The following is a 139443-nucleotide window of genomic DNA, read 5'->3' as shown; positions in this document are numbered from 1 at the left end:
TTCTAAAAGAAATTTCGATTTCTCATTATAGGCATTTACATAATCTAGATTAATAAAAATGAAAACGCCTCCAACCATCAACAAACTAGACATTTTTTGAATACAGGTTGAAATCACGCAGAATTTTTAATCCAAGGGGATAGAGGAATGGGGATGATAGATTTTGACGTGCCTCAGCTATAATTGCAAATACACATCTCTACGCTCGTTTATTGTGTGTCAAATTCATTATTACATGGAAGACATGTCCCAAGGACAAGGATATGTGGTCGTTTATTGTGTATTAAAAATTGTTTCTATAAAGTCGTGTCAAGTGATCTAATGTTTTTCCCCCTAAAGCCAAGAATAAATCTATGGTTAACCAATAAGATTGAGCTCATGGAATTGTTGCCAGCTGACAAAAACGAAGCTAATTGAAATAGTTAGTTGCCATACATAAAAGGCTGGCATCTTACACATTTTTTCATCTATGATACCAAAAATATTAATTCAACAACCATCCAACTTGATTTGACAGGCTAATAATAGAGTCCAACACATTTCCATAATTGATTTTTATACCATCTTTGGTTAGGAAAATAACCAAAGTTACCATATTCTACGTACTACCTAACATAAATGGAGAATATCAAGAAACAGAAAAAAAAATGCAATATATAATATTTAATCGAGTTAAAATTTTGCCTTTTTAATTTGTATCAATTCATCATGCTGCAACATGCAGGAAGAAGAATTTATACCTCATTTCGAGAATTCTCATCTCTGAGGAAATCAAATACCCTCTTTGGTGAAACAGGAAGCCAGAAGGAAGTTGCAGCACTTAGCACAATTCCAGGAGGTCTACCAGGATCATCTACACTCTTTCTAGTCATGACCCTTACATCATCAGCCCCAGTTCCAGATAATGTCGTCCATGTGTGAGCAGTAGAGGCACTCACTCCAGCGCAGAAACTTATAGCCATTCGCTCAGCTAGCTTCAGCATACTCTTTCTCCCATCTTGATTTGTTATGACTGAGCAAATATCAAAATAATTTAACATCAGTATAGGAGAATATTAGCAACTAGAATCTAATCTTAATTGCAGTTATACCAAAATATTGTAGTTATAAGAGGACTGTTGCAACGTTATTATTACCCCCAATATCACCGGTGGGAATGTTAGTAGCCATGACACTTGCAAGCCTCTCACACTGTCGATCTAAAGTAGCAACCCAACGTCTTGCTCCGAAAGCATGGCCGGAGCTTACCAGCTGCTTGTACAGATTGTGAACACCTCTATCATCCACTTCTACATGCTCAATCCATGTAACCTACATTGCATAAAGCCATTGATTGAGCAAGAACGATTGTAATGGAAAGTGGCGAAGTTTGGAACAAAACAAATGAGAAAGAACTGCTTTCACTATGATAATTTGAAAATATAGTTGTTTAACCTTTGAGTACCCATTGGGCATTTCTTGAATTATGCATCCGGATGGCCTTCTTCGGCATCTCACTGTTGGACAAGGGCGTAAGTCATCCAATGAAACATCAACCACAGCCCAAGTTCCCTCTGCATGCTGTTTGCAATATCTTACATAATAACTCTCACGAGTGGGAACAAGAGGCGAAGGAACTTGAAATTCAGCTGTCATCTGAGAAATTAAATAACACAGAAAATGTCACAAAAATATAAGAACTACCAACATAGAATAAAGTAGAACTTAAACAATTTATCAAATAAAATATGAAAAATATGGAATTCCACATTACCACTTGGAGGGCTCCATTATAATTCCCCGCTACCCCTGTTGACAGGACATCTAAAGTCGAAGCCTTAGAAACTATTCCCGAAAACACAGTTAACCACTGGTGCTGAATTGTAAAACACAAACCCCAAAAAATTAGTGCTTGCCGGCTTGTCCAATTAATTTCAGGGTATTGAAGATGGTTATTTTTATAAAAGCTTACCACATCCATGAGAATCTCGACAATGCTAATGTGGTTCATGATAACAACAGCAGTTTCTCTTGAAGCTTCGCATTTGAAGCCAGTCGGTTTTGGCCCAATTCCTCTAGGAAAAGTCCTAATGTACTCTTCTTCATTCAGCATTGAGGTTGTGCCATCAAGACTGGTCATCCATAAGGGTTCACAAATCTGAGCCATTCTAACTAGTTCCTCCATAGCTGCAACCGCAAGCTCAATAATCATTGGCTTATCAGCCTCAGAGGGTGCACTGATCGACCTAAGAAGATCCCCAGCGCCATACATATCTCCAGTGCCAGGTTGTGCACCGAAATCAAGTGGTCTAGGAGCCATAGGAGAAGAAAGAAGAGGATAGTTCACCAATGGCTTGCCAACATACTTTGCAGCTATTGCTGATATACGATCAATCTGCATGGGGTTTTAAAAAAAAAATTACTAATAATAGAATCCTTTAGAAAGCTACATAAACTAATAGCAATTAACGTTGTAAAAATACAATTTATACCTCTTCTCTTAGTCGAGCATTTTCAAGCCTGAGATGGTGTTCATCAAAGGACATTTGTCCTATAGCAGTTGGACCTCCACAATTTGGGCAGGAAGCAGTGCTCAGAGCTTCCCTGTACCTCATGTTATCAGCCCTTAGCTTTTCGTTCTCTGTTCGGAGCTGTGTGTTCTCCTGGCGCTCATGCTGGGTCTGTGGAACAAAAGCATTGACGTTTAAATACAAATGAGCTAAGCTAGCGCGGTTGAATATCCATTAGGGAAGACCCAGAGTTTGCAAAGGTCCATTGAGCTCTTTCAGGTCCTTAAATATTGGTAAATTCATGCCAAAAGGCTTATGTTAAGGGCAAATGAAACGTTTGTTGTATACCTTCATTTGGGTACGCTTGTTTTGGAACCAGAATTTCACTTGCAATGGTTCTAACCCTAACTCACGCCCAAGTTCCTTCCTTTGTTTGTCATCTGGATGTGGACACTCTTTGAAAAATCTATTAACAAGGTACAAATTTATCGAAGATTTAAGCTTAAAGACAAAAGGAACAAAAAAAAGGAGTTAAATGTTGAATAAATGCGTTTAATTAAAAGGGTTTTAGCTTACGCCTCCATTTCTTGGATCTGATGCTGGGTATGGCGATGGTAACGCTTCTTTTTGTTGGGACGAGGATCTTGATCATCCCCAGAGGCACCTTCATGGTTTTCGCTACCGGATTTGGTTGTACTGTCGAATTCCTCATCTCTCATTCGAGCAATTTCACTTTCAGAAGTATTTTGAGTCATCTCAAGAGGTTGGAGTTGACCTTCCATCATATTGTTAGGCTGGAACATTATCTACAGATCTTTAAGATTCCGAAGCTTATTGTTTTTCAATCTAACAACAAACAGAATGGAAAATTTTCCCACTCAAAAACAACCCCATAAAAAAACTCATCTTCCTATAAAAAAATACAAAAGAAAATGCTTTCTGGCAAAAAGCAAAGGGGAAAAAAAAAAAAAACCCATTTGATATTTGAGTGTACGGATTTATGATAAGTAGACTAGATTTACATGCGACAAAAGCATGTTATGCCAGTAATTTGACTTCATAGGAAGAAGCAGTGTAGCTAGATTTGTAGGAGTATTTGTTTTTTCTCTGTCTCTACGCAGATGAAAAAAAGGCTTTACGCGTTTCTCAAATATCGAGAAGGATTTTGCTTCGAATAGCAAAATAAGACCCACGCTAACACCAAAATCACTTCAAAAACATATTTTCTTGAGTTCCAAACAGTGGAAAAGGAGAGAAAGATATGTTGGTTAGTTTAGAGTGTAATGGGAAGAAATGGTAATAGGAGAAAAGACCCATTAACCTATTAAGGTAATAGAATGAGAAAAAAGGAAAAAAATCTGAAGATATTAATTCACAAAATGAAAACTGAAAAGAATAAAAAAAATCACCCCCGGAACCCTTAGAAAACACAGATTTAAAACGGCAGAGAGTAGATGAAAGAGAGAAGTGTTAAGTCCTAACCTGACCAAGGGTAAGTCCAGAGGATGTTCCAAAACCACTAGCAGTTCCGTTCCCACTGATCATCGACGGCATGTTTCTTGCCGGAATCATAACTCCGGCTGGCATGTTTCAGAATCCTAAAAGCCCTATATGCAAAGTTTGTTCTTATACAGATAGCTTCTTGGACTTCTTCACGCTACTTAAAGAGTGTGCTTTTGAATCTTTGATATAAGTAGAGACAAAGCTGATTCTGGCTTTTGTTTCGGCAGCTAAAAAAGTTCTGTCTTTCTCCTTCGGTTTATATATAGTATATTTATCCTTGAAGAATATTTGATTCTTACGTGCCAATGAACAAGCGAGAATCTATAAAATAAAAAGGTTGACAAATTTGATACGGTCCTTGACAGATAAAAACCAATATTTATAAATACGTTCCAACGAAGATCACGGAGAATCCAACTATGCCTTCTCTGTCTGTCTAAAAAGCCAAATTCTTCTTCCCTTTCTCTCTTCAGCTTTGCCTGCATCATTTGAGAATAAAAACGTAAGATCCAACAGAAAGAAGAAAAAATGGAAGTTTAGGTTGAAAAGGTTGAGAAAAAGAGAGTGAAATGCTGTACCCAAAACTTTTTGGCAAAAGAAAATTTTGACCCAATAAAGAAGAACCCTAAAAAAGTCCCAGGAAGAAGAGAAGTTTGGGATCTGTTTTCGGCTAAAAGAACTCGTTGCCAGTAAACTGCTAAAGGGTGCTGTGAAAGAGGTAAAGAGGGCGGTTTGGGGTTTGAGCTTTAAACGTATAAGAAGAAGGTTTTGGGGTCAAGCAAGAAAGTTACAGATATAAAGAAGAAGTAGTAGGTGTAGATGTTGGGGTTAAGCAGAAGATGAAGAGGAAGAAGAAGATGGAGAATCAAAGAAGGGGAAAGATAAAGAGAAGAGGAGAGAAAGGGAAGGATAAAGAAGGGAACAGATGGAGAAAATTGTGGCAGCGAAGAGTTATTGCAGAGCGTATTGAGAGGGTGCAATTGCATTTAATGGAGGGGAAGCTGTAAATGCTATTGAGATAGAGAGAGAGAAAGAGAAAGAAAGTGAAGGAAAGAGAATTTGGTCTTTAAAGTTTTAATCTTTTCCTTTTCCCCTTGGCTACAAGAATTTTTTGTACGGTTCAATGCAACGAATTACGACTGTCCAACTTCATAATTTTTTCATTTCCCTTGGCTACATTCAATTTGTTTACTCTCTTCACTTTCTAAATCCTATTACGAATTCACAAAGCAGCTTTAATTTGGCATTTATCTTTTCTTTTATCTTTTCTTACTCTGAAAATGTTCCCCTTAAACCTAAACCTTAATCTTTAATTCAATTTATGTAATCACCGTTAAAAATTAAAAAATATTCAATTTATCTGAAAATCCCCTTAAATTAGAATCTCTTTTTGTTATCCTCTTTCATTAAATAAATTAAAAATCCATGATAATTTCATAACCTTGATCTTCAACCACATTAGTTGATGATTTCATGGCCAGATATATATTCTTCAAAGGAATCAAAACAAGTTGCATGCCATGAAATATCTTAATGATCAAGTTTTAGAAAATATTGCAACTTCATATCCTAATCAATTTAATTTGAAGGTTTTCGTCCCACGTTTTCTTTTGGGATTCCGATTACTTTCATCTTATAGAAATGGCAGAGAGCAAGATTGTCGTTTAAAAATAAAAATCATGTCAATTTTCTGAAATGAAATTAATGTTAAAGAAAAAAATGGGCGGAAAGGATTGCTTTTTTTTTTTTTTTTTTTCTAATCATGCATTCGATTCCATAGCATGTTTTTGAGGAATCAAGACATTAAGTATGCTGAATTATTCTAAACTTCTAATTCGCCAGACAACAAATAATAAAAGTAAATGTATGAATTAAAAGGTTCTGCATGAAAATTTTATTAGTGTTTAAATAACATATCCATAGCAATCCCATAAGGAAAAAGCTATTGAATATCTCAGAAGCTGCATCTGCATCTGCATCAATGGATGTTTATTATATGCAGCAGAATTTTTACGAGAAAAACACTTCTATTTGTTTCCTTTTGACAATTGTTTTAAATAAAAAATTTATGGAAAGAGAAGAAAGTGATGGTGTTTAAATGAAGTTAGACTTTCATATAGTGATAAGAAAAAAAAAACTTAAAAGAAATTGAGAATTGAAAAAAAAAGTTGTAAATATTAAAATTTGAACCTTAAAAACCAGTTGAATGCCACTATTTAAAAATTATTATATGAATTAAATGAATTAAATTTTAAATTTAAAAAATTAATCAACTTATTGCGATACGGAAACAAAAGAGAGTGTAATATTAATAAAGTACTGCATAAAATATAGCCAGCATCTCAAATTTGATGAGGAATTAGCATGCAGGTTCCTTTATTTAATTTGTTGTTTTTTTAATGCAATTATTGAGGATCAGAATCGGATAATCATTTTAAATTTTAAACCCCTTATTAAAAGATAAAATACAAGTAAGGTTTTAAGAAGGTTGTTTTGTTTTATGAATTAAATGAACACTCAAAAAAATCAAATAAAAAAAAAGTTGGATCTAATTTAATATGTTGATTATGATACGAATTTTGGTCTGTCAAGGACATAATAATATCAATGTCAATTAAATCCGACCAGAAGAAAATATGTCAATTGTAGAGAAGGAAACAAAAATGGAGGATAAAGCCATAAATCACAATTGTTCGTGTAATGCATTTATTATATATAACACGGGGCTGTCACGCTGTGGTAATGACAGCCCTATTAAACGACCTCGAATTTGTAGAAAATGATGTGATATAATTTATTCTATGTAATAATAATAATATTCTCAATGACTCTGCCATTGTTGAGGTATAACCAAAGCTTAATTTACATCTATCTTTGTTGAGGAATAATAACATTGAAAAGGTTTGAATATCACATGCACGAGAAAAGAATGAACTTTTGCAATCACTACTTCAATTGAAGCTTTTTTTTTTTTTTTTTTGTCTATTTTGAATATTACATATATAATAGTAAGGAATAACTTTTTCTCTCATTTAATTTTTGTTAAAAACGAGAAAGAAAAGGTGAAAAAGAAACAATTCAATCAAATATCGAAAAAATAATCAAAACCATCAAAAGTGAGTCCAATAGTTGCTCTTCGAAATTAATATTGTAAATCACATTTTTGCAAAATTTTTGTTTCACATACTTGATTTAATTAAAATTTTAACTTGTCAATGGAGCATTAGATGGTATGCATACTGCATATGGGATAAATTTATAGAACTTGTGGATTTGAGAAGGTTTAAGTGAGTTAAGTAGATAAAGATTGATGGATTGAGGTTAAATTAAAAAAAATTTAAAAATTAAATTGTTTTATTTGTCTAAAATAAGTTTTATCATTGACTTCTAACATGAATTGTCAACTAACTTTCATTTATACAATTGGTGTTTCCAAAACAAGCATTTGGTCTTAGAGATATACACAAAAAGTAAGGGAAATATGATGAGAATGGTTGACCAAGAGGATGGAGAAGCAAACGAGGGAAGGAATAAGGTTAGGTGGGTGAGTCGTAGGCCAAAACTTTCCATTTACTAAAAATTCTTGTTGATAATTTATGATGAGAATTTTGGTTAAACACACAAAATAATTTCCTTGGAAATCTATATGATGGGAAGGAAGTTAGGGTTTTGTATGGAAATGAAGTAATTAAGTGCTAGGGGTTTTAGGGTGGTACCACAAATTTGGTAAAATCTTAAAGCTTTTGTAGGTGGGCCCTTTGCAAATCGCAAAAAATTCCACCATTGAGCCCAAGCTAATACAAAAGTCCTCTCTCTTTTTCAATCTCTTTGCATCTTCCCATTAAATGCCACTGAGCCACCACACTGCCTCTCCATGGCCAAAGGCCATTTACTGCTTTCATGCCTCCCTTGCACACCTCTGTTATATTTCACATCTACTACTATTATTTTTTTCTCATTTATAGTTTTTTTTAATTTTTAATTTTATAAATTTGAATAATTTAGTTGGGTATTTTTAAAATGATTAATATTCACATATTCTTTTTGAATTGTCAGAAAATTATGCTTACTTTTTTTTTTAAACACTAACTCTTATTTTTTACATTTTACATTAAATTTTCAATTTAAAATTAATAGTTTATCAATATTATAATTTATTTTAAAAGTAAAAAAAATCAAAAGTTTTTTCACTTGAAAGAATTAGAATGTATGAATATTAATTGTATACGATTTTACGTTTTATTAAAATTTTTATGGTTCTAACGAGTCGATTTGTTCAGCATTTCGTAAAAAATATTAATTAATTTAGTTTTTGCAAAAGTATATTATATATTTTTTGTCTTAAAATATTTGATATATATTGATTTTCACGAAATTTTTTTAAAAAATTTAACTTTAATATATTAAATATTAAAATTTATAAAATTTATAAAATTAAATTTTCATTATTTTTAATATTTAAAAGTAAAAAAATCATAAAATATAATTTTAAAATATAAAAAAAATTTAGATATTAAAAAATAATATATAAATTTAAAACATTTAAAAATAAAAAAAAGGACAAAAAGAATATTACGATCAATTCGAGACAGAGAAAATATAATATCCTAATCATCTAATGGCAAGGCCATGCGCCTTCACTGCGGAGGTCCCGTTTGAAAGGCGCATAATTATATTCAGGTTCTTGGTGCGGATGGCGAGTGGGTAATGTGCGCGCGTGTAATTAATATGGGCCTATCGACTTAAATGCCGGTCGTTAGGGATAAGTGAAACGCTGCGTTGCATTCGTTAAAAAAATGTGAGTGGCCTAAGACACTTATAAAGGCCGGTTAGTTAATATATTATTTATAGTAATATTTTACATTAAATACAATAATTAATTATTAATTTTATGAATTTTAATGTATTGAAAACTATAATTTATATAATATGATAACCTTAAAATATTATTCCATTTATTTCATTTTCTTTGTTTATGTATTTTAAAATTATCTTTTATATTTTTTATTTTTGGATATTAAAAATTGTGAAACATTAATTAAAAAAAATTAAATTTCAATACCAAACATTAAAGTTGAATCCTTTTTTTTTTAATTTAATAAAAGTCAAAGGGGAACAAACAATTCGGGAAAGAAAAATGGAGAGATAGAAAGTAACAACCAAAAGCAAAACCCCAAATAAAAATTACTTCATATGTATTAACTTATATATGGCAATAAATTTGACTAAGGTTATTTCTTTTTCGTTCAATAACGTAAATTTCAAATATTGAAAAGATTATTCAACGACAAAGCTGGAGCCCCGAGCCATTGGTTTGGGGGTGGACCAAAGGTGATGGAGAGTCTGACATATGGTTTTGGTTTGGGACATTCCACGCTAACGCCACTCTCGTCATAAAATGGTTTAAATTAGATTCAATTTGATTTAAAATATTTTTTAGGTAATATATGATGTTAAAAATTTTTTAAGTTTAATTTAAATTTCAATCAAAATTTTTAAATTGATTTGATTTAAATTAAAATTTATTAATTTGATTTGATTTATTAATTTTTAAAATTTATTTTAATAAAAATTTTAATATATTTAAATAGATTTATATACAAAATAATTATTTTATTTTATAAAAATTTAAAAAAAAAATAAAAATTAATAAAAATATATAATTTGATTCAGTTTAAATTTTTTTAATTTTTTACATCTTGATTTAAAATTTGATTTCAACTTAATATATATATTTTTAATATCTAAATTTAATTTAAATAAAATAAAAAAATATTCAAATTAAATTAAATATTATTATTTCAAATCAATTTTTATTTTTTTTCTCATTCCCAACAACCGGGAAAACGAACCTCTGTTATTTATTTATTTTTAGGTTTAAAAATGCAATATGAAAGAGTCAAACTCGTACCATGTGATGGCAGCTCTTCATGCAAGATGGGGCCTCGGTATCCCCTAGGCTTCCCGATGGTACTGATATTGCCACACCAAGTCAAATACATTTGCACCCCTTCCCCCCCCCCCCCCCCCAACCCCCCAAACTATTTCTTAAAAAGGAAAGTACGATTTGATCACATCACAATTCACAACCATTTTGCAATGGTTCTAAGACAAATTAAGCTGTCCAAAGTCCATTTTATGTTCATTTTTTCCTTAATTTTTCAATGACAACTGTATATATTTTATTGTTTAAAGAATATCACATAAGCTTTCCTTTTTAATAAAACATAGATATCAACTCAAATGGTATAATGCTGCATTGGTGATTAAATTTTTGAAATTATGAATTTGAGAGAATTTAAATATATATAATTTTTTAAATTGATTAAATAAATAAAAATTTAAAAAATTAATAGTAAATTAAAAATGTTAAAATTACATATGAACAGTATCTTCAAATCTAGATTATATTGATTAAAACTTGATCAAATTAATCCATTTAATCGGTTTAATTTGATAACATTTTTTTATCTATCCGATATTATGTCATTAAAATTTGGTGTAAAATAAAAAATTTTGGGTTAGCGGTTGAATCAAATTTAGCAGTTAAAATATTTTTTTTATTTTGGATTAAAAAAAAAGAAGATAAACTATATGTAACTTGATATAAAACGACAGCTTATTACTTACAGTTGAAGGGTCCCCCATTGATTCTAACATCATTCTGGTTATATGCATTTTCGAATATAGCTGAAACCCTTTTACTCCCTCTCTCTCATTTTTTTGTCCTTTTTTAGATGTTTTAAAATTATTTTTAAATATATAAAATTCTTGTTTTTTATATTTTAAAATTATTTTTTATGATTTTTTTAACATTAAAAAACATAAAATTTCATTTTTATAAAATATTAAAATAATTTTTTTTTAAATTCTGTAAAAATCAAAGACATTAGAGCAATTTAAGACGGAAGAAATATATAATTATATGCTCCAACCTTAGTATGTACTTGTGCGGGTCTCTAACCTTTGAATTATCTTTCACTTCAATCATAACATATTTGATTATATTACAGCTTTTCAGCTCTTTGCAATAATAATTTGATTTTATTTTTGAAAAATAAAAGTGAGATTTACATATAGAAATGGATTAACCTTTGTTATGTTTCTTAAATTAAAACATAATTAATGGAATTGCTAACTCATCCTTTATCTCTTTCTAAGTTTTTCTTAAACAACAACATTATTGTAGGATATCTGAATACTTGTTTGCAAGAGGATTTGATCAATAATGGCATTGCCAATTCCCAAAGGGGCCTCTAGCTATGGCCACAGACATCGCTTTCCTTAGCTTTAGTGTACGACACCCTTAAACCAGTTGAACAATTAAAGTCTGTGTTCATATTCAATACTTGTCTCACGAAATCGATGGACAGTTTTTGTTTTTTTTTTTTTTGTGTGAAAGTTTTCTTTGACTCGAATCATATTCCAAAGGGTTTTTTATCCCGGATCACCAAATTATTTATTAGCCAAAATTTTCATTAATGTTTGCAAATTATTTAAAGGTTAATTAATTAAATAAATAAAAATTTAATTTTGCAAAATTTTCATTTTTTTGGCCAATTTTCACCACACAATTTCATGATGCGAAAATCTAAACCCCTAGACAAAGATGATCAAAGAACATCAGAGTCGGTGCGGAGAAGATTTGTAGTTTTTCAAAATTGTGGGAGGAGAGAAAGAGAGAAAATATTAAAACCTAGAGGCAGCTTTCAGGGTTTTAAAACTTGCTAGCAACATCAAACTATTTAAAACAGGAATACTACACATTTTCCCATTTATATAAATAATATATATTAATAACTTAAAATTAATTTTAATTAGTATTAATTTTGGGTTAAATTAATTATTGTTTTTGGTTACAAAGTGATAAACAAACTAAATTTATTACTAAAAATCTTTATCATGCAAGTTTCTTGTGATCATAAATTCTTTTTGAATCTTTCATCCATTATTCTGGGAATGACTTTCTGATCCAAAGATCTTTTATTAATTCTTTGTACGCTACCTATGAAGGGAATTTATGACTCTCGTGATACTTGGGCAACCAATCTAGAACAACACCCTCTTTTTTCTTTTTTCATCCTATTTGTTTTAATTAATTTTCCACATTCTTTTTCCTTACCTACTTCCCTAGGAAATTTATTTGTAAGCGAAGCTCGGTCAAGTTGAGCACACCCTCTTTCTTTATCACCAATTACATGAGTCAATTTATTTTCAATTTATCCATAAACATGAATTTAGTTTCAATTAAGGTCCAGATCATGTTATAATCCTTAGAATTTCTCATTTTAACAAGTCAAATGAATGATTGTCATTGTTTACAAAAAATTAAGAGTCAAGTCTATAAAAAAAAGAAGTAGTCAAGTTACCGACTCTAAAAGAAGAATAGTCGATTTATGTATGTTTGACAAAAACATTCTTAAAATTTCCAAGTTTTGATTTATTAGATGTGTTTGACTATGAATTTTGAGACTTATTGAATACTCCCTATTTTCCATAGTAAATGCTCGTTATTTCATGTTAGAATTGTTCAAAACTATAGTATCATTTCATTTTTAAATACATGATATTTCATTTTAATTTCCCTTTTCTTTAATTTTTTGGTATAAAGTTTTTTTTTATTGGCAATAGAAGTCTTAATTTAAACCTCAAAATTACAAAAAATGAATTTTAATATTGAAATCTTAACCTCAAGCACTTAAATTTCTTTTTAACTACTCACAAATTAAATGTGAATATATTAAATTTGAAGAGATAAAAAAAAACAATTTTAATAAAAAGTAGCATTAAAATTGTCGAAAACTTAATTAATAAATGCAACCAAGAAAAGTTTAATTAAACATTTTAATTAAACTAAGCTAATGGTTGAATCTCATTTCCCAAAGAAAATAAAATTTTAAAATTTGGGAGAGTAATTAAAAATGGAAATAGATATTTATAGTAAAAATACCAATTCATTGCAGGAAAAAAAAAAGGTAAAAAAATCATTTATTATTGTGTTTACTCTGCATAGAACAATGTCAATGAACTCTGAACAACTGCTGAGAAAAAAAATAAAAAATGTATTAATAAACAAGTAGGGCCAGTAGGGGCAGCTGGTGTTGGAGCAGCATCGATCACGGCGTGAAGTTGTTGCTGTCATGAAATGTGGATTTAATCAAGTTGGCTCTTCCGACGTCCCAAAGTCCTGATTGAGTTTTGACCCAAAAAAAAAAAAAAAAGAATCCTCAACCTTAACTTCAAAAGCAGATGAAATTATTGGGGGTTGAGGTCAAAATATGAAAACTAGGCCAAACCCAAAATTAAGACGGTTTTTGACTTTAATACGGTGCAAATTTTTCCCAGCACGTCATCAAATTGTTTTGTATCTTTAATGAAAGCATAAGTCAATTGCAGATGCATTAGTGATTCAAAGTGACCAAAAGTTTTCCCCTTTAATTAGCCACCTATAATAATTAACTAGTCAAACCTAATTTATTTCTTTTTGTTTGCTTCTTAAAGTACATTTCTCCCTAACAGCTTGATTCGGATGAGGGAATTATTAAGAAAATGAAATTGAATTCCAATCTTCTTGGACTTTTTAAAACTATTAGTTCTATATATTGGAATTTTTATGGTCTTTGTTTGTTCGTTGTTGTGGTCTAGGCAATGAAGCAAGTCCTATCAACTAATAACTACACCTTATCCCCGTTGAAAAGGTCTCATGATCAAAACTTTTCTTCTTTTTTTTTTTAATTAAATTGTTTAAAAATATGCAATCATGCATAATTTTAAATGCAATTATTTTTAATTATGGAATAACATTTAACAAATTTAAAATTTAAAGTTTAATTTATGTTTTAATTTTTATATTATGATCTCCTTTATAAAAAAAATTTAAATGTGTAATTATTCATTACTTGCATTTTACACAAGCACTGTCCCATAAAAAGAACTATATATATAAAAGAGAGAAAACTTGGGCTGAATGGAAAAAGTCCAAAAAAAGAATATTGGCAACAAGATCCTGACATGAAAAATGCTTGCCACCTTTAGTTTTCTTCTGGATGGGTCAATTGCTGATAACCATCTATTTCATCAAGCAAAGAAGGCAAGAGCGACCAGTTCTCAACAACAAAGGTTAAACGATGAGTGAATTCCAATCGTTAGAAATGTTTACATTTACTACCAATAACAATTTGAGCTTAAATTGTTGACTATTATAAAATCTCAGGCTCAATATATCATCGGCTTAATAAACTTCCATATCTAAATTCGCAACCTTAATATGTTTAAATTCAAGTAATTTGCCAGTGTTTATTGACTTCAACTATTCAAGGCTTGAAGAAAATCAGAAATATTGTTGTTCTTAAGATTTTAGCTCTATATTTAGAAAACAAGACATTGAACACTGAGATTTAGCCTGCTTAATAATTAAATTCCACACAACTTAACAACTGTTGCATAAAAAATGATTAATAATATTTTTTTTTTGTTCTTAGGAGATGATATATATATAAAGATAAACCATACCTAAAAATTAATATTGGAGGAGCAAGTCCCTGAAATCAATAGTATTTCCAAATTAATGCAATTATAAAAATGTAAGAATGTTGTGGAATAATTAATTAATTAATTAAATTCTTGATGGATTGGGGACTTAATAATTGTCAGGTGAACATTGAATCATTAGAGCTTTAATATTTGAAGAGACTTCTTTAAATGAAATTTCTTAGATGGGTGGATGATTAATTACAAAATTTTATTCTGGTTCTTTCAATTTCGTTGATGAGAGGCAGACAAGAGTATTTTTATGTTCAGCAAATAACGATTGAGGTTTTAATGAAGAAAACCATTATTCTTGCATCTTTCTTTCACATTAAATGTTTTAAGTTTATAAAATGGCTTGGCGGTTCTTCTTCTTTAAATATGCATTTTAATGCTTTCTCTGCAAAAGGACAACAAGCTTTTTTCTTTTGTTAATGAAATTGGAAATGAGAACAAATTGAGAATGTAAACTTTCCAAGATTGATGTTGTTTTCTATTTGCCCAAGCGCCAAAGCCAATCCACATTTTCTCTTTTTTTATTTCCTTTTTTTTTTTCTCATGGTATATTTTCTTATTTTAATGTTTGGAATTTTTTCATAAAAAAATGTTAAGCAATTTTCTATATTGGTAAATAACTTTAGGCCTTTTTGGCTTTGTCATTTTGATGATAGAAGCAAATTATCAGCTCTAACATGAACATTTATAAATGTATGCTTCGTACAGCTGAAAAGTGAAAAGCTGGGAAGGAGTGGATGAAAAAAAAAAAGAATTTTAGGTGTGTTTGGTAGGAAAGAAAAAAATAAAAAAAAGGAAATATTATTATTTTCTGCACTTACTAACAAAAACAAAATCATTCCAAATTAAAAAGAAAAAAAAAAAGGAAATGAGATAAATATGAGCATGTATTACATATTTTCTTTCTAATTTTTTTATCTTTCCAACTTTATTGATATTCGGTCTTAGTGAAATGGAAATAAAGCCCAAATCTTCAGCCCAAACAGGTTTATTTTAGTGAATCCAACATCGGCCGACATTACTTGTACCTACCAAAGTTACAGGCCGTAGCATTGAACTGATCATCTTGGGCCCAATTCAGATGTGAAGCTTGGTGGAATAAATTATGTGTGACTGTCCTAATGATGCAGCCCAATATTATGAGGCTATATGTAAATATTTTTCTTTTTAATTTAATTAATTAATTAATTAATTTTAAGTAAATTAAATATTCATAAAAGTTAGAGATGTTAATCTTACTATATCCAACGGAGAATTCGATTTTTTACCATAATATAGATGAGGATGTGTATTATATTGTGGGGATATAAATATGTATGATTTTAAATTTTTATTAGGTATAAAGATAGAGACATGTAATATCGTACCTGCCTCATACCCGTACCCTATATATATTTATATATATTTAGTAAATAAATTTTTTATTGAATAATATAAATTATTATTTTAGATTAATTAGAATTAATATATTTTTATTGACAAATATATATTAATATATTTTATAAAAAATTACCTAAATATATAAGATAAAAATAAAAAAAAGTTAAAAAATTATTTTTTATCTTTTTTAAAAATTAAGAGTATGAGGATTATCCATACCCATCAAATACTGGCAGAGATGAGAATAAATTTAAAATATTCATTGAGTATGAATATAGAGATGGGTAAAATATAAAAATCCAACGATGGGGATAGACAATGCTCTACTCTACATGTATCCTATCCATTAATATCCCTAACGAAAAGCATTAAAGGATCTCTATGTCAATTGTCAATAGCATTGTGATTTATAAACTGTTAGTAAAGTGTTAGATTATGTTTTAGTGACCAAATTTCAATCTAACACCCTTAAGAAGAAAGAACACAAGGTCTTTAAAGCATTTCTTTTTGTTTGAAAATGGAATAGGAGAGAAACAAGACAATATTAAAAGAAAATTGGGTATAAAAAGGAAGTGAAACTGTATTTTTATCATGCATGCTTGACAAAAAGCAAGAACGAAATAATATAATGTTATTTTTGAAAAGATAAGAGAGAATTTACATTTGATTTATTATATAAATGATGAGAATAAAATACATATATTATATAAAAATTAGTTAAGAATTATTATGTTTAAGCATTTGAAAAGTATAAGAAAATTAATTAAAAATTTTCAAATACTTATAAGTATTTTAAATTCTGAAATTTAAAACCAACATTTACAACCTCTTTTTCTTCTTAAATTACGTTTCCTTTAAAAAAAAAAACACTTAATTCACCATAATTAAAGTAGATGATCTATCACATGTCTATTCTAAAGTATACAAATGAAGTTAGCACTTAGTACTGAGTACTGTACTTGCGCTTTGGAGGATAATGCTAAGAGATCATTGGGACCAAAATATTTAATCTTTCAGTTTCATCAATGTTCTTCAATCTTCCTTAAAGAGCTTTTGTCTCCTTCGTCGATACACTGATAAAAAAAAGATCTAAAGATCGAATAAACTGCATTATTAATTTCAACACTTTTTCATGGTGGACGGTGAGTATAATATCCTTTGTTCTTTGAATGCATTGTCCACTGGGTTAAGTAGAAGAACTTGTACTCTTTACGAAGATACTGCAGTTGCATGGACGATTTTCCTGAAAATGTAGTGCTTATTTGGACGGCAATGGCAGAAGTTATTAATTAGATGAATATCAAAACAGGAAAAAGAACAGGTTAAAGATGAGACAGTACTAGAACTTCGAAATTATTTTACAGCTTGAAAGTTTCCAATTAATTAGTCCAAGTAATTACAGCTTAACCGATTAATAATATTTTTATAATTAAAATTATCGAAAATTGAATCTAATTATTAAAATTAAAATTTTAATATTTTATCAATAAACATTATGTGGGTTACTTATCAAGTAATATAGAACAAATTTGGAGATACATGAGCTATTGAGTGGTCATTGATAAAAAGTGCACTCTTTCTATGCTTCCCATTTTTATTGCATCTAAACCAATTATGGGTGATGAAGAAAGGTGTGTTTGTGATGGGGATGACAAAGAAACTTCTGAACTTATGAATGCTTATTGTTTTAATCGGTTTTATTTTTTAACTAATCCAAAAAAAAAAAGGAATAACTCTGCTGGGGCCTCCAATTTGATTAAAACTCTTAGTTATTGGTAACATTATACAAAAAAAATGTTAAATTGTACATTGGAGGTTTTTATATAGTTTAGCGGTAAATTTGACCTTCTATTGTTCTTAATTTTTGTCGAAATTCAAATTGAATCCAGCCAAATAAACTCAATAAAATAACCCTATAAAAAGAAAATAATGAAAAAAAATAAAATTCAATAAATTATTTGTACCAGTAACATTGTGAATATCGTACTTAATTTTTTTATTTGAATTTAAAGGTTTTACAAATTTATTTTATAAAAAATATTTCATAAATATAAATTTAAATCTTTTTTATAATAAATCTTTATAAAATTTAGACATGAGATTGAGATATATCAAACACTTGATAAAATATTACAAATTCAACAATTATATATTCCAATAGCAACAGCAACCTTAGTTGCTTTACCTTGGGAATGACAGACTTCAGTTAGATCAAAGGGAAAAAACCAACGAAAGGGAGAAAATATAAATGATTTATTGTTGTACATCCAAATTGAAGCCTAAAAGGGAAACTCTATTCTCACTACATTTTAGACGATGGAATGATCTATGAAGAGAAGTAAAAAAATATAGATGATATATCTTTACTAAATTTACTTCCAATCGCTGTACTTGCAACTTAAGCAGCTAGGCTCACATGCATCTAGGCTTTTGTAGATTACTTCACCATATTTGCAAAGAAATTGTCTTCTCCGATTTCAATAAATTTTTATAGTATTTTGTCATTTGATTAAAAAAAAGGATGAGCCCTCAATTAATTATAAGCTATAGTTCAATTTTTCTGCTATTATTTATTGTTGGATTGCATTTGCTACAACATATCATTTGCAATTTAAGGCTTGTTGATCTGTTCTTACATATTTATCCTTTAAAACCAGATCAGTTGGAGAAGAGTGAGCTGTTGCTCATAAGCCATAAGTCAATTTTTGTCTATTAACGTCTTAACGATAAGGGATCTTTTCTCCCTCAATACTTCTCAAAATTTTTTGTTAATGGATTTGATCTTTTGGTCAAAATATACAATTAATTGTTAATTGTATAGGTGTTGGTGGAATCCATGATTTTTTCCATTTATTTTAGACGAAGAACTTTGAATGGTTCCACAAAATAAGTTAGAAAAGCTGGCTGCAGGAACATTCTGCACTAATAGAATGACTAGCGGGGATTATGCAGCTTATTATGGGGTAGAGCAAGCTAATAATCTAATGAAATTAAGGGCAGATAAAAGCAAGAAAGGACACCCACTAAACCCAACGTAGGGCTGGCTGGCTTCAAATTTTTTTGATCTTAAAACCCAACTTGAAGTATTATTAGGCCTTATAACCTAACATTGAATTTGTTCATGTTTGATCGGTCTGTTCTTTTTGGATCAATTCAATTGACTTATTAATTGCTATTGGTTGAAAGGTAAGACGTAACAAAGAAAATGGCTGCCATCGTTGAGTTCTAATATGAACCACAAAGGTCAACCCATCTTTATCTTTTTTCTTTTTCAAATTTTCCTTTGCACGTCCTCTCTCTTTTTCTGTTGCAACTGCTGCTTTTAACTTCCTCAACTTCCCTTGGCCCACAAATGGCCACACCAAGATTCTAAATTATGGGTTCCCTTTCCTGTATTATTTTATACTAATAATATTCTTCTTTTGTTATAAATCCCCCATTATTGAGAGCTTCTCGACTTTCCTTTTCTGCCAAGAGAAATCTAGGATCTCTCTTCTTCTCTCAGGTTGATATAACTCTTTTGTTTTTCTTGATGTTAGATTGATGGAGGATTACTCCATCAATTCATCTATACACAAATCTGTTGCTTCCAAAGGAACAGCAAGAACCAAGGACTCAGTACCTGAGGAAAGTGGCTGGACAGCTTACTTTGAAGATTTCTCAAATAATGATCATTCTAGTTTTAGTTGTAGCTCTTCCTTGATCTCAGACGCTGCAACAAACGGGGCTGCGTGGAAAATATCCCACAATAACGATCATGGTTTTGCCTTTTCTTCACCCTGTGCCCCTTCATCAAAACTTCCCAAAAAATTAAGGTTCAAGAAAACAAGAACCAAAGAAATTTGTGAAGATGATTCTTTGGAGGATACTGCTAGTTCTCCAGTCAATAGTCCCAAGGTAAATGATTGAAGAACACACATATTTTTGCATTTCTTTAGCTTTGATCTTTCTTTGCTTCTTCTTCTTCTTCTTAAATTAGTACTTGTTAAAATTCTTTTCATTTTTCATTTTTTAATAGGTTAGTGACTTGAAATCAGATGATATGAATCCCAAAAAGAGAGAAGATCAGGTCCACAGTTCTCTGGTAAACTCAATTATTCTGAGATCATGGTGATAATCAATATATACTTATTTATAAAGAGTAGTAATGAGACTGGTTCTTTTCTTAAAAGGTTGACCTAAAGAGTTAAATTAATATGGCTATACTTGGTGATTTTATATAGGGGAAAGCAACTGCTTCAGAGAATTATTCAGAGATACAGATGGAAGAAGGAAACAAAATGAATTTTGATCATGGGAAGAATGATTGCACAGAGCTAAACAAAAAAGGGCTGTGTTTAGTTCCTTTGTCAATGTTAGTTCACTATCTTGGTTGATACTCAACATTTTATTATTAATCCCTTTCTCTTAATGGAAGAAGGAAACAAAATGAATTTTGATCATGGGAAGAATGATTGCACAGAGCTAAACAAAAAAGGGCTGTGTTTAGTTCCTTTGTCAATGTTAGTTCACTATCTTGGTTGATACTCAACATTTTATTATTAATCTCTTTCTCTTCCCTCTTCTTCCTACCTTTCTCTTATGTCTTCCATGTAGCCATGCCAGCTAGCTGTACTGAATCAAATCATTGTATAAAGAAAATATCTATGTTCATATTTGTTGATTATAGCGTGAGCGGCACCCTATCTTGATTTTCTCTCCATCATCAATAATTCAATATATCATTAAGTCCTTTATTCATATTTGTGTATTATCACATGATAGAAAGTAAGAAAAATTACTTGGTCAAGAATGTGAAACCTCATTTCATTATCAGGTATTGATCCCTTCAATGAATATAGATTATAACAAGTGTGTGAAATCTTCAAAAAAGCAACATATAAAAGAAACAAGTGGAGAAGTTAATTAGATGATCAATGAGAATCTCTTCAATGTGAAGATGCTGTGTCCAACAGCTAGAATCTGGATAGTTTAGAGAGCACGATTGCAGCTTGAACTGAAGTTTGCTGTGATTTGTGATATGAAAGTTTAGTAGCAAGACATTCTATACTCATTTTTGTATTTTCTCCAATATCATGCACAATTTTCCAATAATTGTTGGTAAAAGCAATGTGATAACATATGGTAATATTATTATTTATTTAATTATCAAAGATTGATTTTTTATTATTGAAATTAAAAATTCAATACTATATCAACATATCATGTGACTATTGACATATATTACTAATATTACTATATACAAAGGCGAAAAAGAAAAATTGGAAGCATGGTAAAAGCTTTTGGACTTCAATTTTTCAAAAGCAAAAGGAAAAGACTTTGAAAAAAGAAGCTAATTACATAATCAAGCTAGTGACTTATTACTTGTTTATCACCGCAAAGAGCTGGTGGTTCTGCTTGTGACGCAATTAATAGTTCTTAAGCAATTGATGTGGCATCTACTCATGGTGATGGAGAGGCAAGTCAGTCCAAATTAAACAAAAATTCTGTTTAAAGTTATTGACATCGCATAAATTAAGGACACAAAAATTAAATAAATTTATACTTAGAAGCAAAGAAATAATATTGTAGGGTTATGAAATAGATGTTTAAACTTTTTAATTATGATAGTAAAAAGAAAGAAAGGAAAAAATTGGTTCAATTTTCACATTAATAACTATTACTGCAACAAATTAAAGATAAGAATTTGAATCTTCGGTTAATTAGTTGATTCATGTAATCACAAGTGATATCCAAAAAATATAAAACATAAATTTTAATATTTATAATCATTTCCTTTATCTTCAAGTTACAGCTTTTTTATAAAAATTAAGAAAAGTTACATCTTTTAATCCAAGTAAAGAGTTAAACCGGCTGACCAAAAAAGTAGAATTCTTTGGACACCATGAAAATTGCAAGTAGCTTAGTCTTACAACATATATATGTATTTTTTATTTGACATTGATTCGGTACATTATTCTCGTGAGAATGAAAATCAGAACCCAAAACCTTGCTAGCTAAAGGATGTAAGTTCCTTGTAGTACCCTGAAAGCAAAAAATAGAAAATAAACAGAGACAAAGGTTTAAATATAATTTAATATCCAACCTCTTGCAGGCCATTCATTTAAATTATTCAGAAAGAGCTGCAATGGAAGACCCCTCCATGTGCACAAGCATTAAAGGCAGGTGAAGCACAGAAGAGAAGCCAGAGTTGTTAAAGACATTCAGCTAAACACACCACCATTTATTCCTCAGGTTGACTATTTAATCTTTCACATTCTTCTAGATGGATATTATCTAAAGTCTCCTTTTCTCATAATTCTTATTTTTATTATCATAGAATCAATAAATTATGTAATTCAAAGATGATTATTAAGATGTTCCCATATTCCTGTAGTACAGAAAATTCTTTGAATTTATTTTGTTGCAATTAGTCAGTTTTAACTGCTATTAATTTGTTTTTTTTTTTCCTGTTTATATTCTAAAAAACTTTTGATTTATAGAAATATTGTAAAAATTCCAAAAGCTAGTTAGGTTGTTACACAAAGAAAGACCTATTTTACGTTTAAAGCTTTATTTGTCGGTTTATTGTAAGGCATAATTATGGAGTATGTCAACTTGGATAATACCTTTATAAATCACGTTTGTTTGATTAAAATGAAAAAAAAAAAAAGTAAAAGAAGGGAATCCCACATAAAAATACTGTTCTCTTTCTTGCAGGCTGATGGCTCAACCCTGACAAAGGGTGTCTGATTTTTGAGTTTGAGATACTGAAGTTTAATTACCTTTGGACATTAACTAGTAATTATAATCACATGTTTTCAACTCCTTACAAGGTAGGGAGATAACAGTTAAAATTGGATATTTTGAGATATTTTCTCAAACCAAAGTTTAACCTAATGGTTATTATCATTCAATGGGACTAAAATTCAAAATTCGATTGCCAAACATGTAGAAAAAAAAGTTAGGTTATAAGTTAAATTGATTTTGCTTCCATGAAGTGTAAATACTAAAGAACATGCATGAAGATTCCTGAAGAGAAATTAAGAGACACATCTTTCCTCCAGGTAAATTTTGTTTAATTCAAATGTAGAAAGAATATTCATCATGTAAATATAATGCAAATTAAGCAAAGATTTATAATATTCCAGAAAAAAAAAAGTGAATGAAAGTTTTTGTTTTGAACTTTAAAAAATAAAGATTGAGCTGTAATCTACGGAAACATTAAGGAAATTATGAATTTCTTTTCCGCACATGGCCGACAACTCTATGATTAGATTAATATCTTCATAATATTTAATCTAATAAAAAAGACTTTCAATGAATAATGAAATCAAAGTATCAAATTCAAGTGCAGAAACAGTTTTGATTCTGTGGATGTATATGCCATGCATGAATATATAAGTCTGCATTGTGAATTATATGATAGCTATGGATGATCATCATGATCTTGTTATTCTGTGCCACAATCTGATAAAAATATTGCTGCTAACATCGCTTGGATATTGTTGGATTAATAATACTAGTCAGTGTTCAAACAAAAAGACAATTTCTTATGAACCATTGGCTTTAAATGGATTAGGTCATCAATCAAATTGGTTAACAACCACTAATGATGTGATTTGGATTGTGAAGTGGTAGATCAAAAGTCTAATTCAACACTTTGTCCTAACTTTTAAGTAGTAACGTAGTCCGCAATAAATTAAAAGATCTTTTATGTTATACCGTATTTATAAGAGAAAAAATAAAAAAATATTAATTAAAACAAATTATCTTTTTAAATAGGGAATGAAATTATCTTTTCTATTTAATACACAAATGTATATATATTATAATTTAAATAAAATTGCATATAAAAATAAAAAATAGAATTATAATCACATTATATAAACAAGGGAAGAAAAAAAAAAAAAAAACACATTCGTTCAATCCATGTAAACCGTTTATTCAGTTTCTCCTATCGTTTCTCTCCTCTTTTTTTTTGTTTCTTTTCATTTCACACCAAAAAAATTTGAAGTAAATAATAAATTTCTTCCTTTGTCTCCTCTTCATTTTCTTTCCCTCTCAACAAACATATATAGTACTGTAACGTAGGCCCTTATTATTTCTTGTCTACGAGGATGAAACTATCGTTAACCTATATAATTCAGGATAAATCATTTGATGAAAAACATGTCCACCTATTAGTACTACCGGGTCATTATGATTTATTGCCGTATCGTTATCCTTTATGTGATCACGCCCATTGCAAAAAAGCAGCCTAATCTAAAACTAAACTGTTTGATTAAACAACATATATATAAACTTTGTTTTAATTGTTATTAATTAATTAGCAGGTGTAGTCCTTTTTTTTTGGCACGTAAAAATTTAAATAAGAAGAGATTATTCCATTTCAAGACCTTAAATTTTTACATGTGACCCTTTTTCATACTCAACCCATTAAACAAAATTTGAATGGGATCATGTCAGACTAAAAAAAAAATTAAATTCCTCAAAAATTTTTGGGGAGTATTCATTTGGATTGATCCTATGGCTGTGAGAGACTAGAAAGTAAAGCGAAACCCTCGTTTGAAGAATAATTGTGCAGCAGTGCACCTGCTTTTCAAAACGACATGAGTTACGGAGAGTTGGAATTATTCTGATAGAAGAATATACATCCAATTATTAGTTTTGGCATTCACAATATATATGGCTAAAATAGGGAATGAATGAACAAAGTTGAAGACTTTCTTCATACAAGTTCAAGTACATGGACCAGCTGCCATATGCATTTAAGACTCTGGTTAAATTATTGGATCGATGGGAGGTGTCATCGCCTCTTCAAAGCCAGACGACCTTGGGAAACTACCTGATTGCAAACAAGTTCTTGGAAATTGATTTTTTGATTTTTCATTCATTCCATTATATTACTTAATTATAATGCATAGTTTTAGGCAGAGACGAAGCTAGGAAAATTGAAAATGTAGGGCAAATAATAAATTTTAAAAAGAAGAGGGGTCAAGTATAATATCTAGTGGGATTAATTATAATTCTATAAAAAAAATTAAAATTTTTTTGGAGGACCGTGACTCCTATCTACCCCTTGGTTACGCCCCTAGTTTTAGGATTAATTTCGCCTTAAATTTTAAGCAGAGATTGGAAGTAGTTAACCCCAATCCCTTTCAATCCATTTGAAACGAGGGTCAGGTTAAAGGGTGCCTATATATATGGGCATTGTTCAAAGATAGTTAAAATTCTATTTAATAAATATTTTTACAATTAATATATTATTTTCACTAAATTAAAAAATAATGTGTTAATTACATTATTTCTTTAAAAATCATCTTAGGTAATTTCGAGTCGGCACTAACTAATATTTTCATTGAAACAAATATGAAAGACCAGCTCGAAGCAATTGAAAGCAATTGCAATGGCTGGTCCTTATTTGCTTTCGTGATTGAGAACAAATTTTTCGTAATTGAAATTTTGGTATCTTGTTTCACAATTCAGAAAAAATTCTCCGAAATCCATATTTGTATCTTGTTTGATTAATATTGGGTTAATGGCATAAATGTGGCAAATGTCTTCGGTAAATCTTAAAAAATCCACTCATTTCCTAACTTGATCCAATATGAAACTATATATTGAAGAAGTCAACAATTCACACTCAATATAATTCGACCCTAATGAAATTATAACTCAAACCAATTAAAAAAAAGTCAAATCGAGAATGACTTAACTAGAACCCAATTGACTCGTACAATTACAACTATATTTAAATAACTTTCACTAACAATGTTTTTGATTGTTAGGAGAGTGAGAGAAAGGGAAGAAAATAGTTGAATGAAAGTAACACTAAAGGAGTTTTTTTTTTTTTTTTAAAGGAAAGGCATGTTTTAAAAAAAAAAATTTATATTTGATACATTATCAGTATATAAATTTTATATACTATCAATAAATTAGATGATAACATGTTATTAATGCATAATGACATATCATTAATTAGTAAATTTTTATAAAATTATTAATTTTTATATATTTATTTTAAGAGCTGATATTTAATAATTAATTAGATATTATCATATAATTCATTGATAGTATATAAGATTTATACATTAATAGTATATTAAATATAAACTCTTTGAAAAATATTTTTGGCAATATATAAGTTATTTGTTATGAGGATTGAAATCATTACTCTAATAGTCATCCACCATATATATCAGAAAAAAAAAAAAAAGGAAGCTCATACTGATTTTTTTTGTCTTAATTGAGGAATATTTTTAAAAAAAAAAAAACAGAAGTTAACCATTTTTATGTGCTCTTATTTGAATGATTAGAAATTAGTAGGATTTTTTTTTTCTTTATCCATTAGTTTGTCTCATTTTTGTTCAAAATATTCTTTCCTTCAAATCAATATCTTAATGAAATAAATCCTTGACCTAATAGCTTCTAAAAAACAAAAAATCGAATCAATTATTGCTCATGGGATCGAAAATTAGGGTGCGACTCTCCTCAATTATGTTTCATTACACTTTTTATCAACATTCATTTATAGGTGCATAATTCGCCATTGGAATATCCTATCTATGTGAACTTATAGAATCATTTTTCATGGCATGTGCTTGAAAAAGAATGATTCACAATTTCAGGTAAATATGGAACAATTTGAAGCTCCTTTTCGGCTCAAAAGATTAATTGATTGTCTATTTTATGCTAACGACAATTTACCAAAGTGGAGAAATGACTCCAACAGGCTGGCATTATAACAATGTTCGGATTTAAATGAAGTCTACAATTATTTTGCACCAAAATCGTTGAACAAAAAGGCCACAGTCTAGAAATAGCCACGAAATAAAAGGAAAAAAAAAAGGGAAGAGTTAAGACAACCCTAAAATCTTTGATGACCTCTTTGCGTGATTGCCGGGCTTAGAATGGTCGTGATTGCATTTCTTAAAAAAAATGGCCCACAAAAGAAAAGTAATTGATCAATTGAAGTGATGAGCATGTGCAGCCTGTTTGATCTGCAAAGAAACTTAGTCCATTTCATCATATTTCCATAGTTATTCCTTGACGTTATGCTGTCTTGACTTTCTCTTTAAGTTTCTGAATATCGATCCCGTGAACAAGAAAATAAAATGGGTGACTATTTTTTTTTTTTTTTTGTCTCGTGACTATAATTGGATTTGAAGTGAACAAGCTGCTAATGATTGATCGTTTGATGGGAAAAAAAAATGTTGAATTTAAGAAGTTAAATTAGATTCTCTACTTCAGCATTTGGACTTAAGCTTACTTAAAATGACCGGTAATTCATAGTTGTTTATGACTATTAAACGACATTTTTTCTTTAGGAATGATTGTATAGATAAGTGGTTATTTAAACAGCTCAAATTTCGCTTTTTTTTCACTTACTACTACTTAAATTTTGTCTTAAAGAATATCTAATCCAATGGTTAAATTTAAGATTTTAATTCAAAGACATGGAATTCAAATCTCATCATAATAAGGAGAAATCATATTCATGAAATAATGAAAGATTAGCTCTTAATGAGTTTATTTTTTATATATTGTCAGTGTAATTTTTTAACTTTACAAATGAAATTGAAAAATTGTTACGTTTTATTTTTTTAATTATTTTTTATTTTTTAATATACTCTAATATTATGTTTGGATTGAAGGGAGGGAAAAGAAAGGATAAGAAAATAAAGGAAAATAATGGAAATAGAAAAATCTTTCTTTTATTTGGATAAACTTTTTATTTAAAGGAAATGAAAGAAGTGGAAACTGAATAATCTTTGATTTCTGTTGTAATTCTCATTTTTTTTAATATCCCAATTTAGGAAAAAAAATTAAGGAAAGAAAAGTTAAAAAAATTTTATTTTTATTAAAAGACTATTATATCTATCTTTTTATTAATACTAAAAACTTAGTAAAAAAAACCTAATAACATCACAATCATATTATAATTTTTTCAAAGCCATCTCTTTTTTCAAATAAGTTTTATATGTATCTTCCAATATAAAATTTTTTTATAAATTTTTGGTGACTTGATTTTGATGAATGATTGAATATGAATAGACATATTTTTTTGGATTTATGAGATGTCGAACTAACTTACAATCATCCATCAATACATGTTTGCAAAATATTTTTTTATTTCACTTGATTAAAAACTATTGATATAGCAGCAATTGTGAGGTCAGACAAGATAACAAACATATCATGATCTAAAAATGCTCTAAAATCACAAGCAATGAAAGGTTATAATTGAAAAAAATTATTATAATGAATAATTTTTTTTATTTTTTATTCAAAAAATGATTGTTAGAATTCATTTCCTTTATTTTCCTTTCTTAATTTTGATTATCTAAACAAGGGGCACATATATCATTTTTTTTCCGTTAAAAAACTTTCTTTTCCTTTCATTTTCTTTCATTTTCTTTCCTTTATTAATCTTTATCCAAACATAGTGTAAAAGATATGTCATTTTTTTTTAACTCTATTTATAAAGTCTAAAAACTTCATTGATAGTCTATGAGATAATTATGAGCATTTCTAAGGGGTTGAAATTTTCAGGTTCAAATTTACCTCCCATCCTCATAATCTTCCTCATATCATATATACCACCTTAAATAATTTTAAACATTTTCTACATAATTGTCAATGGGAACAATCTAGGGTAAAATAATTCAACACTATACTTTCTTATAGGCTGCCTAACAGGAAATTATTTTTAACATTAAAGTTAAGAAAAATTAATCCACGAATCTAGTTTCTTTTTGGCTACAAACTTTGTATATGGATGGGTTTTTCTGCTTATTTGCCGCCCAACAACGACCTTTATATTTAAACAAATTAATTAAAGTAGTTGGTTTAAAATAAGAGAGAATAAAATCTTAAAGCCGAATTCCATATCTTGAAAATTTTTTTATACAAAGAGAGTTAGGAATAGTTGAGAGGGAAAGCACAAGGAATCAGAGAAGATATGGACGACTTCAATCATTTAAAAGACTCTTAAAACCATATAATATTTATAAGGCCAAATTCATTATTTTTATGGCCTTTTATCACCTACTAGTCTACTACTTCTATAATGAAGGCAAAATTATCAAAACCTAAAAATATAACCCTTTATAGTAAAGGGGGGAGGATGAGTAAAATAAATTTAGATTTACTTATCTAATTGTTTCAAAAAAAAAAAAAGAGATTAATTTATTTAATTAAATAGATTTTCTTAATTTTGGCATCGCAAAGTTTATAAAATTAATGAAATTAATTTTAAATTAAACAAAAAAAATAAAAATTGAAACTAAAGTATTTATAAATCAAATCGAGTCTAGTTAATATCTTTAAAATTTTGTCCAGGACGAAGCTAGGAGAGAGCAAGCAGGGCCACGGCCTCACAAAAAGATTTAACCTCTCTTATATTATAGTATTTGGATCTATTAAAATATTATTTTGGCCTCATTTTTTCTTTAAAATTACTATTTAACAACCTTTTTACCTAATTCTTATTTTCGCCCTTGACTTTTGCCAAGGTTTGATCTTAAATCCAGTTTTTTAATATTTTGAAACAAATTTTAAAATTAAAATAAAAAATAATTGTTTAATATAGTTTTATATCCAAATATATGTGTGTATGTGATTTATTGGTAAATTAAATTATATTCAAAGTTAATAGTCTAACATAATATAGCTCGTCTTATATCCAAATAGAGTGTGTATATGTGATATATAGTAAATTAACTTCTATTCAAAGTTTAATATCCTAACATAATATAACATGCTTTATTTCCGAAGATAATATATGTATAGGAAACACAAGTTAACCGTTGTTAATTTTTTTAGATAAATCTTAATATGATAATAAAATAATATTACAATGATCATTTAGAAATATAATGAATAATTATATCCAATTTTGCTAATTTAAAAAATTCTCCATACCCATACTTATATATATATATATATATATTATAGATTATAGATACAATACAAATATATATTATAGATTATAGGTATGATCACACTCATATAATCAAAACATCCAATTGAAATTTACAGAAAGAAAAGCAGAATCAAAGCTGGCAATCATATTAAAAAAAAATAGGCAATTACAGCTTGAGTCTACAAGAATATTACATGCATGATGATTAAATAATTGCAACTCAATTAGGCAATTACAGCTTAAGTTTGGTCCTGCATGTCGACTCAAAACTTTGAGATAGGATGAAAATTGAGATGTCACATCTGTTAGGAACCGATGCATGAAACTTCAAAACCTTGAACACCGTCACCTTCCCATGCACCGTAGTATCCATCGTAAAATTGACGGAACCAGCTAAAACATCAGCCAAAAACGTAGTGTTTGTAATCAATCGATCCACCATTATATCAGCGGAGGCGCTGATGTTAACCTTCCCATGTGCCGGAACCAGCGATTGCTCGATTGTAACTTCCGCTACGACATCCCCACGATAGTGTACAAAGGCAGTCGTGTTCTTGAACTTGAAACTGCCGTAGTTACGATTGTTAATGGAGAGGATCAATCCTACCGTGGCGTTTACTGATGTTGCATTGAAGAAGCCTCCTAAACCAAAAGCAATATTTTCCAGGCCTTGAGGGTAAACTGTGATTTCTGGGTGCTTTGGTTTGAAAAGGGTAAAGGCCAAAGTAGTGACAACGATCGCAATAATAACTAGGAAAATTGCTGTCACGCCGCAGCATATTTTGAGACCTCTTCGAGAAATTCTGGGAATGCCCATCTTTTGGTATAAGTATGGATATAATTTCTGGGAAAAAAATTTGGTGCCAAATTGGAAATTAGAATTGATGAAAATATGGTGATAATTCGAATTAGTTTTGGCAAAGTAGAGTATTTAAAATCAACCATATTTTATTGCGGAGGACGAACTGGAAAAAAACAATGTGCTCCATAATGTTGGATCATGAAAGTTGAATGCTAACTATGTAGTTTACTTGCTGTTTATTTGGACTCAAGTAGAAACCCGTTTTGATTGGAGTTCTTTTGTTGGGCCTGGTTTGAATCCTAGTTTGATACGAACTGAAATTCCTGATAGTTTTCTTGACTTTAAATATGGATGAAAGCGGTGGAGAGGTCCAATGTTTGACATCCAATTTGTTTTTAGCAATTGTCTTGTACCATGAAAAAGCCCAAAAGCTATGCTCTTTGTGCAATGATAACTGCTAGATGGGTTTGGCATCCATAACATATATAAAATAAGAACTTAAAGTTCGAGAACCAAAAATGCCTAAAGAATCTCTAGAATCTAGATTGACCATTTACGTTATATTACCCTTTCATATAGCAGCTAGAAAGAAAAAAAAACCCTTGTTATTGTAAATTAAAAAAAGATTTTCAATTTAATCAGATCATGATTTAATTTTAAAATTATAAAAGATAGAATTATAACCGGATGTGACAATAATAAGATTTAAGGGGTGATCCTAAAACGCATATTCTTTTCGCTTTAAAATGTTTGAATTGTATTATTTATACAGAATTTAAAAAATTTTATTTTAATTTATTTAAAATTAAAATTAAAATTTCATAACTTTTAAGATTAAAAAGTAAAAAAATCATAAAAGTAATTTTAAAATATAAAAAGGTAAGAATTTTAGATTTAAAAAAAAAAAGACATAATTTTGAAAAATAAAAAAAAGAAAAAAAATGAGATAGAAAAAGTATTTAAAAGCCGAGAACATAGTTCAAATTTTGCAATCAATAGAAGATAAAGATTTGAAAATTTAGTAAAAATCCGCAAGAGGTGTAAAAGCTTTTTTAAATTTAACAAAAGAGGGTTGGGAGGTTTGGAAAATTTCTCAATAAAAGATTTTTGTTCATTATTTAATTATTTGGTGAAGTTTCTCTAATATTATGATAATGTGGTTTTTAATAGTTGAAGTTTCTTTAATATTTCAATAGTTGAAGTGATTTGCATAATATAAATACGATTATGAACCCAATTAAAATTAATAGACTAAATTAATCCCTGCATAGCAGCAGAATCCTCCAAATGTATGTACTTACCTTTTTTTTTTTCAGTATTTAAGACAATCAAATATAAAATTTTAATACTTTACCAACCAAACACGTCATTTTCTACAGGTAAATACTTGCTTGCTTCATTGATAGGGATGGCAGCGCACCCCTTTTTTTACGGATTTCAATTTGATCAGACCTTTTAAGATCGTTTCTCTTTTTAAATTAATTTTTAGGTTGGGTAATAATAAAAAAAAATAAGATTAAATTTTAGATAAATTTATTTTGATTATATATATAATTATTATTTATTTATTTATCTATTTAAATTTAAAATTAAATATTTATTTAATTTTATATTTATATTTATATTAAAATTAATATTTATATTTATATTTAAAAAATAATATTTTATTAATTTCGAATTTAATGGATTTTATATAAATCATATTAAAATATTAAAAAAATAAAAAAATCATTAAATTAGATTCATTTATTAGAAATATAAAAATCAGGTCAACAAGCAAAAATCTATTTCCCTTAACCCATTGCTATTCTAAATAAGAAATTGATGGGTTCTGCAGTGGTGTGTTTGTTAGCATTTGGCTGTTTCAGTTTAAGCTGCAAATCGATAAAATCTGATGCAGAGTCAGTACTGCGGTCAGAAGAGATTATAAAATGTATTTTGGTAGTAAGAATCAGGGGAGGAAAAGCAGGTCGATCTGTTTTTTATGCTGCAATATTTTTATCACTTTGATTGATTAAATGGTGTCTTATATTGGATGTCTGTTTTCGAATTTGGCGTTTTCATAATTACTGCTCATGATGTTCGTGACCCAAGCTTAATCTTCCTCTACCTAACATTTCATATGGAGGAAAATGTTCCAGTTCATCTATATGCTTGGTCAACAAGCAGGCCCCCCCCTCTAATCCCACCTGGTTTGGCCTCAATTAGGAGGCTTAATTAAAATATTTGCACATTTTGATTAATTTCTTATTCATCATATGATTTGGATTTAATTTTATAAAAAATTCATTAATTATATATATTTTTAAAATATGAGATTGTTAGCTTCTTTAAATGTTACTTTAATTAATATTGTCACTATGTATTAGTTATTTTTTTAGAAATAAATAGAAAAAATATAAAATTGTAACCAAAAAAGAAAATTTTCAAAATTTTAAAAAATTTATTATTTTAAGGGTCTGATTATTTCACTCTTAATATTTTATTAGAACTGCATGTGTTCACAAATTTAAAATTTTTTAAAACTAGATTTTGCTCAAGGTTTTTGCTAATGCATAAAGAAAGACCCATCAAACAAATAGTAATTAGGTACTTAGACGAATCAAGCATTAATTTCACAATGTACTTTATAAACTTTAGCTATATGATAGGTAATAGACGATAAACATTGAAGTGCCAGCAATAAACACCCAAAGATTTTGCCAATCTAAAAAAAAAAAAAAAATCTGTACCAACCAGCGGTTAAGTAATTCAATTCAACTACCTATCAACGTTGGACCTTCAACGCCACCAGTGTCAACTACCATTCTTCTCCCATCCAAAAACCAAGAAACCAAAGATCACTCTCCTTGAGTCCTTTCAAAGGAATCTTTCTTTCTCCTATTAATACTAACATGGACATAGTTTTCTTCAGGCTTATGCGGACTGTCTCTCTCTCTCTCTATATATATATACCTCTAGTCTCAATAAACAAGTAAACTACTTTGTAGTTCTTCTCTTTATTTGTCTCAAATCCTTCATGGCTGACTTGGATCGTTCCTCTGATGATATTTCTGTGGATTCTAGAGGTTACCCATTTATATATTCAACTCCGGCTAAGACTTTGATAACTTTCCTATGATTACTTTTTAGACTTTTTGGAGGCCCTTTTGAATAGATGGTTTATCAAATTTTATGCCTGTTTTATGTCTGGGGTTAATTTTTTTTTTACATAATATACATTTTTGGATGTTTATTGAGTTTTTACTACTTTTCTATGACTTATGGGTAATGAATTAATGGATTTTCCCTGTTTGCTGCAGAGGAATCCAGCCAAGGTTCCAAGCTTGAATTCTCAGAAGATGAGGAAACCCTTATCACTAGAATGTTCAATTTGGTTGGAGAAAGGTGGGCTTACTTAAAATTTTAACAGGATCTGCTCTGTACTTCAATTACTTCTTCTCTTTTGGATTCGTAGCTTTTTGTGCCATATAAATTAAGTTATGTGGGACTGATGAAAAAAGGTTCAAGTTTTTACAGGTGGTCTTTGATAGCAGGGAGAATTCCTGGAAGAACAGCCGAGGAGATTGAGAAGTATTGGACTTCAAGATACTCTACAAGCGAATGAAAATTTGATGGGTGGTTGTTCCATAGTTTGGTTCCTGGTTGGAATTGATCAGTTTTGTTTTGCTTGAGGAACAGAAAATTGCAGTATGTAAATGTAGTTTTCCTTTAGTTTGGCAGTTAAGGAAATGCCTGTGTTTTGTACAATGACTCCTGGTTTCTATGCAATGGTACCGTAATTCGGAGTTCGGATTTTCAATTTTCGGGAAATTTGGTGTGATGATTTTCATGGGATCATTTGAATGTACAACTAAACTATGTAAAAATGAACTTAAAAAGTTAAAACCATGGGCTTGAAAATCCAATGTTTCCAGTCAGAAGCGGTGACCAAGTTACCATGAACCAAAGACAGCTATGTTGAGAAAATTATTTGATTGCTTTGGACATTTTAATTGATCTTTTCTGGACGGTATACATTAATGCAAATGTGGTATAGTCCAAAGTATACCCTTTAACTCGTGTCTTCTTGATTCTATAATGAAAAAATCCAGTTCAATGCTCAAGCTAACAGGGTCTGTTGTAACTCACACATTCCTTAGCTGGTGAAAACACCCAACTCCGATCACTTCAGTAACTGTAAACCATTGCCCATGGGCCTTGGTCCTGACTAGCTTTCCCAAGGAGGAGAGTTCCCTATTATTTAATGAGATAAGCAGCCCAAGTTTTAGAGTTTTTTGGGCTTTGTGCCAACCCTATAATTTTGTTTTCATTTTTATTATTTTTAAATTGACATCTATGCTTTTCCACGGCATATCATCAATAAATCTAAATTTGTTAATGCATCAGTCAGGACAAAATTTATATAAAATTTTATAAGTAAAATTTGTGAAATTTTATATTAAAAATAAATTAATAAAAAATTTAAATTAATAAATTAATAAAATTTAATGTGAATATTAATAATATATTAAAAAATTATTTATAATTTAAATTTTGATCGATACTTATTTAATAATAAAAAATTATATCAATATTTTTATTAAAAATATCTATTTAATAAATATACTCAAATCTTTTAAAATTTTATACATTTAATTTATGTAATAAAATCTTTTAATTTACTCATTTTTAATAAAAAATTTCACGAATTTCTTTTATTCACTATAAGTCTTTTCCGCATTGGCCATCCTTACTAATATTCTTTTACCCTTTTCTCCTTAGATGCCTACCAATCATAGCAATATCTTATAAGCTTTGTAGAACTTGAACTTAAGGGGTGATAGATAGATAGAATTCTAGAGCCGATTCAAAGCCCATAGAATTAGAGATGAATTATTGTGCTAAATACATGCATTTTCTATTAAAAATGTCATCCGAATTCTATTTCTTTTTAGATAAAAAACAAACATCCGCGGAATTAAAAATATTTTTTTATTGGAAAGAGATTGGAAGAGAAAGTTTTGGTTGTTATCTCAAGTTTTATTTGAACTTAATTCTCTTATTAAAGATTTTAAGAACACAATCAGTGAAGTGTATTTAAGAATAAAAGATTCTTTCTTTTTTAACGAAAGCTATTCATAGGTCAAGTTGGTTTTAAATCGAACCTATATATAATATCAACACTTTACATATTTATTTGGGCCTAAATATGATTTTTTAATCTAATTTTTAATTTTTTATTAAGTTTTAAAATAGGGTAGTTTAATATATTTTTTAATGTTTATAATATATAAATATAAAAAATATAAATTATAATACTATCTAATTCGAAACTTGAATTTATATCTAAAATCTAACCCCTTTTTTAAACAAACATAATGTTTTTCTTAAACTCGATTTAAAAACTTAATATTTATATTAAAATTTTTTTAAAATAACCCAACCTTTAGACATGTCTATTTTCAACTAGACTCTTCTCTTGTGGTTGTTGTCATTGTTGATGATATACAGGGGACTGAAATCTCCGAAGTTATGTGAGAAGCATGAAGGTCGTTGCTACTGCTAAACACCTTACCCATCACCCTTATCTCAACCAGCAGCAATTTAGGACCACAGTCAACAGCTAGAGCTGGTTGAGTTTCAACTTCAACTATCCAAAACCCAAAGACCACGTTCTCAATGTCACAAAATCCAAAGTAGAAGGAACTCCTCTTACACAACGTGAAGTATTTGGTTACAACTCAGCTACAGGCCAAAAGAGCCAATATCTCATCTTAATTTCATGCAGAAAAAAAAAATGGTGTAATAAAACAGCACCTCTTTGCTTTTGTTCATGACGTGTTATATCAATCCTTCAACAAATCTTGCACAATTAAAAAGCTCTTTGTCTATATAATAATACGACACTCTTTTTTCTTTTGGGTTCAAAATTCATGCAGGTAGACGTCTATACATAAACAATCAAACATGGAAACGTACGTGCGCTGAGTTTTTCTTTCCTCTAAGGAAAAGAGTCTATGGAATATGACAAACTTTATTCTAACAGCATGTTAGTATAACATTTGAGATTTCTGGAATTCTTTTGTCAATTATAACAGTAAGAATTTTTATTAAATTGATTGATAGTTGGGAATATTTATAGGATTATGTAGTGATGAAATAAATAACCTTTGACAATATATATAAGCATTGCAGCAAATAGTTGAATCGAAAACTTCGAATTTTTCTTTTAAGTTGATTCATTTATTAGATGAGAATATACATAAAGAGAGAAATCATTTAGAGCTTATATCGACATAATTTGCACAGTGATAAAATTTATTTATAAGTGTATAAGATAATTTAAAAAAAAAATCCAATAGGATAAAACTTGGTGACATAACAAATGTAGAAGCTTTAAATTTCTTCAATGAAGTTGTTGAATCTCTGCATCTGTGAATCAGAAACTGGATTTTAATAAGAAAGAGGAAAAATTCAAAAACAAAAAAACTTGTCTGAACAGGAGAATTGCTACCCCTGAAACTGAAAACCATAATCATTATAACCCCAAGCCAAGCGCCTTTTTCTAACGATTCAATTGCTGGCCCAGACAACCATAAAAGAAAGGATGGGCTATCTTCTTGTTACGTGATTGTTTTAGACTCATTTGACTTGGATTTGTTAATCATTTGTAAGTTATGCCTATGGAGTACAAGAATTGGAGTTCTTGCAATTTGCAAATATGAGGCCTGAACTCATTTATGCTTAATTCTTATCTTCGTTCTTCTTCTGCAATTGTCCTTCCACTGCAAAGTACAGCCTTTCACTTTTCAGTTTTCGCAGGTGGTAATAAGAAAAATCGCATATCAACGGACTCCTTAGTCATTTGTCAATTGATTTTAGGTTGTATGCCTTGGTTGTGTCTAATTGGTGATACAACCATACTTCACGGTAATGCATATACTTCCAAAAAAATCTTAACTGATAGAGGAAACTCTGATCCAATGATCAAATTGTGCAATCCAAATGGGTGTGTTCCCTCTTTTTGACTGATGTTAAGTACCATAAAAAAGAAAAGTAAAAAGATGGGAAGTGAAAAACAGGGAAATAAGTAAAAGGAATGGAAACAGAAAACCAGAAATCAATTATATATGAAAAAGAAAAAATAATGACATAACTTGAAATGAAAATAGACAATGGCATTATACTACGTGCCTGTATATGCAGCTTCCATGGGACACTTCTTACTCATTTTCTGAGGATAAATATTAATGAGAGAGCTCCGCGGAGAAATTTGATGGTTTTTGTTTTTTTTCTCTTTATCCTCAAATGCATCAGTTTGTACCATTTTTCTTAGGGGAGGTAATAACTGATCCCTACTTTTGTCTTATAAATTGAAAGACTTGGAGGAGGAGAAGGAGCATTACATGAACTTCTCTTAGTTGTTTTTAGTTTTTACAAAGTTTATTATACAAAAACCAAAGTTCTATCCATGGCTGCATCTTTCTCTGTGCCTTCAATGGTAAGCTTCATTTCCAAGCAGCCTTAGTCTCTTCTTTTCTTCTTCTTCTTCTCTTAACAGGAATGCTAAGCTTAGTATTGCAAAATGAGACTTGTGACATTTTTCTTAAGAGGTTCAGTTTTGGTTTTGCATGATGCCCCTAATTCAACTTTTTAAGGGACGACAGAGCACCTCGTTAAGGTTCAGGGGGTTATACTGTCATTTTTCATACATAAATATTAACCATTTTGAATTACTAAGGTGCCTCTGTCTTATATGGCATATGACAATGCAGTTGTTTGTTCTGATCTTTTCTTTGTTTGGGGGGTGGGAGGTCTATGGTGGCTGGTTCCATTGCTTGATGTGTAAAATCTTGGTTTCAAATGTTTGCGCAACAAATATTTGGTCCATGATTTTAAGAAAAGCAGTATTTTGTTTTGGAAGAAGTTGGTTTTCATTCATTGCTTTTGTGTTTATGCATCTATCTTTATGCTATTGGATTGCGATTTCGAAAACCAACCAACAGGTCTTCAGCTTTCTCCAGAAAGCAAACTAGAAAACCAAGACAAGTTTTTCACTTTTTTACTTTCATTACATCAAGAATGAATTATAAAGTTTGAAGAACCAAGAAACCATTGGAATATAGTTGCAGTGGTTAGGATGATTTGTAGAACCAAGAAGGCATCCAAACAAAAGTGTTTCCTTTTGGTTTTTGCCGAAGGATTCATTTGTTTCTTTCTAACTGTGAAAGGAACCATATTGGACTATCCTTTTTCCCTTTAGTCTCTTTCACTAATCTCTAATTCCTCTTTGTTTTATGTTTTCATGGCATTATTTTTGAGTAAATTACTTCAGATTTTCTTCAGTATAACAAATGCTGTAAACAGATGTAAACAGATGTTTTTGTAGCGGTTAAAGCTCATCCTGCCAAATGCTAATAGGTTGAAGCTTGTACTTATCATTTTAGTAATATCAAGATTTATAATGAGTGAAACTCCTTGGACAGATAATGGAAGAAGAAGGGAGGTTTGAAGCTGAAGTAGCAGAGGTGCAAGCTTGGTGGAACTCAGAGAGGTTCAAGCTAACCCGACGACCCTACTCAGCTAGAGATGTTGTGGCTTTACGAGGCAACCTCAAACAGAGCTATGGCTCAAACGAGATGGCAAAGAAGTTATGGAGAACACTCAAGACACACCAAGCAAATGGCACTGCCTCAAGGACTTTTGGTGCACTTGATCCTGTCCAAGTAACCATGATGGCGAAGCATTTAGACTCCATTTATGTCTCTGGTTGGCAATGCTCCTCTACTCACACCACCACCAACGAGCCAGGTCCAGATCTTGCTGACTATCCTTATGACACCGTCCCAAACAAAGTGGAACACCTTTTCTTTGCACAACAATACCATGACCGAAAACAAAGAGAGGCACGAATGAGCATGAGCCGGGGGGAGAGGGGTCGAACCCCCTATGTTGATTACTTGAAGCCAATCATAGCAGATGGTGATACTGGCTTTGGTGGCACCACAGCAACTGTCAAGCTTTGCAAGCTTTTCGTGGAGCGTGGTGCTGCTGGTGTCCACATTGAGGACCAGTCCTCTGTAACCAAAAAATGTGGTCACATGGCTGGTAAAGTGCTTGTGGCTGTTAGTGAACACATTAACAGGCTTGTTGCTGCAAGGTTGCAGTTCGATGTTATGGGAGTGGAGACAGTGTTGGTGGCCAGGACTGATGCTGTTGCAGCTAATTTGATCCAAACCAATGTCGACACCAGGGATCATCAATTTATTCTTGGTGTGACGAACCCAAATCTTCGGGGAAAAGGTCTGGCCGCTATGTTGGAAGAAGCAATGGCTGCTGGTAAAACCGGCCCTGAACTTCAGGCCATTGAAGACAACTGGCTGGCCATGGCGCAACTTAAGACATTCTCCGAATGTGTTATGGATGCAATTAAGAAGATGAACGTCGGGGAGGATGAGAAGAGAAGGAGAATGAATGAATGGATGAACCATACAAGTTATTACAAGTGCCTTTCAAATGAACAAGCCAGAGAGATTGCTGAGAGATTGGGGCTCAAAAATCTTTTCTGGGACTGGGATTTGCCTAGAACCAGAGAAGGGTTCTATAGGTTTAAGGGGTCTGTAATGGCAGCGGTTGTTCGCGGTTGGGCTTTTGCTCCTCATGCTGACCTTATTTGGATGGAGACTTCGAGCCCAGACATGGTTGAGTGCACCAAGTTCGCCGAAGGGGTGAAATCAAAGCACCCTGAAATCATGTTGGCTTACAATCTCTCACCATCTTTCAATTGGGATGCATCAGGAATGACTGATGAACAGATGCAAGACTTCATCCCAAGAATAGCCAAGCTGGGTTTCTGTTGGCAGTTCATAACACTAGCTGGTTTCCATGCTGATGCACTGGTGACCGATACGTTTGCAAGAGATTTTGCAAGGAGGGGAATGCTAGCATATGTGGAGAAGATTCAGAGGGAAGAGAGGAACAATGGAGTGGACACACTAGCTCACCAAAAATGGTCAGGTGCAAACTTTTATGATAGGTATCTCAAGACAGTCCAGGGAGGCATCTCATCCACTGCTGCTATGGGCAAAGGCAAGTCAAAGAAATTAACCCCATTCTTTTCCTAATGGTTAATTTAGTTGTGGAAAAGAACAAGAGTTTGATGTCTAAAATTTGTGCAGGAGTGACTGAGGAGCAATTCAAGGAAACATGGACAAGGCCAGAAGCCATGGGCATTGGAAATGAAAGCAATCTGCTGGTTGCTAAGGCTAGAATGTAAGACACAGCAACATGAGCTATGGTGAAGGGACAAAGGGTGGCATGTTTGGAGCATTACCCCAATTCTTGTATTTTGGACTTGGGTGGAAATAATAATACTAATAATAAAAAAAAAGTGGTAACAACATCATTGGAGAATAGATCATTCTGGGCAAAATTTTTTTCCGGCCACATTGTGCTTCATTTTAGCGCTCTAATGCTTTTGTTAAAGATGAAACTTGTTTCTGTTATAGTTTTAAAATGGTTATGAGAAAATGCTTTGGCTTTTTTTTTTTTTTTTAATCTCTAAGCTAGATTACTGTTGTTCTGAAGAGTATAGCACTACTCTACTGTCACCAGTGGCCTATTGCCTTTGCAACCATCCCCAACCAAATCAGTAAGTGGTTAGAAAAATTTAAAATCTAGAACAATATTTTTATTGTAAAGAATTGCTTAATTATATATAACAAGAAATTTTGTAGTTAGTAGAGTTTTTAAATTTCATAAATTTAATTAATATGGTGATATATATATATGTACATTAAAACAATAAAAAATTAATTAAAAAAATAAAACATATGTCAGTCTATCAACCTTATTTACAAATTAAAAAATTTCACTAACAATAGATAAAAACTAAACTCTTATAGAAAATATATTTTTTAAAAAATACATCAAAATTCTTATAAAACAAAAAAAAAAAAAAAATCGAACCCAGAAACTTTGGTTGGGTTTTGAACCAAAAAATCTTGAGTTGGGCTGGTTTCAGATCAGACAAGGTCCAGAAACTTTCTGAAAGGCCCAAAACAACGGGTTGGAGACGTTGCCTGGTTTGGATTTTTGGCCTTTTTGAATGAAATATAAAGAGCTGCTTTTCATGTGTGTAGTGTCTGTTGTTTCGAGTAAAGATGAGGAATCAGAAAATTGTGGAATCAAATATCTTCGATATAGAAAGGTTCGTTGTTCTTTTTTTAAAAAATTTTTGTTTTAATTTGGAATAAAATTGAAACTTTTCATCTTCTTAACCTTTACTTTCGTTTAAGTAATAATGACTTCCTCAAGCCCTAATTGCTCATCGGAACCTTAACGATTAATTTTAGTTGCTTCAATTTTTTTTTTTTTTTGGCAATTTCGTATTCTTTTAGAGGATTAATAATATGGACCATTATGTTGGACAATGTAATTAGGATTCACATTATTATCTCTTCTTTAGTAGAAATTTGGGTTTTTTTTTTTTTTTATAAGAAAAAGGGTTACTTTAATTGACAGCATCTCAATCAGTTCTAATTGGTGATTTTATTTTTTTTTTATGGAGATTGTGGCATGATGACACAGATTTTGCAGGGTCGAGTTCGATGCATAGATATTTGGTTTTGAAATACTGTAGAAGAAAGTTAGGAGAGTTAGAAGATATGGATGAGATGAATTATCTCTTACTAAATATATATGTCAAAGTATATTTATAGTTGAACTGGAGATGTTGAACTCAAAAGTTATAGCTAGCTGCATTGTCGGCTGAGGATGATTAAACCATCTGGATGGGTGATATGTTGGTTTAATGGTGTAAGATGATGTGGATTGTGGAGGAGAGTAATTTCTTGTTTTGGGCCAAAAAACAATGAAAATTCCACCATTATTTGTATAATTTATAAACCCTAGGCTAGACATATCACTAAAAGGACTCGAGTCGACAATGAAATTCATCATAGGATGTTAATGGAAGAAATAGGTGTGAAGATGAACCCTTAATACAGGAGAAATTAATAACAGAAAAAAGGAGGCTTCTTCAAATGGATGGAATTATTCTATGGGAAAAAGTAGACAATTCATATGCGGAGACTGTTTATTGCACTCTGCTAGTATATCCTAGTAAAATGGAAATGGTCAACGACTAAGTTTTAGATGTTCACATCAACAATGAGCATAGCCTTATTGTAACTGACACAATAGGTAGCTTGAGGAATGAGATTTTCTGATAGAGACTATTATTCAAGCTCAAAACATTTTTGAGCTCTGTATCTCAATCCGAACTTTTGCGTTATAGTATGCAAAAGTGTATGCAATACTACCATGCAGCTGTTATTTCAATCTTTTTCTTTGTTAATTATAAGTAATACTTGGGAATAAAACAAAGGCAGTTACATAGTTCTGACAGGCAGAAGGTTATATGAAATCAATGGATGCTGCCATTAAAGATTCTATATACTGGTTTTTTCTGCCATTACTTTTCTCTTTTGATTTTCCTATTCCTTGAAAGCAGGCAGCAATTTATCATAGAACTCACCAGGAAACCAAGCACAAAAGCAAATAGTATTCATAATATGTAGTGCCGAAAGGCAAAGACATTCTAAAAGCTTGGTATTTAGTGATAACTCCTATTTGTAACTATGTTGATGCTGCAAAATGACATTCTTTCCTTAGATGAATCTTACCTGGTTGATAGAAATTAGTTGTTATCATTCAAATTCTAGCATTTCATTATTTATTACCTCATTGTCTTCTTCAGTTTCTTTTGATTATCATTTCAGTACTTACCTCAACGGCATGCTGCTGTGTGAGAATCCCAGATTCAGCTTTTGCTATTGTTTCCTGAAATCAGTGAATAAATTTTTTTTTCCTTAAATTGTTTGAAACAAGAAATAATGATTGTAGTTAGGACACCATTGGAAGGTGCAATCTGCTTTGACTAGTAAAGTTAGGCTACCTTAGACCAGAAAATAATAACAAAATTGGAGGTAAATCACTTGTAATTTTGTAACAGTACATTATTTCTAAGTGGTTTTCAAAACACAGAATACAAAAAGGTATAAGAAGAGAAGAGAAGAAAAAAAAATCATCAGAACCTGTTAAGAGTATTTTCTATCTGAATCACATATGCAAAACGAAGGAGAAAAGATTGGGAGTGATGGAATCTAATTTGCTCTGGTCATTTCTTCCATGGTTTCAAAATAGAGAGCACAATGATGATTGCAATAATGAGGAGCAAGATTATGGAGATAATCATGCATTTTCTTGACTTTTTTTGCAAGCTCTTGGCAGTTTGGAGAGCACTTGTACCTGATTGCACATGGATTACGGCATTTGTGACCTATCAGCAAAAAGAAAAAAAAAAAAAAAAGAAAGGGTTATGGGAGTGTCAAATGTCCGAATGGTCCATATCCCTTTGATTGAGAGGCAAAAAGGCCATATACATCTACCCATTGACAAACTGAAAGATGCCATCTCTTAGCCCAAAAGGCAAGAATGATATGATAATCAATGACTCAAAAATAACACAATAATAATAAGAACAACATCAATTATCCAAAAATAATAATAAGAACAATATAGCCAAGGTCCAAGGTCGCATTCTAAAAATAGTAAGAAGGATATCAATATTATGATTTAAATTCAATATTAAAATGTTACTTTTTAAGGTGGTCGCATAAATCAGTCTTGGGTTCAAAATTATCTCCTTTGTATACCATTAAAACATAGAAAATAAGTATTTTAATATATATATATATATAATAAGAATAGCAATGGTAAATTTTGCGTATATACTAGAGAAAAAAGGAATATAATTCAAGATATTGGTTAAAACACAAAAAATTAGTAAGACTCGCGAATGAATTTGTTAATTCCATTGATCTATTTGAAATAAACAAGAACTTGAGGGGTGATGCCTAACTGTGTAAGTCCAAACAAAAGGCTTAGTTCAAATTTCCTCAAACTTCAGGAAAATGTCTCTATGGGTGGTTTGGGGGGGGGGGGGGGGGGGGGGTGGGTTTTGTTATCCCTCGTGTCATAATGGGTCGGTGGCCTAATGCTGAGCCCCCCCAACCAAACCCACCCATCAATAACGAATGACTTCAAAACATGGTTGATCAGAAGACTGTAAGACCAACATTGCTCAATTGAGTTTAATCCAGTCGACTTAACAAAAACTCAATCAACTTTACAAACAACTAGTGCTTTGAATTTTATTTCGATTACATACATACTCAAAGCTCATCTAAAGTGTATTGTGGGGTTCGAATAGAAAATCTATTGGTAGAGTGTTGATATTTTAGTTTTAGTAATCAAAATTCAATTTTTGATAAAATCGAAAACAAAAAAAAAAAAAAAAAGGAATCCCATTATCAGTAATATGTGTGGCCAGAATAGGTGACAAAAACAAGATAATTTCCACAAATAGAGGTAGCAAAAGATGTTCTTCGAATCACCTCAATATTTAACAAACCAAACTTCACAACTTAATTTTAAAATTAAAAAAAAAAAGAAATAAAGAATGAAAGAAAGCAATGAAAAGAAGCAAGTATTCAAAACAAATGGTGAAAAGAATCATGCAAAGGGAACCAACTCAAGCAGCCTAACCAATCTTCCAAACAAAATAACTACATGCACGCCTTGACAAGTAAAACTAGTGCTTCCAAAATAACTACATGATCAAGCAACAAATGGGAAACAACTCAAGCAGCCTAACTATTCTTCCAAGGTTTAAGTACTCCAACAACTATAACAGCAACTATGATTAGGAGAATTATAATGGCAATGCACGTCCACTTTCGTGTACTCTTCTGTCGTTTCTTTGCATTTTGAAGTGCAGTTGTCCCTGACTGGACGTTACTGACTGCAGTTGAAACCTGGACAACATTCCATTAACACACAACTCCAAACAAAACACATCCTTCGGCCTAATATGCACACAAAAATACCCACTCTAAGACATGTAAGAACAGGAACTAACCTGACTTTCAATGTTATCTAAAATTTCTCCTTGAGCTTCAACAAGAACTGCCATATCAAGGTAAATCTGACAAATAACATTTCCATTAGAAAAGACAAGTTAGCTTGGTTAGACCATAATGCATGCTAAGGGCTCAGTGCAGATTTACCTGTTGCAAATCAAGAAGCTTTTTCTCAATCTCCATCACAGCATCATGCCTTTCTTGGATTTCCTCCACTGTATTTAGTATCTACAACCAGAATCCAATATCAAAATTGAAGTAAAAAAGTGTATTACATAAGCAAATAATTATCTTCCCATGTGAACATTTGCATGTCCACTTTTGAATTTTCACGTCATAGTATAACAAAGTTGTGTACAACCAAAAAAGTGGTAAAACAAATTCCGCTCTGAACAGGTGCTAATGCAGTTCTAGTTCCATTGGCTCAGTGAATAGCATGGTCAACCTTTTATTTTGAGACTTGTTGATCTTCCTGGCACTAGTTCCTCAAATGCAAAATAGCAATCAAAACTTTCTTCTTGCAACAAAAGTCTTTACAATGCACCCAAAGACTGTCATTGACTATGACTAGGGAGATGTTCCATTTAAAAAGAAGACTCGAATGCTTTGTTGGGACATAATAGAGAACCAGATTGGTCCAATAAACAAAGTAACTGAGTTATATGAATATGGATATGGATATTCACTAAAAACAGAAAATACTTCTCTGTTGCTTGGAACAGAAAATGGTTCAACCTATTTTAGGATCTATCCATTTTAGAAACTTCTGTAATCAATTCAAAAAATGCAACTTAGAACAAATATGATAATGGCATAAACATGATAACCCTTGTTTCATCAAAGAAAATTAGTGTTAAATGTACGAGGGCCCTACCTGTCCTCGTCCCTGTTCTTGAATTGCCTTCTGGAAAATTTGCTCACTGTTTCCAGTTTCAATGAGGCGGTCAATTGTCTGAGACAAGAAAATTTTGGCGGATTAAACTAACATCCATATATAGAGCCAAGTTCCAACATCAAGCTTAAGCCTACCTGTTCATCTGGTCTGGTCCCAGTAACTGATCAAACAGCAATAAAAAAGCAAAAAGTGTGATGAATAATAATAAGATGACTGATTCAGGAAAAAATATCAAACTAATTTTGAAGTTCTGGCAATTGGTAATCCCCATATTCTAACCTGTAATGACCCTTCTTTCCACAACCTCACGATACTCATCCTGTATCTTTTGTCTAAGAGTCTGAAATAGAATATTAAGATGAGAAAACAGATAGTATCTAAAAATATGCCAACCATGAAGTATAGATATACCTGAAACTCTATCATCAAATCCTTGAATTTTGTTGCCACAGCACTGCAAAAAATAATCACAATGACAAATATCAACTTTTTTTTTCCAGATAAATGAAAAGGACCTAAAACTAAGCATTTGGTTGGCCAAAAACACTAAACATTGGCAACACACTTTGTAACATTCGTCCTGGATCTGTCAATGCTTGTTCCCTTCTCACATCCAGGTTTCTGCCGATTGGCTAAGTTCTGAAGATAAAGGGAGAAAAACAGCAAAAAGGCTTAATTGCATAGTTTTAAAGCCTGAAAATTAAGACATTTGAAGATAAAAATGAATAAAGAGTTACATCTTTATTGATTGCTTCTAATCTTGCTTTGACATTACGTGCTATCTTTCCAACATCGTCAATATCTTTCTCCATTCGCTTCTTGATAGCTTCAATAAATTACATTACATTTAGACAATATGGAACTTAAACAAAAATGAAAAGTGAGGAGCATCTTAAGGAATTGATAATGAATATCCGCACAAAAAGATTCCCCATATTAAACTTCATCCCAAATTTGTTGCTACTTTATATCCTTTTTTATCAAGTAACTCAGACACTAACAGTGTAACACTAAGTTGGATGATAAATTGATAATTAATAATCAAATATGCAACTGAGTTACAGCCTATGCATCATTAGCATGCAATGCTCATATTGAATCTGCAAGGATTAGTATCGGAAGGATAAAGCTTTCTACCTTTCATAGCGGATGCCTTTGTAACAGACTTTGACTCCTCATTAGCATCCTGTAGAAAGTTCACATTAGACATATGTAAATTGAGATAATAAACAGTAAATTAATCAGATAAATCAAAAGGGATTCACACAGTACAGTAGACCTAAGAAGCAGGAAAGGATGTTATGAATTAGCATAAGAATTCCCAATAATGAAATTCAGCGCATTGCAAGACAGGTCAGGTTAAACAATATAACACAGACAATGTCTAAATAAAAGTTGATACATTTGAAACCGTACCTAACCTATAACATTCAAACACTTTGACTACAGGACCTTGCCAATCAGACAGTGATTGGGACAAACTATGTCTGCATTAAGGAAGAAAATGATCGAGCTACAGTTGATACATGAAGCTGGACCAAATTGGTAAGTTCTAATATTTCAACCAGCCAGCCTGATGGATGGTCATTTATTAGGACCGACCACATTGTATTAATCTGTAATGTAGGAAACAACAATAAAGGATTTTCCTTTTTTTCCTTTAGAATCACTAGGGAAGTACTAAGCGAATTCCTGTACTATGAGATATTAATGTAGGAAAATCAAGAAATGAGATAACATAATTTTTCAAAGAGACATTGATAAGATAGCAAGAGTACATGCAGGCCAGCAATTTTAACATACAAAAACAAAGCACAAAAATATCTCAGCGCAACCTTCAACATTAAAAAAATCTCAGGTGAACATCCTACATACCTTAAGTTTCCTAAGTAACCCAGAGAGCTTCTCCACCTGTTTCTCAACCTCTTGTATCTATATTGCAAATAATAAGAGCATGAAGCTATTAGATGAATTTCACTTAAAAAAATAAAGGTAAAAATGTTCCAACAATAAGCAAAGACAATCTGAGTAAAGGAGTTTCTAAAGTCTTTCTATATTGGCAGATTTGTATTCTTCAATTAGACTTGTTGAAAAAAGATCCGAAACTTCAATAAGTTTATCGATAATAACTTTCAAGGTTTACACAAAAGGTTGCAAATAGCCATCACAATCAACTACGATACAGCTAATTCGTTTTGCTTTCGTAAGCACATGGCAGACCTGCTTGTTGAAAGTTTCCATTCCCATGTCGGAGTTACTTCCTGGAACCTGTCTTCCCATTTCGATATCACCATGGCCTTGGGCATCAGCAACAAATGAATCCTGATTGAGAACATGATAAAATCATTAAGTTATAAAACAAAGGCTAATGAAGCTATCACAATTAAATTGTCAAAGCGAAAAAAGAACTGACAGAAGTCAGAACAAAGCAAACTAAACTAAGATATCAACCCCAATCCAATTAAGTCCATGTAAAATTTAAAACTTTTTTTCTGTGGTGGAAAGATCATTCAAAACCTAAGCATGAGACCAATAGTGATTCCAACTATTAAACTTAGAATCAACCAAAAACAAAAACATTTCCAAGTAACCAAACAAAGAGAAAGAGGAAAAACTACTATAAAAGAATAAACTTGGTGTGGTGCTAGATCAAAAAATTGAAATAAAATGAACATAACTTCTAAAAAAAAATTGAAACTTTCATACTCAAAATAGAAATAACAGCGTCAGATAGTCTTTAAAACAAGGAAACACTAACCTAGCTACAAAAACCCAGAAACCCAAAAATAAACATCAAATTAAGTATTAAATTCCAAAAAGATAAGAGAAAAAAACTTGATTGATCATGCAAAATAAACAAAACCCAAGAATTTCATGATCTTAAATTAATTAAAAAAGTAAACTACAACTGATGAGACTAAACAAAGTGGTCGATAATTACCGTGAGTAAGTCGTTCATGTTGACGAAAAATAAAGAGATGATTTGATCAGTTGAAACCTCAAAGTTAAGAGGAAGAAAAAGGCAAAACAAAGGAAATTTGTGGGCTTTTTTTTCCAGCCGGCTCTTATAGATGATATATGACTCTGTTTAAGTACTTCAACGTTAAATACGACAATTTGATTGTCTTATGATTTTTTTTGTACGACCAAACAACATTATGTAATAACAATTTATTTTTTGGCCAATTGTTGTAACGATGTTCAGTTCGGTTTTTATTGGGCTTTCCGCTTGGCCCATTTTGGAAATTTCCATCGGGTTTTTCCTCTTCACTGGGAAAAAACAACTCAAATTGTCAATGGCACATTGGCTTAATTGATAATGTTGTCCGATTGAAACTAATTCCAGTTCTATTGGTTGTTTGTCTTAATACTAATGCTATTAGTAAAGAAAGAAATTCAAATTTAAAATAATTTAATTAATTCATACAATTATTTTTAAGAGATATATAAATTTAAAATTTTTTTATTTGTTCAAAAAAAAAAAAAGAGATTATATATATTTATAACGTAGTTTTTGAATAAATTTTTGTGTTCTTAATAAAAAACTTCCAGCCTCCTGAATTAAAAGTTGAAATTAAATTTACTATAGAGTAATTAGTGATAATATATGACTCAATATCCAGTGCGACTAACAGTGCCTTTAAACACATAGAAGCAATCCCCATTTTCAACACCATGCCACTTAAGGCTACAATTCTCACGCATGATCCTCTGCTTGTGTATGAACAAATAATCATCTTGGGGGAGTATTTTTCTGCTCAGCAGCAACTCTCGCAAATCATTAACAGTATTTGAGTCGTTCATTTCCATGGGAATGGAAGCTGCATTTAGCAAGCTTGAAGACATTTGCAGCACTATGTTCAGCTTCCTTGTTGGAGGCTCTTCCCTTAAACGATTCACAGTTTTGAGGAAAACAATGATTTCTGAGAATTCGGATATACCATACTCACTCAGGTTTAGAAAATCGTCTGCCAATTCTATTCCTGAAAAGAAGAGTGACATCCTTTTAATTGGTGTGCCATCAACAATGTGAATTTTTTCTTTCAGGCTTCGCACGGTTTCTGTTCTGTCAACTTCCATGGCAATCTGTTTAGCTGAAAATTTTACAGTGATTTGTATTTTTGAGCAATGGTTAAATGGAGGTGAAAGGGGTTTTGGGGTGAGGTCGATTTTTGTATCATGAGTAATAATTGGGTAATCTTCCATGTCTAGTCCATCAACTAGCTCCCAACCAGATACAGAAAGAGTTTGTGCTCCAACTGGAATTCCTAGGAGCTGCTCTAACTTCCTTTTGATTGCTAACACAGGTTCCTGGAAACCAACTTCCATGGCAAATTCACGTCCCCAGGCAACAATGATTACCCTCATTCTGCTACTCCCGAGTTAAAGCAGCAGTTGCAATAAACTTTTGCGCCAGACCAAATATCGGTACTTTTAATCAAGGCAACAATTTTGCCAGTGTTTTCCCTTGTCTGAGATTGGAAATTTGAAATGAAAAAGCATGCAAATTAAATCCAAAACTCATGAGTGTTGAGTCACGTACTCACGTTAATTAGATGAATGAGAAATCATGCCAATTAACAATCATAACTGTTTTGCAAGTTTTATCTGTTAAAATAAATTCACTCCAATTGCATTTTGTATGTGAGTTGAAGCATGAATGACACTTGGCCAAAAAACAAAAGCACGAGTGAATAGAAGAAAATTATACTATACACCGGCAATAAGTTCTACAAACAAATCTAGATAATTGACATGGGTGATACAAATCATTAATTGAGGTAATTACTGTAGACCAATAAGCCACAAATCAGTTTTTTTTCTCCATTACATACATGCACATGGCCTATCAGTTGTTAACCTCATTAAATTAAGGTTTAATGTTCAAATTTCTAGCTCAATTGTGTCAATAGTCATGTTGTATGATAGGGTGTTGGAATCTTAATTCAACGAGTAGGATTCGATCATGTCTCAAAAAATTAAACATTGTAAGAAGGGCCATATCGTCAAAATTATAGAGGTAATGGTTGAAGAAGAAATTTGTTTGAAAACAGATTCTCTGGAAAAGGGATCCTTAGTTGCAATTGCATGCACATCTCCCATTCTCATTAGATTTTCATTCCACCTTTCTCAAGTTCAGGCATTTATTTTGCATGAAATAAGTTATTAATCTTTAATTTATATTCAAATAAGTATTATTTTTTAATATATATTTAAATAAACTCTTAATATAAATTAATTTTGGCTAAAATACTAAAAAAATCTTTGAACTATTGTAGACACCATTTAATTAATTGATTTATTTATTTTCTCTTTTTTTTCTTGGCAACTTTTCTGTCAGCCGCTTGTAGCTGTTAACAGCTCTGATAGCTGACGGCCACCCTAATCCTAAGCTATTTTTATAAATAAAGTAATGAAATTGATAACAAAAGGAAGAAAAAACCCTACAAAAAGAAAAGTACACTCATTGCAGGATTCCAAAAAAAAATTATGTGAAAAAAGAATAATCAAACACTAAAATATAAACAAAACAAATAGTCCTTGGAACATGAACCACAATGTTGGTAAAAAAAAAATCACAAAACAAGAAAAAATCAGTTTGACCAAACCTTCCAGGGCAAATCCCCACTGTTTAAAGTATTTTTTCGTAAAATTAGGCTCGGATCTAACTCAGGAGGCTGAGATCATTCATTTGGTGGGTTTTGAGATTTTCCAGCAACCAACGGACGATGGCCGACAACCACCGATGGCAACCGGCACGGCACAATAGTCTCCTATTTTTGGGTTTCTAGATAGAAAGGGAAAGCGTCTGAGAGAAAAAGAGAGAAAGAGGAAAAAGAAAACAAAAAAAAAATAGCTAATTTGGCTGTTAAATAGGCCTTCAAAACGACGTTATTTGGTTAACAAGCAAAATGACACCGTTTTAACCTTAGAGGATCTGTACATCAACCTGCAACTCGACTTGAGGTTTGCGCACTCGACTCAATGACTCGTTCTCCTTTTGACTCATGATCGATCTAGTTGAACCGGTCTAGACCAGACCAAATCGACATCAAACCGTTAAACCGCCCAGATCGGACCAGACCGACATCAACAGTCCAATTTAGGTAAATTTTTTTTATTTTTTTATTTTAAATTTTTTTATTAGTATTTATACATATTAAAAAGTTTAAATTTGTTAGAATGAATTTTTGTTGAAATCATATAAATGAGTAATGAAATACATAATTAAAATTTTTGATAATTTTTGTTTTTTTAAATAAAATAATAAAAAATGTAAGAAGAAAAGAAAATTTTTATCTGACGATGAGATTTAAAGGTATTCTGAGTAGTAATACCTACGAAATCTTTATGTGAAAATTTTTTTTTAAAATATTACCAGTGTATTAGAGTATTTATAAAAAGTTTTCAATACAATAAAAAAATTTTTAATAAAAAAGTAAAATTAACTAATTTGTTAAAAATAAGGTGATAAAAAAATTTTTTTATCTGATGAGGGGATTCTAAAAGTATTCTGAGTAGAAATACTTTAAGAAATCTTTAGATAAGAAGATTTTTTAAAATATTACCAATGTATTAAAATATTTATAAAAAATCTTCAATATAATAAAAATTCATATTTTCTTCAAAAACTTAAATAATAATTCAATAAATAAGATTAATAAAATTTCTAAAAAAGATAATAAAAGGTGTGCATTAACATATTATCATTTTTTGCATTACATACACAACATGATTTTTACGAAAAATAAATTCAAATATCCGAGAATGAGATTTTAAAGTATTTCAAAAAGCAATGCCTAAAAAATCTCTAGGTGAGAAAAAGTTCTTCTAATGTTACAACATACTGAAACATTTTAAGAATTATTTCAATAAAAAAATTTTAATTTATTTTTCTTGAATAAAAATAAAACAATAAACAATGAAAGATATAAAAAAACTAATAAATGAAAATTAAGAAAATTATTTTTCAAACACCGAAAATAAAATTATTTTTATCAAAATCAATGGATAACATGTAATTAATTGATACCGTTTTAAATAGACGTTAAGGGAGTGCTAATTCTTCCTTACTCGTAATCAACTCCTAAACTCAGATTATTTCGCATATCATAAAATTATTTTTTTATTAAATTTTAATTAATTTTAAAATTTTTATTAAAAGAATATATTTTTAATAGGTGGCCAATCGCACCTAATCAAAAAAGATTGGTGGCGACTCCGTTTTTCATTTTTTCTTCTTTTCACTTTCAAATTCATCGGACAGACATAAAACTGTTACGATAACTATTTTTTTTTTAATAAGTCCTTATACTTTTATTATATTTAATTAAATTTTTATTTTTTGATTTGTATCTAAATAAACTTTTATATAAAATTAAAAATTGATTTATATTAAAGGTTTATTTAGATGCAAATGAAAGGTTAAGGCTTTATTTGTTTACGTAGAAAATGACAATCAAAAATAATTTCTGAAAAATGTTTACACTTTTTAAATTGAAAGAGATTTTTTGTTGTTTAAATGCATTAATGAAAAATATTTTCGTTGTTTGGTTATTTTTTGGAAAATCTATTTTTTTTTCAAATAAAATTAATATAACTATTAAAATATATTGAAATTATTTATTTATTAAAATTATTAATATTAAAAAATAATTATATTTTAATAATATTTAATATTAAAATATTATGTTAATATAAAAAATACTTAAAATAAAACTATTTATTATTCTTTATATTATTTATTAATATATTATATTAATAGTATGTTATTTATTAATATAATATTATTTACTCATATATTGTAATATAATATTATTTATTAATATAATATTACTTGTAAGTAAAATTATGTTCAAAAGTATTAATAAATAGTTATACTTAGATATAGCTATTTTCCAAAAAATGTTTTCTCTTTTTGAAATACGTAAGATAATTTCTAAAAATATGATTTCATTTTTTATTGATTAGTAAGTTATTTTTCATTGATCAGTCAATTTTTTATGAAATAAACACCCGAAAATGAAAAAATCATTTTTCAAAAGTCATTTTCTGCAAAATAAATGGAGATTAAGGGTTTATTTTGATGTAATAAAAGTATAAGGGTATATCTTAATAAAGTAGTAAAATTCAAAGGCTTTTTTGTTATTTTAAACATCAATATCTTGTTTAAAATAAGGACTTATTTAGATAAAAATTAAAAAAAAAAAGAAGCTTGTTTGACTGCAAGAAAAGTACAAGGGTATATTTAAAAATGAAATAGTTTAAGTTATTTTACCCTAATTTCTCTATACAAAGGAGTCTAGAGATTGAAAAAAAAATGTAAGCATTGAAATTTAAACTTTAAATTTGTTGATAACACCTCTTAAATTAAACTAAAAATATCAATTAAATAACGTAGGAAGCGTGGACTTGTGCAAATAACATACGCATTGAGAATATTGGAAATTAATTAGAAAATTTTAGGATTGATTCCCTATAACTACCATATATATCCCCATTGGCAATGAGAAGAGCCTCGATTCTTCAAAATCCTAATTTTAAAAACATTTTAGATATAGGGAAACGGATAATTGGACCGACGTGCGTTAACATTTGGGCAAAACTTCAATATGAAGCTAATAAAAAAAGTTGGTATCTCAAAATTCATAATTGAAAAGTAAGATGTCAACCATTACCTTAAACAGGCACCAAAATGAAAATTGGAATCATAGCCAATTGATCCAATGCTGCAATTAATCCTCAGCTATATATATAAGAGGATCGATTTCTATCAACACAAATCCGATTCTTGTCTCTCATTCTCGTTCTGTCAAGGGAAGATATGGCATGCAGAAAATTCAAAGGCATGTTTTTTTATGCTTCTCTACGCTCTTTAGGACCAACATCAGTCTTGGTTTATTAGCACTTATTAGGAATGTTATTATTAGGTTAAATCTATATTATTGTTTCATTTTATCATTATTATTTAGTTACGGTGCATTGTCTGCATGTACATTATATACTAAAGAATGAGCTTAATGAAAAATTAGGAGCCAATGCACCACTTTGAGAGCATATGCATTCACAATTCCAGATGTTCATACATACATTCATGCATGCATAAAGAGGTAGAAATCATTATTTTTTTTTTTCAGTATATACAAGATATGTATACTGTTTTTAGTATCTCAATATATATATATTTTGAAAACTCGATTTATGTATTTGTTACATGTATAGATTGATGTTAAATAAACTGCAACACCAATCATCTGTATCAATGATATATATCTATATACATCAATATATTTATATATCTACATGGAATAATACGAGTTAAATCACTTGTGATATTATTAACATATTTGTATTTTGAGTATCTGAGTTTTAATTGTTCATTATATATCAATACGGTAATTAATTTATACCATTTGTTAGTATGTCTGAAGGTCTGTTTCTGTCTTAAGCTACCATCACTACTAGGAAAAAGCTCAATAGCGAGGAAAGTTTCGTCTCTAAAGATACTAAGTCTGTCATTAGTAATTATTAGTGACGAAAAATTCATCTTGGAAGTCCATCAAAAGGAATCCAAGAACTTTTTGGTCCGCAATAAAGATTCCGTTGTTAATAGATGCAACATTAGCAGGCACATAATCTGTCACAAATATGTTTTTATTTATTTTGGAAAAATATTTTAACTTATAAGCCATCGCTAAAGCCTTTTAGCAATGAAAATATCCGTCTTTAATGAAGTCTAATTCTTTTTCATATTTTGGTTCAGTTGACACTAAGTTTTTGCAATGGAATAAATTTTTAGGATTGTTAAGAGCGGAAAAGAAGTGTATATCTTTTAGTGATGAAATTTGGTTGCTAAATATTAAAGATTTTGTAATATTTTAGAGATTGGTCCTCTTTGATTAAGGATTGATCCTATCCATAAAGGACTGACCTTTCCCTCAAAAAGGATTGATCCTTTTCACTTTTAATCAAATTTATCAATTACAAATAACATAAAAAGAATCCATATAAATCTTCATACAACTATATATATAATATCAGAATTCAACATTCAACTCAATTTTATAAATATTCATAAACATAAGCAACCATATGTCCATCCAACAACATTCATAAATATCCATAAATTTCCTTAAAAAAAAAATAGAGATCCATCATCTATCATCGTACCAATTCAATAAAAAAACAAAGAAAAAAAGAAAGGTTATTATCTCACTAACACTTCGGCTTGATAAAATCATTGATTTTGATATTTGGAGCAAAAACACTTAATTCTATTTCCATTGACAAAATTTGTTTGAGAAAATATAAAATTTATAAACTCCTCAACTTGTGAAAGGAGCTCATCGGTAATAAACCTATTTAAGTCTAACTGATGATACATCCAAAATCTATCCCTATCTATTTTGCAAGCCTAATTGATTCAAGAAAATTATAAGCTACCTATTTCATACCTATTTTACAAATTCGACACCAATTTCACAACGTCCACAATAATTTCATATAAATTTAAAAACAAAATATCACATTTTTCACAATAATTTCATATCAATTTCATAATTTCCATACTAATAATTTCACACCAATTTAAGTTCACTAATTAATTTAGCATCAATTTTACAATTTCAACAATAATTCCACATCAATTTCACAAATTTCAAAAAATTCTCCACAAATTTCACAAATTCAGTATCAATTTCATAATTTTCAAATTTCACATTTGAGAATTACCCTATAAACCCTAACTTTCTACTACTTTTAAATTTTTAAAATTTAAGAGCAAAAGTTATTACCTAAGTGTTGTTAGACCAAAACCAATATCTTGTACAAACACTAACTTCCAAATTTTTTTTAAAAAAAATCAGTATTTCAAAAATAGAAAAAATTAGCTAAAATTAAACAAATTAATTAACCCAAATCCCTAAATTTAAACAATTAACAGTAACATACACAACAACAAAATAAAGATAAACAAAAATAAAAAAAAACCAAAAAAATGAAAAAAAAACACATACATTCATAACAAAGATAAATGCCAACCGAGGTAGGTTGAGTTAGTAAGAATTAAATACTTTATTTTACATGATAGTAACTAATTTTCACATTAATCATTTGATTCGTAGTAGAATCACCTAAGATAGGTACGGATCAATATTTTCCTAATTGTCATACATAACTCTCTAAAAAAAATTCAATAAAAGGAAATTAATGTTTTCTTGGTGAGTGAAAGCGATTGCTGCCTAATAATGCAGAATTCTGGGTTTGTATATTTTCTGATCAAATATTGAAATAGTCTCTTAATGCATATATATACTAATGAAGTTTCCTAGCCGTTAGACGCCATAGCTGGCAGCTTCCAGCAGGCCGCTTCCAGCAGGCCGTCCTCAATGGCAGTACATAGTGTCTGATCTTCCCATAGAAATGCATGGAACTTGCTTGAACACAACAAATAATAGTACAAAAGGAGCCTTAGATTCTTCTAATAATCGTACTGCCACAAGCTCTTAACAGCTGTTCAATTAATAGATTAATTAAATGCACCAGCCAAAAGTTTTCATGGTCTGGTTGTTGGGATGGAATCTGTGCAACCATGTGATCAGTGAGGAACAATTTTGGAGCTTGGCCTCAGCAAGGATCGAAAGGATTTACACATATAAATGCTTACTTCTTTGTCATTTAGTCATTTACTTTGGCAGCCTCTTTTGTTAAAAAAAAAAAAAAAAGGTCAAAATTGCTTTTTTGTATCTATCTTAACCATTTGAGTAGTGAAAATGATTAAACAATTTCTCCGGGGATAAAATACAAAGAATATTTTATTCTATAACAAGTGTACAATGCCAAGAAACACATGGTCTAGAGATGATCACCTCATTTTTTTAAAAATGTCGACAATGTGGTTAGTACATGATTCCTCAATTTTCAATTCAAACGTAAAGCTGGCATACCGAAGTTGAGTTTAAACAACAATTAATCTCGTAATTTGTGTGTACAAGTAGTTCCTGAGTATATATCAATCTTTGTAATTTGATGGTCCATCCTCAAGTTTCTTCATTTCCAGATTTCAGTTTCAACTTCAGTATGAAAGGTGGGTGAATTAAATGACAGGAGAGTTCAATGATTATTAAACAAATGATTAAGCTATGATCATGGTTAATTGTTGTCAATTATTTAATATCAGTTCTCATGATCCACTAAACATAATCAGGCAATAACAGGAAAACAGGCCACGAACGAGGGATGAATATTAAACTAAATAAACTAGATGTTTATTAACACTAATTAATTAGTGTTTTCCTAAATTAGTTACCAATTCACCACTAACATTTTATCATATTTTGGAGAGCAAATCTTGTCATTTCCTTTGAATATAGTGATGACCATATCTCTGTCGGTAGAGGAGCCAATCAAATACATTGGCTGCCAATTAGAGAATAAATTCAGGTTGGGACATTAGATATATTTCACCAACAACTGAGTGATAATTGTATGATTCCTTCGGCTAACTGCTAACATAAGGTTAGGCATATAATAATATTTGCTCTTACAGCTTACAGTTTCATTTTTTTTTTTATCACTCTTAGAGTTGCAATTTAAGAGTTGAGGCCGATAGACAAGCTGTTTAATGCCGGCGATTGTAATATATAGATGTAAAAGAAAAAAAATTTATATCATTTTCTGTATTTTTGTATATTGTGTTTCCTATTTTGTAGTACTAAATTTACACAAATTTGCACCTGTTTTCTGTATGTTCATACTTCTCCCTGTTTTTAATCAATTATTATTATTATTACTTGATCCATGAGAATGATTAGTGTATTGGCATGTTTAATTATCTATTTTAATGGTCTCGAGCTTATATTATATAAAAAAGGTCTTAATTACTTATGAAATGATCACCTGTGTCCTAAATTTATGACTCTAATCAGTTACATACACTAAATGATGTAAAATAAACAACTTAAATAGCTTGCCCTAATAATTTTATCTTTTTCAGAGTATATTAAAAAATAAAAAAAATTCAAAAAAAAGTGAGATATATATCAATTTTTTAACCCTATTTATAGAATTAAAAAATTTTGCTGACAATGTATAGAAATCGAACTATTTTTTTTTACTATGATTGAGGTCAAATTCCCTTTTCCAAGTAAATATTACACCTAAAGCAATAATCACAACAATACAGAAGTAATAGACAACAATCAATAATAAAAAACGTAGAAAAAATAAAATATACCAAGATTTACGTGGAAAACCCTCCAGTGTAAAGGGAAAGAATCACAGACCATCAGAAAAATTTTCACTATCAAATAATAGGTACACAAAGTTCTTCTTTAGCTAAAACTAGAGCTAATCAACAACTAGAAAAATAATTAGAGAAATTTCACCAAATAAGTGACTCAACAAATACACCTTGGATTTGTTCCTAGAGAGTTTCAAACCCGATCTTCACTGTTCATAATGTAGAACTCTGAATCATAAACCTCCTGACAAGGTTTCAACTCAATCAGACCACGAATCGACTTTCGTTTAACCAACTTTCCCTTCTCTTTTTTCTCTCTACTTTTTCTGGCTTTTCTTCTTTCTCTACTTGATTTTCAACACATACTTAAAACAACCCCACCTTTTTTTTATTAAGTAGCTAGGACTTTGTGTAAAATGAAAGATCAAGGCCCATGACCTTTACTTGGTCCAAAATCACTTACATGAGGTTGGACCCCATTTTTCTAACAATTTCCCCTTCCAGCCCCATTAAGAGGAGATTCATCACCATGGCAGTTTCATTTGAAACTTACCTTGGCCAGGGAACTCATTCCAGCTAAGTTACTGCAAAGCTCAAGCTTTTCTCTAGGAAGTATCTTAGTTAACATATCTGCTACATTCTTATCAGTATAAACTTTCTTCAATAGCATTTGATGTTCTTTAATCACTGAACGTAACAATGATTTCTAACATCAATGTGCTTTGTTCTAGCATGGTACATGGTATTCTTACTCAAATCTAAAGCACTCTGGCTATCATAAAATATCACATACTCTTTCTGATTCAACCCCACTTCAAGAAGAAAATATTTCATCCAAAGCATTTCTTTACATGTTTCAGTTGTTGCAATATACTCAGCATCTATAATTGACAAAGCAACACATTTCTGCAACTTAATTACCAAGATACAGCTCCTCCTACAAAAGTAAACAAATACCCTGAAGTAGATTTTCTACCATCTAGATTGCTTGTCATGTCAGTATCTATAAACCCTTCTAAAATTGGTTGTGAAACTCTATAAGTTAAACACATTTTTTAGATACCCCTTAAATATCTAAAAATCTATTTCACTGCTTTTCAGTGAACTTTTCTCGGATTAGAAAAAAATCTATTCACTACACCAACTGTATGAGTAATGCCAGGCCTTGTACAAACTATAAGATACATTAAAGAATCGATTGCAGAAGAATAAAGAATACTAGACATAGCTAGTTGCTCTTCCTTAGACATTGGATAAAATTTCTTACCTAGATAAAAATGGTTAACAAGTTGACTGCTAACTGATTTAGCATGTTGCATGTTGAATCTACCAAGCACTCATTCAACATACTTTTCCTGTGACAACCACAACTTTCTAGCTCTCCTATCTCGGATAATGTCCATACCAAAAATCTACTTTGCTGGACCTAAATCTTTCATATCAAAGGACTTAGATAATTTTTCTTTCAACCTACAAATCATACTAGCATCTTGTCCTACAATCAACATATCATCAACATATAATAATAGGATAATGAAGTTACCATTAGAGAATTGTTTAACATACACACAAGAATTCGTTACTGTTATTTTATAGCTATGACTCACCATAAAAGAATCAAACTTCTTGTACCACTGTTACAGAGCTTGTTTCAAGCCATACAAGCTTTTCTTCAATTTGCAAACTAAGTGATTTTTTTCTTTCATTTCAAAACCCTCAGGCTGATTCATATAAATGTCCTCCTACAAATCACCATGCAAAAATACAGTTTTAACATCAAGTTGCTCAAGCTCAAGATTCAAACTAGTTGCTAATCTCAGTACCACTCGAATAGAACTCATCTTTATAATTGGAGCAAAAATCTCATCAAAATCGATACCTGATTTCTGAGAAAAATCTTTTACTACCAATCAAGCTTTGTACCTCACTAGTTTGTCACCATCTTTTTTTAACTTGAACACTCATTTATTCTTTAATGACCTTCCTTGTTGAAAGTTTAACAAGATCATAAGTACCATTCTTTCATAATGACTCTATCTCTTCTTTCATTACTTTTAACTAGCACTCTCTATCCAGAGTAGCCTGTACATCTTGAAAGCTTTTTGGCTCCCATTCACTGATAACTAAAATAAAATTTGAACTTGAATATCTGATAGATGGCTTGCGCTCTCTAGTAGATCCCTAGGTTGAGACTCTACATCACTTGATGTCGAAGGTAGCTCTCTTTACTCAACATTTTTAGGTAGAGAAGATTGCTCTTTCTGTTCAAAACTAATTGCATCTGGCTCATCACCAACTGTGGTTGGCTCATTCATATCATCAAGTTTTGTTTCTTGCTCATTTCTAACATCTGTGGCTCTTTCCTGCGAAATTTCTGTCAGTGTTGAAACATCACACTCAATAATAACCCGTATAGTCCTCTCATTTTTCTCAAGGTTTATGATGATTTCTTTTCCATGAAAGACTACATCTCTACTTCTGACTGTCTTTTTTTTACTGGATCTCATACCCTGTAACCAAATTTCTCATCACCATATCTTACAAATACACACTGTGTAACTTTACTGTCAAGCTTTGATCTCTATTCTTTCGACACATGCATGAATACTTTACATCTAAAAACTTTTAAATGAGAGTATGAAGTATCTTTTCCTGTCCACACTCTTTCTGAAATGTTAAAGCCCAAAGAAACTGATGGTGATCTATTAAGTAAATAACAAACCGTGTTAACTGCTTCACCCTAAAATAGTTTTGGTAATTTTACCATCCTCAACATACATCTGACTTTTTTCACAATGGTACAATTCATTCTTTCAGCTATAACAGTATACTACGATGTTCCAGGTTTTGTCATCTTATGTCTGATCCTATGCTTTGAACAATATTCTTTAAAGCCTTTAGATATGTATTCCACACCATTATCAGTTCGAATATACTTCAAGGGTAATTCTATCATCCTTTTAACTACGGCATAAAATTTTTAAAAATACTACAGTACCTGACTTTTATATTTTAACATATACACTCAAATCGTACATGAAGCATTATCAATAAAAATAATAAAATATCTACTATCACTTAATGACTCATCTATTTTCTTTTCTCTGAGAACTTTTACGAAAAGAAACTCTATGATGCTTACCAAACAAACAATAATCACATGAATCAAGAGACATACCTTTGGTTAAGAGAATAAGAGACTGTCTTACCAAAATTTGTAACCTTTTTTCACTCATGTGTGTCAGCCTCCTGTGCCACAAATTTACTGAAGCATCATTTTCAACGACATTTACCTGGTTACCATTCAATTGCATACATGTCTTATACATTGTGTAGCATAATTTTCTTTTTGTAACTATCATAGATCCTTTGAGAAGCTTTCACTGTCCATTCTTTTGTCGACTTTCATATCCCTCCTTATCAAGGACATTAATAGTAAGCAAGTTCATTCTCATATCTAAAATATGTCTGACATCCCTCAAAGTTAACATATAGCCTATACTAATTTGTACAACAATATCATCAATCCCAATAATTTACGACACATTCTTATTTCTCATTTTGGTACAACCAAAGTTTTCTGTTTTATAAGTTGTAAACAACTCTCTATTAGAAACACAATAATATATTGCTCTTGTGTCAACTATTCATTCAATGCCGAGATCACTAACATGATTACAATCACCATGTGTATAAATCAAAGTAATCGAATCACTATCTGAATTCACTGATGTAATATTGACATCATCTGAACTCTTACCTTTCTCATTTTTTCGCTCTTGTTTCAAGATTTTATAGTTTCGTTTTATATGACCTACCTTAGCACAATAGAAACACTTCACTTTACCTCTAGACTTGGATCTATGTTTAAACTTACCACGACCTTTTGAGTCCTAACTTCTGTCGATGTTTCTACCCCTATTCTCTATAACTAGAGCTTGATTCTCAGGGTCTACATCTTTTTACCTTACTTCTTCATTAAGCATACTGTCATTTACCATCTCCAATGTCACCTTATAATTAGGAGCTGAATTAAGAACAGTCACAACTAGAGTATTCTAGCTGTCTAGTAATAAACCTAAAAAAAATAATATCTTCATTTCATCATTCATCTTAAGCTCCATAGTAGTCATCCGATTAAATATATCTTGAAAATCACTCAAGTGCTCTGTAACAGATTGTCCATCCCTGTACTATAAAGTTGTAAGCTTTTTAACAAGCATAACTTTATTCATACATATTTTTCTCTCATACAATGCTGTCAATTTTTTTCAAACAATGTGAGCATCTGACTCCTGCGCTACATGATGGAACACACTGATATCAACCTATTTTTTATTGTAGCTAGCGTCTTTCTACCTAGCTTCTTTCAGCTTTCATCTTTCATATCTGCTGGTTTAGCCAAATCACCCAATACTGACTCATACAAATCTTTACAGTATAGACGATCCTCTATCATATGCTTCCAAATTGAATAATTCGATGTTATCAATTTTAACATGAAACTGTATCATCATCTATGATCTTAAACAGAATTTACTTTTATCCTAAGTTGCTTCTGTATCGATGTCTTAAAATAACCCTCGCTCTGATACCATTTGTTACGTCTGAAGCAATAATCATAACAATACAGAAGCAATAGATAACAATCAATAATAAAAAACGCAGGAAAAATAAAGTACACCAAGATTTACGTGAAAAACCCTCTAATGTATAGGAAAAAAATCACGGACCACCAGAAAAATCTTCACTATCAAATAATAGGTATACAAAGTTCTTCTCTAGCTAAAACTAAAGCTAATCAACAACTAGAGAAATAATTGAAGAAATCTCACCAAATAAGTGACTCAACAAATACACCACGAATTTGTTCCTAGAGAGCTTCAAACCCGATCTTCACCGTTTAGAATGTAGAACTCTGAATCATAAACCTCATGAAAGGTTTCAATTCAATCGGATCACGGATCGACTTTCGTTCAACAAACTCTCTATTCTCATTTTTCTCTCTACTTTTTCTGGCTTTTTTTTTTTCTCTACTTGGTTTTCGACACACACTTAAAACAACCTCACTTCTTTTTTATTAAGTAGCTAGGGCTCTGTGTAAAATGAAAGATCAAGGCTCATGACCTTTACTTGGTCCAAAACCACTTACATGAGGCTGGATCCCATTTTTCTAATAGTAAAAATGTCTTCATCTGTTTATGAAAATGTTGTAAATTCCATTTAGTTTTGTTATTTTCATTGATGAAATGTTAGTATATTTTGACTTGCAAAACTTATTCCCAATTCTAACTTTTGCACATCTTACCATGCATCATTGGATCCAAAAGTTTATATTTGTAAAGGATGTTATTAGCCAAGAAAATGTATTTAGAAATTCTAACTTATTCTTGGAAAATTAATCAAATTAAAAAGGTAAGAAATTAAACAAAATACAATTTCTCTATGACAAAATGATTATTTCCCATAAAAAAAGGTCATATGCGAAATGCGCAAGAAAAACTAGCCTACTATTATTGTGTTTATCATAATGTTAATTTCATTGTTTAGGTTATTAACTTAATGAAAGAGTAACGTATATTATTCTTTTATATGTTATATGTATGATAATCTATTTTTTTTTAATTATATATATATATATATATATACACACATATGATAATATTGATATATGCACAAAAATGCATGAATATAAGTGCATCCTCAATTTTCTATTTCTAACTTTTAAAATGAAATATTCCAAATCAATATCAATATCATTATATATATAAGGAATAGATCTACTTGTACTAATGTAATTTTTATTTTATTTTTTTACCAACGGATTAAAATTTACTAAATTTAAAAATATTATTTAATTTAATTCAAATGAATTATGAATGTAATTTTGATATAAACATCCAAAAAGTATAAGAATTACATTATTGTAGGTGTGTGTGTGTGTGTGTATATATACACACACACTAATCAAAAGCAGATAATGTTTTTTTCCTTCATTTTCTAGCCAACTTTTCTTTTGATTTTTTGGTGCATTTGTTTGCACATGGTATTTTGCATGTTGATTTTAAAAAAAAAAAAAAAAACAAAAGAAAGGAGAGATAAAAAAATGGAACTTATATACAAGTTTATATATTCTTTTAAATTCTCTGATCTGTAATATTTTGGATGTCAGCTCATTGGTATATTGCCCTTATCAAATCAATCATAAACTATAAACTAATAAACAGACAGCTTTGCGTACAGATGTTAAAAGAGAGTAAGGGACTAAGCTCAAGTACTATAAATATAAACCTTTTTTTTTTTTTTTTCATATGTACCACATATTTCTCAGACACATCAAGTCCAATAATCTTCTCAAGACAAAATGGTTACAGGCCAAAAGCTTCTATCCTTTCTCTTTTTTCAGCTGATTCTTGTTCTTCTGGTCTTATACCACAGCAATGCACAGGGCTTGAAACTCGGGTATTACCACAAGACCTGCCCTAATGCAGAGTCTATTATCTTGAACACAACTCATCAAATCATTTCTCGAGCGCCTACTCTTGCCGCTCCTTTGCTCAGGATGCAATTCCATGACTGCTTCGTTAGAGTAAGTTGTTAAAGCTTTCACTAATTTTGACTAAAAAATATATACATTGAATCAAATGTACGACGTTTTCATTGGAGCATGACTACAAATGATTTAGGCCATGAAACATTGTATATTATAACCAATGATTATAGATCAGTAATGAAATCAATTAAGAAATTTATTTTAATGGTGTACTGCAACTTCTAAACAAGTAGATATTTTTCAGGGATGTGATGGTTCAGTGCTTCTAAATTCCACAAAGACCAACCAATCTGAGAAAGATGCATTCCCCAACCTAAGTTTACGAGGCTTCCATGTGATTGATGCTGTAAAATCTGAAGTCGAAGAAGCATGTCCTGGTGTGGTTTCTTGTGCGGATATCCTTGCCTTAGTAGCTCGAGACTCAGTTTCCATGGTAAACTCCTCTCATTGTCTCTCTAAATTTTATCAAACCAAAATAATATGTCGTCTCATTTCCTTTAAATTCATTTTCAGATACAAGGACCCTTCTGGGAAGTTCCTCTTGGCCGAAGAGATGGAAGAGTTTCAATTTTGAATGAGGCCTTAACAAACTTGCCTTCTCCTTTTGCCAACATAACACAACTAAAACAACTGTTTGCTGCTAAAGGTCTAAACGAGAAAGATCTGGCGGTTCTATCAGGTATTTCCGATTTTATTTCTTTGTTGAATTTTATCACTATGTATTCAATTTCGTTGAATATTTGACACTATAACATCAAATTTGTTGATTTTTCTCTAAAAAAAATTTAACGAAATTGACAGAAATTATCTGTCACTTAGATTGAGAGAGTTATTTGTGAGATTGCATTGTAATTTGTGCCCTTTTTAATGATACAGGAGGACACACCGTTGGGACATCTCATTGCGTTGGATTCAGCAACCGCCTCTACAATTTCACTGGCAAAGGTGACACTGACCCATCTATGGATCCAAACTACATTGTTAAATTGAAGCAAAAATGCAAGCCTGGAGACAACACAACGCTGGTGGAGATGGACCCTGGAAGCTTCAAGACCTTCGACGATGATTACTACACTCTTGTAGCCAAGAGAAGAGGGCTCTTCCAATCTGATGCCGCCCTTCTCAATGATGCAGTGACTAAAGCTTATATCTTCCTTCAGGCTTCTACCCATGGATCTACCTTTGCTAAAGATTTTGCTGCGTCAATGGTGAAGATGGGCAAATTTGGAGTCCTCACTGGCAAGCAAGGTGAAATCAGGAAACATTGTGCTTTGGTCAATTAATTGAAAACATCCCCTTTTTTGTTAGAAATTTTATTATTTTTATGACATCTTAATCAAAATGTGATTGAATTTGCAACAAATCAAAGTTGCGTTGCATTCTTTGTGTTATAACTTATGTATATGGCTTTTCAAATTGCTGCCATACATTGTTGCTGAGTGTAATTTATGAAAATAGTTATTTTTTTCTGTATATCATGGTTCAGAACTCAGTAATATCCATGACTTTATTTCCTTAAATTTATTGTTATCAAATAATTAATACCTATTATTCCCTCCATGACTTGGACCTTGTTGTGGCAGAAAAATGTTACATAAAATATGATAAAAAGACGTGATCCTTTCAAAGTTGACTTGAAATAATTGAAAGTGATTTCATCATATTAATTCTAACATATAACAATTAATTTTTTCCCTTTAAAAAATTTAATTTTTTTTATATTTTTCACTTGATTAATTAATTATATATATATATACACACACATTCTTTTATCTTTGTTTTTACTATTTTAAGATGAGTATCCTTTTCAAAAAAATTTTAAAATTTATATTTAATACACTATATACCTATAAGAAGTTTTCACTTCATTAATTAATAAACTTAAAAATTTTAAAAATCTTGAAAATAAATATTCAAATTTAAAGATATCCAATATTAAAAATTTATATTACTCACTATTAAAATGATAATTTTTAATATAATTTTAAATTTATAACACGAACATGTGGTATTATAAAAATTTATGGTACCTTAACTAAGTTCATGGAGTTACAATCTATACGAAGAGATACAAATCAATACGATCAGTACAAAAATTAAAAAAAATAATAGTCTTAAATGTATCAATTATTTTTTCGAAATCAAATACATATCTCGAGTATCGGAGTATGTTACCAATAACGTTTGCAAAATTACATACAAAAAGCAATGGGAGGTGTTGGGGCCAGCTAGTTTTGGGCTCTAGAAACAAGTAGAATGGAGAGGTTGATTCAAATGCTGGATTTTTCGAGTGTCCACTCCCAACCGAAGCCTTGTGAAGTTCCTTGTTACAATATAGGGTTTGGACTTTGGAAGCATCAAGGGATCTACAAACTACAATATAGGCTGGTCACTCCAACTAACCCTAAAAGTTTATTAAGTTTTACTTTTGCCCCACTCCCACTGAAAAAAAAAATTAATAAGTAAATATTGATAATTATAAATATAAAAAATAATATTGAAATGTAATAAGTAATGTTTTGAATGTATCCATCTTGATATTTTCTCTCCAGAATATATGGTCCTTTCATATAAGTAAGCTAAGAAAAGAAAAAAAATAAATAAAATAATAAATAATAATATTATTTATGAATCATATGGCACAAAAACTGCACATGTGAATTTTTTTTTTTCCATCCAAACCCCACTTTTTTTGCCTGAAATTTCGAACCCCCTTAATGATAGATCTAAACGGATACATTGCCTGGGGAAGAGAAAATTGCAGCATCAGAAACCACATTGCCTAGTTCTTACATATTACATGTTGTCGGCTCTCATTTCGTGACTACAAATATGCAATTGACCTATAAATAAAAAATAATACTTGCTCGAACTTATCCAATTATAAGCTTATGGGTTCTGAAACAGAAACTTATTTAAAATAATTAAAAATATCAAAATCATAATAAATGTAACAGATAATTAATAAAAAGAATTAAAAATATGTCATCTTTAATGTCTTTCATGCATCTCAATGATTCATATTGAAGCAAGATTCAATGCATTTATTAATAGTACAAATAATTGAATGTTTAAGTTTTGTTTCTACCACCAATTATGAAGATGGAAAGAGATACCCATAAATATTAATACGATTAAAATGGAGATGAGTTTTTTTTTTTCAAATTATATGTAATTTTTGTGGGAAAAATTGCAAAAATAAAATTTTAAATATATTAAATTAAAAAAAAATGTCTTCTTAAAATCATTTTAAAAAATTAGATCTAGATAAAACTTAATTAAAGATACCAAAATGGAAATAGATTGAATTAATGTACCTATTTTTTTTTAAATGTTAACCAATCAAGCAGCACATGCAATTGTCCATACTGAATTAATTAATAATGTCACCAATGAGAAGGGGAAAATTCCCTCTTCCACGGCACTCAAACAAATTGAAGCCTATCAAACTATGTAAAGCCTAATAAATTGCTTTAAAAAAAAAAAAAAAAAAAAAGAAGGAGCAAAGCCGACAATGACTAGACTTATCGGTTGTCATTGAAGGCAGCTGGTTAACCATGACTTTTCTTTTGTTTTCTTTTGAACATCCATGACTTTTCTTTTGTTTTCTTTTGAACATATTATTAATTAGAATAGTAGGCTACAGGAGCATACAACTATTTCTTTCTTTGTCGTGTTGTAATTAATTACTCTTTCTTTTTCCCGCTTAGGGAGGAAAAAAGGACTCAAGTTGATTCTTCTCGGGCTTAGGGAACACTAATTTAGTTTTGAGATAGATGTCTTTCGGTTAGTTTGTTCTTTTATAATTAATGAACAAAAATAATCCTCAAAATTTAATTTAATTAATTTATATAATTACATTTAAAACATAATATTCAATTAATAATCCTGAAATTATAATTTTTTTGTAAAAATATTAATATTCGTACCATCTATGTATAGTAATGATGGATAAGGGCAAGATTAGGTAAAGTTTTTTAATTAAAATTTATTAATTCAAAAAATATTTAATTTTTATAAATCTTGTTAAATAAATAAAATATACAAAATTTTAAATAATTCAAACAAATTATAAATATTTTTATTATAAAAAATTATGATAAAAATTTAATTGTTCAATAGTTGTTGATCAAACTATACACAATTATTATTTTTAATTATTGCATTTCACCTATTATCAAAGATAAAATCAGACAAAATTTGAGAATATATATGATTGTATTATAAAAAAAATCAATTTCCTTATTAATGAACTCTAATAATTTAGGGGTTCTGATTTTCAACTTTATTTTTATTGAACTTACATAGCTTTTGCCGACCAATAGGAGATATAAAAGAAATTTTTTAAAAAAGAAATGGACAAGATTTTCATTGGAAATTAGTATATATGATCATTTAGATGCTCCTATGATTTGATAAAATAAAGTGTCCTAATTTTATATTTAATTAGCCGATTTTTTTATAAAAAAATTATAATTTAAAAATAAAAAATTATTAAATATTAATATTTAAATTCAAATTTATTGGGTATTACATCTAAAAAGTAAATTGTGTAATTCAACTGAATTAAACTTTTATTTCTTGCACTCAACTAGTCATTGCCCATGTGTATTTGATTCCAAAATTAAAGTTTTCGAGATTCTATCTTCGAAAAAAAGGAAAGGATAAAAAAAGGTTTAGGGGATTTGTTATATTTAAGAAACAAATAGCTTTCAGCTGCAAGTTATTAATTAAAAAAGAAATAAAGTAGCCACCTTTTTCTTTCCTAGATTGTAACATAGAGAAGGGACTTTCAAATTTTTTTTTTCCGAATTAGGATCGAAGTTCGAACTCAAAAATATATTATGTACAAAATAAATCAAAGCAACACAATCCATGAATAGCACATCGGTTAATTTTATTGTATAATTTATTATTATTATTTATCATTTTTTAGATTTATTTTTCTATGTCTTTAATCTTTTGCGGACATAAATGATATTTAATTAATAAAAAATAATTGAAATTAATTATAATTACCAAAGTTAATTATATAATTCTTCTTCTAAGTAAAACTAATAATGCAATTTGCGTTATCATTCATCCAAAAAATACTACAATTTTTGTTATTAATGAAAATTAAAATTCATCCAATGCTTATGAAATGTAATATATTTTAAACAAACTTTCATCTTTTTTTCACTTTAAAAAAAAAATGTAAATACTAGCTAGTAGCTAGTAGTAGAATAAGGTAACAACTAAATCATCAAGATAAATTTATATGATTATGACAGCCAAAAGCCAATGCCAAAAAGGGGGAGAAACTCAAATAATGAAGAGAACATGAAGCTTCCTTTCCATGTGCGTCTCCTTGCTTAGGCCCCTTGATATGTTCTCCATGTCAAGTTTGCAATGATCATGCTCCACCATTGTCGATTGAACATGATAAATATTATTATTCCAAAATTTTAAAAAATAATAATTTAAACCCGATGGATATGGCTTGAATCATATGTTTATCATATTATTAATTAGTGGTAAACTCCAATCTACATAATTTCTTCAAGATTTTTACATCTTTTATATTAAGTTCTGCGTTAAATGAAATAAAATATATATATATCTAATGTAATACGTCGACAAAATATAATTTATTACGTATTTATAATTTTATTTTTAATATATTAAAAATAAAAAAGATTCGAATTCAATTCTTTGTATAAGAAAAACATATATCAATCGATCAGTGAGTATAACTTCAGCCTAATCTTATTTCAACGGTTATAACTTCAACCCAATCTCATATATATTTATCTTTACTACTTTTTTTTTAAATACTATCTTTACTACTTTTTAATATATATGATATAGCTCAATATGATAAATGATGCACATAAAGTGTGGAAGAGGAATTATTTCTTACGTTTCTTGCCAGCTAAAACACAAAAGACATCCACAACTAAAGATTCTCTATTCTCATCTCTAGAAATGGTATAATGTAAAATTGTAGCTTTCTTTAATTCCTATTTTTGTTGAATTTTTGTTAGAATTGGCTCCCTTCCTCAACCTAACACTATATTGTTTGTATATGCAGCATATGCTCTAAGAAATGTTCCAAAATAAATTGCACTGCAATAAAAATTCATGAGATCATAATTGATGGTCCTTTTTTCCAATTGAAAACTTGTTTATTCGATTGTATATCTTTTTCTTTTTCCTTTTTATTGAGCAGTAAGATATCAACTTCAGCCGGTTTAAAAAAAAAATTATCTATGTTGAATCTGATAAATTCATAAAAAATTATTTTTTCATTAACAATAAAAAAAAAGTAAATTTTTTTGTCATTTAAACCAACATCTATCGGTTGTTTCTTTTCATGTTAAAAGGCATATGCATGAAGTAGATATTATTACCCACATTCCAACATGTTGACCAACTTTATTCGCGATGAATCCAAGTTGTACGTTTCTTAACCCCATCTACTGTCGGCTATAAAAAAGTGGCAGAAGGTGCCAAATTATTGAACAGAATAGTAGACGACAGCTCAAAAGGCTAAACGTATATGACATCATAGACATCGAGCAGGTGAACCAGTGGATCTTATTCTACTCTACCATCTTGTTCTTATCTCACATGGTTGGAGCAAAATCCACCAAATCTGCATCCGTAACTTGGTTAGCCGCCACGTATACTAATTACAACGGTAATTAAGATTAATTATAATCAAATTAAAACTTTGATTCACATGGACAAACATAAGCTTAATATCCGTATAATTGTTTATTTGGATAAAATGCGACCACCCTTGATTTTACACTGTGAATCCTATGTCATTGTTCTTAGACTGGTGAGGGACAGGCATAACTAATCACGTTTTTTATTTCATGCTTTTGATTAAACTATGTATTAGTAGATCTTAAGATTTTTTTTGTTTTTGTATTAGTTCAAATCAACGTCTATAAAACATCCCTTGATTCCCAATCTTGACAACATCAACTTTGCTTTCTTTCAAAGGAGTTTTGTCATAGAACCAGAACAGGAAGTGAGCCAACATTTTTACAAATTCTGTCAAAGATGGCAGGAAAAGGCTTTCTGGGGATTATTGTCGTTGGTCTTTTAGCATTTATAGGCTCAACTAATGCTCAATTACAGATGAATTTTTATGCTCAGAGCTGTCCTAAAGCTGAGAAGATTGTGCAAGACTACGTTAAAGAGCACATCCCTAATGCCCCATCATTGGCAGCTTCCTTCATCCGAATGCACTTCCACGATTGCTTTGTCAGGGTATATTCTTCTGATCAAACTTCTAGCTATTTTTTTTCGGCTGTTTCTCTGAACTAGCTACCGTAGAATATTGTCAAGTAGAATCCAAGGACTAAGAATGAAAATTTGCTTTTTTCAGGGCTGTGATGCATCTCTGCTTCTAAACGTCACCTCCGGGGAAAAGAATGCTGTTCCAAATCAAACTATCAGGGGTTTTGATTTCATTGATAGAGTGAAGAGCCTCGTTGAAGCTGAATGCCCTGGCATTGTCTCTTGTGCTGATATCCTTACTTTGATTGCAAGGGACTCTGTTGTAACCATAGTAAGTAAATCATTACCCGAAATTAACAATTACCTGGATTTCATCATTTTTTACCATAAGAGAAGTACTAAAAGGGTAACAACTGCTATTCAATTTGATTTCGAACAGGGAGGTCCATTTTGGAAAGTTCCAACAGGACGAAGAGATGGGGTGATCTCAAATGTCACTGAAGCAAATAACAACATTCCAGGACCATTCAACAACTTCACTACCCTCCTTAGACTCTTCAATAACCAAGGACTTGATGCAACGGACTTGGTTCTGCTATCTGGTATATTAAGTAATCAGTAATATGAACATCTTGTTCTGATTCCACAATATTCAACATTAATATCATCTGCTTTGTTGAATTGTTTCAGGTGCTCACACCATTGGCTTATCTCATTGCCCAGCGTTTTCACGCCGATTGTACAATTCCACCGGCCCCGGTGGCGTCGACCCAACGCTTGACGGTGAATACGCAGCCAATCTCAAGGCAAACAAGTGCAAAACACCCAATGACAACACCACAAAAGTTGAGATGGACCCTGGAAGTCGTAACACCTTTGATCTTAGCTACTACACTCTCTTAACCAAAAGAAGGGGCCTTTTCCAATCCGATGCTGCCCTAACTACAAACTCAACTAGCTTGGTTCTCATCAAACAACTCCTTTCCAGTCCCCAAAAATTTTTCTATGATGAGTTTGCCAAGTCTATGGAGAAAATGGGTCGGATTAATGTTAAGACAGGATCAGCAGGCCAGATTAGGAAGCAATGTGCATTTGTCAACAGTTAAAAAGAGTTTTGCTTTTGCTTTTTCTTTCTTTTTCTTTGTTTCAGTAACATTTTATTTATTCATGTAGGACTGTGGTGAAGGGAATAAAGCAGCTGAAGAGAACTTCTTTTGGTTCCTTCAAACCGTATAGGAATTTCATTGGTGTGGGTTAATTTGGTACTCTTTTGTTCTGTATGTGGGCAGTCATCATTGTCATGTTGATAATAATTGAGCTCACATTATTTTTCTTTCTTTTTCCTGTTCTTTTTTGTAATTGAGCTCAATACAATCACATCTTCATCTATTATATTGGATTGTTGAATAATTAATATTAATAATTAATTTGCTTTAACATAATAATTGAGATCAATACACAATAATTAATAATATTGGGTGTTTTTTAAGAAAAAGTTTACTCACGTGATCTTCCTTCATGTCAAACATTGTTGGCTAGCCGCTAATTGAAGAACGGCAGCAATATAATGATAGTTAATCGTCGTCCCAGCGTTATAGCGTGTGCAATGTAAACATGCAAGAGAAGCTTGGTCCCCTCTATCTATGGCGCTAGGTTACTTGCGTTAAAGCATCGATGGCTCTGTCCTGGTTCATTGTCGGCAGGCAGGTGTAATTTTTAATTTCTCATACAGACAGATACCTTCAACTGGATTTTTGTTTCTTTTTCTAACTTTGAATCAGCTGTAATCTTAAAGGCTAAGGTGCATGTATTCCATTTTGTTAGACTTGCTTGGGAAGAAGTAGTTTTTGGGTCAGTTTCGATGGAGTGTGGCTCACTTTTTAAAGAGTATGAATAATTTTTTTTTTTTGTAAAAGAGATTCGTGTTTTAAAATTATAAAAAATAATTTATTATATATATTAAAATTCGAATCAATATTTGATATTAACTTTAATATATCGGTATGAACTAATTTAATTAAATTTTGAATTTAAAGATAAATAAAAATATTGATGACATAAGATTTAAAGAAAGAGACTTCGAAATAAATTGAATAAATAGACAAATGCATTTACCATGGAGACTAACATCCAAGTGCATTCTTGTCCAAATAAAACAAGGATGCTTCTGTATTTGCATAAAGGGAAAGAAAAGGATAGATACCTCATAGTATGTAATTTCTGACAAATACAACTCAAATACATTGAACAAGATAGTTATGCTACAAACTTTTATTGGTTTGTACAACAATTTGAAACTCTAATTGTTTTTGGATATATACAACTTGCAATAATTTTCATTTTAATTTGAGAAAATTTTATGAATATATAAAATTTTAAGGTGTATATAAAATTGTAAAGCTAATCTGAAGAAAAAAAACTCATCTAATTTATTTAAATATAAATTCGATTCAATTTAATTTAATAAAAAAAATTAACAAATAAAATCTATTACTCATATTCAATTTCCAATTATCTAAAAATTAGTTTAAACTTAAATTAATTTAATTTTAAAATTTAATAATTTAAACTTAAAATAATTCAACTCAAAATTATTTAAATTTCCTTTTTAATCGAAAATGATCCAATTAAATTCAATTAGCCTAATCTAATCAATCGCTTTTTAAGTTTAGTAGGGCATGTTATTTTTGTTTAGTGGTTATGGTGGTGTAAGATTCTGATTGATTCAATAAATGAAAAAAATTTTCTTGTGGAAAAAAATTAATCACTTCATATAAACATCAAAATTATAGCAAGTTGAACATTTGATTTAAAAAAAAAAAAATTGCCCATTCTTAAAAGAAATAGTTGCCCAATACTTTCAATCCATCCCAATTGGGCCATTATAATTATGATCCAAAAACTTTAAACTAGGTTCAGGTCCATCTCCAAGTTTCAGTCTTTCAGCCGCCGACCGAACACTCAAACTCAAGTCACTCAAACATTAACCCTAGCCCAACACAAACTCTTTGAGAAACCCTAATTTCCGCTCTCTATAAATTTGTGTTTGAAACAAGAGGTTTCAATAATTTCAGTTCTTCATCTTCTCTTAGGCTCTATTTACTCTATAAAATATTCAAGATTTCTTGGGTTTTTCATTCTTTCTCTCGTTTCTTTTTTTTTTTCCTGAAAAATAGAAAGAAGAGTGCCGTGATGAAGCAATTATTTGTGGACTAGAGTTTCTGATCTGGGTTTCACTCCCAGAAGTTGAAGACTAACCCTTGGCTGTCTGAGTACCCTTCTTTATTCTTCTTTTTTTGTTCTTTTTATTTTCTGGGCCGGGATGGGATTTGTTGAATAATGAGGCTAATGATGATAATTCATTTATCTTAGCGGATTTCAGTGAGATTTTATAGTCAATGATCTGATTGTTACACACACTGAGGCCTTATCTCATAGTGCATCAATTTTTGTTTTGAATTTTTATTTTTTTAACTTAATTTTAACAAAACATGAAAAAAGGGATTTAATTTATGCTATGATGAGATGAAAACACTTAAAAGTGTTGATGGGCAGTGGATTTGGATCTTTCTTTCGAGAGATTTGCCGTGAGCCCTCTTTTCTAAACGACTTCTCCTTCCACTGAGCTCTAAATCCCTTTTCTTTTAAAAAAAAATTTAATTTTGGTTTGTGATTTCAGTTTTTGATTAATGGGTAATTAGGAAAAGCGTCTATTACCAATTCTGGGGGATGATTGGTTCCTCTTGGCATAATGGCTCAGACGCAATATTGATATTTGTGGTTATCCTGATTGTTGGCTCTTTCTTTCATGTCATTTGATCCTGGAAACGCCACAGACATTGTTTTTTTTTCTTTTCTATATCTTTCTTGAATCATGAATGAAAATTGAAAGGACCTGGAATCTTAATTGGACAGCCCAAATCAAGCAAACAAGCTGATTGTGGGATTCGGGTTTTGGATCAAAATTGGAGTTGATTGATTAAGAAGATAAAGTTTGATGAAATGATGAAACCTGGAAAATACAGAACTTTCAAGTTGGTTACTTGCTTTTGGACGTATCAAGGGGCAATGCCAGCTCCGAAGATGCCCTTGCTCTTCAGAACATGAACTGATTATATACACGGTGTTAGTTACATCCTATGGTTTTCAGTTCAAGTTGCCATGATATAGTTTCGGACAGATAAGAAGTTTAACACTTAACAGGACTTAACGAAAGGTTCATGGTGGTTTTGGCATATTTTGTTTTTATGAAAGACGTCTTTTAAGATCAGAAGTTGATTTTCACAATGGACGTAACCAAACGACCTTAACCCCGAGGATGATCAATGGATAGGTCTCATTTCAATCAACGAAAATCAGGTTGGATTGTGTTATCCGTCCAAACTCAACTCAACCCAATATGTTTTCGAAACCGTCAATAGCATGAATATACCTGACCCAATCCGATCTGAAACTTGAGCATGAATTTGGGCTGAGAATGAGATTGACAGTTTCCCAAATGGATATGGACCTCGAATCAAAATATTGACCCATCTCTGCAAGAGTGTGAATGAAACAATGAAACGATAGTTTCTGTAGCTAGCTACCTCCTCCATGTTACGACTGGGTTATGCATGAACATTGCACTGCAACCTTAATAATTCCTAAAGAAAGTGATAGTTTTGAACCTTCAAACCTGATGGGTTCCGAAGCTTGGCTCGATGACGGCGAGAGTGCAAGAGAAATGTTGGACAGGGTTCTAACGAAGCGCCCTTTCTTTCTTCTTCACCCTCTTCACTGTGTTCCTCTACTCGTCGGCAATATTGTTGAACTTTTAGGTCCTTCTTCTTCTGCCCAAACCCAAAGCCCACATCTTAATCCAGGCTGCCTTCACTTGCATCCTTCCCAAGCAGTGGAAAGGGGTCAAGTACGGTGGATTGGGGCATTTTGCAATGTTCCTTGACTTGGATTGTCGCTTTGACATTTTGCGGTTTTCGGAATTGCTGAACCATCAAATCATGGAAGCAGCCAATCGTAAGTTTAATTTTTTATGAAAGTTACCAGTTTCACTTCCAACTTTTCTTTTACTAAAGTTTGGTTCATATATGTCTAGGATCAAGCAGTAAAGTAGATTGTCAGAAAACGGAGTCTGAAGCTCAAAATGCAACAATGAAACTTTACACTGAGGAATTGTATGGATTATGAATGAGACGGATTTTGCACATCCGCTGTTATGATAGTTCTGAATTTCTTGCCACTCTCAAGGTGAGGACCGAAATTTTCCTTAATTGCCCAAGGCACAAGGTGCAAAAAAAGTGCTTGTCTGAGTGAAGTAATGCACTGTTTTCTTTTGATGAGGAGATGAATAAGGGTAAAACTATAGAAACAATTCAACCTTTAACTTGCAAGGTAGAGAAGAGAGTAGATTGTCCAAGTGAGAAACCAACACTTTAAAATTTTCAGAGTGTCCGAGTTGGCGCAAAGACCTTGTCAGACATCTCTTTATACTGGTCTAGATTTGTACCTTGGTAAGGAAGATTTATTTATTTGGTGGTTTTTAATCTTTTTTTAATTAGAGTAATTTGCTGGATGACAGACATTACATTATTGAGTTCAAAAGGAAAGGGAAGCACATGGTGTTAATGTTCATTTCCTGTTGATTGACAGGTTTCTGATTGATCCCTTTAATTGCAACCTTTACCTTGGTTACCTTTTATTTTCTTTTGGTTGTAGATGTATATTGTTGATGTAACAGCTAGAAATTGTTGACTAGTACCGATAGTTTGATGAGTTTGGGAATATCTCTTTGATGAATATAGTTTGTGATGGTTTTAGGGGAGAGCATTAGTGGATTCAGTAATTCCAATAATTCAATGACAAAGATCTCCTTCCAATAACTGATCTAATTGATGAAATTATTTTGGCGAATAGTTTTCCAAAAAGAAAAGAACCTGCTTATAAAAGCTCAAGCGTATCCAGATTTTGATACTGTCAGCAGTTAGTGAAAAATTATATCTAAAAGTGTTTCCTGAGCAGAATAGCCAAGGTGATATTATCGAGGGTGCCTGAAATTCATTGAAGAAGTGGGTATAAATACCAAAATTTAACAAGGGAAATATAGTGGGTTAATGAATGGAAATCTGAGTTATTTTTGAGAAGGAGAGTGAAAGAATCTAATGTAAAATCCTTCGAAATTAAAATAGCAGATAGGATCACCTAACTCCATCGCCTCCGATGTGCATAAATTGTCATCAGCAGTGGAGCATTTCACTGGGTAGATCGTGGTTCGTCGTTTTTTTCAATTGAGGGGGATAATAGGTAACTATTTGAATATCTGTTCCTACAGTTTTCCAGCAATCTTTTGGATATGTCTCTCAATTTTTTTAATCATTTCCTCTCATAAGTTGTAGAAAGAAACTGTTTAACAGTTAGTTTTGTTTTTCCAAACTTATCTTTAGTTTGCCAATCTGGTATATAGTTCTGGATTGTCCTAGTCTTCTCTTTGTGGTACATATTTATAGTTTATTCTTTATTTAGTTTTATTAATTTTTGTATTTATTTAGTTCTTCCCCAGGATCAGATCCTGTCATTTTTTCTCACTTTTTTTAACTAATTGTTTCTTTTTGTTTAATAGCTACACAACACACACACAAATAAACTCATATTTATAAAGGTGTAAATATGCAATAAAGAAAATTTTGGTTTCTAATTTCATTCTTGATTGACGTGTAGGAAAAGCTTGCATCTCCAAAGTGTGTCAGAAACTGTAGTGCAGGAGATTAGAAAGCTCCTATTGGTGCATCCCATGCTTGTCATGGCTACAACAGCAGCCATCTTAGGCAACAGTTATTCAATGAATGACTTAAGATGGTAGGTTCCCTGATACTTGTGCAAGGATTTTTATGCAGTTGGCAGCTTCATATGTCTACTGTCTAGCAGCTGGCAGAATACCATGCAATGATCTTATACTTTGGACGTGCATCTGTTACTGGAAGTTATTTTCAACAAATCTATGTTGTAATGTTTCAGATGTCATAATTTTCATCTCAACTAATTATGACTGCAGAAAATTAGCTGATTCAATCTGTAGTTTATAGTTCTCTTAACTAATCTGGATCTAAGTATGTAACACCAGGTAGTACTCCCCTTCATGTCTAAGCCTAATGGAACAATGGATAAGAATGGGCTAATCGTGCAGATTATGAAAGTGAGATGACAAATAACTAGGGATCTTTACCTTGTTTCCTTAGATACTTGTGTTCCTTGTATAGTTATAGGTTTGAATTGCTCCATAGGTTGGGCTAAAAAGATGGAATGCTCGAAAATTCCTGGTATTTGTGATGTGGCTAATTGGATTGTAGTTTCCACCTCAGTTCTTTACCTTTTATGGTTCCCTATGCTCTTTTTTTTTTTTTTTAATATCAAGAGCATGCATCACTGTTTAAAATATCTAATGCTATTTAGTGATTAGATAAGTGCTTTTCAGAACCTTTAATGTTATCACAGATATACTTCTATTCCCTGATGGAAGCCTTTTTCCTAGTAGAGTTAAAAGGTATCGATTAATCTTTTTCACAGGAATTACCAAAAATGGTCTGCAACGGATATTCTGAGGTATGACATGCAGTGAAGTATTAAATTGATATCTATAAAGTATGTTTAAGACATACATGGAGCCACCATCTTTTGTTTGTTAAATCAAATTTAGTGTAGGCATATGAGGTATTCATGTAACAAAAGTATGTATTGTTCTTCAAATATGACTAGTGTAGAGTTTGTCCTAGCTGACTATTCTAATAATGTTTTGACAATGAACTTTATAACATATTAATTAATAATTCATTCTGGTTGTTGCAGTCCTTTGTTACACATAGGATCTTCATTCGCTCTACAGGTCCAGATTTTTCTTTTTAATATTGAAGGTTGCTAATTTGTTTGGCATCTTTATGCTTGCAGTTACTTTATTTCTTAATGCTCAATATGCATCTAAGTTGTTCTTACTATGTTACAGAAGATGGTTTTGTCAGTGATGAGCGTCAAAATATCTCTCTATATCTATCAGAATGGTTGCTACCACCATTGAATTCCTTGGACAAATTTATCGTGGGAGATGTAAAAAAATGCTCATGCTTCTCAGCTTTTAAGAAGAAAAAACAAATATAAGCATTTCACAGCAGTTATATTTGATATAAGTCATTTGCTACCTGCAGACTGGTGTGTTCTTTCTTTCTTGAACGTATTTGCTGAATTATAACTTATAATCTTCAGCAACTAGTTCCTTGTTCTCTCTCAGCTGGTTCCTAGCAACTAGAGTGTAACTGAGACTTTGTTGGATTGGGTCTTGAATTACATTCAAACAGAACAAGTATGATGTTTCTTTTCTAAGTTTTGCTTTCGTAAGTATGCATGGTGTCGATGGCTTTAGTTATTCTATTAGTTTTATACTTCACTCTGAATATAAGTAGTACATTAATTTTCTCCTTAACAAATGTACGTCTATGAGCTGACTTGTATCCTATTTTCAGTGTAATCTTTTATCCAGCATATGGGGATTGAATACTTGTTGAACACTTGAATTGAATTTGCATTTTCCCTTTTTATCTGTTGGAACTCTTAGACCGTATGCTTTCGTCTTATTTTCTTTCAACTGTCAAAGCAAAGCAGCCAAGAAGAGGCTGTTGGAGGAGCAAATGAGCTTATTATTGTTTTCTGGAGCTGCAGCAACCACCATGTGAGTTAGTCTTGCTTCCTCTCATTCTCTCCCTCCCTGCAAGGCCCCTTTCCATTTTATTGCTCCCATGCTTGCTGTGGCATTTGATGTTTGTTTTGAAAATTGCAGGTCTATTGATGGTTAACAAAAGAAGCAGTTCTCATTTCATAATTGGTTTCCCCATGAATGCTAGAGTTGATGTTGGTCAATTTGGGCTTTGAATTCATATATCAACATTGTATATATGATCCAGGGATCTTATAATTGTTAATATGGGGTGCTCTCACTATGCCCAAACTACAAAGTGACATAAATAAGCGTTAAATTAAGTTTGAATCTTAAAATGGTTTAGACGGATTTCTAAGATCATAGAAACTATTTCTTATCATGTAATCCAATAAATATATATATATATATATATGAGTTCATTTTAAGATATATTAACTAAAAGAACTTTTTAATTTCACAAACGAAATTAAAATGTTACATATTTTATTTTTAAAATTTTTTAATTATACTTTAGGGGTATATATCATCCTATTAATTAATCTGTTTAAAAATTGCTAGTTAAATATATATGTATATATATACACACACACACACGTAAATTGATTACTTTTGGGCCTATTAAGAAAGCTAAAGAGCAATCTGGCCAACGGCCAGAACAAGTTGGGTCCTAAAAATGGGCCAGGCCCATGAAACCGAAACTGAAGTTGAAAACAAATTCCACGAAATTGTTTTTTTTTTTTTTAATCGCCAAAATCCAAATGGAATAATTTTCAAATGTTTGTTTCCAGTTAACAATGAACAAGACCCAGGCCTGGCTGAAATAAAGAAAAAATTTTCATTCCAAAAGCCCGAAGAATATGGCTGAGTCGGGCATGGTCAGTTCCATTCTTCTTTTCTTATTATTCTCTACTTTAATTTCTTCTTCTTCTTCCTTTCATCCTATCCTTGCCATAGCTGTAACATTTATCCTCCCATTTCTTATCGTTATTCATTTCTCTTTATCTATTTTTTATTCTGTTTACCTTTTGAAAATTTATTTATTTATTTTTGTATATATAACTATGCTGGATATATAGGATTCCTGTATTTTTTTTTTATTTACTTTGGATTGCTTGGCGAATGAAATTTACTTATGTTTAAATGTGTTGTTTGTTCATTTGTAGGGTTTAATTCAAACATAGTAAGTTCCATAAAAGTTTGGTGAAAATTAGTCAAAATTAATTTCGTCAAAAAAAACTTTGCTACTGGAATTAAGTTTGACCACTTAAGATTCTGTATTCAATCGCACAATTCAAATTGTGTGTCACTTGCAATCTAGAAGATGTTATTGCCTAGAAATGCAATTTTCATGGAATAAGATAGCCAACTACCTTAGTAAGATATGTCTTGAAATCCTTCTTTTGAGCTTGTTTTCAGATAATGTTGTTCAATTAAATATTAAAGTTATGACAAGGAGATTAAATCGTTTGAAGTTTTCCCTTACTGTTTTTGGATGTGCAATTTTGCTGTGAAAATTTGCAATGAAAAAGCAGATTTCCTTAATGGCTGACTGAAGAAAACTAAACGGTGTTTTTTACTTGAACTATTTGAAATGTAGGAACATTTTGTAACAACAGTCTCTGAGGATCATGAGACTACATGCTGGGGTTGTGGATTGCGCCTCCTTCTTCCAACTTACGCACCAGTTTTCAAGTGTGGTTGGTGTGGAGCCATAACAAATCAAAATGTTAATAAACCTGAAACCAAGTGTCTTTGGTGGAGGCGCTTGCGTGATCGGTGCTTTGTTTGTATTCTCTTCATATTTATGCTCTTTGTAATATGTATGCTCTCTCTCTCTCTCTCTCTCTCTCTCTCTCTCTCTCTCTCTCTCTCTCTCACTCCTTGTGGTTTATGTAAAAGTTGAAACGCTGCTTCACCTTGCTTTGCCCCCTTTTACTTTAACAATTAGCTAGACCAATAATTCACCTTTTGGAATTATTGCTTATACCCTTTAAAATATGTTTCACGAATTTGTTTGTACAAAACTGTAGATTTTCTTTTGCAACTCATCTCTACATTTTGAGTTGGCTCAATGCATCACCTTTTGCTATGTGTATGAGTTATGTAAATGTAAGGTTAAATAAGTTTTAGCTAGAGAGGTTTTGGGAGCATTTTTCTTAATTATTGCGTTATATTCACTTAAAGGTACTAGTTTTAGTGTAGACTTGTGCTAATCCATGGTTTGAGTAAGTCTAAGAAATTACAATTGATACCCTGAAGTTCTGCATTTAGTTTCTAAATCATCCCTTGTATTTGGTTATGTTTAATCTAAACCTCATAATTCTCAAACTTGAATATTATGTGAAAATAGTTATACCAAAGTGGAGTTTTTAAGGTTAACATTGGAAAATCATCTGCTTATAAGCTTTTGTTGGCAACAGTAGAGTGCAGAATGAATGTTTAAGATTTTTTACTGTGGTATTGTATTAGATTAGTCATTAACCAAAGAAGATTGTTGAAACTTTTGCATAAAGAAGATTAATGGTAGATCTCAGATGCCTGCATCAATATTTAGCCTCATATTTGCCTGTCACTCAAAAATGGAAACTTTATATTAGAAGAATTTTTATTAAAGATCTCCTCATAGTTGTTGCTTTTGCGATTTTTGAATTTGTGTATTCATTTTGATTAATAGTCTTTAGCACCACATTTGTCTCTTTTAATCTAGTTACTAAGTTGCATTATCTAATGTTTCATGAAGCTTTATATTTCTCATCTTGATATGTTGATATGAAAATGCAGGTGGGGGGATCTGGGCGGTGTATCCTGTTGTTTTCTCTGTCAGCTATACCTGTGGGATTGTTCATTCCGTCTTAACAATGATCTTGGCTTCAACTACTGTTTCTACCTTCAGTTTAGCAGCATTCCGATGTGCCGGCAGACCGCCAATCATATTGTGGGGTAGCTATCCAGTTGTAGGGAAAGGTGACCTTGAAAACTATACCTTCTGCCACTATTGTTCAAAGCCGAAATCACCGAGATCACATCACTGCCGTTCATGTGGAATATGTGTATTGGACATGGATCATCACTGTCCTTTTGTAAGTATTAAGCATAATTTCAGTCTTAAAATACTTTACACTGCCAGGGGTAAGTTATTTTCTAAAGTGTTGATGCAAGATGTCTGATAAATGAGAAGGTTTTATGGAGTATTTGATATTATTATTGCGGTATAATAGCATCATTGCCATGTTTTCTGTATTTATGAAGTTGTTTTTGTTCATTGATTACATCTAGGAGTAAGGCTTTCAAAACTCATGAAAATACTGTGCTTCATTTTGACATGGGAAGGGAAGATCATTAATCTTGTCTACAATTAATAATTAACAAGAAAATTGACTAGTAGGAGAAAAATCTCGATGAAATAAATAATCACTACTTTTCTATTGTTCTTTATGTTTATTGAATTGTAACTTTTTTAGAAACATAGAGATATGGATTATGCAATTAAAAGTTTTCCAAGGAAATAGATAAAAAAAAAAAAAAAAAAGAGGACAGACAAATAAACTAATTCCATTAGCTTCATTCTAAAGTGATTTCAAGCAAGTAGCATGAAAATTTTGCTCCCACTGAAACTTTGATATACAAGGTTGACAAATTTGCAAAAGATAAATGAATGAATATAAAATACTAGTAATAACTTTCTTATCTTTTTAAAGTTTGTATATGTAAATGCAAAAACTCACAGAGCTTTTTCCCTCTGTGTAGCACTATTTCTCAGTTAAGACAAGTGAAAGCAAGGCCTTCTTTTATATTCTGTTTTCATGTCTTCCTTGATGTTTTCTTCATTCTGATATGTGTATCCTCCATTATGTCTTATGTCCATAGGTCAGCTTTTATGGGTGATCACTGCTAATTTTTGAGAAGATAGAATCCTGCCCTTAACTTCCTGAACTAATATTTAATTATTTATTGAATTGATAGTGTTTAATACCGAAATTGGTATTTAAGCTACACAATAAAACCCTTCTTTTGTTTGGGCTTTATAGTTCACCGATATGGTGAATGGTTAATGTTATGGTTTTTGGACTTGGATGCTGGCTTGCTTATTGTGAAGTGATAATGTTGTCCATCTTTTTAATGTTTATATCCAGTCTATTTAATGCTCGTAAAAGAAGCAACTCTGGGCAATTTCCAGGATTAAATAGCTAAGATTTTGACATCAACTATTTGCTTTGTGATATGACACAGATAGGGAATTGTGTTGGTGCAGCAAATCACCGGCACTTCATCGCCTTCCTTTTTTCTGCTGTTTTCAGTACAATCTATGTTTCAATCATGTCTGCATATGCAGGGTGGCATATCTGGCCACCATTAAAGTATAGATCACTTGGCCACTTGAACGGTTTCGGCAGCAGTGATTTGGCATTGAGTGCATTCAAGGAAGTTATTTTTGCTTTGCAGAGTTCTGCAGTGCAAATGTCTGCTAGGGGGCTTATTCTTTTCTATCTGTTTATTTCGAGCGTTTCTTTGGAGATCGGTTTAAGTGCTCTTCTATGGCAGCAGCTCTGTTATATATACGAAGGTAAAACTTACCTGAGCCATTTAAGTTCACAGGGAGGTGATCAGATTGATGAAAAAGATTGCCAAAATATTTTTCGGTTTTTTGGTTGTCCATATTCCGTTTTAAGATGCTTGCCTAGCCTGCGAAATTCACAGAAAATACACAAGAAATGAAAAGAAAGATCGTTTTCAGTTTTTTTTTTTTTTTTTAACAATAGATTCAGGGTAGAAAAAATTTTTACATTACCCTTTTTTATCATTTTCCACTCTTTGTTTTGTAAAACTTCAAATCGATGTATTGGATTTGGATAATTGTAATTGGGTTGAATGATTACAATTTTAATTGTTAAAAACCAAATGTGTGAATCCACACCAAGATGTTGGATGATAATATGTAGCTCCGATTTGAGTATACCAGTGGCTAAAACATAGCCTAAAAGCATCTCCCAACATATTGATTAAAGGATACAAATACAGATATTTGACAATTTGTTTATTTAACAAGCATTTTTATTAATAATTACGAATGTTAGGTAAATCAAATTGCCCATAGTGCAAGTAAAAAGGTCCAATGCTGTATTGAAGAAAAAAAGGATACAAAATAGCAAAAGCACCATTGTTAACCATAAATTCTATGAACCTCCATCTTGCAACCAGCCAGCCTATGCTGCAATGAGCAAAAATGGCAGCCTTAAAAAACCGCCACAAGAACTCTATAAACAAGAAAGAGAAAAATGCTTCAAAAGGATAGATAATGACAGGCCACTTCTACCTGTATCAGCGGTCCTAGAACACCTGTGACAGGTTGTACATACCAGGGTCCAAAAGTCCAAACAAATAGCTTTTCTGAAGTGAGAAAGTAACAGGGATCAGAAAATATTGTTGCATCATTACATACCAAATCTAGTAAGAGTAAACAGCAGATAATTAAAATCCAGTTCTTGGGGTATATAAGCCCCTGCCCTCCTGGTGACACACCATGGATCGGTACTGCTCAGCAAAATCTATTGAAATTTCTATACTTTCAGCATCTAGGCAAGGAATTGTGCTACCTACAAAACAAACACTTCTTTCTGGGACAAGGCCAAAATGTCACTAAGTTTACCACGATATAAATTCAACACTTTCATGATCATAAACATGGGCACTCAATAAATATTTTAGATCATAATACAAGTAAGAAACGAAGTGCATATCCAAAGGAAAGCAATAATTAGTGACAGAAGAGGGTAACTTGTCTCCCTAAGTAAAAGGATTCCTCTACTTCCATTTGCCCTGAGGCTCGCCAAAATGCCAGATCTGTGGTAGATATCAGACATGCCATTAGTTTAAAAGAACAAAACATGTTCGAATATTGTAGTAACATTAAGATAGTACTCCTAATAGTACATGACCAACCAATTAATCTCCAAAATATAACAAACGAAATGAGTAAACAGTCCCACAATAATTTTAAGTTCCAACAGAAACCTTGGATAGCCTCGTTCAAAAACTCATCACCTCTTCCTACCACCACGCTCCCTCAATGAAAGAGCAAGCGTTTCTCCTGCTCCAACATTGTAATATGCAAGGGTCATATTGTCCTTCAGAAACCCAGCTTTTCCACTCAATTTCTGTTTGTTTGCAGGAAGCTGGATCTCCCCCGCAATTTTCTCCTTCAAACTGCCAACTGTTTCTGATAAGGCCTGCACTGTGATCTCAAGTTGTCCTTTGAGATTTCCTTCATCAAGGTTGGGAACAGAGACAGTAATGCAAGCAGGTCCCTACAAGAGAATCCAATCAGCAATTAGAGCATAATAAATCAAGTATAGATACCAAATGTAGCAATTATAAATTTTATGTTAAAAGAAATATAAAGAAATAAAACAGCTCTCCATACTGGACGTTGAGCAAGGAACTGATCTTCTGGAACAAGCATGGAATCATCAAGCTTTTGTCTCTTTGGTTCTGGTTCATCAGGAAGTGGTGGAGGAGCATCTTCAGGTGGTGGTGGAGGCGGCATTCCTTGGGGCAAAGGTGGAGGTGGCTGTATCATAGGCATAGCAGGTGGAGGAACAGGAAAAGGGGCAAAGGGTCGAGGAACAGAGACAGGGGTAAACTGAGATCCTGGTGGAGGGGGCACGGAAATATTAGCTGGGTTCATGGACATTGATGGAAGCATTTGTGGTGGTCGATTCATCATCATGGGTGGTTGGCCAGGTGCCATCTGCATTGGAGGTGGTGGTGGACGAATTGACGGCATCATTGGAACACTCATTGGACGAGGTTGAGGTAATGGCATAGGAAGCCCACCACTAGATGCTGCAGAATATTGGGGAGCGTTTGGAGGAACACGAGGGAGATTCAAAGCTAGTCCAGGTGGTGGGGGCAGGGGACGAACTGATGGAATGCCAGGTCGAGGAGGAGGAGCAGCGGGACCAGGAAGGTTCTGTGCATCGTTGTTGGCAGCATCATTTTGATCCTCTCCCATGATAGTTTGAGACATAGCCTGATTTGCAGTACGTCCAATACTTCCAGTATGACCATCCCATATAATCTGTTTTGGTTGCTCATCTTTCTTTTTCTCAATCTCTGCCTTGACAGCATTAGAAACTTCTTCCTCAGTGGTACCAAAGATATCAGGACGTGTGCGTGCAAGTCCGACTATGTTTCTTGATATCTCATCATCCTGAGCAAGAGTTGTCTCCCTAATCTTTGCAAACATCCTTTCTTTCTGCTCCTTGTACTTGGGATCAATTAAGGAAATTCTCATGTGCTCCGACATCTCATTAATGGGAATTAGCTCACCAGTTATTGGTGAAACAACAAACTTCGTAGGATCTCTTTCAGCAGGGATTCTCTCCTCAGGCCTCTTCCAGTTTTTCACAATTCTCATTGGTGGTTCTGGTTCCTCATTTGCCCTTACATCTTTCTTTTCACCATCATTCTCTTCGATGCTAGCAGCTCTCATGCCTTCCTCAACAAGCTGTACCTCTTCTTCATCCATTTCCATTTCCACCTCCTTTCCAGGCTCAACAATTTCATCTTCTTCCATAGCAGATATCTTGCTCCTCCTTACAACCTCCTCAATCGTCATTGGAGGAGGTAAGTCCTCATCCTCATCATCAGCAAAGTCTATGGTCTCAACCACAACAAAATCATGCCAATCGATCATTGCCATTTGCATTCTCTCCTGCTCAATTTCATCCTCAGCTTTCTGCCTTGCTTGCTCCTGTGAGCGTTCCCATTCCAGCCGGTGCAAACACCTCTCAAGCACAGTTGTCATATCAGAAACACTCTTCCTCAACTTCTCCGTCAAACCCTTAGGAGGCATCAACACTTTGGAATATGCATCAGCAAGTTCAGTGAAAAAGGTAAACATACTATGAGTTGGCCTTAAAAAATTGAACTGAGGATTATTAATCTCCCTACTAGTCAATCCTGTCAAGAATGATTTCCCATTTCGAGCAACAAACTGCGCAGTCAGCTTAATAATATCCAGCTCTTCCCCTGTAATTCCTTCAGGTAGTCTAACAGTATATTGAGCAGCTTCCGGTGGTTCAAGATTCTTCCTCACAGGCAATCTAAACTGTGCAGCAGGATCAAGCTTAGCTACTGCTGCTGCAGCATCATTCCCATCGGCAGCTGCAGTTGGCGCAGACTCAGTTGGAACAGAATCAGCAGGCTGCGAAGGCGGTTGCTGCTGTTGAGAGTTGGACTGGTTCTGATTCTGAGCACGAAACTCAGACAACCTATGTTGATAATAAGCATGGTAGGGATCCGAACTAGTCAAGAAATTGAACTTAACATTGTTAGCGTTATTAGCAATGATTCTTTTTTCGAATTCGGGTCCGTTTTTGGCAACAAACTGAGCAGTTTTATCAACAATATTCCTTATATCAGGAGGAGGATGAATTATTCCAATAGTTCTAGTGTGGGTTGCAACTGAGTTGGCTTTGTTCTGTTCCTCATTTGTTGGAATCTCTTCATTTTGTGCTTCCGGAACTTGAGATGGAGGTAAGGGCCCTAAATCTCCATCAGAAGGCGGTGCCGGAAGGGGCAATATTGGCATCACCCCCGGCATTTTCACTAGATACTAAAAATTAACTTATTAAGAAATAATCAAATCAACCACCATGAACCTGCAATTAACAAATTTTAAACAAAATAAATCAATCGAATCCAAAATTAATCATGAAATGACTATTGAAATCCAATTAAAAAATTATGACAGAAAAGTAAAGTGTAAAAAAAAAAAAAACCAAGATTTCGAGTTACTTTGTGTGAAATTTGTTACTACTATTTTTCTTCAAAAAAAATATTAAAATAAATTTACAGATCACAAATTTGGGAAACTGAAAATTCGAAACAAAAACATCGCCGCTGATCAAAGAAAAAAGAACAGAAAGGGGGAGAGGCATCCGGCTGACCTGACAATCCCTTCGCGTCTTTTTATTTAATCTGAGCGGTGAATCAGAGAAAAAGTGATAGTTGGTTATGGTGGATTTGAAAGAGAAACCAAAGTCGACGGGGTTTGCGAGAGAAGGAAAAAAGGGTGAACAGATTTTCTCTTTCGTTTTTTTTTTCCTTTATGAGTCCAAGGCACGGGTGGGGTAAAAGGCGTTGTTAGGCTTGTGAGATTGGCCCATTATAGAACTAAAGCCCAAATTTGAAGGATGTTTAGCCCAAACTATGTAAGATTTAGTGGCCTTAAGTTGCCACAAGTCTACATGGGCAGAGTCCATGATGATATGAACAAATTCAACCCATGGAAATTTAAAGTCCAAGACCAAGAGGAATTCTAAAACAACTAATCTTGTCTCACATTGTTAGTTGTGATTAGATAATTAAAAAATTATAATTGAAAAAATAAAAGTAACGCTAAAAGTAAAGGATTTAGGAAATTTTCATAGAAATTAAATTCTTAATATCTAGAGATTTCTTTTTTTTTCTTTTCTTTCATGCTATAATTAATTATTAATCCTTTTTTTTTTTTAACGATAAGAGCTTATATATATTGGAATTTAAATTTATCTATTAAATATCATTTTTTAAGATTAATTACATATATCAAATGAATTAGTCCTAGATTCACCAATACTTAATTTTACTATATCACAAAACCATATTTTGTTCTTTGATTAACTATCATAAATACTTGGATAAAGAATTACTTCAAAAGTTTGCTCAACTTCTATGCCAAAATTATAACAAATTAAGCAGTAGTTATCAACTATGTTGGATTGCAGCATGCCAGCTTCGGTCTTTCAGTGAATGGAAGGATTGTTACAACTTTTACTAGAAAATGTAGCATTTGTTCTTCCCTATATTGCAGAGGGGTATTTCTCCACAAACAAATTATATTTGTTCCTTCAAAAAAAACCTAGTAGCATTTGAAATTTCTAACTGCAAATTCTGATCAGATTGAGACCAACTTCAACGTTTGGGTTCTGGCCCAGAACAAAGACCATGGTACAACTCATCAATTGCAATTGCCTGAAATTGGTGGAGATGATCCATCATTAACCGGATTCACTGATAAAAGACAAAATCCAGTTAACAATCTCCACCAAGGTATGAATATTGAAAAGAACTAATGCTGTGGAAGATGGAGTCAGAGTAAGCATTTTAGTGTGTGTGTGTGTGTGTGTGTATATATATATCGCATGACTCTTGGTCGGAGTCATGCCAGAAATCTGAACCCACCGTGCGTTGTAAGTGCCTTTTACAAATAACAATTAACAAACATTTACGGTGTTATAAAACTACCAATAACTCACCAAAGAAATTTTGTTGAGGCAGATATTGGTAACAGAAATGCAGCTTCTATCGAAAATAGGTGGTGTAGATTGTTGGAACTGAGGAATGCAAATTTATAGGATGCAAGTTTTTAGATTATTTGTAGAATGGTTTACTGAAACTCTGTCTACGAGCCATAGAAAGAAAACCCAAAAAAAAAAAATTTTCAACGGCTAAATTCCCAATTTCCGATATTGATCATGAGGTTACTTTGATTATGGAGCTTGAATCATGCAAAGTTTAATGGAATCGAAGCATCTTATCTGGGATGCAAACTCATTTATCAAAATAGAAAAAAAAAATAATGCATCCTCTGAATAATAATAAATCCTATATTTATAAACTTTAATTTCAAAACTAAGTATATAATTTGATTTTTTTTTTTTTAAGTTCAGAACTCGTTTGCAGATGAAAATGACTCGCAAATTTCTTTGATTCCAAGAGAAAAGCATTAAACTGATGGCAATGTCAAGTCTATTGGGAGGTTTCGTACTGTTACTTAAAGGCATGTCTCCATGCCGGTGCAGCTGTCAACAAGCTAAATAAGAGAGCTTCATGTTCCAACCAAACAATGATTGGGCTAGAAAGATAATAGAAAGGAGGAAAATAAAAAATCTCCGGTCAAGACTTCAAATTCCTGGAAGAAAGGCTACGGTCATGGCACCTTGTGCAGGAGCCAACATACCCAAAGACAACATAATAAGGTCAAAACTACAAAGAAGCTTCATTATCATACTCGATTCAAGAAGACTAACCCAAGTCATCATGCTTAAACATCCGGTAATGTCACTCACTGCAAACTACGTTTGATGAGAGAACTACAAAAGAAAGAAACAACAAGACAATGCAAAGATTCCACGCAGAAAATCAAGAAATTCTACCATGATCGTCACCTCAAAAGTTGGTCCATGGGCTAATCAATCAGCCTCTGCATATGCAGTTTCGAGGTGGGCTTGTTCAGCTTCTTGCACCTCCTTCTCGGTCTTCCTCCCTTTCTTGGATTTGTAGTAGACACTCATGAATGTTCCCACAGCTCCATACTTCCTCCTGACATGCTCATAGAGTCCAGCATCAAACATCCTCCAGAAATCCTTCTCATTCAGCTCAGACACTGCATACTGTGGCTGGAAACTGTGGTTTTCAATCAACCATTGCTCCATTTTACGAACTGCCTCTGCACCATCAAACACCTCACCCCTCAAGACAGGGCCTGGAGCATAATACACCCCCACATCTGTGTACATCTGAGCATAAGGTGTATCACCCTGTCTGCGATGATGCTCAAAGCCTGCTTCAGGATACACCATAGTCTTGACTGGAAGCTTGAACAGTCGGTGCGGACAGAGCCAAATGGGATAGACCTGGAGAATCAACAATTTATAGAATCACAATCTTAACACTTAATTCTGGTGATCCTAATTTACAAATTTAGAAGAGTCAAATAAGGAATTTATCCAAGAGGACATTTCCAAGCTCTTTTGTGCGTTTGCAAGGCTGTAAACAACAAATCAGTCACAATTATGCCTCTGTGTGAAGGAGCTTCAAGGAGATCTAATATGACTGATTACTTTTCTTCTACGTGATAGGACCAGCCACAGTGACAAATGTCTTACAGGGAAGAACACCCATTACTTTTCATTAATGTAACCAACAAACTACAATCATTTCATCATAAGAAAAATATAACCTTTTAAGAGTGAAAGAGAGACAAAAGCCAAATAAAATGCAAAAAGAAGGAATGAGGAGGTAATGAAAGGAAAACAAGTGCAAGAACATAAAATTTACCTCCATCTCTCGGTGGACCCACTCTAGTGCATCCCCAACCTTGTAAAGAGGAACAAGCATGTCTTGAATGACATGCATCTCATGGTAATAATTTCTAATAGCTTCACCTTGAGTAGCCTTGAGCAAGGAAACCTTGGGTGGCATCATCCAGCCCAAGAGAAACCTAAACCACCATTGATCTCCAAATGGAAGGATGAGCTTCCCCTCCCAATACAAACATCTTGTGTGCCTGTGGTAATATTCCCTGGTTGGAATGTATTCTACAAACTCTCCCTTCTTTAATGCCGTCTGTGCATGCTGGTAGAACCACGGTTTAAACCACCAACCTACTCTGTTAATCTTATTCCCCTTCTTCTTGGCCTCTTCTTTCGAAGCATATCTCCCCGTCATGAACACACCTTCAGTCGCTGAGTAAATCATGCCTTCTACAAAATCCGGAACTTTTGCTGGATTATCCTGATCACAATCTCTGGGTGTAAAAGAGTCCATATAACCCTGTGCAAGCTCTTGCAAATTCCCTATTACTGGCGTGTAGGTCAGTTTCATGTACTCTTTGATGGGTATAAGTTTGATTTCAGCAGCAACAAGAAGCCCAAGGGTTCCTTGAGACCATGGGATAGCATAGAAGAGATCGGAATATTCATTGTCCTTGGTAGCTCTAACAACACGGCCATCAGCCAAAACTACCTCATAAGCTACAACAGTATCAGAAAACAGGCCATAGATGTGGGAGCTTCCTTCAATCCCGTAGCCATTGATGAGACCACCAACTGTAAGATCATCAAGCTCTGCAACCACAGCAAGGGAAAGATTCATTGGGACTGTGACCTGTGTGATCTGCCCCATGTTTACAAGTGGCTCAACTCTTGCAATCATTCTCTCTTTATCGATTTCAAGTATATTACGGAAAGCAGACAAATCAACTTCAAAATGGCGAGCCCTCTTATAGTCTACATTCCGCATTCCAACAGCAATCCATGGTTTACGGGCTGTGCACACGAGACCATCCTTTTTTGGATCCCTCTGTTTGAGACGCTTCACTACTTTCTTAACATTTTCATCATGTTCCTTCTGACGCTGCTTGAAGGACTTCATCTCAGATCTGACATCTCCAAGATATATGAGAAAGTAATAGGCACAGGAAAAGGGAAGGACAACAAAAATAACAAAAATCCAGCGAAACTGGACCAAAAAGTCCACCAAGCCCTTCTTCCTCTTTGGGCGAAGAGGTACTTCAAGATTTGACATTATGGGGATTGAAAAACACCTTTTTCCTCTGCAACAATGATGACAGAAGTTTTAAGTCAATATAAAATGCTCCAATACAGAATTTACATTTCAGGGTTTTCAGACTTCTGAAAGAAACAATTTATCTTAGCATGCTAAAATGAGATAAACAACTAAACAAGACACTTCACTTGCTGATTTGGAGAGTAAAACCTTAACATGAATATTCAAGCCCCACTTAAATCGTCTTTATGGATTAAGAATTCCATAAACTCTTGCTCAAAAAAAAAAAAAAGAATGCCATAGACTCATTCATTGTCAACCTAGGAGATTAAAACTTACATCAAGAAATATCCTTAGGACAGACATTTAACATTAATAAATCAGTTTGAAACTAACACAAAAGATCATATTGATGCTCACAAATTAAATAGTAAGACTAAAACGCCTAAAGGTGCATGTCAAATGGAGAAAATATGTTCTTTCCTTGGAGTGGTGGAGCAAAAAATGCAAAACAGAAAAAATCATAGTAAAAGTTGAATGAAAAATAGGTAAGTCAAGAAACAACTAGAAAAGACCAAACTAAAATAAAATTTTTATTCAACCTGTCCTGCAAGTCTTGCAGAAATGAGAATCTTAAAGCCTCTTATGCTATATACCAATAGAAAAAATTAAATGAATTTTCACATTTACAACATATAATCATGAAAAGCAACCTCCTCAACACTAACAAAATCAAGAGCAACTCAAGTTTTTTATAGAATGTAAGCCTACTGAATGGGTAGAATGGGCAACTTTAGTCAAACAACATATGATGTAAGTTTATTTGAAAATTAAAATTCAACAAACATATGTTTGATCCCTTTCACATAGGAAGCAAAGCAAAGATAAAATCTTCTGAAGAAAATGGAACCTTAAATCACATGCAGATCAATATATCATTCAAGTGAGCAGAAGAGAAGAGCAAACTTCAAATTTCAAAAGGCATTTTCAATAGCAGCAAATACATATCGACCAAGTAAGTATTCTAAAAGTGAGTTATTTCAAGCTGACAAGCCATCCCTGACCAAATTGCACATCAGCAAATTAGATGTTTGTCCTTTGCTATTCTTGTATAGAAGAAATAGACGGTATTATGAAAAGAGGAAATTAATACCCATCATCTCATAAACTAATTATATATCCAAGTGCTTTACAAATTCTAGTTTAATGCATAAACATGAGAGGCAGTAAAAAGGAGAAATTAAAGAATTTTGTGGCGTTAGTGAAGGGAACAGAGAATCCCCATTATAAAACTACCAGATACATGACTAAGGAACCACAAAATGAACAATTTTTGTCACGATGTTAAAATTGCTTAAGTTGCATAAACAATTTTCCTTTGTTTTCCAACCAACTTAGATGTCTGAAGAAACTATAGTGATCAAAATCAGAACATGACAGAGCAAACAAACCAAGATCTTCCTATGGTTCCTTTTCTTCTTTCCAAATAAAATAACCAAACTGGTACATAGTACTTATTTGCAAAGACCAAACAGAATCCTAAGGGCCAAAATCTACCAAAAAGGTTATGAGAAAACAGACAGTCAAACAAAATCCTCTGATCTCTGCAAAGTCCAACAGAAAACCAAGACATTGTTTGGATAGCAACTTAAACTTGGAAAAAGAAAAGACAAACAACACATTTACCATAAAATTACAGTTTAAAGATCTAGATCCACCGTTATGAACTAAAAACAAGTGTGAAAAAATACTAGTACTAATAATTTAGCAATAACTGACTAGTAAGCGACATTTCAGCTTCAATAATCCAAAAACTTGTAAGTATTATTTTGGTTTTCAAGAAAACAGGAAATTTTACTAAAATTATATATAGAAAAATCTCAAATTTCAAGTGTAATAAAGCATTACATAGTAGTAATAACAATTTTTAGTTCATTTTCCTCATTTCCTCAGTCACTGACGAGAGATCTAACAAAAAGAAAAGACAAGAAAATCAGAAAAAAAAAAAAAGACCGAAGAAAACCATCATTCAAACTTTAAATTGCAACGTACAGACACGAGAAAGTCAGTTTTAGTTCAGTTTTCCTTGGTTTTTTCGGCGTAACCAAACAGACAAAAGAAAATTTCACCACTAAGAGACTAGCAAAGAGAAAAAATGAGAGAGAAAGAGGACCTCAAGCTCCAAAGCTCGGAACCACAGAGAAATTGAAGAGTTTGGAGAGCTTTTAAGAAGAAAATGAAGAGAGGCACATACAGTATAAATATAGGGTAAGCAGAGCGCACCTGAGAGTGTTGTTGCTAGTGACCACTGACAGCGAATGAATATCTCAAAAATGAAATTATATCTGATTTTTTTTTATAATCTTAATTAATATTATTTTTAAGAGATTTTATTTTTAAAAATTGAGAAAAACAAAAACAAAAGAAATTGAAGAAATCGAAAACGGATCAGACATGCACAAGTGATGGGCCAATTGGATTCGCTGGCGCTCAGGTAAAGTTATGTGACAGCGTGACCGCACCAAAATGTAATTTACTTTTTTCTGTATTTGACGGAATTTCTTAGGTTATTGAATTGAAATATGTTAATTCAAATCTCATTCCAACTTATTTTATATAAAAAAAAAAGTTTCATTTGGTTAGATATTTTATTGAAAAATAAATTATTATATCCTATAAGTAAATGAATGAATTAAAAAAATCGGGTCTGGATTGATGCCACGTGCTTATTCATTTAATTTATATTTTAGTTTAAATTTTAAAAATATTAATAAGAAAAATATGGAAAAGGTTGTTCAGCCAATGTGACTAACCATAATTAAAGTGAAGTCTCTTTATATTGAAAATTATAAATGTACTGTATTCAAATTTTAATTTAATTATTTTTATGTTATCAAAAAATAATATTTAGTAATTTTAAAATTAAAATTTTAATATTTATAATATTTATATCTTATAATTATGTTTTCTTTTAAACAAAAAAAATTTAGATATGTTTTTTACTTTTGACATAATTTTTTTCATGACTGTTTTGAAATAGTTACGGGGTTAATTTCAATCAAGAAGCATAATTTTTCATTAAAAATATGATAAAAAAATATAGAGAGTTGTTATATATATTTGAAAGATAATTTTTAATGATAAAAAATTTGAAAATAATTTAATATGGGACAAATTTATAAAAAAAGTTTCACAGGAAAGTTTCGCATCGACGTTGAATCATTGATGGCGAAAAGGAGCGGGTTGCATTTAATTTTTAAATTTTAAATGCTTTTGCTTTTTTTTTTTTTAAACAAAAATTGAGAATTGATTGAAAATTAATGACTGATGGTACATGAAAATTGAATGCATAAGTGGGAAGTGGGAAGTGGGAAGTGGGGAGTAAAGTGCAGACGAGCACAGAATGTGTTTGGTCGTGGTTGACAGTGACTGGTTAGCAGGCATTTTCCGCATCATAATTGTCGCCACTCGCCGTTCCCCCACACCCCACGTTCGGTTTTTTTTTTTTTTTTAATATTAAAAATCAAAATCTGTCACTTCAACAAAATATAATTAATATTAAATAAACAAACATAAGTAACCAAATTTATTTAACTGGAATATTCGTAAATTAAACAAATGAACTATATAATTTATGTTGTGGATTTTTTTTTTTGGCTTTTGAATTTGAGATAAGGAGCAAACTTTTTTTAATGTGTATTAAAAAAAAAGTTTGCTATTCACAATGAATGTAATGTCAACTTGTAATACAACTTGGATTACTATAATATATGATCAAATTGGAACATTTTTTTTATTGTTTAATTTACTTTTCCTATTACAAAATTACCTAATTTTGCTTGTAACTACTTACCCACCTAATAGCATAATTTATCTATTGAAAAGCAAACGTCACCAAAATAAATAAATAAATAAATGAACTGCAATTTGAATTTCTCTTATTTCATTGTGGTCTAAATTAAATCTTAATTATTAAAATTAAAAATTAAATACTTTACTGATAGGATAAATAAAAACAGAAATGATTAATGAATGTGGGTCTTCTCTTTTGCATTATTTGGGCAAAAAACTAAAGGGCGAACCCTCCGATACAGGATCATTTTGAGCCCATTTGTGCATGCCTATGATGGGACCATTTAACCTAACCAATTAGGCCATAGGGTTGGAGTCCCGTGGGCCGGGTTACACCTTCGCTTCATTAAAAGGGCCAAAGGAGACATAGCTTTAATGGGTTCGGCTCCTTTCGTTATTTCTTAATACATATTTAATTACCATTTAATGCATACAATATAATAAAATCTTACTCGTGTGAATGGCAATGATGATATTTAAAAAGTAATGAATAAAAAATATAAAAGGCCAAAATCGTAATATTTTCCTTTTTCTAATGTTTAATATATATATATATATATATATATATAAAGATGATTTTACATATAGATTTTTCAAGTCAATAAATATGATTTCAGTGAAATTTTTACAAGTATAGTTTGTTTTCAGGAATTACTTGTGGAATTTATTTTTAATTTTTAATACATTAGTTCTAGATTCTTTTTTTTTTAAATACTCCTTCTGTATTATTTTTTATTTTTTAGGATGTACTAAAATTATATCTTTTTTAACACTTAATTCTTTAATTTTTTTTATGTATTTCAAAATTATTTTTCAAGATTTTTTTACTTTTTTTAATGAAAAACTTCATAAAAATCAAATGAGGACAATCAATATAGGATGATGTTGTACCGATTAATGATTCCACAAATGATGTGTATAGTTAAACAGGCTGGTATTTCTAAATTATCTAACATAAAAATAATAATCGCTTCCACAAAATAATCGTTCCATAAGATCTGTTGTTTTTTTTTTTTTTTCATATAATACAAGGCATTATCTTATCATCGTAAATATTGCCTAATATTACCATACACTTTATTTTCGTCACAACCGGAGAATTAAGTCTTAATTAGAATTATAGAAATAGTCTCATCTCATAAATCTTGATCATCTTTCTGATATTTCTCATAGAAATAGTCTTAAATAAAAATAAATAAGTACTGCCACCATATATATACTGAAATTGCATCTAACGGCTGGAATTGCTAAACAGGAAGGAGATTAACCTAATTAAGTAACTCTAATCTAAAGGAAATGATTTGTGCATGTGGGCCTTTTTCTTTTAATGATTTAATCCCTTGGCCACTTGCGTAAACTCCTCTCTTACGGGAGTGGAGTACCAAACCACCAAGGCTAGAGACTAGAAGCTCGTATGTTTTGCCATCTGCGTTACAATTAGAGGGTTCATATGAGTCGAGTTATTTGTATAGATTTTATGAGTCTGACTTTATCAGAGTTAAGTTTAGGTATAAATTTTGAATTAGATGGGAATCATGGCAAGGACACGGCCACGAGTTCTTCCATCCTGGGCTGCTGTCTCCTGCAATTCGAACTTTCAAGTGAAGTGTTTTTCTAGTTCTCCTTTTATTTGTTTTTTTCGTTTTTTTTTTTTTTTTACGAAGAAACTTTCATGTAAGTTACTGGATGAGATGGCATGGAGATGAAACAGTGTATTTCCTCATGGTCAAAAAATAAATGAATTATGAAATGTGGAAGAGGCAGGCATTTAATGCAAATGACGAGGCAGACAAAAACAGAGTAACTGATCCATAAAAAATAAGTAAAGTAGTAGAAAAAAACAGAAGGATGAGGAGGGGCACAAACGAAAAGCAGACTGGTGGATTGAACGCAGATGAGACGTTTGGCGCCAGCAGGAAACGTGTTATGGATTTCGGTGCCCTTCTTTGCCGCGTGCGCTTCCTTCCTTTGCTTTGCTAATTCCATTGCCTTTTATCCCTACTTATTTCACACTCCAAATTGCATTATCCGAAGTCCAAACTCAGCCTTGAAATTATTGTCTTTTGGGCCGATCGTGACTCTCGTGCCCGCCCTGACCCCAAGTCCCTTTCAGCTCAAAAAACATGCATTTGTGGCGTAAGATAAGGAGGGTTTGGCTCTCTGTTTCTGGCAGGCTCAAACCCCATAAACCCACCGGTCAGTTTATGCCATGGTCATCCTATCAATCCCTTATTGGTCTTTATAATTCTAGTTGAATTAAATGCAGCGTTTACATTAATCTCTGTTTGCTTCGAATTTGATTCTTGGTGTTTAATTTGAAGAAGCTGATAGCTTTGAGATTGGACTCCAATTATGAGCAGGTGGCCAAGGTGGTGCAAGCGGTTTATTAAAGCTTCAAGATGATGTAAAGACGTGTGGATATAAAGACGTGCAGGTGATGTGGAACTTATTGAATACATCACAAATAAAACAAATAGGAGCAGCAGCAGCCACAACAGCAGTTTCTCAATCTCGCAAATGCAGCAAGCAAAGGCCTTCTTGGATGGCTTTCTTTTGGCCCAACCAAAGAGCTACTTCCTCATCTTCATCTTCATCTTCATCTTGTTGGGTTAAATCCAGTAAAACAGTATACTAGCTATAGATATACACTTAAAATACAGCAAATTGTATACAAATTTACGTTTGGTTTTGGTAGAATTAATTGTTCATACGGCCATAGAAATGCCAATATCTATCTTCCCTGTTAGTACTTTTTGTTCATATCACTTGAAACAGATGGAATTAACTCAAGCATTCCAAGCTTCTCAGTTTTACCTATCCCTGTCATTACGTTCCCGTTTTGATTTTCGAAACTCTGCAAATACTTAAATATAAACAATATAGTATATTATAAGTTTCTATAACGCACGTCAATGGAGGTTTAACAAGTACTCATCAAACTGCTTTGATGTAGAGAATTTTGCCATCTATCCTCATAATAGCTAGTCTTCTGACATACCTATTCTATTGGCAGTCAATTAATTTTTATCTGTAAATTCTCAAAAAAAAAAAATCATATGTAAATGTTGCAATAAGGAAGTAAAATTGAGAAATACAACACAACAAATCGTGAAAAAGAATGAAAAATGCATACGAGTTATGTGATTCGACTTTTGAAGCATACGTGACCGGGTTTAAATCAGTTCTACGTTACCAACCTAGCCCCCCTTGACATAATAAGAGGGCTTAAGCTGTTTTAGCAACATGTTGAGAAGGATTTTCGTAGCATTGTGTGACATTTTATAATTGAATTTTTAAAATTTCAGTCACAAAATGAAACTGTGACGACTATAAATATATATATATATATATATATATATCTGTGACGCGGTGAAAATAACCGTTGCCAAAGGACCACACAGGCCCCGGTTTGATGGAGAATCGGGGCTTGAAACGGAAATAATTCCCGTTGCACACTTCCTATATGCCAAACGGCACCTTAGTCACTTACCATCTGTCCTTTTTCATGATTTCTTTAACGGTAACTAGCTTATGGACAAGTTTCCTGCGAAGAAACATGGAAAAGAAGAGTAAAGTTGAGAAAACTTCCAGATGTCAGGCAGGAGAGGAAATAAGGAAGCTAGATGATGTTGCCATGGAAGAAATGGAATTAATTTTATGTATTTCATCCACCAGCATATGCCTATTTTAGCAGGTGAGTATAAGAATTGATTCTTCACAAAAACCAAAGGGAATTGCAGTCTTAATGTTCACAATCGAGCTACCAAAACCTACCTCGGTCGATTCACGCTTCAATCAACCAAAATTATGAGATATATATTATGGAGGTATATGAACAATTAACAGATATACAAGGCAAATCTCATCTATCATGGTTCGATGAAATAAATTAATAGATATATATATTTTCTTGCCGCCATTGGAACACTAACACTCCTCTGCTAACAATCATGAATATACACATCGGTGTGGGTGTAGCACCGGAATGAAAAATGTTGATCTCCTTCGGAAGCCAATATGAGATTTGCAGAATAATGGCCTAAAACCTGCCAGCCGAAAAAATAATGACTTAGCAGCTAATACAAAAATGAGATAATAGAATGAAATAAAAACAAATAAACCACAAATTCCTGTTACCAGAAACAGTGATGAGATAACAGCAGGCAACTATAATCATATTCAAGAGAGAATTGAGAAATGAGAACCAAAGAGGCTCTAGAGAATTACTTGATCAAGCAGAAGCATTAGCCCATCATGTGATATCAAGGGTTGAAGAAACTTGAGCCACCGATATTGAGTGCAATTAGCACTAACATACTTGTAATCACAGCAAACCATAATAAGGTTGATCCTGCAGAAGACAAAATATTGAATGCAATCAAGACAACAACACATATGCACAACTGAAACAAACTATTAGATACAGATATTTAAATGCCACACCTCCAGATGCTTGAGAACCATTATCAGAATCTGATGGCACAGATTCCCCATTAAAACCACTTAATTTTGGTTTCAGAGGCCCTGTTCTTGAGATGTCATCAAAATATTTGCTCCCCGGTTCAGATGACACTATGCCTTGAAATTCCTCACTCACAATCAAAGCTGCTAGAACATCCATAAATGACTCTTTGTCTGTTTCATCTGTAAGTTGCTTTAAACCCTGCTGATATGTCACATTTGATTCATCAGAATCAGACAATTCATCATCTGAAGCATCAGTATCAACAGGTCCAGCCACAGTTGTGTCATCTTCTTCATCCTCAACATAGGCTTTATATGTCAATCGAAGTAATATTTCTCCAGCAGATCTCTTTCTGAACACTCCCCAACCTCCTTGCAAGACCACAATCTTATCTGTAGGAACAGTGTCCTGGAGAGTCCTCAGATCAACCTGAAAAGTTTTATGCATCAGATAACCACATTCATAGAAAGAGGCAAAAAATTGACTGCAAAAACCTTGCAATCTATCATATCAATTAGCACTGTTAAGTATATTCAATCTCAACCTGTCAAGCAGCAACATAATCACAAGATTCACATCTACTCTACAGACTATCCACCACTTTCTCAGACAGGAACCAAGTATTCATTGCCATATTCATAAAATCTTAAGCTCTATCTAGAATGGTTTGTGTGTCATGCAGCATAGCAGCCTCAAACTGGAAACTTTTGCTTCTCACCACAACAAATAGGTAACAACCAATGTGTAAAAGATGGACCATCATGCCCATGGGTCAATAAATGTCTTGAACAACTCGCTAGCCTTGCCTTACCACACATAGCTGCTCTCAACTCTCTCCTCTCCACCAATAACTGTTTTTGAATACATACATACGTACGTACGTACGTACGTACATAAATACATATATATATATATATGCACGTGTGTGCGTCTGAGTACTTTCTAATCCTTAAAAATTAAAATGGTAACTGCTGTAAGCATCAAATCTCAAAGCCACATAAGTATGCCCACACCCAAAGATGATCTAAGCATATATAAGGAATATTATACAATGATATACATTGTTTCACAAATAAAAAAAAAGTCTACCTCTCCTATACCAATTGTCAAAGAAGTGAACCCAAGGGAGTCTTTCACTTGGACTTGTAGTTTTTCTTTTCTAGGGTTTGCCACAAGTAAATGAAAATCCTGGCAAAATGACAAAAAAAATTATCAATTAAAGAAATTTTACAGCTTCAAATATCAAAGTTCATCCAGTTTGGGAAGTTTCATTAAAGATGATAGAATTCTGTATGGGAAGAAAATAATGCTAAGAAGCTGCACCTGATTCCAAATTGGCTCACCAGGAGGCCCAATAACAGTAGTTTGACTGTTCTTTTTACTGCATATAACTTGATCCCCCAGGCTTAGAACAACATATGGATCAGTTTTTCCTGAAAAAAGAAGAGCGCTATTGAATATGGTGAACGAAAGTGAAGCTATACATGCATATGAAGGAGTCCCCTACGATATAACTATTAGAAGACCAATGTATTCCATCCTCATTCCTTATCTCACATCCAAGTTCTTTTTACTGCATATAACTTGATCCCCCAGGCTTAGAACAACATATGGATCAGTTTTTCCTGAAAAAACAAGAGCGCTATTGAATATGGTGAATGAAAGTGAAGCTATACATGCATATGAAGGAGTCTCCTACGATATAACTATTAGAAGAGCAATGTATTCCATCCTCATTCCTTATCTCACATCCAAGTTCCACAGACATAAACATTAGGCAACATTCATAAGGAATTTGCATCTCTGTTGCTCAAACTTGTCTCTTCACTCTGCCATACTTATGTTGATAGAGTAAACAACAGAAGGGTGAGTTATGTGCTGGACCATGAGTGAAAGTTTTGAACATTGTTTTTGTTGTAAGCATTTCATCTTAAAAATAAAAAAATATATCTTCTCAGAGGTCAAATGAAAACAACTCTTACCATAAAAAACATAAAAAAGTTTCCTGGCATCTACAAGAGTCACGGATAGTTCTCCAGCAAAATCCTTGTTTTTCTCTTCTTGAACTTCTTCTGATTTCAAATCATTTGCAACAGGGCCAACTGCTTTCCCTTTTTGGAAATCCAGAACAATCTTCTTTGGGCGTACAAATAGTCGAGGCAAATCCACAGTGAGAAGTTTTGTCAAAAACCTAAAAATAAATGTACTCAGATACCATATGAATAAAGCAGTAGAAAAGGAGATACACAGAAAACAGCCAAACCTAGAAGATAACAAACAACACCTAGAAATAAAATGGAAATATTAAATAGCGAAGCCAAAGAAAACTGATATGCCATATCACAGGTAAAACGTTTAAATTAGCTGAATGACACATGAAAAAGATGATAGTAATGGCAGCAGCAGCAGCAACAAATTAGAAGTACTAGTTACTATTGCCAAATTCAGTACCCATATTTAAACGTAGGAAGCCACCCTATCCCATGCATAAAAAAATAAATAAAAAAAGGAAGAAAGAAGAAGAGTAGTGACAAATGCCAAAATGTCCTGATACTCTTGAAACTCAAATGGAAAACTAGTGCTGTTTTAAGCCTCAAGAAATGTGAGATACATTCCCATTTATATGCATCTATTCCAACAGTTTTAGGGAAGTCCTCATGAGGGGGTAAGTGGTGCCCTCCCCTTGCAAAGAACAAAATTACCAAGGTAATCATTCAGTATAACCAATATCAAGGAAGACAACTCACTATCATTCATTTACTTTCAATTAAAAAATGAAAAATGAAACTCATTACTCACAGCCCAAGACATCTAGACTGATAAACTCAAAGTACAAGTGCAATAATGAATTTCAGGTAAAAAGTAAAAGGTGAATTATGTTTAAGCTTTCAGCTAGAATATGATTTAGCATGAGGATACCTGTGCTAAGTTGAAGGCTCATGTCAAAATGGGAGGGAAAGAACAAAGAGGAAGGGAAGATTTCTTCCATTTGCAGTTAAACTAAAAGAACAAGTATCCTTCAAATACAAAATAAATTTCTTCCATTTGCCTCTATATATCTAGTGGTGACATGTTCTCAGAACTTGCATCACATCAAGAAGTTCTGTAATGTAATGTCTTCAATGCTGTGAAAGGGGGAAGGGAAGATTATGATAAAAGTTCATAACAGAAAGGTACTCATAATATTTGTTTCAGACAACTATGTTATGTAAAATAAAACCTGTACTGAGAAAACCCTAGACCTTCAGACCAATATGGAAAAGATATAAAAAATGTTTACAAGCCAAATTAGTAAGCTTGCACAAATTACGGTAGCTGTAAAAAAAATTCACTTACATTGACAGAACTGGAATTGCTGGTATTGCCCGGTGCATGCACAAAAGAAGAAAAAAAGAAACAAGTATCAGCATCTTCAATGGCAGTTAGCACATAAAAGGACAATCCCTAATAATTTTTTATTTAAAACTTTCAAGACAAGGGAATTGACAGCAATCTCCAAAGAAAAGAAGACTTCAATGAACGAAATCATATAAATGGATATGTCTCTATGGATTTCATAGCTATATAATCAAAATTCAAAAATAAATACTTTCTACAGGAGACTAGTGTGAATTATTTTTTTCTGTTGCCATCTGCTACTTGTTTCTTCTAACCTTTTAAATCAACAATGAAATGGGCAGCTTAATAGGTAATGAGCAAACTTGAGTCATTGAAGAACACAAAGTAACTTAAGCTATGCTCAAATTATCAATTACTTTACAACAGAAACAGAAGAATATTTAGACAAGAATTATTTTAAAATACAGAGAAAGGGAGGAAGAAATTCTATACTCCTTTTTTTCATTTTTAAACTTTGGTGACCAATAGAGAGGAAAAGACGCATCACACTTTTTACCAATGCATGTAGGCATTGAATTAAAGCAAAAAACTAACCAATCCTAATACCAAAAGAGGTCTGCACATCTGCAGCTTATCTACACAATTAAAGAGCTATACGGGTCCCAAGCAGCTCATGATCCCTTTACTTATAAGATGGGATACTTCTATCAAATATTTTCCAGCTCTTTCTAACACTCAGTGGCCTGGGCATGGCCAGGATTATTCTTAGAAGTGGCGAGCACTAGTCAAAGCTCCATTGGAAGTTTTGAACACAACTTAACCTTTCCCTCAAATTTCCTTGTTCATCTGTTGATAACAATGACTTAATCGATACAATCACAAACTAGTGGTAACTCAATGATATAACCAATAAAAGAGGGATGAACTTCGATGAAGAGATAGAATTTACCGTAAACCTCAAGGGAAGAATATTAAAGTTGATCAATTAGACGAGGCAAAGTTAACGTTTTCTTAGAGTTCATTCCTTCAGGTCCCCTATGATGTGACCTATGACAAACACCTTTTAATTGGGTATTATATTTCTGGCTTTTTAACAATCCTACATTTCAGGTCTAATTTCAAGCTTAAAATGTTACAAATGCACAAGTAGAATAGGGTTCTGTGTCCTATTCCTTCCCAAGGGGATACAAACTGATTCAAAGGACATAAGAAGTCTAAATAATACCAGTTCTTTTTCTACAATAAAAGGTGTATTTGAAACAACTGGAACCTAAATGCCATTAAATCCATATGGTCAACTTATATAGTTTTGTATAAAGGAATTGCGACTAAAAAAGGAGCCAGCTCCTAATTAGATTATCTTGGCAAAAGCACAGGCCATGAATAAATACCAATTAGGACCAATAGGTACCATTTAATAAGACATTTTTCAAATTCATCCTAGTTTTTCTTGACTTCTTGACACCACCTTCATAGTTAACCTTTTTAATCTATAAACTTATAGATAGAAATATGTTTGAAAATGTTGTAAGAAAGAGAGCCATCACAATTACTTACCCATTAAGTTAAACAAGCGAAATGGTGATAACTCAAACTTGATCTTCGGAAGTGAAACAAAAGCCCATGAAACAGCTCCAACAAAAGGTTCTGTTGGTATCAATCGCAATTTAACCCAAAGTTCTCCATCAATATCAAAATCTCGGACACCAACTGGCACAACAATTGGAATAATGCCAAATTTTAATGACAACATCAACAACATGCGAGCACCACCAGTATAACGAAGTCCTATCTGATACCTACATCAAAGTCAATGGAAGTTGGTCAAATGCAATCTCAAATTTGTAAATAGAACCTCCAAAAGATCCTCAAGGCATAGCACATTAAGCATCAATTTATTATCATACTTATATTGAACCTCCAAAAGTTAAAAAACTAATTTACATTTCAGGAACACTTTAAACTTGATAATTAGAACTTCCATATAAATAAACATAGGAATCAGCAACCATAGACAGTTCAATTGCAATAAAAGAAAAAGGCATAACAACAATGGGAACAACAAAAGAAATTCTGATAGTTCTAAAGTGGCAAAAAACTCACTGCAAATCGTTGACTCGCCGTGAGGTCCTACGCTCAACATTCCTAACAGACAAAGGTTCATCCCCTAAAGAAAACTGCTTAATTTCCACTCTCTGCACATAATCAGGCTTCTTAAGATTATCAATAACAGGTTGTAACAACCCAATGATCCAATTCTCAATCCCTCCTCTATAAACTTTCCACAACTTCCCCAACACCATATTAACCCACTCGACTGACTCTTTCCTCTGCAAATCCTTTTCCAAGAACAATGAAAAACTGGTTGGAACTTGTGGCCAAACCCCTCCTCCCACTCTAACTGCGTCCCCATCTAGACCCCCCAATTTGCTCCTCCTTTTCCTTGAAGTCCAGATTTTATCAAAAGCAACCCCAACAAAAAAGAAAAAAGCAAACAACCCAACAATGTTACGGTTAATGGGAGGGGAAGGGATTGGGTGGATAACTCCAAGCTGGGTCCTCAACTTGTCAACAATGGGGTCTTGTTGGAAATTAGTGAAATTAGAGCCCATTTGGATGGAAGATTCTTGACTTTCCCCATCCACAAACTCATTTGAAAAACTTTTGGCTACAAGGTTTCTAGCCACCCTTAAATTAAGCTTGTTGGGATTTGGAGTGGGAATTGCGCAAGCAAGAAGACAGAATTTCCGGTTTGGGATAAAGAATGTGATGAGTCGGGTCTTGTCCCTGTTCCTAGGTGGGAAGGAGAGTTTGGTTCTACAAGGGCAGAGAGGAGGAACAAGAGGGAAGCTGAAACTGGAAGGAGAAGACTGTAAAAAGATCATTTATTATACGTGATGGGAGGAAAATTTTCAGTGCCCCAGTTAGGAAGTGGGGATAACAGAAACCATAGTTGTTGATGGTGATAACAAACATAAATAAACTGGATAATTAAATGAAGAAAGTAGGACAAAAAAATCAAGATGATGGTTTGGTTTTTTATTGTTTTTGGTTTTGGCTTGACCTTCAAAGGTTGTGAGAAAGGGAAAATGGTTTTTGAAATAAGGAATGGGTTGACTGGGTGGGATTGCGAAGTTGTGATGGACAGCAATAGAGAGGAAGCTGGGAAATTTGATGCGTGTGGCCCTGGCATATGGTCACGTTTTGTTTGCGTGTTTAAATTTTTTGCTTTTAAAGCTAGGCTGAGGTCGGAGCAGCCATTTCTTTTTCTTTCCATTTTCTTTTTTTTTTAAATATATCTTTTTTCACCCACAAAACAGCAATTTTTGTCTGTTAAAAAAATTTTTGGTAAATAAGTTATTTAATTATTTCAAGATAAAATATATCATATTTAATAATTTAAAATAAATGATCAATTGAATTTAAATTTAAAATAAAATATTTATATTTAATAATTTAAAAGGAGTGATCATTGAATTCAAAATTAAAATTTTTATATTAAAAAACATAATATTTATCAAAGCAACTTATTATTGATAAATAATAATTTTTTATTTTGTGATATTAAATTTGATTTTAAATTTGATAATTTCAAGTTTTAATATAATTATAATTTAACAAATAAAAATAACCCATTTGGAGTATAATGAATTTTTTTATAAGATTATATAATCAAATAATTTTCAATTTTTATTTATTAAATTCAAAATAAAAAATTAATAATAAACCAATTAACAACTAAGATCAAATCATGACCAAAAATTTTTAAATTGGATAAAAACTTGAATATGATATATAAATATTCAAATTATTTGTAAAAAACTTGAATATATAATCTATATATTCAAAGTTGAATATTTGTAAACTTATTTTTTATTACATTCATATAATTAATTAATAATGGAACCGTCCATCTTTCTATCAAAATAACATTACTCAATGTGTCTTGGTTAAAGAGGGATTTTGAGAATTTGGGTTTAAAAAAAATATTTTTTTGAATTTAAAAGTGTGTATATGCAATACTAAAAATTTTATCAAGTAAATATATTAAAAGAATAATAATATCTTTAATTTGTATGTCTAAAAAAGAGTATGATTATATTATTAAATAAAATAATCAATTTATTAAAATATTAATAATAATAAAATTATAAAATAATTATTTACATAATATAATTTGATTCATTTATTCTCTCTCTCTCTATGTATATATATAATATATAATAAATTTGTGTCGGAGTTGAAAATTAATTAACTATAAAATCTGCTTTAAATTCTATAAACCTTAACTTGCTATATGGGAAATAATTTGGATTTTTTTTTTATTTCCTTCCATTTTCTTCATTCATATGCATGGTTATATTTTTATTCTATGTCACGTCAATTAATTATAACTTAATATATATATAATTTTCGATTAAAAAGACATAAGATTAGAATTCGACCCTAATCTTTCCTCCTCTCTCTTATTGTAGAACTCTACTTTTTTTTAAAATAAAAAAAACTTAATATATATATAAAAGAAGATTATCTTTTAATTTTACCTCACTATTTCAATTGATATAATTTTATCATCATATTTAAATTTTAAAGTAATTATAATTTTATCATCAGTTATTTATTTATTTATTTATCATGATATTTTACATTAATATAATATCGTAATCTAAAATTCTCTTTATATTTTACTTTTTCTTATTTCTTAATGATGCTTTTAATGCATATGATAATTCTTATGTTCAATTTGTCTTAGTTTTTTTGGTATTTTTTTTAAAAATTCTTAAATTATAAAATAATTTTTAATATATATTTTTAAAAGTTTCTAATATGAATTTTTATTAAATATAACTCTAAAATTAAAAATATAATGACAAATTTATTTTAAAATTAAAAATATAATAATAAAATTACACTAATTAAGAGATTAATTATAAATTTAAACAACAAATAAGTAAAGTTGGTAAATTAATATCTTAGTAAAAATAGAATTTACATTAATTAATAAATCATAAATGATTTTGATTTAGGCCCTCCAATCTCCGTTGCATGGGTATTGGGCCATATCTCATTCACTCAATGCCAGTTAGCCACCGTCAGATGTATATCACATGTCGTTAGCGCGTGATGTGGCGGTAAACTGAACGACACGTAGGATCATCCATCCATTCATACCCTGTCATTTCTCAAATGGATTACCGGGTATTGCCGGTATATTCCACACCAAAAATAAAAAAAAAAAAATAATAAATAAAATTAAAATCACCCCTTCGCTGTTCTTCACGCCTCTCCTTTCGCCGCCGTGTTTGCTTTGTTCTTCCTAGTAATTAATTTCTGAAAATAATAAAAATAAAAAACCCATAAATCATCAAAGTTTGTACTATTTTTATTTGAATTATGATTTTGATTCCTTCAATCAAAATATAAATTCCGGTTTTTAACATTAAATTAGAAAAAAAAAGGAGAGAGAGAGAGAGAGAGAGAGAGAGAGAGGGAGAGATGGGGAGTTACAGCGTGGATGAGGCGGTGATAGCGTACAAGCTGAAGGACGCATACAATTGGTGGCGTGACATTAACGATTCACCGCTCTGGCAGGATCGCATTTTTCACATTCTGGCCGCTCTTTATGGCATCGTCGCCGCTGTTGCTGTCGTATGCCTCTCCTCCCTTTATATTTTTCCTCTTTATTATTTATTTCAAGTAATTAGGGTTTAGCCCTCCGTTTGATTACTTGTCTAGGAAAACTGATGATTACAGCTTTTCAATTTAAAAATGTTTTCCTTAGTTGATTTCTCCACCTTTTAAATGTGAAAAAGAAAGTTTCAATCAAAGAAAAGACAATTAAGATTATGTTTTAATACTTTTACCCTATGAAGATTCTCCTAATGATGTTGTCATGAATGGGCCTAATTGACTCCAAATTTGTTCACAAATTCATTTATTTATTGATATTTTTAGGTTCAATTGATTCGGATACAATTGAGAGTTCCCGAGTATGGTTGGACCACGCAAAAGGTCTTCCATTTTCTAAATTTCCTGGTGAATGGGGGTTTGTATCTGAAAATTTGTATTTAACACTAAGTGTGATTTATTTTTTTTATTTTGGTTTATGTATTTACTTCGCTTTCATTTATGACAGTTCGCGCACTAGTTTTTGTTTTCAGAAGGAATGTGCAGAACTTACATCCGGAGGTTTGTGATAAACCATTGCACATTTCTTTTTAGCTTTTACTCAGAGTTGAATTATTCATGATTTGTTGCTCGATGTTGCATTTTTGTTAGATTGTTCAACATATCTTGCTTGACATGCCAAGTCTAGCTTTCTTCACGACATATGCACTCTTGGTTTTGTTTTGGGCTGAGATCTACTACCAGGTTTGGTTATTTGAGCTTTACTGGTTTGTCTTCTTTCCCTGATCTTTCTTATTTTGTCGTGAGACTTTATCTCAACTCTGTCTGTCCTTAAACAGGCACGTGCTGTATCAACTGATGGACTGAGGCCAAGTTTCTTCACGATTAATGCGGTGGTTTATACTATTCAGGTGAAATTTATGTTCTATTATTTCAGTATAAGTGCCCACAAAAATGAGAATTGGAAGTTGGATTCTTTCTATTTGGAAGCAGGTCATGTTTCGTAAAAACAGTACTGTTGTATGGTTTCACATAATTTATTTATTTGGTTAATTTTCTACAAATTCTATAAATGTTTAGCGGGGAGAATGGTGGCAAATTTCATCAGTGGATTGGTTACCTTTGGTGAATTTGTAAATATTGTAAATGAGATAATGTCACTAAGCTTATTTTTCATAAATGATCTTCCTTTTTCTTGGAGAGAGGATCTAAATATTGTGCCCCGATGGGCAAGATTGCGTTAGACTAATTTTCTGTTTTCATCTTTTAATTGTATGAGAATCAAGGGTCCAATCTGTGGTATCATTAGTTGAAAACGAAGGAGCCTTTTCACATTTGTGAGATGAATATTGGACTTTGGCATGATTAATTATAGAAGAAAGATGCATGCAAACATCAAGGAAAAGGTTAAATTAGAGAAGACAGCATTGATAAGAAGCGATGGGCTCTTGTTTTAGACTCCAATTGGGCTGTGTTGATTGGAAGTACACTTGTTTTCATGTGCAGCCTGGGTTTCTCTTTTCCTCTTTCTTTTTTTTCTTTCTTTTTTTAATGAGACAGTATGTTAATATGAAAAAGCTGAGGAGGAAAAAATGTTCTATGTATTTTCTTTTCATGTGCTTTTGACCACAATTCATCTTTTTGCTGAGTAGACCTTAATAAAATTTTTTTAGCGGTGAGATTTGCTCATAGAAATGGGTGCAGAATTTGGAAAGCGTATTATGTTGGTAATGTCTTATGTTATAAAGCTTCCTTAATGGCTAGTGTAGTATTTGCGAGATATGCTCATCTACGAGCTTAGATATTAGGAAAGTTGGAAATAAGTCTATTTTGTCTATTTGACACTAGTCCTTTGTATAATAGCTCTGTTTTATTTTAGCTAATATGTTCCACCATATTTGGTGTCTTTAGATTTTTTTTCTCATATTCTTAGTTTTAGAACCTATTGGACTTTATGACTCAAAGGAATAATAGGAATATATTGACCATCTATGCTGTTATGTTGACAGCTTGGCTGAGGGAGTCTCTCCTTGTAAATTTTTTTAAATGAACCGGATTCTCGTCCAAAAATAAGTAACTTCACTCTCTGTGTTCTTTTATGCTGCACAACTGTCACCTACTTTTTAACCTTATTATAATTCAAAACTAGAGACATCTTAGTCATCATCAATATCATAGAAGTTAGATTTTATCAAAGGACAAATTATCATAGGTGATACATTTCCCTTTGGTAAGGTTGCTTTTGCAAAATTTATGCAGATTATTGATTTATATTTCTTCAGTTCGAATTCTTCTAGGACTTCGCTTGTTGTTGGTATAACCAAGTTTGCTATTGCTTTTGGGGTTGTTAAAAGCTTATTATTGGGGTTCTTGTCCCTAAAAGGGGATTTTATCAATGAATATTAACATATTTGCCTGTCATTTCCTTTTTCTCTCTCTCCGCCTCGTTTCTGATGTAAAAAATTTCCGTAACTTATGAGAATGTCAATTATATAAGCATCCATAATCCTTGTAGCAAATAAAACTTAAAAGTTTCCGTTCATCCACGTCAAGTTTTTCCTATCTTGTGGCTTTAGTAACCCTGAAGATAGTGTACTTTGCAGCTGGATAAATGAAGCGAAAGTCTCTGCGGGTGGCTTGTGTTTTTCATTAAAAATGGCCTTAGGAGTTCACTTTGCTGCATAATCAACACTTGTAAAGCACATTTTCCTTGAAACTGAGATTGAAAAAGATAAAAGTAATTTTTAGATGTGTGAGAGATTCTCTGAGACTTGATGGAGGATTGTTCACTCAAAAAATTGTCTGGTTTAGATTGCTTTGCTGTATATCTCTAGTTTAATTTCTAGAATTAAAGCTATGAGCTTGCTATAGAATACCCCAAGTCAGCTCATTATCTCCTTTTTTCTTTTTCGGATAAAATTATTGTTCTGTACTTGTTGTATATAAAATTTCACAGTTATTGTGCCAATTGTTAGTTGAATTGTACTCCAGTTTAGCAACAAAGCATATGTGCCTTTATTCAGTCTTATGTTATATAAACATCTGATAAGTTAAACCTGCTGTCTTCCAACAGAACTTTCTTGGTGTTCACTATTATAAGTGTTAAACTGTTACTCTATGATATTCTTTTCTTAGCTATTGCCTCCATTAAGCCAAATATTCTATTTTTTAATACAGATTTGACATTGACTACATTAGTTGTCCCAGCTGAGCAGATATAAGAAACTGCTTGTGCCTTGTGCATCAGTTTGTCCTCCTTTGCTTTTTAGCTATACTCTTTTCAACCTTAAATCATGATTTACGACGCTAACTGAAAGATGCTTAAGTGGTGAAGTCTGATAGTTAACATTGCTTAGGTGTTCCATTCATTGCAAGCTTTTTTGTTCTTTAGTGATTATTTGTTCTAACCTTTAATAGTATTTTTTAATCTTTATTTCACATAACTTTAACTGGTCAGAACTTCTTATTAATTATATTATATTTAATTGATTATATCATTATATGTAACTACTTCAGTTATCACATCAAAGCTATTTTTGATGACACTCTGACCTTTTGCATATTACGTGTTTATGTTTTTGCAATAGTTTCCTTTTCCTTAATACTTTTCACTATTTCTTCTGCTTGAATATTGCTCATAAACTACCATGATACTGGCCTCTAGAAACTATGAGATGGCTGGATCAAAGTTGGACCACAAAATTAAGTTAATGGGTTAGAAGACAATCTTTCTTGTGCTAGAACAATGACAAGGATGTTAATGGAACTTGTAGATCTTAAGTAGTAAATTTGAACCCTAAGTGTAGATTTTTCTCATCCTAGTAACTTCGTCATTCTATCACCCTTGTTAGTAATGTAGCATACTTGATATACTTTGGAAGTATGACTATAACGAGCTGTTAATAAAGTTCTTATTTTCTTTTCTGATGTGGGGCTGGGGGAAATTGATTTCAGATTGCAATGTGGCTGGTATTATGGTGGAAGTATATCCCAGTTTTGGTCATCCTATCTAAGATGTTCTTTGCAGGTAAGTCTTTGCTGTATCTTCAGCAGATTTTTTATAGTTTACCATTGAGTAACTTTGGATGCTCTATAGATTTATCATGGATAAATCATTTTGTAATTTCGAATGCTTTATAGATATTAATCGCATTGTAATTTGTGTTGGCAATGAATGAAATTACTTGATCCTGACTTGCATGTATGGGCAGGTGTATCATTGTTTGCAGCCCTTGGGTTTTTACTATATGGGGGAAGGTAATTATATTGCCATTTATTGTATTGTTGCTAATGTTTTAGTGGCATGAGAACTGGCTTAGTGTGATAATCTGGTTTTATGTTTAGGGATCATGCTAAAACCTGTATATCATTGTCTTTTCTATGTTATTTGGAATTGTGCCTTCTGTTTGTAACTCTTCATCTTCTTTGTTAAAAAGCCTTTCTTACTTTTCAACCTATATATCATTGTCTTTTCTTTGTACAATCTTTGCAGGCTTTTCTTAATGTTGCAGCGGTTCCCTGTAGAGTCCAAAGGGCGGCGTAAGAAGCTGCAAGAAGTACATATTTACTTTGAAAGTAGTTGTGGTGTTTGAGTCCAACAATTTCACCTTTTATACAATTTTTTATTTTTTTTCTTGGCTTGGACAGGTTGGTTATGTGACCACCATATGCTTCTCATGTTTCCTAGTTCGATGCATTATGGTAGATCACTTATTTCCTTGCTGGCTTTACTATCTTACATATTTCAAATTGACAATGCTACAAGCTGTTTTTTAGACCTTTGTGAAGCTTTTAGATATATATAACGTTATAGCACTTTTGTTACAAAATGAAAGTATTTTATTTGAACCCTTTAGCTGCTAGTTGCTTTAGATTATCGATCTAATTTATCAATCAATGGGGATAAAAAGTACATGCATCTTACTGAATTTCAGATCTTGGACTTTGCTTTATGATGTTATTAGTCCAAAGTTTTCTAATTCGAGCTCTATTGTTGTTTTTTGTTCTAGATGTGCTTTAATGCATTTGACAAAGCTGCTGACCTTGATGTTTTGAACCATCCAGTTTTAAACTTCATATATTACCTGGTAAGTTTGATAAATAGTTGTATCATGTTGCTTATTTGCTAGTGATTGAGAGATTCATATTGAAATACAGTGTGGAGGTTGCTTAACTCATCTTATTGCCATATGAAAACTGAAAGATTGTCGCATTTCTGTGCCTCATTTGTTTTGCTGCTCACTTGTTTGCCATAAGATTGCTGTGTGAAGAATTTTTTAGGTGCAGTAATGACTATATGGCTCTGAGTAAAATGTTTTATGATCATCTAATAACTTTCTTTTTTCCAATGTAACTTTTATGACTTTTTTTTTAATACGATCAATACATAGGACTCGTACTATTTTTACTTCTGATTACAATTTGGTGCAATTTTACTCTTTAAGTATAATTTGTTATACCATCTACTTTACTGTATGTCTGTCTAATTGCTTTTTTCTTGTTACTCTAATATAGATAATCACATGCTAAGTTGGTAACTATCGAGCAGTTTCAAGTTTACTAGATAACCAAACAAAACAATGAAAGTAGGATGCCAAACTTGGTTATCTCCCAAACTTTATTTTATATAGTAGTAATAACCAATAAACTTATACTTATTATTCACAAGCATGAGATGAGACTCAAAATTCTGGGCTGGTTCTCATTGATTTGGATAGCCATGATGGTAAGAATGGCAATAATGGGGAACTTGATATGCTAGACTAAGGGTGCAATGGTCCATTTCCACTAAGTTGTACGGGAAGGGCAATTTTTCTCCAGTATCTTCTTGAATTTTCTTTACTATATCACTCTTGCTTTCAGTCTTCCGATTTTTTTTCTATCTTTTTCTTTTGCTTTTAGTTGCTTATGTTTATATAGTCATTGAGGTGAGTGGGCTAGAGGCCATTCTAGGTATCTCTCTATTGAATATATATATAGGAGTAGCACTCTTTAAATAGAGGAGAAATGGAATGAAAAACTGACTGTATTTTTATTAGGTAATTTCCCATGTCCAACACTATATTCTAAGTCTGAGCTGCCAAGCGTTCATCTATTTTGCTACCAAAACTATGAGGAATTACTGAAAGTTTAAGGAGGAAATGGTTGCAGTTTTTACCAGGCGCCTTACAGAATGTGATCTGTATTTGTCATAGAAAATCAATGGTATTGACAATTCTAGGCCTTAACTGATAACATATCTTAACAATAGTGCAGTATGGATTGGAAATCTTACTTTGTTCAATATGTTTACTTCACATTTAGGAAAAATCTTCCTTTTTTTTTCCCATTTTTCTTGTTGCTCTTTGTTCCCTAACTCGCTCAGTTGTCATCAGTTGAGTGTGTTTGATGTGCTGATATGTGGAGTTTACTTGGTATTACAGGGAGTCTTTTAATGTTGTTTCTTATTGATGTTTACAAAGATGGCATTCGAATATATTCAGTGACATTTTTCTTTTCTTGGGCAGTTGGTGGAGATATTACCTTCATCTTTGGTCCTTTTCATTTTGAGGAAGTTGCCACCAAAACGAGGTACTACCCAGTATCATCCTATACGCTGAACGATTGAGGATGACCCATGAGAAAAAAGGACTTGGTGCTTGTAATGATTTTGGACATGGCTTATGTACCCTGCAAAGAGAGCAGAAAAGAAATGGGAAGGCAGAAACTGATAGTTCTCGTGTTTGTTCTCACCAGCTGATCTGATGGATTCTAAACCTGTCAATGTGTTTGTAGATTTGAGGAGAAATTGTGGAATACGTCGACTATTTTGGTACCATACAACATGTAATCAAAACCCAAAACAAAAAACGATGATGGTTGAATTTTCTTTAATTTTATGGAATGCTATTCTCTAACTGTTAAACTCCAAAATCAGTACCCTTTTGGAACAGCCTGCATCTTCTAACATATATCTTGATAATGTATTAATTGAGAAACTTCAAATATTTGATGAATCAACTGCCATAACATAAAAATTTCAGGAAGAGATGAAACATACAGAAATATTTCCGAGACATACCTGGCAAGACTTTAAACTCCGTTTGGTATCATGATAGTAGATTCTTTCTACCCCGTTACCAAACGGGGCTTCTTTCTCCAGGAGTAGCTGAAGATAGCTGTGTTTAATACTTGATAGCTGAATCAAAGTATGTAGAGAGATATAGAAGATTGGACCATTTTCATTGCACAAGTGAGAATGAGCAGGATTAACATTGAACAGCAATATACATAAAAAGCCTATATTAGAAGGTTGACTCGTTGATACAAGAAAAACCTAACATTCTAAGTGTCGGCCAGCCTCTACTCGTTTTGAATGGTAGTTTTCTTTTTCTTTTTTTTTTTCTTTTTTTTTGAGAAAAGTACTTGTTTTACATTATTGCATGGTCTGATGGTCTTGTATTTTGCTTTGAAGTAGTGATTACCGGTTTGGAAATGAGCTTTATTCCACATGCAACCATAAATTTGCCAAAAATTGGTAAGGTTTTTGTACTTGTTGAGACAAAAGAAAGAGATTCCAATTAAACTTTCCTGACTTACAGGAAATGTCACTGAGCTAAATTATATTTTGGAATATAGAAAAATATGATTACTTTCAATATATCATTTGTACTTCAGGTGTCTACAGAAATGCAGCCAACTCTTATTTTTATTTAAGTTTGAAGATCCATGATGATTGATGAGTAAGGGCGGATATAATAAAAGTTTAATTGTTATCATTGAAATAGTTGGAAGAAAAATCGGATGATTTATTAATAAAATATTAAAATTTTAATTTCAGTGATTAAAATTAAATTTTTAATAATTTCAAATAAAAAAAAGTTGACAAGTAATGTTTTTCTTTTTTTACACTTCTAAAACATTAGCTTGAGTACTCTTTCAAATCAAAATCCATGTGTTTAAATCCGCCACTCTATTTATCAATACATTATACATTTATACTTTGAAAGACGATGTAACTTATAACACCTAACCAAAACCTGGTAAAACTAACGTTGTACTAGTAAGAAAATTTGGCCTCCCTGCTGCCAATGGTTTCTTTTCGTTATAAAAATTTAATCTAAATAATTTATGTATTTTATTTGTCTTTTTTTGGACCACAGGTATTTTGGGTCATGGCTGACAAATATGCACAGCTGACGTATACTCCAAAAGTTGCAATCGGTAACGTTGGCAAACACATCCTTACAACAGAAACGTGCTAAAAGTTCTGATTGTTCAATATTTACCTAAAAAAAACATGAAAAACATTGAAATGGGTTAGATTGGTTACCCTTTGATTTGTATCAATCTGTACTTTGGTTTTTACAACCGTTTGGACACAGGCCTAGTCTTCTTGTTTGATAGAACTTGCCAAGTCATTGCACAGGGAATATTCTCACGTTGAAATCTATAGCTATAGCTTAAACAGAACCAAAAATATCTCTTAAAAAATTAGATTTCAATGACACAAAACGTAAGAGATCTTTGAGAACAGTGTCCAATGAATGTAGTTGGGAAGTTGGGCTCTTGGTAGGTGGCGGGTGGGATTTTAGACGACCCCTTCGTTCCAGTTAGGCACATAACCCTTCATTTTTCCCATTTTGCTTTTTTTTTTTCCTTATATTCCACAAACGCCGGCAATAGTACTCAAAATTTCAGCGTAATAATCCAAATAATATTATATATTTGACATTTTGTCTTTTGTTTTAATCTAAAATAGATATAAAGATCGATAATTTGATAAGAGTTTTGTAATGTCTCTTGATGGGATGTTTTAGTTTATACGCTTATTTTGCTTCCCCGTGTTGCCATTGTTGACTATGACCCTCTCTTTTGAAGTTTAGCTGTAACAGTCTACTGCTTATTTTTTGCATACACACAGTGGAAAAGACGAGTCCTTGGTTTTTGGTGGTCGTGGTCTGAATTTTAAGGTTTGTTTGTTCGTTTGCTTTTGGTTTATAGTTTGGTTTCGGTTCAGTGGTCTTTTTGATGAAAGATAAATTGTCGGTTTTTTCAGATTAATGGATAAACAGAAGCTGGGTTCTTTTTCGTTTGTAGCAAAGTTTTGGTTTTTTCGATAAAAAATGTTCCTTTGGTCTTTGTGCTGAATCAGTTCATTTTTGCTGATTTGGGTTTCTTGTTCATAGGATTTCATTAGTGGGTTTTTGGTTTAATTTCCATATCTTACTGCAATCCTGAGAATTTGGGATTTTACTCTTTGTTCATTGGAGTTTTTATAATTCAAATACCAAACACAAGTGAATATAGTTAAAATTGTTGGAGATTTTTGGGTTGAAATCTTTCCCCTTTGTTATTCTTGGTTGGTGAGGGTCAAGAAGATCAAGGAAAATGAAAGGAAAAGCTGGGACTCCAGGGAATTTCTTCGTGTTGAATACTGGAGCTAAAATTCCTTCCATTGGGCTTGGAACATGGCAGAGTGGAGGAGATCTCTGTGTTGATGCTGTGAAAACAGCGTTGTCGGTTGGTTACCGCCATATAGATTGTGCACATCTTTATGGCAATGAGATTGAAGTTGGGGAAGCATTGGCTGAAGCCTTCAAAGGTTCTCTGAAAAGAGAGGATGTTTTTTTGACCTCCAAGCTTTATTGCACCATGAATTCATTGAATAAGATTGAGAATTATGTTAGGGTGTCTCATAAGAATCTTGGAGTCTCCTACTTGGATCTCTATTTGTTGCATTGGCCTGAGAGCTCAGGTTTTGGAGATGCAACTGATCCTCCTTTGAAGTCTGGGAGTGAGCATAGGCAATTTTTGAATCGGCTGAAGAAGGCATGGAAGGCCATGGAAGCCCTAGTCGAATTGGGTTTGGTTAGAGCTATTGGTGTCAGCAATTTCAGTGTTCATCAAATCAAAGAACTGCTTAAATTTGCAAAAATTGTACCTGCAGTTAACCAGGTTTGATAGAAATCCCATTTTTTCCCCTTAAATTTGAATTTATACTAATTTCAGTGATTCTTGCATAAAAAAGAATTTTCCTTTGAATTGATTTATTGAGAACATTACTGTGAGGTAAATTCATAACTAGTTGGAGAGCCAGCCGCAAGTTTCTTCTTTTTAATTTTCTTGCAAAGGTACATTCTAATGGAGTTTTATGATTACCCTGTATATTCTTTGCAGATTTCATTCTTGCGATTGTTTTGCTGTTATTGAAATAGAGCGTTGGAATATTTGGCTCAAGTCTTATTCTTCTTGTTGTTATTCCCTTTTTCTTTTCTTTTATTTAAGAGATTAGTTTACTGAAAAGTTGATTCCCTTTGTTTTCTTTTCTTTTATTTAAGAGATTAGTTTACTGAAAAGTTGATTCCCTTTGTTTTTTCTGAATTCCGAATATGGCGAAGTTAATCAACAAGGTGTGGAATTAATTTGTCATTTTTAATAGGTGGAGTTGCATCCTTTTTGGAGGCAAGATGAACTGGTGAAGTTCTGCCAATTGAAAGGTATCCATGTATCTGCTCACACACCTCTGGGAGTACCTACTTCAAGTCCTGGAGTATCTGATAGTGGATCAGGTGGGGAAGATGAACCTGGAACTCCTCGCATTTCATTTAGGAGGTCCAGATCAGTACATGGACCAATGCTTAAATTGTCAGTTGTCGGAGAGATAGCAAATAGGCACAAAAAGACACCTGAGCAGGTATTTCTTTTTACAACCATATCATGTTTTTTTTCACTATGTATCATACTAGCTATCTGTTTCAATATTTCTTCTGACCTAAAGTAGGCTAACGAATGACTTCAAATATGTTTGATTTTGACCTTCTCATCTCATCAATGTAAAAATCAACACTAATGATCCTTGGTTTAAGTAAAATGGGAACTTAAGGAATAAAAAAGAGGGAAAAAAAAGATTAGAACTCATAGAAAAACCCCTTCAATCACTCCAAAATTGATGTAAGCTAAGTAGCTAACATAATCTTTTATTATCCACTTTTTTGTCTGTCCTATGGAACCTATATAAACTGCTTTTATATATTATTTCAGAACATCTGGACTTTTTATGGTTGGAATATTGCCAGTACAGATGTAAATGAGATCTATGCATTGATAAATAGAACTAGACTATCTGATTCTATGTTTCAGTGACTCCTAGTGTGAGACTACGTGGAAGATACAATCACAAATACAAATTCTGTATGTTTAGATTATAATCAATGCCTGAAAGTATATGACTGTTTAAGTGAAGCTTAAAAGTTTCTTTGATAGGAGTAACCTGATATGTGGATAAAAAAAACCTTTAATACTGCCACATGCACATGATTTGGTACTGATAAATACAATCGAGCATTTAGAAGTGTCTAACCAGGGGTATACTTTAACTAGAGAGCTCTTTGCACAGCAGGTATAACAGTTCATGTTTGTTATGTATTAAATTAAATGAATACTTTTAGGCTTCCTTTGGTTGGTGCTTTTGCTTTTTGCTATTTGTCCCTTGTTTTCATGTTTTGTTTTTTGCTTTTCATTTTCTATTGAAAAAAAAAAAGCAAATAGCAAAAGCACCGAACAAACGGAGCCTTATAAAAAATGTTAATCTTGATTTTTTAGTAATTGACCAAAGTTTGAGTAGTAGGAGTTCATCTTGTTTATGGTAAAAAAAACAAGCTTGATAGAGAGCTTGTTTATGTTTGTCTGAATTTTTAGGATGTATGAGTTTAAAGGACAATGATGACTAAATATTGATCACTGATGTATTGGTGGCAAGCCACCACTCTTCTAGTCCATTACTTTATTGACGGTCACTAAAAGTTGTGTTTGTTGGTGGGTTTTTTTTTTTTTTTTGTTATTTCCCTTAGCAAAATATTTTTTTCACCATTTTTATTACCATTGTAGCATCATGAAATATTGCCATGGTAATGTATTTTGGATAATGCATGTTCTCAATAACTAATGTTGCAGAAGTGCTTAATCTTAGAAAGGATTAGGAAAGTGATGCAAACAAATGTCTAAAGAGTGGGAAATATTGATATCTTCTTGGGAGAAAACAAAGTTCCATCTTGTAGGATTCTCTTATATGCATCAACGTGTTGGATTTTGCAAAATAGTTTTCAATCTAGTTACTGATATACTAGTCAAGAAAATTAGGCAAGGAACATAGAAAAAAAGAATAAAACTCATGGGTATTCTCTGCTTTGAGAACCTTGATGGCATTCCGCATCAAGCATCAAAGTAAAGGGGGGCGGGGACAGATGCTGATAAAAAGCCTTCCTACCCCACTCTTCATTGTATGTTTTACGGTTAAAATGTTTGAATTTCTGGGTCACTATTGTGTGGCTAACCACTTAAAAGTTGGCTTATGAATAATTCCCAACTACCAACCTTGAATTAAAAGCTTGAGCCCCCCTGAAGAGCTTCATGAGCTTTTCCAAACTGAGTTCAAACAGCCAATGTCGAGCTCAAAATGAACTTGCAGAGAGCTGAAAGAGCTGAAACTTGGTAATTTTAGCCAACCCAATTCTGAACAAAACTTGACTCGGCTCATTTAGTTTACACTTTACACTGCTATGTTTAGCTGAAAAACTAAAGGCAAGCATTTGAGCTACCATACAATGGGAATAAGCTTAATGAGCTACCTTCAAGTTTCTTGAACTCAATCAATTTGATCACTTTCTATTCAAAGCATGTGTTGATAATGAATTTATTATTTTCAAGCTGTGATACCATTAATGAGAAGCCCATGCAGAATGCAGAAAGTGATCACTGTAATATGCCTAGACGCATCAATTACACTATAGCAAACTTGGTCTATGCTCCTTGTATTGTTCAAACTTCAAAGAGTTAATTGCCTTCAGAGGCAGAGTTTGCTTATCTTACATATTACTTTCTGTAACCATGAAAAGCGATAATCTTTGTTATTAAACCCATGTTTATCCTTGTTGGTAAACCTGAATAACTAGTCAGGAAGTGTATCTCTAGGAAAAGTACTAATATAAAGGTAAATCTCTTTCAGTTTAAACTTCCGCCCATAGTCATACCAGAGAATTTCCTATTGTCAACTACTCCCAACCCCATATACCCCAATTTCCATCACTTCCCCTTTCCTCCAAACACTATATGAAAGAGTAAATTCACGGGATAAGGCGTGGCTCTTCAATCAGGCCAATAATTTGAATGCCATTTTAAGATTATATATTAACCTTACTTCTAGTGAACTTCTGAACTATAGTGAGCTTTTGGTCTGGTTAAACCTTATTCCCACTAAAGTCTGGGATGGCAAATGTAGTGAATTTATATATATTCCTTCATCTCAGAGGAACATGTAGCACCTTAGCTGGTGTGATTATGTGCAATGAAGATATTTCGCTACTAAGCAAGTATCAGTAAGTTGATTCAAGTAGGAAAAAAAAATGAAGGGATGTGGAATAACTGAAGATAATGAGTTGAAATAAGAAGAAAAGAATTTCCATTTTAGATCTTTCGGATGCTATAACATTAAGTCAAGTAGAATGGAGAGATAGATTCAGAGAGCTGACACCAACTAATTGGAAATTAAGGTTATCTGAGCATTAATGATTCATTAAGAACGCATATTTTGAGTAGCAATTCTTCCCAACACCAAACACTCAACAATGAAAAATCCAACAGAGAGTAAGAAAAAGATTAATCCTATTGTACTGTAGTGTATATGAACCTCAAATGTCTTTCTTTGGGGGAAGAGAGATGGGATGGGAGGTTGTAGATTGACAACCAATTGCTAGCAATTTAATCTACTAACGCCTATTCGACACCCAAATTCTAGTTTGTCATGTTATTAATAACTGCTTCTGCTGCAACACTTAAGAGGACCACCTTTTTCTTCTGTTATACGAATAACCTACACCTTTATCGTATGGCATATGCCATATGTTATACTCAAGCTGCTTGAGCCTGATTTGCAAGAACATTGATGAACTTTATGTTGCACTAACCTCCATCTTGACAAAATAAAACGATATAATTTAACAAGGGAAGTCTAGGACTAATTAAGTTATCATGCAAGGAGAAGAACGATGTTATGCTTTTTGAGTATATATTTGTATTATTATGATTGGCCTGTAATAAATGCATTCGCAAATATGAAAAGATCTACAAATTTTGGTCAATCTGTTAACTGTTTTCTTGATAGAAAATATCAAGTGAACTACTCATCTGAAAGTGGTTGTCGCTTGAGGTTTTATTTAACATCGGGACATGATGGTTGGGACTGAATAATGCGCCTGATCTGGACCTCTTGGCCTAGGATATTTTATGTATTTAGAGCTTCATATGTGATAGTGCATGCTTTTAGCTAGCCAATGCATGGTTTTTTTAATCAAAACACCTTGCAACTACAAGAATTAGAGTTTCTGGGTTAATTTCAGAGTGTTGTTTTTATGGGGCATTTAGGATCACAATCCTTTAAGATAGAGGCACGTCTATCTGTGGAAATATTAAAATTGTCACTTTTAGCCTTGGGGAAACAAGATGGAACTGCCACTTAATATAACAATGGGTAAGCCCTTGAGAATATTTTGGATCTGCTTCTCCAAGGACTTTTGAGTTCAGTTTACTTAGTGCCCTTAAAAAAAATGATATGCTTCCTGTCCTAAAGTGCTACCTTTAACAACTCTAGCACTTCACATGGTTTTAAATCATTTCTGTCTGCTTTGCTTGTTGTTAGGTAATTCTACGGTGGGGGTTTCAAAGAGGAACCAGTGTTCTACCATGTAGCCTAAAGCCTGACAGGATAAAGCAAAATATAGACATATTTAATTGGTCTCTGTCGGATGATGAGTGGAAGCGCTTGAATCAGATTGAACCACAGGTATGTTTATTTGTAGATGGTCCTCTGAACAATCTCTCAGATAGACGCCTTATGTTCGGTAGTGGTCCCCTTCAAGCTGTACGCGAAATGGAAGATGATGCAGAATCCAACTTCTAATACTTGTGAGCATATTGCTTTAAGATAATGTTCCATTTAAATTCAACCATGTTATTCCGCAGTTATAATATTGCTGATGCCTCCCCATTGTTTTCAATGCTTTTAAGTTCGTGGATTATGAATAGAATGTCAAAGAAAGACATTATTCTTGATAGTAGTGGCAGGGTTTCTTTATAAGAACAAAAGGTGTTCCATATATTTCTGCAAGCGTGTTTTGTATGTAAACATCATGAAATGTCAATTATCAATGAAAATTTTCCAAAAAGGAAATGTTAACTTTCTTTTGAGTTGTTGTGCCAAACTTGGTTTTGGTTTTGGTTTGCACGTAGACTGTAGTTTGTGGGTGGCCATGGTTGAATTGCAATCGACTTATCAAGATAATTTAATTTATTTGTGATATGAGGTGGGACCATATCCTCCTTAGCACTATAATCAAGCATTTCGTAAGTGGGATAACCGAATACAAAACGTTTTTGCTTTGGTGGAGAAAGAATTGTCTTCTTCAGATTAGCAGTTCCTGCCAAAACCATTGAATAGTTTGCACCAGTAGGCTTTTTAAGAGGCATCAGCATACACGACAGAACTTGCAATTTGAGATAGTAAAAGCAATTTTAATGGTCAATAAAGGATTTGATGAAGTTAAAAGTGATAGATTTTTAATTTGCATATCCTCGGTGGCTTTTCCATTAACTTTCAGACCTATGGTTTCAGTGCCTTAACAGCTACATTCATTGCGTGCATTGTCTGTTGAATGCTTGTGATTCAACTCGTTGATGTGAAGCAACTGCTCTATGTGCCTTTCTGTTTCTGATGAAACCATAGGGATCAATACATTAAGTTAAGCATTTTGTTTTCTATGAATCTTAGACTGAAAATATTAATGGTAGACCTAAATATTTGGTCGTTGCTGCAATGATAATAATGGGGTTCACTTGATCTCCAAGCAATTGGTTTGCATCAAGTTTGTCAGCTATGAGCCTATGAACTATAATCATTCAAACCAAACAGGTAAAAGGATATAAAAGTTTGGTGCATGCTTGAAGATCAATTATTGTCTCAAGAATCATTTTAATACATAAAAGCTTAAGATGAAAGAAAACTTTTTTTATTTCATGATCAAGATAGTTTACAAATTCTAAAAAAAAAAAAAACAAATGATTCAAAAAAAAAATACTGATAACGAGAACCGAATCTAAAAATCACAAATAAAATATTCAAATCTTATTAACTCAAATAATTTTTATTTACAAAAGAACTTTTGTCAGTCTTGGTTTGAATCTAAAATGTTTGAATTGGAATTCACAAGCAGTATGTACACGAGGAAGTATTGGCAACAAAGGAACACTGTATTTTGTGAATCATGATCCATATAATCGAAAATGGCAATCCATTTTCTAAGCTACAAGAGCAAATGAGTAGTTAACCAGCATAACTAGGATCCAATGACTCTGCAAAATCATGTCAACAAAGTGGTTAAGGTAATCCTTGGAGCACCATTTTACCAACTGTCAATCTTATTTAAAGCTTTTCTTGTCATTACAATCAAAGCTGACTTTTTTGAGTTTATGATTATATTTGCTTAATTTTTCTGCCATGGGACAGGAAATAGCTCCTTTGACTTTTTTTATCTTGAACACAAAATAACAGGAATTTTTTATCTAGTAAGAGATTTTGACAGGAGGTATACATACTTATGAAAAAAAAAAAAAAAAAAAAAAAGAGTTCAATAAGAGTCCTTGAGAGGAAATAATTCATCATTCAGTGAAGAAAGATAAGGAATTATGATGGTTTTGCCACCCAAGTAAGAAATGAAACTGGTGTTTGATATTGCTGTCAGATCCAGAGTTTGAGTGCTGCCCATTTATGGAATTGAAAGCACATTTTTTCTTTTTTTGGGTAAACCACCATCACTATCACCATCATTGTTCTTGATTAATAAATAAATTTCTATCTCAACTCAGAATTCAGAATGACCAAAGAAAATAATGCTTCTTTTTGCTGTCCAATTCCAAATTCAGGGACCACTATCCAGAAATAGTGCCAAGTTCCAACTCTCAAAGCTAAAAAATCTTTGAAGACCAGGAAAAAAGAAAAAGGAAAATGAAACTTCACTCTTCTTCTTAGGCACCCAAAGAAGAAAAAAAAATTAAAATAAAAAAGATAAAAACAATAAATTGTAGTAGGTCATATCTTGCATGCAAAACATGCCATTTTTTCCATTGTCATGACAGAAGAAAATGAAAATCTAAATCCAAAAGTCATATGTCTAGATTAATCCACATTTACTTTCTCAAATTCTATATTGTAGGTTTCTTTTTTGGGTCTTAATTTTGACTTTGCTTGCATTAAACTATGAATTGTCAAAAGAATCAGATACAAGAATGAAACCAAACAAGTTGAAGAGTAGTCCCCAGAAGAAAAATCAACCATGTGATGGCACAAGCATGCACCTGCCTAAGTTGACCCGCCACCTTTGCAAATTTAGTAGTATAATTTCAGATAAAATGAAATAGCTTAGTCAAAACCTGCAAATGACATAAATCAGGAACTCGTTGGCCATAGTTTTCTATAAAATTGACCAAAAATTGTCTGCACAAATGTACGATGGACCAAGAAATTTCTTCTGTTCCACCCTATTGACCAAGAATTTGCCGTTTATAAATGTCAAATGGTTTGATCTTTTTTACAGTTTTTTTTATTTATTTGATAGTATTGCATTGTATGCAGCCAACACCATTGGAACCACAAATTCTTTCTTAATCCAACTGCCAAGAGGGTTATAAAAGTTTTTCTTACAAATATAACATACCCAAACCAAGGGAAGTAGGAAACCATAGGAACAAGCAGACAACATATTTAAACAGAACATTCTAGCCTCAATGCACATCATATTCCAGCAAAATTCTTGTCAAAAACTATTTTCAAAAAGAAGACACAACATTCTGTTATTCAGTAGCACTCGCCATAACACAACATATGGAGTTCTCAAAATAGAAATTCATGTCATTCACGGAATTAGGTCTAGCATTATCTAAACCGATTCCAAATGCAGAACATTAAGAACTTGCAAACAATATTCTTGACCAGCTTAATCCAATATTTGTACAGCACAGTTAAAATTATTATTTTTCCAGTTCCCATTGTGGAGTCGGAACACCCCAAATCTAAAATCCAGTGCGGATGTGGCAAGAACTTGGACATATGACATGATTGGAAATTGGAGCAACATGAAACCCTTTGCATATTGGGATTAACACACTGCAAGTTGATAACTGCTGCAGCGAAGCTAATAATGCATTTGAGCCAGCACCTGTTAGATTTTCTCCAGAGCTTTCCACTCTAGGCATCATGCCAAAGTTTGAAATGTATAGACAATCCTCATTGCAACTAACCACCGAAGCCAGTCCAAGAGAAAAGCTTGTCCAAATTAAATCATGTTAAGTTCCCAAAAGGTATGGAACCATAAGAAATCACATGATTTACACACACTCACACCAAAAAAAAAAAAAAAAACACACACACACAAGCATCGCGGTCATTGAAAAATGATCAGAAGAAAATCTCCTCATTTCGCATCAAATATGAACCACCATTACATACAAGAAAAAATAAAGTTTTTATTTTTTACATGTTTGAAAACAAGCATTTTATCATCGCCCAAAGTAAGAAACTAACTTAGAATGTGAAAACTTAACATACTTTTTGACAAAAATGTTTGTTTCTTCTGTTAGATCCCTCCCTGTCCTCCATGTTGGAGGGCAGCGAAATCTGGTAGACCACATATGTGGAGTAATATTTACAAAAGGATGGCATACTATGAAAAGCGACCAATTTCTACTGCATCCGTTGGAGCTTCTGAAACAATGGATCTAGGAGAAATATTTCTAGCTGTACAATTGGAGTTTCCCATAGTTGCATTACCGAGCTAGACGCTGATTTCAACTTGGTCAAGCCAAGAAACTAGCTGCTGAGTTGTAGGCCTAACTTTAGGGCTTTCACTTAAACAAAGGCATGCAATATCAAGAACCCGCAACATTTCCTCATCATGCTGCTTTTCATAGATAAATGAATCAAAAACCTCGCTCTCCTTGTTTTCCATCTTCATGCGAATCACCCAAGAGATCAAATCCCGGGATCCTTTTGGCTTGCACATATCCATGGGCCTTTTCGCTGTCAGAAGCTCCAAAAGCACAACTCCAAAACTGTACACATCGCCTTTATAGGTTGCAACAGAAGCTTGCCCATACTCAGGAGGAATGTAACCTAATGTACCTACCAGATCAGTGGTTACATGGGTGTCATAGGGCAGTATGAGCCTTGCAAGACCAAAATCTGCTAAGTGGGCTTCAAAATTCTCATCTAAAAGAATGTTACTTGACTTTATATCTCTGTGAAGAATATGAGGCTCACATGACTGGTGCAAATAAGCTAGACCCCTAGCTGCCCCTTGTGCAATTTGCAGCCTCTTTTCCCAACCTACCAAAGATGGTCCATCAACCTTCTCATGCAACCAATAGTCCAAACTACCATTTTCCATGTAAGAATATATTAAGAGCCTGTCAGTTTTATGCATGCAATACCCTTGTAGATGGACAAGATTTGGATGCTGGGCTCTTGAAAGTGCTTCAACTTCAGCACGGAATTCTCTTTCCATCTGACCACAATCACCAGAAAGCCGTTTAATGGCAACCTTACGACCATCAGGGAGGGTGCCTCTGTAAACCAGACCAAAACCCCCACAACCAATGATATTGGCTTGGTCAAAATTGTTGGTTGATTTCAAAAGATCATCAATGCAGAGCTCTTTGTAGGTTTCCCTATTTTGGAAGAGGACCACTAGCCTTGAACTGAATCCTTCCAGATCTTTATCAATGGTGTCAGGCTCCTCTTTCTCGGGATCAACCTCACCGCGTTTATTCGCACGCAACACAATCACAAGCATAAGGCCAAGCAGAAAAGCTGTCCCAAATACGATTCCAACAACCATTCCAATAATGATATCTCTGTTCCTTCTTGATCTTTTTGGGGATTCATGATGATCTTCACCGGTAGTATCTTGACAACGGAACCAGTGATCACCACAAAGATTGTTTCCTTCAAAGCTTGAATTCGGAAATGTCTGAAATTGACCTCCAGAAGGGATCCTCCCATAAAGCTGATTGTAGGCAACATTAAATACGGACAGAAAACTGAGACTCTGCAGTGAAGGTGGTATGGTTCCTGATAAGTCATTATGCGATAGATCCAGAATCTCCAAGCTGGTCATCCCAGACAAATTTGCCGGAATTGGTCCAGAGAGATTATTGAATTTCAAATCAAACACATGGAGCTTTTTCAGATTCCCAAACTCTGGCCAAATTGGTCCACTAAGAAGGTTGTGACCAAGTTCAAGTGTTGGTGGAAAACTCCAAATTTGATTATACTGCAATCCCCTCGCACTTTCATTTCTTTTCATAAAGAAAGGAAAATCTGGTGCAGGCTCTTCCAGCGAGATATTTCCATGAATGAGGCTTGGTAATTCAGTTAAACTTTTTGGGATCTCTCCAGTAAACGAATTGTTTGATAAGTCCAAGTAAAAGAGATCCCTATAGCTTCCAAACCACGGTGGAATTGTTCCAGCCAAATGATTCCATGATAAATCCAACAACTGCAAAGCATTAATATTTCTCAACCATTGGGGAATAGAACCTTTAAGTCTACAGGTTGCGATAACCAGAACCTTCAACTTCTCAAAATGCAGATTAGAATCATCTGGTAATGTTTCATCAGGGAAATTCAAGGTAAGCACCAAAGCAGTTAGATTCCTACAGTGCTGCAGAATTTGAAGAGCAGAGGAAAGATTATGGAGGCTTGTATTCGAGAGGGAAAGATAAGAGAGGCTATGAAATTCTTTGAAGCTCTCAGGGATTTGACCGCTAAAATTATTCCTAGCAAGGTTGATATTTTTCAACTGTCTGCATAAGGGAAGATAATCAGGCACAGGCCCAGTAAACTTATTGGTAGCTAAATCCAGAGAGTTCAAAGTAACCATAGCTGAGCAATTAAGATCAATAAAACCCACCAATGAATTATTCCTCAAATTTAGCAAATTAATGTATGGAGAATTGGACAATGAACTGGGAATTCTACCAGTGAATTTATTTGAATGAGCTACAAGATTCTGAAATTTCTGTAGCTGACTAAAGACATCAGGGATCTCTCCAGAAAAATTATTTGAAGAAATATCTAAACGAACAAGGTTAGAGAGATTAGCAATACCAGGACTAAGCTTCCCACCAAAGTTGTTAAACTGAAGCTCCAAAAGTTTCAAATTTTGAAGCTGAAAGATGTCTTCAGTTATCCCACCAGTAAGATCATTCATGCCAAGACAAAGTTGCTCCAAGAAAGAACATGTTCCAAGCCCTGGTAAAATATTACCAGAGAAATAGTTCACTGCCAAACGAAGGAACTGAATTCCAGTAGAATTAACACATATATGGGAAGGAATAGAACCGTTCAAGGAATTGGAAGAAATTTCAAGAATTTTAATTGAAGGAAGATTGATGCTTTCTGGGATTGGTCCAGAGAAATCATTATAGCTCAAGTCAAGTTGCTCCAAATTTGGCATATGAAACAAAGATAGTGGCAGTGAGTCTTTAAGGAAGTTGTGGGAAAGATTGAGAGTTTTAAGCTGATCTAAACCAGCTATAGAATCAGATAATTTGCCTGATAATCTTTTCTTGGAGAGTTCCAACTTGATTACTCTACCAGAAGATGGAGGATCACAGGCTATGCCTTCCCAGTCACAACAATTAGTTGATGAACTTGTGGTCCAACCTTCAAGTTTTGTTGTCAAATTGCTCATGAAATCCTGAAGTGCACTCCAGTCCTTTGGATTGCATGTCAGGTTTTGTGAGCTGAGTAACTGAGCTTGCAACAAGAACCCAATAGTAACAACCAGAACCCAACGATCCAGGGCACCCATATTAACAAAAGCAACAAACTAAGAAAACCCAAGATGGAGGGAAACACAAAGATTCAGACTTTATATGTTGATGATGAAAAACAAGCAAAACCCTATACAATAAACAAGATTTTTAGTGTGGGTTTTAATTGTTTGAACCATTTTGAGCTTTGGGTAGACAGATCAAAGCTTAAAAAAAAAAGTGGGTTGTTATTTATAAGAAGTGGAGGGGAAGGGAAAGAAAGAGAAAGAGAGAATACAAAATGGTGGCTTCTACTTCAACACGGAAATGGAGGTGGTGTCAAATGAATGAACGAGGGAGGCTTTGCCTTTGCCCTTTGCTTTGCTTTTCTCGTATATATCTCTTCCAATTGTTTTGTTTTTGGCTAGAGAGTGGTTTAGCTTCCTCTATTTCTAGGGGTTTTTTCTTTTAAAGCGTAAGAGAGATTCTTTTGCGCCAATAAAGCCGTTGGCAGATGGAAAGCACCATGGAGTCTAATAAAACGGTTTACTGGTAGACTGTTGGTTTGACCGGCAATGGCCAGTCTGGTCACACTTGCCAGTTGGATATTTAACATAAAAAATCTTCTACTTTATTTCTGACCATTTGTTTTTTTTGTTTTTTCCAATTAAGAGTAGCTCTGACTTTATGAAATTGACGAATTATAAGCTATATTCTAAACTTTAAAGTGAGAAATATTTCCAAAAAAACTAAAAAATATCATTGAATTTTCTAAAAAAAAGAATAACTTAATTGTATAAAATTGAAAAAAAAAAAAACTAACCTTTTATACATATGATTATTTTTTACACAAAAAATAACTGAATGTGAAGTCAAACTTTAAATCTTAATTTTTTTTAAAAATAAATGTTAAATTCAACTTAAATTGTTATATCTCTTCATGATTATTGTTTTTTTATAAAATTTTTAAGTATAGGGTTAATGTTATGAATAATTTATAAATTATAATAAAATATTTAATATGATATTTGTATTTTAAAAATATTTAATATGATATTTGAATTATAAATCTATTAATTAATGTAATATTTAAAAAGTTATTTATTTGTTATATGTTATTGTTTTAAATTAATCATGTTAAAAATGAGTATGATATTAATTAATAAATTTATAATTTAAATATAATATTAAAGATTTTTAAAATTTAATATCAAATTAAATATTTTATTATAATTTAAAAATCATTCATAACATTAATTTTTAAATATATGATATAATTCTAATTTTGGTTTCAAAGACTCTACTATGTAGTAAAATAGATAGATAAATTAGAAGTAAAAATATATGGGAGGTAAGAAATTAAAAATAAAAAATAGCAGCCAGTTAGAAGTAATAAAAAATTGCTAATTGAGGTGGAGATGACCGGATACAGCCGGTGCGGGAAGGAAGGAAATGTAAGCGGAGAAAAGGACATGGGAGGAAAGTCAAAAGTCGGTTAGGGCGACACGTGCAAACAGTCTTCCAAACAACGCCAGGCCGCCTTTATGATTTTGCAGTTGAGCCCCTCCATTTTCCTTATTTACATCACTAATATTTTAATATTGAACTTCAAAGTAGTTTTGGTGTTCAATACAAGCTTATAATTAAAAAAATTAGGTAGTTTTTGTTTTAAAAAAACATAATATTTTTGATTTGATAATTGAAATATAAAAATAAAAAATATTTTTAATTGTGAAAATAAGATATCTACCTTTTTTTTTGTGTTTTGCTAGTTACTGCTTACGAATACTTTTTAATGATATTAATTAATAAATATATATTATATTTTATAATTAGATATCTTTAATAATAATATTATTGAATATTTTATTTATTTATTTATTTATTTTTGTGTTTTTAGAAGATAATTTTTATTTTTGTTTATCAAAAATATTTTTTATAAAATAAAAACTGGAAAATAAAACTATTTTTTTGGAACATGAAAATAAAAAATAAAAATAAAAAACCTTTTTCCCAAACATAACCTTAGCTTTTCAATTTAAAATTTTAATTTTTCCATCCAAATCAAAAAGCTCTAAATAAGTGCTTTTAAGTAAGAAGTGCGTTTGTCATAAAAAAATTATTTTATTATCTTTATATTTTATCTATATTATTATGTTTTTTATATATTTTAAAATTTTAATTAATCATAATACTTTTTCTTAATAATATCAAACATTAAAATTTTTTAATCATATTTTTTAAACGTATTTTTTAAACTTAAACTTTTTTAACTTTAACAATAATACTAAATTAACCTTAAATTAACATAGTTAGAGTTCAATTAGTTATTATTATTTTTTAACTAATTTTGTTACTTACACTATATTTTAAAAAAAATAAAAATATTTTAAAAAATAAAAAATATAATTCATCCAAATAAATATTTTTATAAAGTATATCATTTAATTATGAACATTTTTAATAAAAATTAAATATCTTATACTATCAAAGTTTTAATTACAAAAAAAATCACAATCTTAATTTCATGTGATAAAAAATAAAAAAACTTATATCAAATTTTTAATAAAGTTTGAGATATTATTTGAATATTATCGCCTAGAAAAAAAACAAAAATAAAATATATGATATGTTAAAAAAAAAAAAAGAAATAAAACCTTTCCTTTTTTTACATAAATTTTTAAATTTTAAGTAAATATAATAAAATCACATCATAAAATACATGTTCAATGCTATAATTAGCTTTTTCACCTTATTTCGATGTCATATCTACTGCAGCTTTTAATTTTAGTGATCACTTATATAAATCTAACATATATAATCATACATGTAAAATTTTAATTAGTCAAATTTTGAAATTAAATTAATTAATTTGTATCATCATTTAAAAAATGGTATTTAGTAATTTTAAATTTTAAATTTTTATTCTTAAATTATAAATTTTTTAAAAAAATTAATTAACCTCGCATATATAATTTCATGATAGTTTTATTTATATTAGAATAGAAAGAAATATATAAATATAAACATTTGACATATTGTTTATATTAACCCTTTTCAAATGCCTACAATTATATTGCATGGCTTCATTTTCATTTTATTAATAAAAATAATTAGATATAATATTAATTATCTTGGTTAATTAATTAAATACTCAAATGTTTAATATCTTAATCTAATACCTTACAAATTATTAAAATTAACTTTGAAATAATATATTTAATATAGGAATATTATAATAAATAGTTTTTTTGGGTTCTTATTAGCAAATTTTGAAGTAAAATCACTAAATCATGACACTTTTTTTTTCAATTTATTTTCCTCAAATTTCAATGCTTAATAATAACAACGTATACTTTATGATGTTAAAGATTAAAACGCGCATTTGAAATTAAATGTAATAGTAAAATATATAGCTTAATGACCAAAAATGTTTGGTGATGACGTTTTGTTAAGGAAATAGTCAAATATCTTTCGATCCCAAAATAAATAAATAAAAAATGTGTAGTCAAATATTGCCTAATTAAACTTTAATAATTAATTAACAACGAATATTCCAATAATAAAAAAAACATGCCGACCACTTATCGTGAATATGAAGGCCAAGTGTTTAGGTTCTTGTTAGTACAATTTTTTTTATTTTTAGTTTTTTTTATCATTTATTAAAATAAAAAATAAAAAAAATTACATTATATAAATTGATCTCTTTTCAAATTAAAAAAAAAAAATCATTGTATTTTAAAGTGCAACTTGTTTGCAGCTGAGCTGTTTTAGACAAATGGAGCTTTGAGTTGTATCCGCTAGGATTTATAAATTTGAGTACTAATTGACTTCTTCATCCTATATCTGTTCCTTTTCCGTGTACTTTAGTTTAATTTTTCATTAATCCTTTAATATCTACGTTATTTTTTATATTTTAATTAATTATTATATTATTTTTGCATTTAAAATTATCAAAAATTAAATTTTAATTATTAAAATAAAAAATTCAATATTTATCAACAAATCATATGACCAATAATTATCTCTTATTTCTTGTTTGCACCTTGTGCTTTAAAAAAATGGAAAATAAAGTTGCCAATCCAACAGTTGACCTTTCAGGAAGTCGAATTTTGACTTTAAGGGAGAAAAAATTCATTTGAAAAATGGCTGCCATAGTTGCGTGATAACGTCTGGAGGAAATATTTATGCTTTCGATTTTGAATTTTGATGCCAATTGCATTACAATTTCTGACTTTTAATTGTAAATTTGAGTAATTTGTTCTTCTCTTATCCTCTGTATATATATATATTTATATATATTCTCATAATATACTTTTCGTTACGTTGTCTTTTCAAATTAAATTTATGACGCATACAAGATACTATCTTTTTGACTTTTTTGAGAATCACTTGTCGTATAAGTTTTATTTTATAAAAAAGTCATAATTTAAGGATTAAAATTGTAAATCTTAGAAAATTTTTTTATAAAATTATAAATTATTATAATAATCAAATATTATGTTTATATATAAAAAAAAATAGTAAATAATCAAACAAATCGATTAATAAATTAAAAATAATTAGATAAATTTAATATAAAATTAAATGAAAATCACACAAAATAAGACTTAAAATTAATATTTAAAAATTTAAAAAAAAATTTTGTCATTAAGTCATTACTTCATTAGCATAATTGTTAAGATTTAAATTTTAATAAAAATCAAAATTTAAAAGAAATTGCATAAACAATTTTAATCATATTTATATTAAAATTAAAAAAAAAAAAAAAAACTTT

At 31.8% G+C, this 139443-nt stretch overlaps 16 protein-coding genes, 2 long non-coding RNA genes, 4 other non-coding genes and 1 pseudogene across 38 annotated transcripts in view; 13 read left to right on the top strand and 10 right to left on the bottom strand.

Annotated features, from left to right (window-relative positions):
• The window catches only part of LOC111318185 (homeobox-leucine zipper protein HDG2-like), a 6353-nt gene extending 1403 nt beyond the window's left edge, over window positions 1–4950 (bottom strand). The window contains exons 1-10 of one of the 3 annotated variants that reach the window (XM_022920897.2): window positions 4571–4950; window positions 3972–4471; window positions 3066–3335; window positions 2838–2955; window positions 2472–2660; window positions 1952–2374; window positions 1754–1855; window positions 1435–1635; window positions 1137–1311; window positions 741–1012 (exon numbers count right to left, since the gene is read on the bottom strand). In XM_022920897.2, the coding sequence (XP_022776632.1) occupies window positions 741–1012; window positions 1137–1311; window positions 1435–1635; window positions 1754–1855; window positions 1952–2374; window positions 2472–2660; window positions 2838–2955; window positions 3066–3292 (1707 nt within the window). In that variant the 5' untranslated portion in view covers window positions 3293–3335; window positions 3972–4471; window positions 4571–4950. The remainder of the gene's footprint in view (window positions 1–740; window positions 1013–1136; window positions 1312–1434; window positions 1636–1753; window positions 1856–1951; window positions 2375–2471; window positions 2661–2837; window positions 2956–3065; window positions 3336–3971; window positions 4472–4570) is intronic. The other 2 variants (XM_022920896.2, XM_022920894.2) reach the window with 2 other exon arrangements.
• A 14396-nt stretch (window positions 4951–19346) lies between these two features.
• LOC111317565 (vascular-related unknown protein 1-like) lies at window positions 19347–20580 on the top strand. The gene is made up of 3 exons (XM_022920000.2): window positions 19347–19811; window positions 19933–19998; window positions 20138–20580. The coding sequence occupies exons 1-3, from the start codon at window positions 19458–19460 to the stop codon at window positions 20288–20290; spliced, it is 573 nt and encodes a 190-aa protein (XP_022775735.2). The 5' UTR covers window positions 19347–19457; the 3' UTR covers window positions 20291–20580.
• Window positions 20581–30052: 9472 nt separating this feature from the next.
• LOC111317722 (uncharacterized) lies at window positions 30053–30637 on the bottom strand. Its single transcript, XM_022920138.2, has one exon. It carries the CDS (start codon window positions 30635–30637, stop codon window positions 30053–30055), a length of 585 nt encoding a protein of 194 aa, XP_022775873.2.
• Window positions 30638–33478: 2841 nt separating this feature from the next.
• Window positions 33479–34424, top strand: LOC111317564 (transcription factor CPC-like). Its single transcript, XM_089755250.1, has 3 exons — window positions 33479–33690; window positions 33925–34009; window positions 34142–34424. The coding sequence occupies exons 1-3, from the start codon at window positions 33642–33644 to the stop codon at window positions 34227–34229; spliced, it is 222 nt and encodes a 73-aa protein (XP_089611376.1). The 5' UTR covers window positions 33479–33641; the 3' UTR covers window positions 34230–34424.
• A 3268-nt stretch (window positions 34425–37692) lies between these two features.
• On the top strand, window positions 37693–41254 carry LOC111317563 (isocitrate lyase). The gene is made up of 3 exons (XM_089755228.1): window positions 37693–38105; window positions 39091–40693; window positions 40783–41254. Exons 1-3 carry the CDS (start codon window positions 38076–38078, stop codon window positions 40878–40880), a joined length of 1731 nt encoding a protein of 576 aa, XP_089611354.1. The 5' UTR covers window positions 37693–38075; the 3' UTR covers window positions 40881–41254.
• Window positions 41255–43146: 1892 nt separating this feature from the next.
• Window positions 43147–49643, bottom strand: LOC111318184 (syntaxin-132-like). 5 transcript variants are annotated; one of them, XR_016334062.1, is made up of 15 exons: window positions 49425–49594; window positions 48704–48805; window positions 48359–48415; window positions 47621–47669; window positions 47221–47309; window positions 47049–47122; window positions 46895–46937; window positions 46763–46823; window positions 46618–46643; window positions 46463–46540; window positions 45736–45816; window positions 45588–45653; window positions 43702–43946; window positions 43394–43447; window positions 43147–43290 (listed from the first exon to the last, which is right to left on the bottom strand). XR_016334062.1 is itself a non-coding variant. In XM_022920890.2 (13 exons), the coding sequence occupies exons 1-13, from the start codon at window positions 49440–49442 to the stop codon at window positions 43785–43787; spliced, it is 906 nt and encodes a 301-aa protein (XP_022776625.2). In that variant the 5' UTR covers window positions 49443–49594; the 3' UTR covers window positions 43577–43784. The 5 variants fall into 5 exon arrangements, 3 of the variants coding, with proteins under 3 accessions (XP_022776625.2, XP_022776627.2, XP_022776624.2); XR_016334061.1 differs by having other exon boundaries at window positions 43147–43447; XM_022920890.2 differs by lacking the exons at window positions 43147–43290; window positions 43394–43447 and having other exon boundaries at window positions 43577–43946.
• Window positions 49644–50095: 452 nt separating this feature from the next.
• LOC111317562 (Ubiquitin-like superfamily protein) lies at window positions 50096–50851 on the bottom strand. Its single transcript, XM_022919997.2, has one exon. The coding sequence runs from the start codon at window positions 50849–50851 to the stop codon at window positions 50096–50098; it is 756 nt and encodes a 251-aa protein (XP_022775732.2).
• A 14917-nt stretch (window positions 50852–65768) lies between these two features.
• On the top strand, window positions 65769–67769 carry LOC111317561 (peroxidase 27-like). The gene is made up of 4 exons (XM_022919995.2): window positions 65769–66312; window positions 66521–66709; window positions 66790–66955; window positions 67153–67769. Exons 1-4 carry the CDS (start codon window positions 66088–66090, stop codon window positions 67557–67559), a joined length of 987 nt encoding a protein of 328 aa, XP_022775730.2. The 5' UTR covers window positions 65769–66087; the 3' UTR covers window positions 67560–67769.
• A 5447-nt stretch (window positions 67770–73216) lies between these two features.
• On the top strand, window positions 73217–74846 carry LOC111317560 (peroxidase 3-like). The gene is made up of 4 exons (XM_022919994.2): window positions 73217–73539; window positions 73658–73840; window positions 73949–74111; window positions 74200–74846. Exons 1-4 carry the CDS (start codon window positions 73330–73332, stop codon window positions 74613–74615), a joined length of 972 nt encoding a protein of 323 aa, XP_022775729.2. The 5' UTR covers window positions 73217–73329; the 3' UTR covers window positions 74616–74846.
• A 1468-nt stretch (window positions 74847–76314) lies between these two features.
• Window positions 76315–79302, top strand: LOC111318183 (DNA repair protein XRCC2 homolog; annotated as a pseudogene). The gene is made up of 3 exons (XR_016334047.1): window positions 76315–78522; window positions 78602–78753; window positions 79085–79302. The product of XR_016334047.1 is annotated as a DNA repair protein XRCC2 homolog (transcript).
• Window positions 76690–76789, top strand: LOC149520194 (small nucleolar RNA Z157/R69/R10). The gene has a single exon (XR_016335286.1). It is a non-coding gene; the product is annotated as a small nucleolar RNA Z157/R69/R10 (small nucleolar RNA).
• On the top strand, window positions 76852–76937 carry LOC149520193 (small nucleolar RNA R11/Z151). The gene has a single exon (XR_016335312.1). It is a non-coding gene; the product is annotated as a small nucleolar RNA R11/Z151 (small nucleolar RNA).
• Window positions 77021–77139, top strand: LOC149520192 (small nucleolar RNA Z152/R70/R12). The gene has a single exon (XR_016335289.1). It is a non-coding gene; the product is annotated as a small nucleolar RNA Z152/R70/R12 (small nucleolar RNA).
• Window positions 77225–77351, top strand: LOC149520191 (small nucleolar RNA snoR80). The gene has a single exon (XR_016335208.1). It is a non-coding gene; the product is annotated as a small nucleolar RNA snoR80 (small nucleolar RNA).
• Window positions 79303–81652: 2350 nt separating the features above from the next.
• On the top strand, window positions 81653–87107 carry LOC111318182 (protein S-acyltransferase 11-like). Of its 2 annotated transcripts, XM_089755213.1 has the most exons (7): window positions 81653–81853; window positions 82014–82219; window positions 82328–82475; window positions 82996–83082; window positions 83805–84027; window positions 84989–85287; window positions 86438–87107. In XM_089755213.1, exons 4-7 carry the CDS (start codon window positions 83065–83067, stop codon window positions 86921–86923), a joined length of 1026 nt encoding a protein of 341 aa, XP_089611339.1. In that variant the 5' UTR covers window positions 81653–81853; window positions 82014–82219; window positions 82328–82475; window positions 82996–83064; the 3' UTR covers window positions 86924–87107. The 2 variants fall into 2 exon arrangements, with proteins under 2 accessions (XP_089611339.1, XP_022776623.2); XM_022920888.2 differs by having other exon boundaries at window positions 81653–82219.
• Window positions 87108–87302: 195 nt separating this feature from the next.
• LOC111318180 (putative splicing factor 3A subunit 1) lies at window positions 87303–91289 on the bottom strand. Of its 7 annotated transcripts, none has more exons than XR_016334033.1 (5): window positions 91159–91289; window positions 88629–90870; window positions 88220–88512; window positions 87522–88048; window positions 87303–87416 (listed from the first exon to the last, which is right to left on the bottom strand). XR_016334033.1 is itself a non-coding variant. In XM_022920886.2 (4 exons), the coding sequence occupies exons 2-3, from the start codon at window positions 90810–90812 to the stop codon at window positions 88246–88248; spliced, it is 2451 nt and encodes an 816-aa protein (XP_022776621.2). In that variant the 5' UTR covers window positions 90813–90870; window positions 91159–91289; the 3' UTR covers window positions 87303–88048; window positions 88220–88245. The 7 variants fall into 7 exon arrangements, 3 of the variants coding, with proteins under 3 accessions (XP_022776621.2, XP_022776622.2, XP_089611319.1); XR_016334039.1 differs by having other exon boundaries at window positions 87303–87411; XR_016334040.1 differs by having other exon boundaries at window positions 87522–87595.
• Window positions 91290–93134: 1845 nt separating this feature from the next.
• Window positions 93135–97933, bottom strand: LOC111317559 (delta(24)-sterol reductase). 2 transcript variants are annotated; one of them, XM_089755184.1, is made up of 3 exons: window positions 97826–97933; window positions 94313–95588; window positions 93135–93888 (listed from the first exon to the last, which is right to left on the bottom strand). In XM_089755184.1, exons 2-3 carry the CDS (start codon window positions 95558–95560, stop codon window positions 93445–93447), a joined length of 1692 nt encoding a protein of 563 aa, XP_089611310.1. In that variant the 5' UTR covers window positions 95561–95588; window positions 97826–97933; the 3' UTR covers window positions 93135–93444. The 2 variants fall into 2 exon arrangements, with proteins under 2 accessions (XP_089611310.1, XP_022775728.2); XM_022919993.2 differs by having other exon boundaries at window positions 97716–97855.
• Window positions 97934–103177: 5244 nt separating this feature from the next.
• On the bottom strand, window positions 103178–110394 carry LOC111318179 (calcium-dependent lipid-binding protein-like). The gene is made up of 9 exons (XM_022920880.2): window positions 109302–110394; window positions 108756–108997; window positions 107196–107214; window positions 105842–106050; window positions 105183–105292; window positions 104949–105047; window positions 103838–104288; window positions 103622–103745; window positions 103178–103440 (listed from the first exon to the last, which is right to left on the bottom strand). Exons 1-8 carry the CDS (start codon window positions 110081–110083, stop codon window positions 103657–103659), a joined length of 2001 nt encoding a protein of 666 aa, XP_022776615.2. The 5' UTR covers window positions 110084–110394; the 3' UTR covers window positions 103178–103440; window positions 103622–103656.
• Window positions 110395–112105: 1711 nt separating this feature from the next.
• LOC149520190 (uncharacterized) lies at window positions 112106–112845 on the bottom strand. The gene is made up of 2 exons (XR_016334028.1): window positions 112707–112845; window positions 112106–112529 (listed from the first exon to the last, which is right to left on the bottom strand). It is a non-coding gene; the product is annotated as an uncharacterized LOC149520190 (long non-coding RNA).
• Window positions 112476–119722, top strand: LOC111318177 (protein TOM THREE HOMOLOG 1). 2 transcript variants are annotated; one of them, XR_002693619.2, is made up of 12 exons: window positions 112476–112847; window positions 113154–113244; window positions 113335–113387; window positions 113478–113570; window positions 113666–113737; window positions 116781–116853; window positions 117038–117083; window positions 117319–117382; window positions 117474–117527; window positions 117836–117913; window positions 118865–119030; window positions 119333–119722. XR_002693619.2 is itself a non-coding variant. In XM_022920876.2 (11 exons), exons 1-11 carry the CDS (start codon window positions 112695–112697, stop codon window positions 119423–119425), a joined length of 870 nt encoding a protein of 289 aa, XP_022776611.1. In that variant the 5' UTR covers window positions 112529–112694; the 3' UTR covers window positions 119426–119722. The 2 variants fall into 2 exon arrangements, 1 of the variants encoding a protein (XP_022776611.1); XM_022920876.2 differs by lacking the exon at window positions 118865–119030 and having other exon boundaries at window positions 112529–112847.
• LOC149520189 (uncharacterized) lies at window positions 119155–121267 on the bottom strand. Its single transcript, XR_016334029.1, has 2 exons — window positions 119887–121267; window positions 119155–119495 (listed from the first exon to the last, which is right to left on the bottom strand). It is a non-coding gene; the product is annotated as an uncharacterized LOC149520189 (long non-coding RNA).
• Window positions 121268–121325: 58 nt separating this feature from the next.
• On the top strand, window positions 121326–128042 carry LOC111318176 (aldo-keto reductase family 4 member C10-like). The gene is made up of 4 exons (XM_022920875.2): window positions 121326–121777; window positions 121864–122762; window positions 123247–123501; window positions 127501–128042. The coding sequence occupies exons 2-4, from the start codon at window positions 122196–122198 to the stop codon at window positions 127759–127761; spliced, it is 1083 nt and encodes a 360-aa protein (XP_022776610.1). The 5' UTR covers window positions 121326–121777; window positions 121864–122195; the 3' UTR covers window positions 127762–128042.
• A 3265-nt stretch (window positions 128043–131307) lies between these two features.
• Window positions 131308–135170, bottom strand: LOC111318174 (phytosulfokine receptor 1-like). The gene has a single exon (XM_022920873.2). It carries the CDS (start codon window positions 134723–134725, stop codon window positions 131687–131689), a length of 3039 nt encoding a protein of 1012 aa, XP_022776608.2. The 5' UTR covers window positions 134726–135170; the 3' UTR covers window positions 131308–131686.
• Window positions 135171–139443: the final 4273 nt, after the last annotated feature.

This window comes from Durio zibethinus, chromosome 2 (genome assembly GCF_047325235.1).
Source record: "Durio zibethinus cultivar Kanyao isolate XHJ-2024 chromosome 2, ASM4732523v1, whole genome shotgun sequence".
Classification (NCBI taxonomy): Eukaryota; Viridiplantae; Streptophyta; class Magnoliopsida; order Malvales; family Malvaceae; genus Durio; species Durio zibethinus.
Note: the sequence above shows the minus strand (reverse complement) of the source record. Positions and strands in the feature narration are given on the sequence as shown.

Excerpts from the sequence above, each read along its gene's own strand:
- LOC111317565 (XM_022920000.2), top strand. The coding sequence starts at position 19,458 with ATGGAGGATTACTCCATCAATTCATCTATACACAAATCTGTTGCTTCC. Across the intron at positions 19,812-19,932 it reads CTCCAGTCAATAGTCCCAAG|GTTAGTGACTTGAAATCAGA; the intron begins GTAAATGATTGA and ends ATTTTTTAATAG. Across the intron at positions 19,999-20,137 it reads ATCAGGTCCACAGTTCTCTG|GGGAAAGCAACTGCTTCAGA; the intron begins GTAAACTCAATT and ends GATTTTATATAG.
- LOC111317722 (XM_022920138.2), bottom strand. The coding sequence starts at position 30,637 with ATGGGCATTCCCAGAATTTCTCGAAGAGGTCTCAAAATATGCTGCGGC.
- LOC111317564 (XM_089755250.1), top strand. The coding sequence starts at position 33,642 with ATGGCTGACTTGGATCGTTCCTCTGATGATATTTCTGTGGATTCTAGA. Across the intron at positions 33,691-33,924 it reads TATTTCTGTGGATTCTAGAG|AGGAATCCAGCCAAGGTTCC; the intron begins GTTACCCATTTA and ends TGTTTGCTGCAG. Across the intron at positions 34,010-34,141 it reads TTCAATTTGGTTGGAGAAAG|GTGGTCTTTGATAGCAGGGA; the intron begins GTGGGCTTACTT and ends AAGTTTTTACAG.
- LOC111317563 (XM_089755228.1), top strand. The coding sequence starts at position 38,076 with ATGGCTGCATCTTTCTCTGTGCCTTCAATG. Across the intron at positions 38,106-39,090 it reads CTTTCTCTGTGCCTTCAATG|ATAATGGAAGAAGAAGGGAG; the intron begins GTAAGCTTCATT and ends CTCCTTGGACAG. Across the intron at positions 40,694-40,782 it reads CACTGCTGCTATGGGCAAAG|GAGTGACTGAGGAGCAATTC; the intron begins GCAAGTCAAAGA and ends AAATTTGTGCAG.
- LOC111318184 (XM_022920889.2), bottom strand. Across the intron at positions 47,310-47,620 it reads AAAGGCATCCGCTATGAAAG|CTATCAAGAAGCGAATGGAG; the intron begins GTAGAAAGCTTT and ends AATTTATTGAAG. Across the intron at positions 47,123-47,220 it reads TAGAAGCAATCAATAAAGAT|AACTTAGCCAATCGGCAGAA; the intron begins GTAACTCTTTAT and ends CTTTATCTTCAG.
- LOC111317562 (XM_022919997.2), bottom strand. The coding sequence starts at position 50,851 with ATGAGGGTAATCATTGTTGCCTGGGGACGTGAATTTGCCATGGAAGTT.
- LOC111317561 (XM_022919995.2), top strand. The coding sequence starts at position 66,088 with ATGGTTACAGGCCAAAAGCTTCTATCCTTTCTCTTTTTTCAGCTGATT. Across the intron at positions 66,313-66,520 it reads TCCATGACTGCTTCGTTAGA|GGATGTGATGGTTCAGTGCT; the intron begins GTAAGTTGTTAA and ends GATATTTTTCAG. Across the intron at positions 66,710-66,789 it reads CTCGAGACTCAGTTTCCATG|ATACAAGGACCCTTCTGGGA; the intron begins GTAAACTCCTCT and ends ATTCATTTTCAG.
- LOC111317560 (XM_022919994.2), top strand. The coding sequence starts at position 73,330 with ATGGCAGGAAAAGGCTTTCTGGGGATTATTGTCGTTGGTCTTTTAGCA. Across the intron at positions 73,540-73,657 it reads TCCACGATTGCTTTGTCAGG|GGCTGTGATGCATCTCTGCT; the intron begins GTATATTCTTCT and ends TGCTTTTTTCAG. Across the intron at positions 74,112-74,199 it reads GGACTTGGTTCTGCTATCTG|GTGCTCACACCATTGGCTTA; the intron begins GTATATTAAGTA and ends GAATTGTTTCAG.
- LOC111318182 (XM_089755213.1), top strand. Across the intron at positions 84,028-84,988 it reads ATTTATGCTCTTTGTAATAT|GTGGGGGGATCTGGGCGGTG; the intron begins GTATGCTCTCTC and ends ATGAAAATGCAG. Across the intron at positions 85,288-86,437 it reads TGGATCATCACTGTCCTTTT|ATAGGGAATTGTGTTGGTGC; the intron begins GTAAGTATTAAG and ends GATATGACACAG.
- LOC111318180 (XM_022920886.2), bottom strand. The coding sequence starts at position 90,812 with ATGCCGGGGGTGATGCCAATATTGCCCCTTCCGGCACCGCCTTCTGAT. Across the intron at positions 88,513-88,628 it reads AGTTCCTTGCTCAACGTCCA|GGACCTGCTTGCATTACTGT; the intron begins GTATGGAGAGCT and ends ATTCTCTTGTAG.
- LOC111317559 (XM_089755184.1), bottom strand. The coding sequence starts at position 95,560 with ATGTCAAATCTTGAAGTACCTCTTCGCCCAAAGAGGAAGAAGGGCTTG. Across the intron at positions 93,889-94,312 it reads GGGTCCACCGAGAGATGGAG|GTCTATCCCATTTGGCTCTG; the intron begins GTAAATTTTATG and ends TTGATTCTCCAG.
- LOC111318179 (XM_022920880.2), bottom strand. The coding sequence starts at position 110,083 with ATGATCTTTTTACAGTCTTCTCCTTCCAGTTTCAGCTTCCCTCTTGTT. Across the intron at positions 108,998-109,301 it reads CGGCGAGTCAACGATTTGCA|GTATCAGATAGGACTTCGTT; the intron begins GTGAGTTTTTTG and ends ACTTTGATGTAG. Across the intron at positions 105,293-105,841 it reads ACTTTTTTATGTTTTTTATG|GAAAAACTGATCCATATGTT; the intron begins GTAAGAGTTGTT and ends TTCTTTTTTCAG.
- LOC111318177 (XM_022920876.2), top strand. The coding sequence starts at position 112,695 with ATGGGGAGTTACAGCGTGGATGAGGCGGTGATAGCGTACAAGCTGAAG. Across the intron at positions 117,084-117,318 it reads TTTTTACTATATGGGGGAAG|GCTTTTCTTAATGTTGCAGC; the intron begins GTAATTATATTG and ends CAATCTTTGCAG. Across the intron at positions 117,914-119,332 it reads TAAACTTCATATATTACCTG|TTGGTGGAGATATTACCTTC; the intron begins GTAAGTTTGATA and ends TTTCTTGGGCAG.
- LOC111318176 (XM_022920875.2), top strand. The coding sequence starts at position 122,196 with ATGAAAGGAAAAGCTGGGACTCCAGGGAATTTCTTCGTGTTGAATACT. Across the intron at positions 122,763-123,246 it reads TTGTACCTGCAGTTAACCAG|GTGGAGTTGCATCCTTTTTG; the intron begins GTTTGATAGAAA and ends CATTTTTAATAG. Across the intron at positions 123,502-127,500 it reads ACAAAAAGACACCTGAGCAG|GTAATTCTACGGTGGGGGTT; the intron begins GTATTTCTTTTT and ends GCTTGTTGTTAG.
- LOC111318174 (XM_022920873.2), bottom strand. The coding sequence starts at position 134,725 with ATGGGTGCCCTGGATCGTTGGGTTCTGGTTGTTACTATTGGGTTCTTG.